This window comes from Plectropomus leopardus, chromosome 7, assembly GCF_008729295.1.
Source record: "Plectropomus leopardus isolate mb chromosome 7, YSFRI_Pleo_2.0, whole genome shotgun sequence".
NCBI lineage: Eukaryota > Metazoa > Chordata > Actinopteri > Perciformes > Serranidae > Plectropomus > Plectropomus leopardus.
The window spans coordinates 11,456,612-11,578,530 of NC_056469.1; the positions used below are offsets into that span (position 1 = coordinate 11,456,612).

The 121,919-nt window shown below is 40.9% G+C and overlaps 6 protein-coding genes across 7 annotated transcripts; 2 read left to right on the forward strand and 4 right to left on the reverse strand.

Moving 5' to 3' along the window:
- The first annotated feature begins 55,251 nt into the window (after window positions 1-55,251).
- rspo3 (R-spondin 3) lies at window positions 55,252-74,282 on the forward strand. Its single transcript, XM_042490268.1, has 6 exons — window positions 55,252-56,151; window positions 62,415-62,609; window positions 63,195-63,338; window positions 63,535-63,681; window positions 63,845-64,030; window positions 73,247-74,282. Exons 1-6 carry the CDS (start codon window positions 56,058-56,060, stop codon window positions 73,471-73,473), a joined length of 993 nt encoding a protein of 330 aa, XP_042346202.1. The 5' UTR covers window positions 55,252-56,057; the 3' UTR covers window positions 73,474-74,282.
- A 3,204-nt stretch (window positions 74,283-77,486) lies between these two features.
- On the reverse strand, window positions 77,487-79,028 carry mdh2 (malate dehydrogenase 2, NAD (mitochondrial)). Its single transcript, XM_042489880.1, has one exon. The coding sequence runs from the start codon at window positions 78,937-78,939 to the stop codon at window positions 77,926-77,928; it is 1,014 nt and encodes a 337-aa protein (XP_042345814.1). The 5' UTR covers window positions 78,940-79,028; the 3' UTR covers window positions 77,487-77,925.
- Window positions 79,029-79,124: 96 nt separating this feature from the next.
- Window positions 79,125-83,628, forward strand: LOC121945611 (E3 ubiquitin-protein ligase rnf146-like). The gene is made up of 3 exons (XM_042489879.1): window positions 79,125-79,252; window positions 79,949-80,012; window positions 80,796-83,628. Exon 3 carries the CDS (start codon window positions 80,808-80,810, stop codon window positions 81,963-81,965), a length of 1,158 nt encoding a protein of 385 aa, XP_042345813.1. The 5' UTR covers window positions 79,125-79,252; window positions 79,949-80,012; window positions 80,796-80,807; the 3' UTR covers window positions 81,966-83,628.
- A 1,799-nt stretch (window positions 83,629-85,427) lies between these two features.
- echdc1 (enoyl CoA hydratase domain containing 1) lies at window positions 85,428-89,704 on the reverse strand. The gene is made up of 7 exons (XM_042490471.1): window positions 89,678-89,704; window positions 88,189-88,254; window positions 87,295-87,470; window positions 86,731-86,873; window positions 86,407-86,459; window positions 86,194-86,274; window positions 85,428-86,093 (listed from the first exon to the last, which is right to left on the reverse strand). The coding sequence occupies exons 2-7, from the start codon at window positions 88,251-88,253 to the stop codon at window positions 85,676-85,678; spliced, it is 936 nt and encodes a 311-aa protein (XP_042346405.1). The 5' UTR covers window position 88,254; window positions 89,678-89,704; the 3' UTR covers window positions 85,428-85,675.
- Window positions 89,705-95,702: 5,998 nt separating this feature from the next.
- soga3a (SOGA family member 3a) lies at window positions 95,703-109,609 on the reverse strand. 2 transcript variants are annotated; one of them, XM_042490117.1, is made up of 8 exons: window positions 108,971-109,609; window positions 108,504-108,671; window positions 103,301-103,603; window positions 100,717-101,277; window positions 100,523-100,602; window positions 98,106-99,972; window positions 97,177-97,212; window positions 97,003-97,094 (listed from the first exon to the last, which is right to left on the reverse strand). In XM_042490117.1, the coding sequence occupies exons 1-7, from the start codon at window positions 109,388-109,390 to the stop codon at window positions 97,183-97,185; spliced, it is 3,429 nt and encodes a 1,142-aa protein (XP_042346051.1). In that variant the 5' UTR covers window positions 109,391-109,609; the 3' UTR covers window positions 97,003-97,094; window positions 97,177-97,182. The 2 variants fall into 2 exon arrangements, with proteins under 2 accessions (XP_042346050.1, XP_042346051.1); XM_042490116.1 differs by lacking the exon at window positions 97,177-97,212 and having other exon boundaries at window positions 95,703-97,094.
- Window positions 109,610-113,088: 3,479 nt separating this feature from the next.
- LOC121945783 (protein SOGA3) lies at window positions 113,089-120,706 on the reverse strand. The gene is made up of 11 exons (XM_042490118.1): window positions 120,638-120,706; window positions 118,812-119,618; window positions 118,338-118,562; window positions 118,076-118,234; window positions 117,484-117,555; window positions 116,782-117,101; window positions 116,344-116,503; window positions 115,080-115,149; window positions 114,318-114,864; window positions 113,534-113,663; window positions 113,089-113,391 (listed from the first exon to the last, which is right to left on the reverse strand). Exons 2-11 carry the CDS (start codon window positions 119,556-119,558, stop codon window positions 113,281-113,283), a joined length of 2,541 nt encoding a protein of 846 aa, XP_042346052.1. The 5' UTR covers window positions 119,559-119,618; window positions 120,638-120,706; the 3' UTR covers window positions 113,089-113,280.
- Between the last annotated feature and the right edge of the window lie 1,213 nt (window positions 120,707-121,919).

Consider the following 121,919-nt stretch of genomic DNA (forward strand, 5'->3'; position numbering starts at 1 on the left):
GCCACCTTCAACAGACCCAGGTTCCGTTTATGAGAGCGCCAGGTAGTGGCAATACCACCTGGCTATCACAGTTACAGGACTAAGCTAAACTACTAAAAAGCTATCACAGATACAAGGCTAAGCTATGCTACAACATGGCTATCACAGATTAAATGCATTTTATTACATCATTGTAGTTCAAATAGGTCATCATATTTTGCCACTCAGGGCAGAAGCTTCTGGCATTACTAAAATGATGCTGGGCCTAACTTTTGGTCCTTGCAGAGGACTGCAAGTGCTTTCCTCTGCACTGAAAACGTTGTTTGATTTGTTATATACAGCACAGTGTAACAGATGTTTCCCGAGTCAATGGATCTGACCAAAATACACAAGTTGACCACATTTGGGCAGTGTGTGATACAGATGGACATAAGTGGGGACGCCGTAGTATAACATGTCCTTTGGTTTTTAAAGGGATACTTTGCTGATTTTCTAGTTTTGTATCAAAACAATGTGGGTAGTATGTGTAGATCAACTGTGGTAGAGTTTCCTCCATCCAACCAGTGGCTGGGAATCCCTTCTCACCCTACTCCAAACTCGAACGAAAATCATATCAAACAGTAAAAGGAAGTGCTGATCAAATACAAATCAAGATTATGTTACTGCAGTGCCTATTTCTCACCTAAAATGTTTTCAGAAACATATTTTAATGCCCTTTTTTGCTGTAACGGCAAGAGTCAGTAAACTGGAAGCAGGTGCCACACTGCTTCCTGCACAGTGAAGTCCAAGGCCAAAAATCAGAGATCAAACAGTAAAATTAGGCTGTGCTGATCAAATATAAACCAAGATTCTGTTACTGCCTCTAATGTTTTCAGAAAACATGTTTTAGCTTACTATTTAACTGTAATACGAGAATCAGCCGGCTGCCATTGTTTCCAAATCCATATTATGTCACCCATCAGTAGGTGCGCAAACTCGCCCTTTTTCTGTTTTCTCTGGTCATGTAGTGCCAATTTCAAAAGTATTTGTGTCTTTCTGCTGCAGAGACAGCCTAGTTTTATGTGAGGGGATTTTTTATATCAGTGACATACTTATTTAAGTCCGACTAGGGAATAAAAGGTCATCTTGTATTTATAGTTAACATATGCGCTTTAATTTGGAGAGTGCATATCACTGGTTGTACCAGTAAGCACTCTTGCCCGCCGCCTTGCATCACATTCTTTCATCTTTACTAACATTCCCCGCCACGCCCATTCCCACCAGCCTCCAATCCCCCACCTCTGTCATTGACCTCCAGGTTCCATGGTGGATGCACAGCTAAAGAGCCGAGGACGCCAGGGTCACTGCTCCTGACAGGCAGCCTTCACTGATCAGTCTGTTGGCTAGACACATTGACAGGGATTTAGTTACTGTCAGTGGGGTACTTCAGAGGACAACCCGACACACACACACACACACACACACACACACACACACACACACACACACACACAATAGTATGCATGAAAGGACGAAAACATGCTCTCTCTGTCTCACAGGCACAAACATACATTTAGGTCTCCTCTAATTTGGACATAAACACTGTTGTCCCACTACAAATTGCTACACAACCATACAGCACACAGAGGGAAGAAGCTTGGAGGACATGAGTAAGCAGGCCTCAGGTTTAATCCTAATTTCCCCACAAACAGATGTTACCTGCTACCAATTAACAGCTGTTGTCATTACTGCTGAAATAGATGCACCGGCTTCATCCCAACACTATTTCCATCCTGACCTTTTCCCAGTAGCTGTTTTTTTGATGGAGCTGTTTTGTTGCCGAGAGCTCTTCCGAGCAGGAGCTGGATGTGTTGTGCCTGTTACATCAAGAGTGTTGACAGTTTAACTCCCCAACATGCTAGCAGGCATGACTCTATAGAAATTGGAAATTCAGACGAGTGGAAGTTAGTGGAATTTTCTAGTTCTGAACCTGAGGTCTTTAAGTGTTCCAGCCTGCAGAACTGCAGATCTGACATTTATTCCAAATTACTGATTTTATGGAAATTATGAGTGTCGAACTTTATAAATATGCACTGACATTTTTAATTTCAGTAAGTGTTGCAGTCTAGCTTGAGTTTCTGCTTGAAAAGGCCCTTGAATTGAAATCATATTGTATATATGACTGGAATTGTGTCACAGGAAACTGTTATCTGTCACCTGCATGACTTTAATCTGAGTGCACCTGGGCAAGGTTAGCTACTGAAATGTTTCAGAGATATAATCAAAAATACAGTACTTTATTTGTTCATTTTGCTTGTTCACTTGTTTTTCATGTAGATACTACTATGGGTTTAAAAACAGAAATGCTTACTTATGCATGCCTTATAATTTTTCAGAATATTTCTTCCAGTTCACTGCCTATGACCCTTTGAGCTTTCTTCCCCATGCTCTGGTAACCCAATCCCTGTGAATCACCAGGTGATAAATGATCATTTCTTTCCAGCTGAGTATGGGTGGCTTCGTCTGACCCTACAGCTCAACCTCGCTCACGCAGACAGAGAGACAGCACAACAACAAACTGCTATAGTCTTGATCTGGCTCTGTAGCTCCCAGCTTTCTCCTGTAAAAACAGAGATAACTGTCACACATGGTAACAAAAGATTTTGTCAAATGTTTGATAGAAGTGATGATCAAAGTTAATGCTTGTTGGACTTTTTCAAGAATCTGGCTGCTTTTCTTTAGGATCAGAGGAGATATACAAATATACTTTCATGTATTTATTTTAGATACTTTCAAGTTATGGAATTGTATGCAAAAAAAGTGCACATTTAATTCAATGTTTCTTTTGCATATTTAAAAACACAATTTCAGAAAATGGTAAATACAAGTGTCAGGGGTGAGGTTGGACGATGACTCAAATGCAGAACAAAAAAGTAGACAGGTGTGCATGCAAAAAGCGAGCTTTAAATTCTAATGATGGCATCCAAGAAACAAACAGGTTACCAAAAACAGAAAATACAAAAAAAATAAGAATCATAAACCAAACTGAAACAAACCAGGATCACTGGAAAGAACATGGCGAAGACAGGACTAAAACAATGGAAACAGCAGGGAGGATAACCGGGTGGGATCACAGACAAACTGACGAGGAACAAAAGGGAACACACGTGTGTGTATATATACACAGAGAGCTAATCAGGAGAAGGACACACAGCTGGAGTAGTTGGACACTGGGAAAGGAGGGAAACACAGAGATTGGCTGAAAATCGAAGGCGTGGCAGGGAACACAAGGGTGGAGCAAACAAGACTAAAACAGAACAGGTGTGCAGGTAAGACTCTGACAAGTAAGGACAAACCAGCCTGATAAAAGACAGGTGTGTTAGAAAACAGGAGGTAAACTGACAAAGGCAGGGAGAACAGCGAGAATAAAACATGCAAAATTTAAATGTAATGTGATTATGTGTCATTAGCATATTTAAACACAACATTTCAGAAAACTTGTTATATAAAGAAAGACTTGTCTTATTAAAAGTAATCAACTGGGAAAGTTCCATGGCTATATCAGCTAAAAATGCTCATCTTGGATGTGTCTCCTTAAAGACTAATTTGTTTTTGAGTTATTCTCTCTATATTAAAAAAGTATTGCTCAAAACTTCAGGGTCCAGTCATGACTAAAATATCTCTTGAAACTATTTTGTAGGCACCAATGTATGTACCCTTAGGGTCATTAACAGAGTAGTACAATACAGTCAGTTGCATGGATCTCGTTTCAGGCCATGGAAATCATTTTCTTGTTTTTTCCTCCCGTATGTTGCTGATTTTGAATATCTTCCATTTGTTTTCCAAGGAGCGTGTTACTTCCTTGGTGAACGCTCTTCTGGTATATGTATGTACCCTATCAATATAATTAGATTCAACTGAGGCATACAATCCTTGGGAAAGACTTCCCTGAAACTACATCTGCACACAATGATATCAGGCTTTTCCATCTGCCATTTCAACACAGCACAGGTTTTCGGGGCAAAAACAAAGAAAGGAGGCTCAAAACCTTTGAAAAAATGTCAATTTGCTGTAAATACCTTGCAGTTTCCATCATGATAAACCGGACATGCCCTATTGAGTGTGACGGCCCTTGATCCAGTTTGAGGGTTTTAATCAAGAGTGACAAACGGATGTATTGGACGACAAGCACGGTGGAAAATTTGTGATTGCCTTCATCTCAGATAAACAACCTCAAAATCACTTAACAACCTGCCCAGGATGTGTTTGGGTAATTTTTACACAATAAGGAGGAAAGTAATTATTAAAATAAATATTAGACACAAATAAACTAACATCAGCAGCTGTAATAAAGAAATGTAATTGCCTGAGAAAACTGGCATACACCTGAACAATGGAATTAAGTTTCCAGTGCACCTGTAAGATTCCTCAATATGACGTCTGCCCTTCAGTATGCCTGTCATGCACAGCTCACGGGTGGCACAGCCGTGGGAAGCACTGGTTCCTGGTCCGACACGCATTCCTGTCCCTGAGTGCATACATGAACACACACCTAGACAAAATACATGCACACACACAGACACACACACACACACAGACACACTCCCCCCAACCCGCCCACCTGGGCTGGATGACCCCCTAAACAGCTCCAATTACCAGGCACTGACAGACAGACAGATTAGGTCTGAACAAGGGTGCTGAGGCCTGCGCAGACAGACAGACGGACAGACAGAAGATAGAAAAGGCAGACAGAAAGAGATAGTCAGACAGATGCAGACAGAAAGCAGGTAAACACAGCAGAATGGCTGCCCCAGAGGAAGGAGAGAAAGCAGGATGGAAGAGAAGGAAAATTCACAATGGAATTCTGTCATTTATTACAGAGAGTATGTTTACATAAAGCCTTCATCAGACCAAACCAAGGTGGAGATTAGTTTGCTCTTTCATCATGACTGAGGTTCCCATGTGCCTCCCCCTACCTCCCCTCTGTGCACACACACTTGCGCACACACACGCAATGCAATTTTCTTTCTTGAGGCGGCCACCTTCATCCTGCAGCCACCTTCACTCATGACCTACAGCAGACTTTAACAAAACCTCTGTTAATGCGAGTCTGAAGCGCACACACACACACACACACGAACAGACGCCCTCCTTCTCCATGTCGCTCTGAGTTCACACACTGCCTGACCAACAGCAGGATAAATCACTTTTCTTTTATGAAAGTTTTTCTACTGACATGGAGGGAAGGAAAGGGGAGGGAAGGAAAAACAAATTCACGGGGTCGAATGCCAGGCCTCGGGAACAAACAGGGCATTTTCACAGGGTTTAAGTGAAGAGCAACCAATAAACTGACTCCCGACCACATTGACAGCATAAAGGTACTGAAGCGTTTTGGATGATTTTGGACACTTTCCTGTGTTTTGGCATGTTTGGTCATTCAAAATGTTTCTTTTTTTTCTGAAGACTTTGGGAAAATTGTTGCTTTTTTTCCAATTAAGCCAGCGTTTACACAGTAGTGGATGAGGTGATGACAGAGCACACCGTGTGTTTAGACATGGAGGCTGGAGAGAGACTGCCCACCTCATAAGGATTTTGGGGAGCACAATTAAAACAGTGAGTTTATTGTTTGGAAAGCCTTACATGACACAGCCGATCCCCCTTGCCCCAAACCGACCACTAACCCACACATGTACACACACACACACACACGTACACACAAACACAAACACACTGATTCCTCACAGAGCTCAAACTGATCTTTGCCCCTAATCATGAAGGCAATTCTGTGACTATCATTTGACAGCCAGTAACACATGTGTTGTCCCCAGCAACGGGTCACACTAACAACAGCAGCAGCGGAAATGTCAAGTGTAAAGCTTTTTTTCAACTAAGAGATCTCATGTGTGGCTTTGTTTTCTCTCAGTGTCACTTTCTTTGCCTTTCTTTGTCATTTTTTAGGGCTGCAATATTTATTGTTTTGCATTTTGTGCTTTCTCCCTTTTGTGTAACACACCGGGGAATGAAACTATAGCCTTTACAGGGCCTCTACTGAAACAGTGGTTCTCAGACGGAATAACATTATACATGAGGACGTAACTGCTCTTAAGCCCTGAGTCTTCAGTTTTTTCTCAATAATAATGTTTTTTTCTGTCAAAAGTCTGTCCAACTTGTATTTTAAGTTGTTGTTTTTTTAACTGTAACCTTAATCCTGACAACTAACATTAGAGCTCTCTTGTTCCATTATTTTCTTTCTTTTTCTTTCATCTGTTAAATGATTATTTGTATATCAATAACTCAACCCATGTTACGTTGAATTCACAAAGAATAGGTCATTTGCATGTCTTGCATGCCTCCACAGTGAATGAAGAATCCAAAGATGGTAAAGATTCTTTATCAATCAGACACAACTCCTGCAGTATAATCCAAGTCTTATCCAGTCATATGCTCTGTACTTCCCAAATACCTGCATTTTCACTAACACCTCACTTTTTATACACAAGTAGTTCTTCTAGTAGTGCCTACAATTGAGCTCTGCCCAAGTGCACAAGTTCTACTAGTACAGTTTTAGAAAAAAAAAAAACGTGTTTGGGAAGCACTGAGTATACGACTGGATAAATGGACTTGGACTGTACTGCATGAATTGTGTGAGAGCTTGTAATGGATGTTTTGATGTACTTTTGCTGTTGTTCAGTGCAGACTCCCTTTACTCCAATTAATGAAGAATTTTCTTTGTGGAGGCATGTGAGAAAAACAAAGTTTTCTTTACAAATTCATTTTGTGGGTGAAGAATTTGTTAAATAACTCAGATTGACTCAAGTTCCGATATGCTCCACAATTTTCCACTTCACTAAAACCTTAAGGGAAATAAGCTCACTCACTTTCACTTTGTTAGATGAGAAAATTCCATGAGTTTTATAGATGCTCTCATTTAACTCTCGGAAAGAAAGTGAATAAATGTGTTTCCCAAAATGTTGAACTATTCCATCAAGAGGCTTTTCTTGGAGCTTGTAAGGTTTTGGGGAGCATATTCGAAATAACATTTGAGTTATGTTTTCTTTCTGGTAATATTTATCTTTATCAGTAGTCAGTGGCCATGATGAGAAATAGAAAAGTTGTTAACAATATTTGGGGTAACTGAGGGACACAGGCTTTCTTTAAGGACACAGTAAACACCTTAGCGGGAGATACAATATAACTAGCTACAATTAAAGTCACAATACACCCCTGATGTTTAAAGGCAGGGTTTGAAAAGCACTTCAGAATGAAGCTGAGGTGTTTTCAAGAGCGTCTGGCCAAGAAAGACTGGCTCAGCAAAGTGTCTGATTAGAACCACATTTTCCCCGCTAAGTGGAAGATCGATTGAAACAGAAAACGGAGCAAAGGGAGGGAGCAAGAACACGAGGACGAGAGAACTGAAAGAACCCGAGAGAGCAGCAGGCACGAGAAGGTAAATCAAAGCGAGAGTCCCAGAACAAAGAGCTAGAGAAAGAGAGAATTGGGTTTGTGTTACTCTGTCAGGGAGCCCCTTCAACAAGTTCAACAAGCAGACTTTCTCTAAGCAGCTCATTGGATCCAGATGACAACTTCCTCACTACGTCCAGCTCGATGTAGTATTGATCGACCAGGAGACCTGCACTTGGCAGAAAAAAAATTGTGCTTCTGAAAACCCAAATCAGTCATCATTTTGTATTTTGCTTTTATATATTTTATGTTATGATGTATTGACAAATTCTTATGTTTTTCACTAGGTTTAACAGATCTCAGAAGCTCTGCGGTCAAAGGGCTATGGAAACAGCTGTAGAAGTTGGATGGATTACAAAACATTTGTTTCTTGCTTGATTTCTGTCTTTCTTGCTTTGGGTAGTGATAGAAAAGGCTTTACAAGACAAATCTTGCTGCCTGAATGAGGCTTTTTGAAGTTTATTGAGCATTCAATCACTTTGTATGAGCTTTAAACAAGTTATCAAGTGCAAGGACTTAGACAGACCCCAAAATATCTCTGAGATATGACATAATGTGTGTGAAGACAAAAAGAATAACCTACTTTAATGGGATAAAATATGAGATTAACATCATGAAATAGACTGTTGTTAATATTAGCTAAAGTTGCAATAAGCAAATTATCAAACATCATCACTTTAAACGTCTTAGGAAATTTTGTCACTCTGTCATTGCTTTCATCAGCACACAACGATGGGTGAGTGTTTTTTGTTTGTTGTCTGAGGTCGGGTTGAGTTTCCACCTGATTTAATGTCTTTATTGTCAGTGAAGCAGATAGTTGTTTTTACAACATTTATAGATTGTTAGTGGCCTATACTCTTTGTGTCATCCTAGAGTCTTTACAAATGCTCCTAAAATTAAATTGTGCATAAATTGTTAATGGTTGGTGTTGCCATTGCTTGGCGGAACATTAGGATATCTTAACTGTGTTTTTTCTATTTATCCAGAACAATTTAGCATGGCTAAACTGCATCCATTTCAAAGTGCATCAATTGTGGCCATATAGCTGACTGACTATAAAGAAAAAAGTGTAGGATTTAGGGCCATCTATTTGCAGAAATGGTAGGCTATATAATATTCAAAATTATGTCTTCATTGGTGTATTATTGCCAGAAAATAAGAAAAGTTGTGTTTTCGTTACCATAGAATGAGCTGTTTACTGTCCTTGTGCACAGAGTATGCTATGTTGGGTTTTTTTTCAAATCCTTTATTGTAGTGAGTGTCAGTACTTCACTTTTAAAATAACTCAGCCAAGAATATCTTAACTGACAGAAAAAAAAGTCGGAAACATTATTAGTAAGACACAGTGATGTACTGTTGCACTGTCAGCCATTAAAATTCACCAATCTTAAGGTACTTCAGTACATGGCTCCATAGAGGCTACAATACCTTCATCAACTCTCTTGACCACATATATTATGTGTTGGTGTGCAGTTTAACTTCCACATAAGTAGAATAAGTTTCCTGCCACAACCAAACCAAATGAACTGGCCTGATTTTCATACTCTTCAAAAGGTAACACACTCATGGCACCTAGGTCAGCAACTGGTGGGTTATGTTCCCAATTATCTTCAAAGACTTTAGAGAAACATTCAAATATGCTCTTACAATAAGTAAACAATTTCCAACATGCCCAAAGAGAATCCTCATGTTGCTTTTACAGAAGTCCAGAACAAACAAACCAAACACTGACTCTATACTCTATAATATATCCATATTTGACTATTTGTGGTTTGAACTTGATTTTCAAATCTTGGAATGAAGGAATTGCAAAAGAGGTGCAGCCTTGATTGATGTTTAGGTTGAACATAAACTTACAACATATCATTGGGTTAAATGACAGGTGTGCCCCTTCTGTTGTGAATAAGCACTCATAATGCGACCTTAAATTGGCCGCAAGTTTCAAGGGTCTCCAAATTAATTTGCACATCATAAACATAAAAAATATGCCGTAACTGCAGTAAAAGGCAAATAAAGCAATTTCATTGATGAAGGCTGTTGGTAGCAAAATGAGCAATGTCTGTGTTGTTCCAGAAACATTGTGCTGGTAATTTTAGTTTTTCATCTGTCAGCGTTGAGCTGCTTCCAAGACAGGTTTTCCCCTCAGTGGCTCTTCAAGTGCTTAGCAAGTAAAAGTAGACCTGCAGTGGTCCAAACCTTTGTAAATAATTATCTTTCTCTGGTTGATGACTCAGACATCTCTGCCAATGTATGACAACTACGCCAAACATTGCTGTCATCACCTCCACAGTCCTGTCGTGTCTATGATGTGTTACTGTAACAGTTTGCTGATTGGTGCTATTTTAGTTTCACAACAAGATCAAAAACACAACTAGGGCTGGAGGTTTTTTTAGGTGTTTTTGTCTGTTTGTTTGTTTATTGCTGAACGCCATCACCGTTTATCATGCAAAATATTGTTAATTCTTAAAGCTTTACAATACTAGAATTTAAATTAGTATTAACTTTTAAATCTGATGATTTGCAACTTTTTTGGAGTGTAATAATGCAGATGCTCCATTTCACAGAACACTGTTTTTGAATGATATTAACAGGCATTTATTTGATTTGAGGTAGTCATTTATCTTGGTGCAGTTCATGTCAAGCAAAAAAATGAAGCTTAAATACCCTAAATGGTGATATTATCTACTCGCCTAACTTTTTTTCCAGCATCTTATATGGGAAGAAATAAGTGCCACGAAAGGTAATATCTGAATGCCTTTTATGATTGCATCCAGTAATTAAAACAAAAATGCCGAATGAATACCTCCAAAAAGTACAATGTTTAATAAGCAAGGGCATTTTTTGCCTTTGTTTTACAGTGGACAGTGTAGAAATTTGGAGGTGAGAGAGAGAGGAGTATGACATGCAACACAGCTCCCAAGCCCAGAATGAAAGCCAGGATGTTGCGGTTGTCATGCATGCGTCTTAACCACTCAGCTACTAAGGCGCCACCAGAACTTAACTTTTACTATGGTTTAAACTTGTTTTCTCCCAAATTAGGCTTCCAAAGTTGTCAAGTTCTTGATTCAGGGTTTGTTTTTTGACACACAGAGCATTTGTATTACCTACAAGGTCAATACAACCACTTGCTCATCGGCAACAAAGGCCAAGTCATAAAGGCCACTGTCTACAGCCATGTTTGCAGTGTGTTTTTTTGGACAAGCTGGGGTTTAGCAGACAGGGTACTAACTGAGGCTGGCTGGATACTCACTGAAGGCTCTGACAGCTCCTGCAGATTCCTTTAGCATTGCAAAAATACATCTTCTCTCTTTCCTGGTTTGTCTCTAATAAATTTTGCGCTCGTCTATTGTCTTCTTTATTCTGTAAACTAAGAAGGCACTGATTCACACAATCCTCAGAGGCACAATGGACCACAAAGCCCGCCTCATGTTTGTCTTATCTGGGAAAAAAGAAACGGTGTGTTTACAGAGGGGCTGCACTTAGTCAGAGAGCTTAATTGAAGGTGAGTGTTGGTATCTGGGTTTGGCCAAAAGAATGCACATGGCCCCAGAGGCTCATGGGATGTCACACCCACTCCTTGGGCTTGGTTTCAGCTGCTTTGCATGTCTAAAACAAACCACTACATCTGTTTTTACTTGGTGTTTTGTTTGTGGATTGAGAAGGGAGGAAAAAATAGTGGCTTCAGTAAAAAATAATTACATTGGCTTTATTCTCCTGGATCTCCTGAACTGAAACAGGAGAGTGATCGCTTGAAAGAGGCAGAGGAGGAGAGAGGAAGAGGAGTGATTGGGGTGAGCACAGATTTGTACTGAGAGGGTTGTGAAAGGAGAGAAAAATGGCCAGTTTGTATGACCGTGCACATGTGCATACACACGCTTGAACACAGATGGATAGGATTTCCCTCAGTGTGGAAACATCAAGACATCTCTGTCCCGTTCAGCGCGGCTGGAACACATTGAGGTTTAGACATCAGATCCGGACATTCAAGGGGAAAACAACTTTCCCCTTTCTCCACACTAACCAGCAACTGCTACCTACAACAGGATTAGTTAAAAAGATCTATCTTCCACTTCCAAGAAGGCGATGCATTAAATTTAAAGAGTGAACGATTGTTTATGCATATCTTTCCTCATTTTGCGCCATTTGAATTCAATGGAAATGCATTTCTAGAACTTATTTGCAAATTTCTAGCATATAATAAAGGAACTTTTACACACACCACCTGTTACTGTAAGGTCACCACAAAACCTTCCCTGTGCACTTGTTAGATCTCATATGCAAGATTGCCAGATGCACAAAAAGATAAAAATCAGTTTTCCAATTGAACACATCTTTCACAATATCGCCACATGCTAGCGCATCTCTTAGAAAGGCATGTATCATCCAGCCAAATAGCTGTTGCTTATTTAAAGAACTTTATCTGGATTGCATTTACATTTACCGCTTCTGTCGGGTTACGTTCCTACCTGATGCTGTCCAGTGGTGTAGCTGATGGCTATAGAGCACCTGCCTGTCACTTGAGACCATGGCTGAACAAAACATGTTGCATCTACATGAAACGCAGCAGGATGGTGTCAGGTTGAAAGGCTGCTGGTAACAACATAATATAAGGAGCGCAAGGGCACCTATGAGGCAGACAGGAGGGATGGGTCCAACAAACCCCAGACTTTAATGCTGGAGTCCGATGTCCGCTTTCCAATTTAACAGACACCATTTTTAAAGTGTTAAAATTCTGTTCTCTCCACAAAAATATGTACTATTAAGAACCAAAGGGCCCACTGTTCTTTCACTGTAAGCCTGTTCGTTGATTCATCGGTGAACTTTCATCTTGGAGGGAGAAAAGGTGGGGAGGATGGAGCATGTGGCTCTCAGCCCCAGCTGTTGCTGTTTGCATTGAGTGGACAGTAATTGCACACGCACACCCTCGTACACACATATAAATATTGCTGTTGGCATTCAAATGGGCGACTAAAGATAGAAGCCCTGACATGGGATGTGATTGTGATGAGTAAGTGTTGACAGTGAGGTCTGACATACAGTATATATACAGTGTGCCCCTTGTGGTTTCAAATGTCCATCTAGCTATGACAGAATCTGTGATGGAACATGCACACACACACACACACACACACGGATATTACACAGAAGACATCTTTGTTTCATATGGGAGAAAGTCATTCATTACCGCAACTTTGATCTGTGTCAAAAGAAAGAAATAATATGCTCAAGTTGACATGTATTTTTGAGTGCACATGGTCCACATGTGAATGCACACACACACACACACACACACAGACACACACACACAGAGTCCTCAGTCACAGGTGTAGAGAGAGCTTTGTTTGTTTGAAAGGCTTTAACTCCCTTCTTCTCCACTCATAGTTCTCCACCTCCTCCTCTCTCTTCCTCTATCACCCCTTCTCTGCTTTCCTCACATCCTCCCACCTACCCTTCTCTTCCTTGAAGCAACTTCTCTGGTTCTCTCTTCGCATTTCTAAAATACCATTTCATCTCTTTTTATTCTTCTCCCCTTTGACAAACTGTCCTTTGCCACCTCTTTTGCCTGTTTTTTCCTCTCCCTTGTCCTGACAAACTTTCACACACACACACAAATTTGGAGGAATGTCAAGAATGCGTCCATTCCTGCAGCATCATGTTGTTGTTACACATATGACTGCAACCCCAGAACCTGAGGAGTGTGAGTGTTTTTCCAGAGCCCGTGGATGGACGGATGGATAGATGGAGGCAGGGAGTGATTGATGTAGAAGTGGGACAGTGTTGACCCAGCCCTTAAAGGCTTGATGCTTAATCCAAAGGTAAACAACAAGGTACCAGCTTTTTCCTGGAGCACTGCAGCTTGCAGATTTATTCACATACACCCACAAACATTTCAGAAAAAACAATTTGACACATTATGATTGTATAATATAAGTTGAGTTGACAAGTGTTTGTCAACTATTTGTTAGTGTATAAAACCTGCTCAATGTTGGTCAAATTAGCACTGTCCCAGACCCAGACATTCCTCAGACCACCTCCAGCGTGGGATGGAGGGGAGATTTATCTGGCTCCATGGATGGCTAACCTGATAGAAATGGTGATAACCTGCCTGCTCATCTTTGTTTGGCTGAGGAAGCTAAACTTCTGTCTTCACTGGTCTAACAGCCAGCAAAAACAAATATCTGTCATAATGTGCATTTAGTTTGTAAGCAAATCATGACCTGTTTACTTTAGGGTAAGCCATCTTATTACGTTAACTGCAGGATGAGATTGATTTAAAATATTTAATATTAAACAACAAGCAAGGGACACATTTTCCAATTTTAAATGTCCTGCTTGCATATTTTCCTCTGAGGTTATTAAAATACAGTAGTTTCATGAATAATGTTTAATTAGTTTCATTTAGAGACCCACTTTCCTCACAAAACAACACCAAGCAGTGCCTTTCCTGAGTCTGTCTCGTGATGCTGTGAGGCTCCAAAAAGGTAATTTCTTTGGATTTACATTGTGAAGTAGACATCTCTGAATCAGTGGATACATTTTTTGGGGTGCATCAACTTCCCAGTACAAACACTTTATTATCTTTTATTTAAATAATGTTCTAAAAGATCTAAGAATCATTAATAGTTGAATCTAGGTAGCTTTCCTGGTAGCAAATTTGCATTTCCTTCGACAGTGTAGGAATAATGCATTTAATAATAATAAATCTGTTTGATAAAGCACCCACCCTTCTCTCTTTTTGATTGGCTAGTTGTCATTGCCTTTGTTGGTAAGTTTGGTTATTTTCAAGGGTCAGCCAATCAGAGGTAGAGTAGAATAGCAAGCCATTCCTTCGCAATGCCTGGGAGACACAAATTTGCATCCGGATAGGGTATCGGGCTGAGTCCTTACCGCAGTGGTCTGGTTGCAAGTCTGTTCTGGGCCCTTTGCTGCATGCCGTCCATTTCTCTCCAATGCCTTTTTGCGCCTTTCTTTCTCACTATCAAAATAAAGCAGAAATGCCAAAAAAATCTTTAAAGAAAAACTGATGAATCCAGTATTTTTTCTACTGTCATTCATGTTGGAGAGCCTGAGACCAAACAGTTAAGACACAGGGATAAAGGAATTGTTGGTGTGCTTGCTCTATGGGCCCCACGATGCTTAGATCTGGGTTGGTTTCATGCACCACTGAACAATTTTCATAGGAATAAATGGTGCCTCGCCTCGAACGCTGTATTGAGTTCTCTTTATATTTTTGTATTTCTATGTTTCTACTGTCTTTTCATCCTGTGAGCTTAAAGATACTGGTCAAATTCGCCACATGAGGTCATGTTCACATTGAGTGTACATCTGAATGAAGTTGAAAAAGTTGCTGCATGCGTCTTTCACATCCAAATCCCCATCCTAACTTCTCTAGGTGAATGAGGAGTTAATTTCTGAGTGGCTGATGATAGTAAGCACCTCTCCTCCCATCCCTCTTATCAGCTAGCTTAGCGAGCTGAGAGATGGAGGAGTCCATCTGACTGGATTTAAGCTTGTCTTCTTGTTTATCCCTCTGATTGATAATGTTCATCTGCTGAACTTTGCTCTGCATTCTCTCCACTGGTGTTTTACAATAATGGTGGCATCTTGAGTCAGGAGGCACTGTTTATTTGGACTTTTAGATATTTTGCAGTTCTGTTGTTGAGAACTGGACAGATTGTGCGCTTTATTATTCTGCTTTTGCCTGATTTATCTGCAATATTCTATTATTAATTAGTCCCCCATCATACATGCTAAAAATCTATTTTTCTATGGTGGCAGCAGACTGAGAAAACAGTCATCCTTACACTTAGTTACAGTATGTCCTTAAACATCTCTGGGATGCCAAAGCACTTCCAGGCCAGCTGAAATGTAGAATCCCTCTGTGTACTGGTCTCCACCCACTCAGACTGGCTGGGCATGCCTTCACAGTGATGCTTCCACAGTAGGAGACATCCTTATCAGAAACAACTCCTGAAGACATTACACAATAAAATGTCTATTTAACATCAAAGAGTCTCAACTGAGCTCCTCCTGATATCTCCTGGCTCTGTCCCTAAAGCTGTGTCCAAAAACCCTGTCGATGTAACTCTTTTCAGATGCTTGAAATTGTAATCTTATAATTTTGCTTCCACCCAGTAAAGTAAAAAAATAAAAATGGAGGGCAATTGATCATTCTGACTCAACAGTTGTAGACTGTGGCCAAAAGCCTGCCATTGGGCTGCTGATTTCAGTCACAATTCTTCTTTCCTTTCACTATCTGCATGTTACCCTTTTCAAATTCCCTTTTCTACAGCCAAGTTAACAATTTACACGCTAAAAATGACATTACAAATACTGGATTTGGATCATGCAACAAGGCATGTCTGCTTTGTTATTTAAGAGAATTGTTGTAAGAATCTACAAAGAATATAACAACTTGTGAACACACTTCACAAAAGTCTATACTCCACCTTGCAGGACCAATGCTGATCCATTACTTCTGACATGGCCTGTCGGAGTTGATTTGCGACGTTTTAACTCTGGCAGCAGCGTGTACTCGTGATGTTCACTTCACCAGTGTACCGATCCTTCCTATGTCACATTAGCTTCTCTGATATTGTTATAACAATGTGCTGCTAGAGCCACGTACCGTTTGCCGTGCTGTACGTTTTAGCTCCTCTACAGCTAAAGTATTGTCTGGCTGCACCTCTAGGGCACCAATTATTCAATTATGTTTCTCTTCACAAAAAGTTGATTCACACAGATACATGCAACTATTAATGTTTTTGTGACATTTTCTTTTGCCATTTTAATGACAGTGCTCACATGACAAGGCAGGCAGGTCAGAGGCAAGCGAGATCAGCAACAGGAGATCAGTCCAAAGGTAAGTGCTCTTGCATGGAAGAGTCTTGCATGGAAGGGCAAAGCACAATTTGGCAATGAGAGAGTAGACAGGAGGGGCTTATGTACCAGCTTGAATGGTGATGAGATGCAGCTGGGAGCCCAGGTGAGAGTGGTGAGCTGATGAGGTGGGGTTGGCTGGCCGGTGGGGTGAGGTGGGGTGAGGTAAGTGGTAAACTACTAAGACAGCAGGTAGAGAGAAGACTGTGACACAGGTTGTGGGTGAGGTACATCACAGACCTGCTTCAAGTTCACAAAGAAAGACCGGGTGGGTATTAACTCCCTTGACAGTGAGCAATATGAATGCAAGGTTAAAGCTCTGTCTCCCCTTTATATGTATAAAAAATTGAATTATAACTTAAATAATTTACTCTGGCACTAATGACCACCCTCCACTTTAATCTCCAACTTAATATTTTTAAAGGAAATAACATTTGCCATTTGCTCTGTTTGCACAGCCGTGCTGTGTGGTGGAAGAAATAACAGCAGCAGTTCAGCCTGGCATCACTAACCTGTACTCCACAGCACGGGGCTGTAAACATGCAGAAGTCCAACCAAAGGAATATTAGGATACAAGGTTATAAAAACCTCTTCACTCTGTACAAATGCAGCAAACAGAATTAGACCCCTTTTTTGGCACAGACCTGAAGGCTGTGCAAACATCTGCCATTTTAATATGATTCAAATATAGACCTGATGTGCGTGTGTCATTTGCAGTTGAAATGTTGAGTTTCCATGTAATTTCTCAGTTTGGATGTACTATATTGTGCAGCTGTGGATGAATGAATGTATTGTGTATTCTTTACAACATCAAACCCGTCACCCTTTGAGACTAAAATATAAATGAAATATGGAAACATTCAGAAATCAGACAAATTACAGGGTACTGAGAGATGCATCTGTAAACCAAGCTATTTCAGTGTGGTTGTTCTGTGTAAAAATTTGGGTAGATTTTTATTACCTGAAGATAAATTATTTCCAGTGCGCTGATTACATTTGATTTGCCGAGTATAACTATCATAAAACAAAGATTATGTTCCCTTCCAAATCTGACTGTTCTTTCCACTTGTATACTGCCTACTGTACAGTGCCAGTTTCGACATACAGAGAGGACAAGATGTGCTGTTCAGAACAAATATATGTACACAGCAATTGTACAACACATTAATAGCTATGACATGCCTCAGTTAATATCATTCCAAAATGAAGTGTCTCATGTGGTGTAAAATCAGACACATCAGCTCTGGAATGTGTTTAGCTGCTTCGCTCTGTTTTGTCTGAGGCCTAAATGATTTTGATTGGAATGCAAGTGTTCATAATTTATTATGCAAACTCAGGAAGAAGTCACTGGCAGCACACAATAACACTGCAGGACTCAAACCAAGCGAAAAATACAAAGCCAATTTTTTTTTTTTCTGAAGATGTTGGCTGACCTTCCAGACCAAAGAGCTGTTTATCTTAAATGTTAGGAAACGAAACCATTTGTGTTTGCTTGAATTATCCCTGATTGGAGCCAGATATACCAAATTAGATGCTAGAAAAATGTTTCTCATTCAAAGTGAAATAACATATTAAAGTTTCAGTGTTTTTCTTCCTCTATCTCTGTTTACTGATAGCAATCTTTTAAAGTTATTTGATATACCTGTGAAGAAAACACATTAACATCATTCACAATTACTCTCATTATACTGATGTTTTCATTTAAGCGGTCAAGCTGACAGAGAGGAACATGTATTGTTGTGTGTGGTCTTATGCTTATAGACAAGGAAAGCTTGAAAATGACACAGATGTCTATCAGCAGAGGTGTGGACTCAATTCTGACTTGTGTGACAAAATCAAAGACTTACAATTTGACTTTAAACCAGTGACTCATAACATCGCTTGGACTTGAGCCATTTTTACTTGAAAACACTTGATATCTTCCCCCAAGCCCAAAGATCAAAAAGTATATTTTTTTAAAAAGTGTGCCAGGAATGAATTTGTTTCCTTTCATTTCCTGATATCAACTAATGTTAACAGCAAGTCAACACTTAATTCCATTATCCATTTTGTTCAAACAAATGCAATAGTATCTAATCAAGTTGCAGGAAAGAACCTATTAGGCAGGAAAGAACCTATTAGGCACAAACTGATGATGTACCTACAGAGCAAACTCAAGAAAGGATAAAGAGTTGAGGGGTTTTAATCGAGCATAGGTGGGTATACTGGCAATTCAAACAGGCAAATGTATCCAAATCAGAAGGCAAAAAGTGGGTAAAAAAGAGGAGCAAAGGTGTAAATACACACCCTCAGAATACTAAGACAAAATGCTGGAACTCTCACGCTGGGGCAAACAAGATCTGGCATAGAGGGAGGGGAAGACACAGACTAAATACACAAAGACTATGGGACACAGGTTAAACAGATTAGGGCGGGGCAGGCAATCACACAGGTGGGAAACTTGACAAGAGGTGGATCTGAGTAAGTGACCAATATAAAATAGGAAACACTGGGAAAACCACCAGAACATGACCTCATGTGGCGAGACGGGATGTGACAGAACAGTGAAGAATTAACATTACATTCATGAATACCATGATGCCAATGATTATTTTGTTCGCACACAAAAAAAACACACAGTGGTCAACAGGTATTGGATTGCAGTTTGCAAAAAGTGCAGGTAGAAAATTACAGACGGAGTCACAAAAACTTTCAACATCTTTAAACAATTTAAGTTACACAAATAACGATGAGTCAAGGCTAATATTAGCCTAGCAAGATAATGCTTTGCTACCGATTACTTTAAAGTCAAAATGGCATCACATTTGGTAAAGAGCACATTATGACTTTTTTAGGACTTTTAGGAGCTTGACCTTGACTTGGGACCTCAGTGCAAAGACTTGAGTTGTACTGCCTTTCAAAACAATGACTTGATCTCACCTATCAGCCATCTCTCCGTGAGCTGACGCTGTTACAACAAAAATCCTTGACCAAAGTCTATTTATTCGATGCAGTTAATGTGTACACAAAGAATATTCAGTAACAAGACAGATGGGAGGGAAAAAATGTTTTTAGAAGAATTTACTCAAATCCAAAAATCAGTCAGCTTGCCTTGAGTTACAAAAGCCAGGAAAAACCCCAGGAATTTTTTTCCCACAAAGATAAACAAATAATAGTATGTATGGGATTCTAACATATTATCTGGAGGCTATGTCTACAACATACTTGAACAATTTCCCATTTAACATCAATTAGCTGGTTTCACTTACCACTTCTCACATTCCTGTCCCTTCATTACAAGGCTTAATGGGTCTCAAATATACTGTAAAATGACGCATCACTTATTAATTCCATGCAGTCATTCATGCCATGCCAAGAGAATGATGTCCGTCAAACACATTTGGCTAATGACCTACATCACACTTTCACTTGATGGCAGTAATAATGATGATGCCCTCTAATTTTCTGTGATTGATTAATGCAGTTTGACATTGTGCATTTGTTGTGACGAATAATTAAAACAATTTGAGCTTCATTATGAAAATTTAAGCATAGGATTTTTTTAGGGTTGTTTTGTCCGAGAACATTCAGTTTTTGTAGATGTAGGCAGTAATCAAAAATGTTCCTATCCTAAGAAAACCTACCCTCATTAGATCAAGGTTAAAACATGTAAATTTATATTATTTTATAATTTAACAGATTTTATTTCTCTTAATAATCTTTATGGCACCCAGACGGGAGCCCGGCAAAACAGCTTTTACATTCTTAACACAGAATACACAGTCATAACCGCATGCAATACTATCAATATACATGTGTAAATGTAGTGTGACTATTGGTATGTGTTTCATTGTATTTTGAGGAGAAGCCTGCCACTGTCCATGCACAAAGTTTATCTTTATTAGCTTGTGGTTTCAGTGAATACCAAACAGAAAACCACACTGAAAACAGATCATTGTTTGTGAATTTTTACATTCTAATATGGAAAAATGTTCCAGCGTGGTGCTGTCAAAACAACCTGATGATAACTCTTATTGGACAAAGAATGCATGTTTATTAACTGGTGGTTCTTCCCATGCTTCTTGGTTGTTTTGCATATTTTGTTTTGTTGTCTCGGCGGGTTACACTTCTTTGTCCTTTGCTGGAATCCATTGTTCCTATAATCTATTTTGTGGTAGTATAACTTTCCGTGACTATCTTGTGACCAATTGGAGGACTGAGGGACAGAAAAGAAACACACAGTTTGACTGGAGCGACCTGAGTGTGCTCTCAAAGCAGCCGAGGTCTGCAACATGTCCACAGCAATGTCCTAATTCTGAAACAGAAAACCCCATACACTCCATTTCCCTTACAAGTCTATTGTATATAAACCTTTGAGTGTAGCTATACAGTGAGGTCCGATTGCTATGTCAAACAAACGCAAACTGATAAAATGTCTGAGAGAAGGAGTTTACCCTTTGAGGACGTGTTGCAGGCTGAGTACAATATGTCCTACAGTGTGCGCGCTGCAAGCTGCGCCTGTTCACTGAGACAAACCTTCCATCCCAATATTGCACCATTGCTTTAACACTTCTTGTTCGAATAATCAGAAAGCCTGGCAATAGTGACATCTAATCACAGGCGAAGACTGTACTGAGTTTAAGAAAGAAACAGATGAATGACGAAGACCATTGACTGTAAAAAGTTCCAGATTATCAGTGTTGCAAAACTTCAGAGATATACAGCCCTGAATGTACCTATTCTGGACGACCACAGCTGAAGGGCATAGCTCTGACAGAGGAAGTGGTTTTTCAGGCCTACACACTGAGGTTAATGCCTTTAAACCTCTACATGTGTCAGCGATTGTGGTTTAACAGGGTGACGGCCCAGTTGGCTCTGAACAAACACTCAACAATGTTGCCATGCCTTAGCCTTCTATTTGACATGACACTGGGATTATTAACATGCCGAGGAAGAGGAACCGATGCTCTATGGGTGGTGGTGAGCAATGTGAGAAAGTCACGTGTGGGATAACAGCCCTTTTTTCCATTCTTCTCCACAAAAAAAAAAATTCTCCTTTGTCCACCCCCTACATCTGCCTTTCCTCCTGTCTATCCATCATATGTTACCTTGGATAACCTTTTTACTTTCATGCCACCAGGAAAAAGACTTCCATCATCTTTTTGTTGAGGTAATAAAGCTCTGTCTACATGTAAAAACAATATTTTTAAAAGAGATATCTTCCTCTTCCATTTAAAAAAAAGAGAATTCTGTCCATGTGACCTTTGTTTTACGAAATATATCTGTCCAAAACAGAATGCAGAAATGACTGTCCTCCACAGTCTCCCCTTTAAAATGCCTACTGGCAATCTCATTGATCCCATTGATTTCCCTTTGATATAAAGATGAACGAGCCCGATACAAGTGATGATCTGGACATGCAAACGTTTTACTTACTCATTGACAGCAAATCCACTCTCTAAAATGTCCCACCATTTGCTGGTTTGACTAGGGCCAAACCAAAACCTTTGTTTCTGACGGACTGTAAATCATGGATGCTTTAGTGAACCATATAGAAGTGGTCCGCAGCAGTGCCTCCATTAGTCTGTGAAGGGGTGCAGTACAAAGTGTAAAGTAGTCATTAGTCCAACCAAAACACTAACAAACTGGTAAGGTAGTCCACCATTGTTATTGTATCTGGCACATGTTCATTACACAAAGCAACAATGGGCATGCACAAAATGAAGAGATGACATCATTGTTTCCCAATCACTTACACAGGTCCACACAGACATAAAGTAACCAGAGTTTGGAAAAAATCTTGGAAGGGGTTATAAAGAGAGATCTCTGCTTTAGTGACCTAAAGCTTTGTTTGCATGCAAATGAGAGGCCAAAATGTTGAGAAAAATATCTGCTTATGAAAATATCTGTATACATGTAGACAGGGCCTACGGTGAATTACTTATCCTTGTCCAATAGGTAAAAGGAAACACATGCAGGCATTCTCTCACCCTTCTCCCTCTGTCACTGAGGACTTCATGGGACACTGTTTTATGAGACATAGTTTTTTTTATTGTAGACAGTTACAGTCAGCCCAGAAGTCAGTGTCAGTGTGCAATGATTGTGCAATGGTGCCCAAATAAACATTATACTCTATGTTGTCATGGGAATGGATGGACATGAGCAAACAGAATATATATAATTGGTTTCTTGAATAAAGAAATAGCTACTGGAAGAATATGTCTCTTGAGCAAATAACTTTATTTGAATATATTATCAAACTAAGATGACACATAATAAATGAAACAGAGGGGGGCTAAACATGAGACACAAGAGAGAAAAAAAGTGAAACTGTACCGGACTTAGCAGCCAAGCCAACTGCTGCAAAAGACAACAGGTCGACCACACCACATGACACCAGCATTGAAGCTTTTGATCAACAGCAAAGCTGTCACACATGGCAGTCCATATCAGCAAACAGGAGAAAAATGTGTATTTCTTTCTGTGTTTCACATTTTTATAAAAGAGGCTAAAAGGAGATATCCCTGCTGGCAGAGCTTAGAAGAGACCTGTCCCTGTAAATTTCCTGCTGGGACAGTAGAAGCTATAGATATGGTTACCCCCACAAAAAGCTAAGGGGACTACACTCCAATTAGACTGAGCTGCTGCTTTGATAGCTCTCAATAGGAGAGGCAGATGGAACTGATATACGTATATACGTGTATACTGTGTGTGTGTGTGTGTGTGTGTGTGTGTGTGTGTGAGTGAGTGCATGTGCGTATGGACATTGCCACAGTTTTCCAACAATGCTAAAAGCATACATCCGTAGAAATCTAATAAAATCCATAAATTGTTCTGGTGGAATGCTGCGGTGCAATGTATGGTGAGCAGGCCACAGGAAGCAAATGAAAACCACCCACTAAAGACAGAGAGACCAAGTGTGTGTGTGTGTGTGTGTGTGTGTGTGTGTGTGTGTGTGTGTGTGTGTGTGTGTGTGCGCGTGCGTGCGCGTGCGTGCGTGTGTGTGTGTTTGTGTGTGTGTGTGTGTGTGTGTGCGTGCACCCTGTATATAAGCACATGTGTATGCTTAAGGTGCCAAAGTAAATCAACCAAACTAAATCTGTCGACGAAAGCAATACACTAACTGTGTTTACTCGTTTTTGTACCAGTGTGTTGATAAAAACCTGTAATGGATGCATGACAGGAAATAACTCACAATTATCATTAATGCTTTTTTATATAAATATTTGTTCTTTCATACTTGGTTAAGTACATTTTGTATTCGTGATGAACAAAACATTCAAATTCAGGATACAATTACCATCACTTTAACACACCAAAGTCAAATGAAAGATTAAGAAAACTGAAGCATGGTTCAATTTTGAACAACAATTTGTAACATCAGTGCAAATGACAGTAATGTGCAGCAGGTGCTGGTTTTACAATGACCTCAGTCTGTTAAGAATTTCAAAGGAATGTCACGCAAACAAAACTCAATCCTGTTAGCATGGAATAAAAAGTAAACCATTGAACAAAACCATCATTATTACAGCTTTGCAAGCACAACATGAGCAAAGCGAAGTGCAACTGAATTTGGATTGCAGCCAGTACCTGAAACTTTTACAGTTCAGTATTGTCTAATTTTAGTGCAGTTCAAGTGATTACATTAGTTGTACATTAGTCGTAGTTCATGATTTGATTGCTTTCATTCTCCTCAGTAAGGAGAATGACAACTACTCCTCCTCCTTTCTGTTTTTTTTTGCATTGCCATGGTGAGAAACAGCATTTAGTTTCTAGTATGGGTCACCCTCCAAATCAAAGTCCTGGATCCAACCTACAGTTCCCATAATGAACCTTGTATATCATCAGGGGTTTTCTTTCAAACTTTGGAAAGCTCTCCACAGATTCACAGAACAAACAACAACTGTTTTTAGAGGCACAAATAAAGTTGAGTTTGGGTGTAAAATCAGTGTATTAGGAGGAATTACATTCAATAGCTCTTTGAATCTCTATATCCAAATTTTTTTGGTTTCTAAAACATTGAACGTGTCATTAAAGCCCTAACTACAAGTTCAACATCCCACTGGAACAGTCTCGACAGAGCAGGGGAACACTTTATCAGGACGATTTAACTCAAAGGAAATGAGCCGGACAGCGCAGTACATTATTTCTCTTGGAGACTCGATCTGTTCAGCTATTCATCAGCAGTTTGAGCCACACAGCTCAGTTCAAGATCAGTTTTTCAGCAAAGAATGACGTCGGGGCTTGATGCTTAGATACACAAACATCCTGATGGCCTTGCTTGTGAAATGTAGCATCAGTCAAGAGAACTACATTTAAGGGAGGAGATGAGTGAGAAGCCCGAACCTCTTAAATGCTATTTAATCACTTGAAGCAGCAGCAGTAACCGTGCAATCCAGCACTTACACTCCCCCTTGCTGTTTATCTCATCTTAATAATTGAGAAGAAGGTTGATGGATGTGTTCAATAGCTGGAGAGAACAAGACCACTTACGAGGCTCATCAATCTCAACTTGCTAGGGGTGAAAAAAGACAAGAGCCTTCTCCATATCCAAGGGATTTGGCTGCACCTTTTAAGAAGCTTTTCCCCAATACATCAAGAGAAACTGAGTCTGTTTTTGGGGGGACAGGACACCAAGACACAAAGGAAGAAGAAGAAGAAGAAGAAGAGGGCAAGAGAGGCGGTGGGAGTGGGAATATAGGGAGATTGAAAGTGAAGATGAAGGAGAGATGTACGTTCAAGATGGTAAAAGTTTGCTAGATTTCTCTCGGACAGGGAGTGCAAAAGCATCACATCCATTTCCTCACTGTGCTACATTGAGTTCAGGGGTACAGTCAAAGGGAAAAGGGAAAACTGGGGACAGGCAGGAAGAAGACTGGAGCAAAAGGGTAAAGGAGGAAGAGAGAGGAGACACACTTACTGAAAAAGTTACCACGAGGATCATTCGTTTCAAGCTTATCCACTGTCTGATCTGAAAACAAGGGGTGTAACGCTGAGTCCTGGCACCTGCTGTCTTCTTTTTATTTTGTTTACAACACAGAGAACACACTGTGTATTTCCAACAGTGCTCATGAAAGTTGAATTTTCTGTCATGGTTTAATACACGAGCATATCGAATTACTTGATTTCAAGCATGATTTAGAATGAGACATGACTTACAACTCGCCAAGCAGCAATAAAAAAATGAAACCTTTAAATGAAAAAAAGAACTGCAATTGGTGTAACAAATATGAAATATAGTAAAAGTACAAGTAAAAGTATACACACACTGGTTGAGTGATGCAAATAATGCACTCTGAGTTTAACAGGAGCCTACATGACCACAAACTCAACTGTTAAAAGCTTGTGTCTTAAACTTCATTTACCAGTTCATGCAATAACGATTTTAAAGTGAAACTTTAACATAAACAAAATTTACTGGTATTTAAAGCAAGCTATGAAATGTTTTAAATAAGAAATACCACATTCTTATTCTTATGATTAAACGTGGAAAAATGCTGGCAAAAAAACACACCCTCGGTTAGTTCAACAGGCTGCCACAGCCTTATTTGGTCTGGTATGACCAGTAGCTTATGGTGACTTATATATGCAAACTTTAGATAGATATCACTCTGTGACTGACATTACTTAGATTTAAATTGTTGCCATTACAGGATAAAAGTCAATATTAAAGTAGGGTAGAACAAGAAGAAATGAGTCATAAAATCAGCAAATCAACTAAGTTTAAAAGAGCTCTACATGATGTTCAGGGTATGCTGTCACAACAAACGACCCTGGTCACTTGATACTATTACTCCCCATGAACACTTGTCTAGGGCTTCCAGGGCAGGGCTGCCTCAACATATATTATCAGAGAGTGAGCATTTGGCTGCCAGGCTAAAGGTGAGGGATGTGGGCTTACCTGTTGCCTCACTGTCTCGGCCTGGAGCTGTCGGCCATCACTTGGTCAGACAGGAATCACACACACAAACATGCACACGCGGCCAGACGGTCTATAACAAGAATGAAAAGAGAAGCTCAGATTACAACTCACACAGCGGGAGCATGACTTTATTCTCTGCTCAGCATGCTTACACAGGTGCTTACTCCACTGTATCTTTACATAGCAAATAGTAGTTTGCTGGTATATTAATGCTCTAAATGTCATATAGAGCTCCTTTATCCCTAGTCTTAACCAATAGGGTTCCAGTTGTCTATAACTATCTGTTGCATTAAAATAATTATGTGATCACATGAAGATGGTGTGCCTAATTCACTCATAAACCTGTCACAAGGATTATTTCCATGCAATATTATATTCATGAAAAGTAGAACCTCTTTATCCCTTTTTTCCACCTCATATTTCAAAATAAGCACTCTGAAATGCTTCCTTTACTTGCAGCATAAATGAACTGCATCCCAGGCTGGCTGCCCGTCAAATTCCACATTACTCTGCTCATACCTCCCCTCCTCTGCTGTGCTTAGTTAAGAAATAATATGACTGTGATGATATGAATGTGACTATTTAAGAGCAAGTGGTGAGGTATTGACTGAGAATGAGAGTGCTCTTGATCTAATTTCCTGATTGTGCATGCTCAGGTCAACATCTTAATGATACTACTTGGTCTTGAAAATTAGTCTGAACCAGGGAGGTTTGGGGTACATTCTGAACTAATGTTACTCTTTTACACGCATTAGGTGGGGGTTTGGAGGAGAGAGGTTATGGGGGTAGCAGGAGGAGAGAGAGAGACAAGCTGGGACAAACACCTGCTTGCAATTTTACAGAAAAGAGGAAAAAAAATCTTCAATCTGGGCTCGGATCGCTGGCTAGCTGGCATAGGAACACGGCATTGTTTTCAGATCAATCTGATATTAAGCCTACATAAACGCCAACTTCTCTGGAGGACTGGCCAAGTGTTGACATTTTTGTCACGCGGCCAGAAGCCCGTGTAGGTAGGGCTACTCTTGAGCGGAGAAATGTGATAAATGTCTTTAACAACTTTCACACTGCTTGGAAGTTCAGCGTGTCCATATGTACATTCCAGGCAAAGCTCAGTGTCATAAAATATTTTTTAAAAAGACAAGCTGTCTATGCCACTGTTCAGCTGTTTAATTGTTTGATGGGATTTAAAATGGGTGGGGTGACTTGTCTTCTTTTGGTGGGTCCCCACAATAAAAGAGTTTAGTCATCCCATTGGGGCACTAAATCCACTCAAGTTTAAAAGATTAAGAATCCATTATGTCTGTGAATCATGTTGACACTTTATATAATTATAGAAGTGTCTTTGCTGAATGCCAGGCAACATGCCATATCCCAAAAATATGGTAGTTCTTTACATACAAGGGTGAGTCAATTTATAGATTATAAACAGAGTGGTCACAAAACCACAAAAACTATGAAAGTGGTCATTACATTCCCACATTTAATTACCAACATTCCCTTTTGGTCAAATCTAAAAAACAAGTTTTGATTTCACTAACTCGTCCTCCGGGTTTAAACCTTTTTTTCAGCTGCATGCGGTCGAGTGTCTGTATGAGTTTTTGTATTTGTGTGTAGATATTGTAACTCTTGTGGGTGCATTCATGTATCTGTGTATGCACTGAACTGTATGTGTGTATGCATCTGTTTATTCAAGCATTCAGAGCCTGCTGTAGATTTAGAGATTTGAAGCAACCCAAACCACAGTGATGTAGACCTCTGTGTCTGAACTGTCGTTCTGTCTCAGACTTTCTTTCTGACTTTCTGGCCTTGACAAAAGAGAAGATATCAAAGGACCTCCATCTGTTTCTCTGTCTGTCTGTTTCTCTCCCTCTGTCTCTGTTTTTCCACATGTAGTAAGAAGGAAGGGATGCAAGATGAGGATTCTCTGCACTGAATTGTGGGAAGCGATCTTGTCCTGATATGATAATCGAAGGGACCAAAGTCCGTCACTAGCTCTCAGGCAAGTTACAGGGAAAATCCATGTGTGGAAGATCAATGTGAGGCTTAACGATTCTTAAAAAACTTTTTAGAAATTAAGTGTTACAGTTGATATTTTAAATTGCATTTTAAACAGTTTTTATGCAGTAAGAGACAATAAATGTCATCTGGGATAATGCATGATTTTTATAGTATGGTAGGTAAATGTTAGAATACTAACAATGCTAACTGACACTAATAAACATGAATATACTGACATAGGTATTGCACAAAAAGGTACAGATGCTGACACTTTACCATGTTTATCTAAACCATGCTTATACATCCCACCACTGGTACACAGACATTTGAATTCACTATGCACACACTCACGCCCTCACAGACACATACACAGCTGTCAGACACAAGCACACACGTACAGATCTCATCTCCACCTGGAAGCAGATCCTCCACCATCCACGTGGTTTAACTATGTGCAAAGCTGTCATGGTGACTGCACTTTGTGTACATTTCTCTGGAGCTGGACCACGACCTGCAGCGGGGCTGCTGCCTGCCGCAGCTCTGCAGTTTAGCCTATCTTCAACTGATAAGAAAATCTCCCAGAACAATGCGTCCAATCATGTATAAACTGCAGCGTTCTGCAGGGTGACTGAGGAGCCGTGCAGATATGCACACATCCAGCCTTAAGGAGATTTGAAAACAAACACGTTTTTTGACTACTTATGGTCAAATCAGGGTGCTAGGTTCTAATTTACAATAAAAATAAATAAATTCACACTGGGAATTGTTTTTATACTTTGAATGTAAAAAAGGTGCCTAAGTGCATATAGAAGCATGAGAGAGAAGTGCAAGGGTGAGGATCCCCCCTATCCAGCATGAAAGAAGTCTGGGTTGAGCCTCGCATGTCCTCAAATGCTTGAAACGTTCCTGTCTTCACCTGAACTGTGCGGGGCTGCTGCATATGGATTTGCCTCTTAAATCGCAACAGCAAATGCTGAAAGGTTGAAAACAGGTAATTCATTTAACTATAAATTATGATCAATTTGTTTCTTTAATAACTAGCCCTTCATGTCATTATGCACAAGAGGCCCTCAGGCATTTCAAGTTAAGTATTCATGTAGCAAGACTTTGATTCTGATGTTCAAGACAATAACTAGAATATTTTGAGCTTTCAGAAAAAAGTTAGAAAAGCAGTGTTTCAGTGCCAGCCAAAGAGAAAATATACATTATGGTTCCATGACACCATACAATATGCTAGTAAAACCACTTGTTGCATTTAGGACACCTCGTGTCATGACAGATCTGATATACAAACACAGTTTGTCTTATTAGTAAATAATTCAGCACCTTGGACAGCGCATACTTTTTTTTAAAATGAAAAAGATAAATTGGCGTACAGTATGAGCACAACTGTTGCAATTTTAAAACATTCACTTGAAACAATTTTGACAAATCCTAGATGTGATCGCACATCCTTGCAGATTAATTGGAATTAACTTCATTCAGTGTTGGTGTGCAATAATTTCAAAGTATCTCGTGCTTGCTATATATTTGAACTTTAAAACAAGAAAGGTAGTTTATCTTTATTCAGATTGAACACTCATCCCTGTCACTGAGGTTGTGTAAGTCACCGTTGTGCAGAATTTATCTGAGATCTGATTTGCTGAACAAAGTGGAGTTTAAGCTACAATCTCTTTTTTGACGTAAGTTGCTGTACACGGGTCGCCACACATCTCGTCCCAGGCAGAGATCTCTGAGGGCGTTATCAGTAAGACCCACTTAAACACTTTGGGTCCGGGAACTGTGGGTCTCGTCATGATTCTCTGTAAATCTCTGCAAGATAAAGCTTTGCTAGCTTCCTCTTTGTGTGATGACAGACACCAGTATATGAGCAGAGATGAAAGGATAGTCTTTCAACACTGAACGGAAACAAACAGGCTGAAGAGCCCAAGCATACTTCCACCCCCCCTCTCTCTCTTTCTCTCTTTCCATCAGTTGTAGGGGAGTCCTCCAAATCATCAGTCAAGCATGCACAGGGTTGATGCAAGGATGTTGGCTGTTATGCAGAGGTGCGTGGGGCTTTGTTTCAATTATCTAAAGTTACCTGCATGTACAGGAATTCCTGAATAGGTGTGCTGCTAAGTATGTTTTTTAATTGTTGTTTTTGTTTATGGCCTTAAAAAAAATCAATGACATTTTCTTGTAATCTAAAGAAACATTACTCTAAACTGAAAGGAAGGCCACTGTACTACTTTCTGAACACATTGTGGAAACAAGGAGCCGATAAGAGATCCAGTATATACACACAGTTTTCAATATCATAAAAGATATAGCTTGTGTATGGACAAGATTGTTGGTTTATGATTAAAAAAAAATTTACAGCCACATCAGGGCAACATGGCAGAACATAAATAACCCCAAAATAACTTGGACTTTCCTGGTATGAGATTCCAGCACAGGGACACAGATTGTATCATTATTTTCCAGAAACGTTAGCTGCCAACAGTAGCTGACACACAATACAGCCAATAACACATTCTCTCGTTCTTACTCACTGCACTTACTCATCCTGCTGGAAATTATGTTCATTTGGTTGAAAAATGTTTTTGTCTCTTGCTTAAAAAGTTTGTTTGTTAGGGTTTGGTTTGTAGTGGTTGGTGTTTCTGTCTGGAGTTTTAGTCTTGGTCACCTCTAACTGGACTGTTTAACTGGGGAGGTGGGGGGGGTTGAACAGCCATGTTCACTGTGGCACACATGGAGACTAACCTCCTCTCATCACCTACAAGCAATGACACTCACATGAGCAGAGGTTTACAATATCTTCCTTACACACCCGACCTGTGCATTGTGCCACAACAAACCAGCAGAGCTCACCCTCACCAGTGCAGTACCCCACAGTTAGTGCATATTAATGCCACACAAGTCGGCCATGTTTGATAGATTGCACATGGCGGGGGAGTGTTTTTTGTTCGTGTTGCTGTTGATTTAATGTTTGCTGTTGCTGGGTAATGAGAGAACCACACCATTATATTCACTTCATTACTGAGACAAATGCACTCAATCTGAGTTTTAATTGGAATGGCATTTTATTTGCCTGTTTTTTCCCCTCAGCTCACAGGTGCTCAGCAAATGACACACTCTCAGTAAAAGTCAACAACAAGGATACTGTGAGAATAAAATGAATTGCACCCCAACAATTTAACAGCTTTGACATTTATTTCAGTCTAATATTATACTGAATATTATGATGAACAGAGGAGAAAGGACAGTATGTCACAGTTTTGAGGGGTTGACGGAGGTGTTAAAATCAAATTTACATGCACAGTATTTGAACAGGGGCCAAATATGACACACACAAACATTCATACTGACCAGTGGTTTGACGTAACAAAGTGATAATACTTTGTTACGGTACTCAAGTTTTTATGGAGAGTATATGTACTTTACTTGAGTTTTTTTACTTTACTTCTACTCAACTATATTTCCCTAGGTATTTTAGTTTCTTACTACAAAATGGGGAGGGAAGGGAGGAGGGGGTGAATGGGATGAATGGGGTGAATTAAGTATTTGACACTGAATGTTGTTCTTTAAATCCTTTCCATTGTTAAAAAGATCTTGTTTTTCTTCAAGTGTAATGTACGCTCCATGTTTTAAGTTTCTACACTACAAAGACATAAACTTCAAAATTCTGACAGCTTGCTTTTTTATTACCAGCATTTACCTGTACTTTTACTCACAGTACTTACATTGAATATCATAAAATTACTTTGTCTTCAATCCACTCTTGTGATGCGGTGTACACTCTGACAGAGGAGGTTAAATTAAAGTGGATGTTGCAACAAAGCTGATAAATAACAACAGCTCCATCTATTTTGAAATCTTCAGTCCAGCTTTCCATTCCCTCAGTGGCCAACCCTTAGACCGATCGCTATTGGTCAACTTGTGAGTTAAGATTTCACAAAGTTTAACTTTGGTAATCCACTGCAAATCCAATGATCATGGTGATTGATTGGGAAATGTTGCTGCTGTAGAGTGTGACCAGGCCTTAATGAGGGATTTATGCAGGACTGCTTTAAAGAAAGAACTCAGGGCAAGCTGCTGAAACATGCCCTCTTCTCCCACCAGTTATTTCTCCTGTTAACCTCTCATTGTCCCCCATAACCTCCAAGACATTCCTACAACTTTCACATTGGCTTCCTTTGGTGACTCAGACGGTCTTAAGCTCTCTTGTCATGAGGAAGCTATGAACATATGATAGAAACAAGGCAAAAGATGAAAGCGTGACACATCACTCCAGAGAGCTTCTCTTTGCTCTGCAACGCACTCTGCTCATCAATGAAAGGCTCCGACTTCAAACAGTCGCTGTCCGGCCAGAGAATGACATGCAAGAAAGCAAAGCGCCACTCTGGGACTTTTGATCCTGTTAGAGTCTGTCCAAGTCACCAAACAATGGATCGAAAAAGGCTGCTTTTAACAGCTCATATTTTTTTTTCAGTTTTGTCTGAACTCTGATGTCATACAAAACACTTTGCATGGGAAAATTTAGGTGTACATTATCACCAATGAGTGAAATTGCTTTTACAAATTTAAAATGTATTGTTAGAAAGACATGGTTGTTAGTCTGCAAATGAGTAAAATGTGTTTTAATGTTTACTTTTTTAGCAACAGGGGCATCTTTTTATATTTCTAGGTTTTACTTGAGTCAAGTCATACCCATTTTCTGCAGGGGAAATAGCATTAAGCGTGCTTTAGTCAAAATCCAGCATGAATGAATGGAGATCTTGTTTGATTTCATTCTGAAGCAATTATCCTATTGGTAAGGAAATTACAGCTTCTAATCACAGAGGAGAAAAACAATTCAGACAGGATTACTACCTCCCTCCAGACAAGAGCATTTAGACTGTCTACTTGTTCAACAAAGTCTATTTAATATCCGTCTGATTCTTACCATCCCCTGGCTGCTCTGCTTATCTACTCATATTTTCCGCTGTCCAGCTTCAATTTCAACAATCAACCTCAGTACTGAAACAAACCCACAGCAACAAACCGAGGAAATGTTTTCGGTTGCACCCAAACAGAGTTAAGGTGAGCATTTCCTCCACGTTATCTCCTTCAGTTTGATTGTCATTTCTCGACAAAGCGAGAATCGGCCCATCAGCCAGCATGGAGGATCACTCCTGCTGATGTGCCCCGCTTCCTAAATGTGGAACTGATTCAGGAAGCAGAGAGACATGGTGGTTGACTGATAGCGGCATCACACTTGTGATAGAGCTCGTGGGTCTTATGTCTGCCAAAAGTAACCTAAATCAGCCTCAGCATTTGCAAACCCAAACTAATGCTGAATATTAAACATATTTTTACTAAAATATGTCTTCACCTGCATAAAAATCAGATAGAAAGGAACTCTTCTCCCCTCTCTACCACACTTTTCTCCCTCGTCAATAGTGTTTATAGTGTCCATTTTAACTAAAACTAGTGTTGCCTAAAGGGCTCATTTATGCTAAATGGTTGATTCATATACGGCCAGGGACAGAGTCTACTGACCATACTCTGCACACACTTTTTCCATAATTGTGAATGTTTTCTTTAAGCTTATAGATATGGATGAAATGGAGCAGTACAACTGGAAACTGAGGGGGAAAGTGTTCCGTATTTCAAACAAGACGTGATTGCAGGACATGACCAAGACATAAAAATGCCAGAACAGAACATAACAAAAATATTGTGAAAAGAATTATCCATCCACATGGCGCAATGTATTTAATGGCCTCACAGACCAACACCATCTACAATGTTGCCTCAAACAAAAGGTCCATTATTAAGACCTCCTCCATCATGCCATGTTATTTGTTGCAGAAACTTTTGACTCTGCCCTCGATTACCATTGTGGACGTATCAGTGCCAAAGGACAGAAAAAGTATGTGGGCAGTGACATTTACAACATAAAGGGCAGAAAAAGACAAACATGAAATGATCTATCATCTATACCTAAAATTACTTATCTATAACTAAGTTTTTACATCAAGGGAGTATAAATGAGCCTCATGTAGCACCCTAGTGGTTTCAATTTCTCTACGTAACATCTAGTGTTGACCTAAAGCTATCAGGCCAAATTCAAATTTGGAAGAAAATACCATCACCTTGCCCAGCTTTATCTGCATGGAGTTCCCATCTATATTTGGCTCCCTCAACTTTTGAACCATGCAATTCAATTCAACTTGTATTTATACAGTTTTGTGCAAATAAGAGGTACCTAGTTACCAACACAAGTTGCATCCACATCAGAGAATTTGACTGCACAACATCTCTTGTACTGTTTCCCTGACCAAGGCCAATTTGTTTTGTCCTATTGTGTCTTACAGTCTCTTAAAATCCTGCAATATAAACCAAAAACTAATTCAGGGACTCATTTTCATTGTTCTTTGTTCAGCGTAAGGATCCTCAGTCAATAAGAACCACAGTCCTAGCTGCCACTGAGTTGTCCTGAATCAGTGATTCTCAGGCTCAGCAAGGGGGCCATACTACTGATTCCATGCATGCCTTCTCTCCAGGACGCCCCTTTTCACATCACACCATCAACCACACCACAGCACTCCCTCTGCTGCTAATTTGATGTTGTGTTTTGTTTTTTCTTGCCCTCTAAGAGCTTGTCTAAATGGCTGACGTTGATGAATGCATGTAAAGGATATGCTGCAGGTAGGATACGGTTACAAGCTAAGCTTGGAGGGAGGGTGGGGAGAAAGGGATGAGGGGATAAGAGGGAGGAATAGAGGGAGGCATAGTTTATAGATGGGCCTGGGGGAGTGGTGGGGGTGTGTGGAGGGTCAGGATGTTTGTCTTCCAATGAGCCGTGACTCTGAGAGAAAGAGGAGGGGAGAGTGGGATGAGAGAGAAGAGGAGGGTGAGAAGAGATGAAGGGAGGGAGATTAACAGAGAGTGCCACAGCATCTTCATTGACGAGGCAGGGGGAGGTGGAAAGGAATCAGCGTAAATGGAGTTTTTATGAATCCTGATTATGTAATAATACTAAATGCTCTGCTGTTCATTATATATTTAATCACCTCCCCCTCATATGTCAGTGAAAAAAAAAGTTTATTTTAAGCATATCTGTTTTGCATGTCTCTGCATAGTCGTATTGAATTATAGAAAACAGCAGAGAGAGAGAGAAAGATACACAGAAAGATAAATGAACAGCAGGAGAGAAAGTGCATGCTTGTGTCGGAGTGTGTGTGCCATTGCATGGTGGGATTGTGCAGTTTATTTGTTTTTCTAGATGGCTCATAAAATGTGTGTGTGTGCATGTTTGTGTGTCTGTTTATGTGTGTAAGTCTGTGGTGTGCATGTTTCTCTTAGGGCAGGCACAGGGCAAAGGGAGTGTGTCTATGTAGGTGTGTAAACAGAGCACGATGTGCGCGCGCGCACACACACACACACACACACACACACACACACACACACACACACACACACACACACACACACACACATTTATCGCCCCGTGCTGAGGTGTTTATAAGACCTGAGAGTGGAGATTCCCTTTGCACCCTGAGGGCTATCTCATTCCAATCCCATTAATAGTATGTCTACACACACATACACACACACTCCTCACTTTCTCTTCACACACGCACACACAAACAAACACTTGCACACAAGAGCACACAGGAATGCTAGCTTTTAAAAGGCTCTGATCATGTACACCTAAACATGTTGAGAATTCAAAATGTGAAAACAGCATTGATGTTATTTTGCCTTTAAGGAAAGTCATCACTTTTTTTTTTTACATAAAAGATAGAAAGGGGTAAGGCATTGTGTTAAGTGATGCATTTTAGTTTTTTCTTAATTATTATTTTAAAAACCTAACCCTCTAAAGTTTAGAACCCAAATATGCTGTGAGTGCATTATCATTAGCAAAAAAAAAGGTTAAAATACTTTATCATTTGGAGAACCTGAACGCGAGAAACAACCAATAGAAAAACTATGTCAATATTCTTAGACCTTTTTTCAACAACAAAGCATGAGTTCAAAACACATTTGATACATATTTTGTATTGTATCCTCAATTTCCAGAGTATCTCCAGAAAACAATATGCTCAAACCTCCTGAGATGAATATTCGGTGTACATAGTCAATAAGATGCAGTATATGTTTATTGTATCATTGGGACATCTGATCAGAGCAGTATATTTCCCCATTCAAAATGTATTTCCCTGTTCATTTTCCAGTGAAATTCAGATACCCTGTCCATTTCAACTGACATATATCTTTGAAAAAAATCCCAACAAAAGGCTATGAAAGGGGGTTTAGCTTTACAGCAGTCCACTTTAGATGATGTGAGACACTGTGATTGTCTTTTGGGGGGGAGTCGAATAACAGTAATTTTAGGCTGCAGTAGAAAAGTCCACATAATCTCCTGTCCCAACCACTTTTCCGAAACCTTACTCAAAAACGTCATGAAGTTTAGGAAAGATGTGAAGCAGAATTCATAAGAATTTAGGAAAAGACAACAGCCGTGTTTAGAGAATCTGACTGTACTCACAAATCTGGCCATCCCAGAAAAGTAACGTCCATTGGCGTGGGTGGACGTGTCATGAAATATGAAGCAGGTGGACCCAAATGCAGGAGACGGCAGGAAACAGGAACTCAAAAGGATTGCTCTGAAATCCAAAGAAACAGCATCAATCGAGGATCCAAGGATTCCTGAACTGAAAACCAGGGATAAATACACACTAGACTGATGAGGGGATGAAGCGCAGGTGAAGAAAATAAGGTGACGAGGCAGAAGAACAGGCAGGAAGCTGATTGGCTAGGAATAACTGAGGAGCAGGGAAGGACTAACGAGGCTGATGCAGGACAGGTGTATAGATGGTAAATGAGGGAAAGGCAGCACAGGAACACAGGAGGGGAAAAACACAGCAAACTGAAACCCCCTAAAACAAAGGAACACAATCTTCCCAACAATAAGACCACCAAGTTACAGATAAAAAAAACAAAGATGGGCTGACCAATGAAGGCGACTTAAATTAGTCTTTAACAGAGTTAGTCCAGTCTTCCTAAAAGTCTGACGGTATCAGGATACAGCAGAATGTGATGGGGGGTATGAACAGATTTTTTTATAAAGTCTGTTTTTATATATTAATATAAAAGATGAAATATAAAAGAAAAGGTACTGACCATGTGTCACTGCCATCATCCCTGGCACCTTGCCACTGAGGAGTTTGCTCAGTGACATCTTTCTACAAGGAGAGGAGATGAGCAGCACCTCAGCAGTAAGCCCTTTCAGGATATTTGGCAACATATAGATAATGTTTATCATGAGCACATATATCCAGTCCATATCATTTCTTTCCACCAGAGGTTATGTATCATATTCCAAGAATTAAACCTTGCAAGGGTTACAAATTGTGGATTATTTTCACAGTCCTGTAATGCTTTTTTGAGCTGTTGCAAGAGGCTGTAAGATTAACACATTTGCAGACTGTATGTACCTGCCGTTTTCATGCTCCTTTTTACTGCAAATGTGACAATATATTAAAAATGTGGTTCGTTGTACTTCTGAAGATTATCAGCCATTGCTGTTTGTAGTTTCCTGACATTTTACAAAATAAATAATGAACATGATATTGTTACAAACCTGGCTCACTGGTTTGCAACAAAGAGAGAGTCCACACAAAGTTTGCCAGGGAATAAGGAGATGTTTATTTAACTGAACATAATTAAAAGGAAAATAAGGTGCATATCCGTAGATCAGTGTGTGAGGTGGAATGAGGTGTGTGTGTGTGTGTGTGTGTGTGTGTGTGTGTGTGCGCAACAAACAAAGAACAAAACAAACTAAATAAACTATGTCGGCTGTGGGGCGCCCTCTGCTCACCCTCTCTGGTGGTTGAGCAGCTGACGCCAGCAGCCCTTTTATAGAGGTAGGCCCCACCTATAGGTGTGGCCAGCCATTTAGATGGCCCAACTACTCTGGGGCTGCAGCAAAGGAAGGAGCTGAGGAGAGAGGCACAGATTAGTGAGGCCGTCACAATATAGAAAAAATATTAACCATTATCATAAATCCTAATTGTGCTGTTCTTCCTCAGCTAAGTTTAATTGATCTTGAATCAGTTACTAAAAGTTAGCTGCATCCTGATCTTGTTTGCTTTGTCCTTTATTACATCAAGTTTTAAACTGACCATCCTCTCTCATGAGGACATGAGGTGCTGGAGTACAGCAAGTAAATATATGAGCATATGCATAACAAGCTTCATGGTTAGATAGGAGGTTGACCATTTGTACCTGTATTTACAGTAGCTTCTGTTATTAGCAAGAAAGGGGCATGTATTATATATTTTTTTCCTCCTGCTCCTGTTTGTTCATGGAATGTGTACAAGTATTGTGAGAAACAGTGAATCGTGGGTTTTTGCCATTGTTTTGTGAATTACACATTAAAATGAGCAAAAAACAACAAACATGAATAACGTGAATATGATGATAAAATACAGCAAAGCAACATGAATGCTAAAATGTGCACAAGACTCCCTCCAGGTATCATTTTGTCCACATTAAATTGGAAATGTTTTAATCACAGAAAACTTGAGAAACCATTTGGAAGAAAGTATTAATTTCAATGATGGAGATAATTCATTTGACATCCTTGAAGGTCTTCAAGTCTGTGGTTATAAGACTTGAAAAATAAAACTTGTTAACGCAGGCTGCCATTAAAAGTGTGCATAACTATGTGTGTTTTTGTGTGTGTGCCCTTGGGCGCATATCATTGTGTACATGCCATGTTTCCCTGTGCCATCACTATAGTGGTGTTCATGCTAAATAAATACCTCAGGTTGTTTTGCCAAGGCGCCCTGGCACCTGTTATCCAGTAATTCTACTTGTTTCAGTATATTTGTTTACCCAGTTGCTGATGAAAACACTACTGGGATATGTTGCCGTGTTATGACTCCAGACATATTTACTGCAGCGGGTATTCCTCCAAGTGTGTGCGCATTCTTTGTGTGTGTTTTCCCATGCACACATAGATTTGTCTGCATAGCCGTGAGGTATTCAGGATCTAATTTACAGGGTAATATTCCTGTTCAGAGTCGTTATGACGCAGCTGTAAATGAAGAGGCAGATGATAAATAGACACAAATATAGATACAGGAAGCAGGGAGCAGCTTGATAGAGCGACTGAGATCCACAGAGAGGTAAAGCTCGACCTAAACCTGTCAGTCTCATCCACACTGCTCTGTTTTATGTGGGGTTCAGCAAGGCTATGTTTTTCCGTTCTCATGCAACACCTCTACAAACCCATAACTCTCCACTACTTAACTACCAGCACTAAAACATCTCTGATTAAATAGCTGGAGGACAACTCCTCCTACCGCAGACTGAGAGAGAGTATCTGTCTTTAGGGCCTCTCAGACTTTTATTCAGTGGGGTCAAGCTTTGTGGGATTTAATCTGGAGTTAATGACATTTATTTCTTAAAAAATAAATGCTCTGTAATAACTTAAGTCAGTTGCTTGGTGTCTTTCGTTGTGTTTTCAACACTCACTTTGGCACAGAAGGATATTGTGGGTGTTTGATTTATTCGCAGACACATGCCATTTCATCTTTCCCCCACCCTCTCCGTCTCTTCATGCATTCCTCTTCCCTTTCTCAGCTTTCTGTTCCATCTCCCACTCTTTCTCTTTCTCTTTGCTTGTGTCTATGATTAAACATTGTTAAGTTGCGGTTGTGGCATTCAGAGTGATTCAGAAATTGTGCAGTAATGTAAACAACATGGATATAAGTGCAGGAAGACTTCTTTTTTATGGGGTATAAATGTTCCAAATAGTTTAGTGCTTCAAAATTCCATCAGTGCATTGAGGAGGTATTTCGCAGCTAAAATAACACAATACATTAAGATTACCTTTACCACCAGGTAATTTGCTTTATCATCTCTGGTGTCAAATTCTTCCTGGTGTAAATAATTCCACAAGCATCACTCTAAAGCTGTTTGGAAGTCACGGTAACGGCAAAAGACCATAAATTCTTCCCAGCACAGATGGAGAAAGTGGTTTTATCTCCCAGAACCAAACGTAAACAAAAAGACAGCAGCAGGGAATTGAGCCGCTAGTCTCATCTTGTAAAAAAATGATTATAGCCTAATAACTTTGATTTAACACCATATAACAAACACATCAATCTACTAATTCATTTTCGGGCCACAGCTGCTGGCAGGGATTTGTTCCACCATTTGTTTTTGTTAAATGATAGATCGTTTCACCACAAAATACTATGAAGCACTCGTCGCGCTTAAAAAAAGTTATATGGTATGCTTAGAGAAGTGTAAATGGCAAATGGAGGAGGCAGTAGACAAGGAAAGCAATGATTCATGTGAAAGAGCTTAAAATAAGTTCTTTTTGGTTTGAACTACAGTGGCTATAATCCCTCTGAGACTGAGCAAGCTGTTGTTAACCACGACAACTGCCCTGTAAAGAACAGCATCAATTATCTGTCAACCATTAATGTATTGCTTATTTTTTTATGTGTCTGAGCGTATGATGACAGTATATATTACATATGACATATAGTATCATATATCTGTGTATTGTAACGTTAAGGATATAGCTTTTAAGGCCTAGCCATGTGTGCACCTGTGTTTCCTAAAACCCATGTCTTGTTTGGTTCAGGGAGTTCCCCACACATACACACGGGTTTACTTGGGCTACTTTTGGGGACAATACATAACATTAATTTCCTGGAGACTCTAATCCAAGCCAGTACAATTTTAATTATTTTAGATGTAAGTGCAGCCTTTGACACGGTACTATTTCAATACATCGTCTCTAAACTTGGATTGGCATCAAAATCATCCAGAATCACAATGTTTCTTTTCATTGCTACACAGATGTCACATATATACTTTCTGCTGAGAACTGATGACCCACGAAGCTTAGCTGTTTAAGTATCTTAACAATGTCAACTGTTTGATGGCACAAAATTAGCTGCTATTCAATAACTCAAAATCAGAAGTCATACTGTTCTCATCCACAAACGCCACCAACCACATCCTGAATGCCCTTGGTCCCCTTTCCACAAATCTGAAGCCCATCATCAGAAACTGAGGAGTAACACGGATCTAACCTTTCACCCACATATCAAAAAGTTGTTCAGTTCTACGTCCTCCAACTAAGATCTATCTCCAGAATTAAACCAATGCTCTCACACTCAGACCTGGAAAAAGTAATTCATGCATTCACCTTCTTCACACTCAATTACTGTGACTCCATCCTCTCTGGCATTAATCAAAAAACACTTCCCAGCCCCCAGTTAGTTCAGAATGCAACAGCTAGGCTTCTCACAGACATCAAATCACCCCAATCCTGGCTTCCCTCCATTGGCTCCCTGATAATTTGAGAATTCATTTTAAGATTTTACTAATCACTTTTAAAGCTCATTTGGGTCTGGCCCCAAGCTACATTACAGAAATCTTGACCCCATATGAGCCAGTTTAACAGCCTTAGAGCCTCAGGTGGGCCCTTCGAGTGGTTCCAAAGTCGAGGCTTAAATCTAAAGATGACTGTGCCTTTACCATCACCTTTGGAACGACCTGCCTGAGGAGATAAGGCTGGCACAATCAGGGACTTCTTTTAAATCACTTTCTAAAACCTATTTTAATAGATTTTCTTTTATGTGATGTTGTCTAGTTTATTTAATACATTTTAGCTTGTCTTTTAATTTATCTTTTAATTTATTCCCTTTTCCTGTCTTTATCATGTTTAAATTATATTATTAATTCTACTTTAAATGTTGTCATGCCTTAGTTATTATTATTGTTTGGCACTTAAAGCTATGTTGCCTCTGCAAGAAACCCTTCTTGCTTCTGTTTTTGGCCTTATTTGTCAAAGCACTTTGTGAACTCTGTTTTTATAGGTGCTATATAATAAAGTTATCATTATTATTATGATTATTAGGATTATAAGGATTATTTTTATTTTTATTATTATCCAAACCTTAACCCTAACCAATGTTTGCCTTATCCTGGCCTTAACCACTGACATTAAATAAGCTTTTTCCCAACTAAGGACATGGTTTTTGTGCTCAATTACACACACCATCCCTATTTGGTCTTTATTGTGACTGTGTCCCCAAAAGTAGCCTAAGTTAAACACAGACACACACACATTTGTCTGTGTGTTTGCCACCTGTTGATAATTTTGAAATTCCAGTAAGTTCCACATTGAAATGACAGTGAGTCATCTATTATGATGATTGGTTATATCCACTATATCCTGTGTGTGTGTGTGTGTGTGTGTGTGTGTGTGTGTGTGTGTGTGTGTGTGCATGAGCGCATGTGTGTGTGTATGTGTGTGTATGTGTGTGTGTGCATGCTCATGCAACTCCACTCCCAAGCTTTTGGTAGCTCATTCCAGTGATTCTGTTCAATTAGGGTTAAATTCCCCAAGATAATTTTGATGCGTGATTATAATACACATACATTGTACTAAATGTAAGGTAAGTGGTGTTTCCTGGTGTGAACCATCAGAGCCAACTCATTTCAGTCACGATCAAAGATGGGAATATCTACTGCCAAACAAATCATCCAAGTAAAACAAACCTGCCCAGATCACTCGCATCCAAGCACAGTCCCTCAGCGCCCCCAAATCTGTGCTGCATTAGCCCTTCCCATCAGTCAATCCCACGTCGCATGTCTGTCTACGTCCAGAGAAGTTTGCCCTTTGACCTGGATGAGAGTTCTTCTAAGGACATAAAGGTTCGTTGATTGAAAAAATGGTCTATGCCAAGGTTTTATGAACACTTTTTGCGGTCAAGGTCCAATCAAAGTAAATTTAGCCTCATCCTGAATGTTCATTCAAATCTGTTAGGACTCGTGTCATTTGGGGACATGACAGAAAACATGTAAGCTTTTGACCCAAAAGGTTAAGACACGTATACACACATTGAAATCAGCAGGCGTAGGACACTGAACCCCAGGGTGATGATTGTAAGAGCAATCAGTACTTATTCACCTTTGGGAGACTATTTTCTCATGTTTTAGCAAAAGTCCTGCGAAATAAAAGCCTTCCTCAGCACCATTTGGACCCAACTGCAATGGGATTCTCATGGCATGATTCTGCCGTTTCCTCTGTTGTATAATCATAGTCATGAAAACAATTGAAACTGAGAAAGATGAGTCTATTTTCCTGATGGTGAGGTTTGTCTTTCACATGGATACGATTCAACTTGTTAAGAACAACACAGATTTTTAACGGAATGACTAAATGTGCCAGTTCATCCACAAAAACACATGTTGTATCTACAGTCTACCACAAAAGGAGATAGATTTCAGAGGAGATTTTGAACTCATGTGACATTTCCATTTACCCTATCTACCTTCTTCTTACCCTTCTCCTCTGATACAAGCTGTAATTCCATTAATAATAATACTGCATTTTATTTGTAGGTGCCTTTCAAAGCATTCACCACACACTTTTTTAATCTGTCTTACAAGACAGTTAAAAGAAAACAAGTAGCAATGTATCGAGACATCATAAAATGAATCAAAACAATAATAAACAGTGATTAATTATTAAAATAGGTAGGTATAAAATCATACTCATAAAAACTAGGTATAAAATGAATCATCATTAAGTCATCATTAGTGTAAAACTCAATGTGTGTGCCACTATTAGAGTCAAGATCAGACAAAATATGCCTGAATAAAAAGGTAAGCTTTCAGATGGGATCTGAAGGTGGAGAAAGTTCAAAAGGCAGTGGGGCTGAACGGCTAAAGACTTTAGACCGTGGTAGTCAAAGGGGCCAAGGGTAACGTTTGTTGAATGGCAGAGGAGGATGTGAGAGTACAGCAGCATGAAGGAGTAAGGAGAAGTAGTGGTAGATAAAGTGCAAGGAAAAAGAGCAAATCCCAATATCAAACCATGACCACAATCTTTTCCTAATATTAATTTAGTTCCCTAAACACAACCTGACTTTAGACATGCCTTAGTTACCCTGAGTGGTTACTATAGGGAAGATTTTGAAACCGGTGTTGCTGATACATTGATACTAAGTGTACCTTTTAAAATGGTAAAGTTTGTATGAATGTTTTGCCCAATACATTTTTATTTTAAAAAATGCACATTTCAGAATGCATCTTGTCTGACAAAGTAGCCTCCCTATGTCAAAAACTTAATAACATAATTAGCCTACTGTTGCTTTTATATGAAGGCTATTATCACTGGCTATAAACAGCCACTGTAGTCAGTCGCCCCTATGTTTTGGTCAGATGACGGATCAGTCATGTTTTACTGGCCTCATGTGCTTCACATACGTCAAGCATGTGTTCTGTCCAGTTCTACTGAGGTTTTCTGTGGACAACTACTGCAGGTATATTTCACATGGACTCAGTCAGGAGGACTGAAAAAATATCAGCTCCAATACGGGCACTGATTAGGATTTGAAACACAATTCCTTTCTGGGAAACATTGCAAAGAACAGAGTTAGTTTTACTTCACCACAATTGTTGTGGTTCATATTGCTGATGTTATGTAAAACAGTTTGCAAACATGGCTAATTTTTTTAAATTTTTCATTACCATTGAACCATTACAAACTTGCCTTCAGGATTAAAATGATTTTCCAATTTATGAAAGTCACCGGAGTTGTTTTTTTCTCCTTTTTGGGGGGGGTTCATAAATGCTATTTGATCAAGGTAAAATATGACTGTTATCCTTAGTTTCTCAAAAGTTTCTAACAATGTTTTCAGATAACAAGTAAATACATCACATCAATTATAATGTAGGCAAGTAAGCCAGTATATAGTGTATACAAATATTGTTACATATTAGAAGTGAATGGTTTATTACTCTCTAATGTGTCATCATAATGCATGGTACTTCTCTTTTCTTTATACGTTTGGTTGGAAACTTTGGTCACGGCTCCAGTACTTCTAAACCCTGCTTAAATTGGTCAATAAGATTGAATCATACAAAATGCCAAATTACAGTCAGACCAGCTCTGCACTTACAGGCTAGGTTCAGCAACAGGGACATTCATCCTGCCTCATGCTCACATTTTCAGCTCACAGCTGTTGTTGTTGTTGTTGTTGTTGTTTGTCTTAGTTTTTCTTATTTTTTAAATTTTTTTCCTGCAGCCGCTGTAGATCACATAGATCAGCTGGATTTAGCCTGCGTGGAGCACACATGTATTGTCCCTGCTAAACGCTCCCACTCTGGTCATTAGCAGGAATGAGCTTTGGCTTTAATTATAAAACACCAGCACTTGAATCCTGCTGTTTTATGGGTCCCAGGTATTTTTATATGACTGGTTTTCAAACATGAAATGGATTGCTTGTGTGCGAATAATCAACACTTGTTAATCTTTAGAGCCTCCGGCCTCTGGGAGGAGAGATTCTTTCTCTTTTGTTAGTTACTATAATAATGTGTGGCTTAAATTACACAGAATCGACACTGACAGATAATTAATGTTATTTTGCACATAAACATCACAACCTGCTTATGTTTAGGTTTCTGATTTTCATCAGTATATTATGTAGTCCCTTATATAACACCACCTGGAAAAACATCTAGAAGAAGCTAGCTCTGTGGCTCTGTGGTTGGCAATGACAGCAGGCACAGACTGAAATATCTCAAATATTTTTGGATCTGTTTCCATAAAACAGTGTATAGATATTCTCTTACTGTTATGATCCCTTTTGAAGAAACAAACAAATCAAAAAACACACAAAAAAGTGGAAAGTGTTCCAAAAAGCTAAATGGCAGACGAAACTTTCAGATTAAGAGTGACACAAAGTTAGGTCAAAAAATACAAACTTGATGTGCAAAGACCTTACATTTTGTTCAGAAGAATAAGTCTGAATTTGTTTACCTTCTGGATAACTGCTCTTGGTTCAAGATGGGAGAGTTAGTCTCATGTATCCCATTATAAGGACTGTAAATTATACTTCCTTTGCAATATATTTCTTGAATCAGCTCAAAACAATATAGAAAAAGATAACATTTAGGAGTTATCCTTCAAATGTGTTCCAAGTGCTCCAGTGTTATATTATACAGTGCACTTCAGAGAGACGAGAAATCAAATTACTCCAATGTCTTAATGTTTGGAACATCTGAGAAGTTATTTGTTGACTGTTAAAACCACACTGTCTCAACAGTTCCTGAAATCAACAACCTCACATCAGCCACTGGTAACTCCAACAGAACAGTTTTGGCCGACGCTCAGCTTTGCTGGAGGAGGGAAAGAGTCCTAATTTTTTCACTGGATGGAAAAATGTCTGCATTAATTTGCTTCATATAAAGACAAATTCTTTTCTCAGTGTGGTTCGCTGGGGTTGTTCTGCCTGGGTGAGAAACGAAGGGGTAAGTTGTACTTTCACACATGTTTTAATTCAGGGTCTTTCCATTAGAACCTCTTAGATTGAGAGGAAATTGTTCACTAGAAAAATAAAGCTCAGGCCATCTGCCTTCTTTCAACTTTCTATAGCGAGTAATCTTGAAGTTTCTCCAGGGCAGTTCCTCGACCATATGTTCGGTTAAAAGCCAACAAAAATGATTTACTGTATTTGAATGGCAAACTAGATTTCTTTTTCTTTTTTTTTTTGAAAGAGAGAGAAATGAAGAGAGCGATACCGCTTTGCAAACTTTCTATAATAATAAAGTGTTCTGTATCTCTCATATATACCCACATCTACTCTCACACAAGCTCTTTTTGAGGGGGATGCCTGACACGGGTCCCTGCAGAGCTGAATAATCACAGGACAAAAGTCGAGGGCAGACGGGCCGCCTGCCATACCGAAAGAGCAGAAAGGGTTTTATCAAGTAGAAAAAGAAAAGGCTCCCCATGCAGATTAATAAAATAACCCCAAGGTTCTTCTATACACACCCTGATCTGCACCCCCTACTGTTCCCCACCAGAAATACCACACACACAAACACACACATACAGAATATCTGGGGTCTGCCTCACCTGTTGCCTGGCAACAACTGATGGGAAAAAAAGCTGGTGGTTCTACGATGATTAAAATTTCCTGGGTAGCAGTGTTTGATCCCCAGTACGCTGTCATTGTCTCTCCACGGCTTCATAAGAGACCCAACGCTGGGGTAGCAAGAGGGAAGAGAATATATAAACTTTCTCACTCTTGTCAAGAGGTGGCTGGCTTTGCTCACTGACTTTTCTTCTAATTTTTGGAGGATAAAGACCCCCCAACCCCTCCCCGTCTTCCCCGACTCGAGTGAGCTCAGGATTTTCTTTACTTTTCCCCCCTCCTGTCATACTAGTCACTTTGACAATTCACTGGTCAGTCACGTTTTTCAAAGAGAGGCCTAAAAAGAAGAGGAAATACATCAAATGAGGTCGTACCGAGGGTCAGACACAGTGAGTGGTGGCCTTTCTTAACAGCCCTGCGCTCAGTTTATTTAAAGTGTTGCTGTCGAGGGGAAGAGGGAAGTGGAGACACCGCTTTGGAAGGAATGTGTAGTTAATGCCACGCTCATGGCCAAATTAGTCAGGCCTGCTGAGGGGATTCCTCCTGGGGTCACTTCCACGGTGGAGCACCAAGCACATTCACTTCAGTACATGACATCCACATGAACCGGATATTTCCATATTTACATGTGCAAATATGCATTCATGGTCTATAAACAAACACACACACACAGAGGACTCTGGCGGACAACAAGGTCAGTGTGAGCGGCAGCGTGCTATTACTGAAAACACATGTTTAAAGGAATAAAACATAGACCTTCTTTATCACCATGTGATAGACAAGGAGATCAATATCGCTCTATTATCTGTACAGTACATTAAAAGCTGCAGCTGGTTAGCGTAGCTCAGTATAAATACTGAAAATGGAGGAAAACAGCTAGCCCGGCTCAGTCTAAAGGTAACAAAACCTTTAACAAAAAGTGTAGAAAAACAATTTATAGTTTCACAGGGGCCCTTTTCATCCTTAAATTGGCCATCGCCTTTGTTGGTTGGATTGGTTAGGTTAAGGTAAGAGGAGTGAGATTGGTTAGGGTAAGAATAACCAGCCTGTTCTCAGTCAGAGCTCTTTAAATACTACCGTTTTGACAGTGCTTTGGGAGTATGATACCAACACCAAAAGGCACCTTCTGCGCACATATGATATGCCCCTGGACGTAAGTAAGTTGAGAACATGGCCAGACAGAACTGGTCACAGTGTTAATATATGTCACTGGACAGCATCTGTCGTGTCAGCCTGATAAACGGATGGGCAGCATCACTTGAAAACGCAGCCAGACAAAACCTGTCACATGTGCATCATTCACCTAGATCATCATAAGGTTGAAACACTGCCAGTAATAACATAATGTAAGAAACAGGAGGGTGATTATAGGATGACCAGTAGGGCCAATGGATGGGTCCAACCCTAACCATCCAGGCCCAGCATGTGTGTTTGTTGACATTTCTACATCGGTTGCTATGTGCTTGTGTTGTCTAAATATAACCACTTGCCACATCATACCAACATGTGCAATTATTGACATCACTGTAGCTCCATCACAGAAAGAGGAGACACAGAAGGATACTTAAAACATAATAGGTAGAAGCGGAAGTCCACTGCAAAGCGGCAATATGTGAGGAGTTGAGATGAGAACATCTTGGAATGTCAAGGTAAGCCAATCAGAATCAGAGTAAGGCAGAGTAGGGTGGGTTATGCCTTCACTATCCAAGGAAATGCAGATTCTCATGAGTCTGATGCAGTTCCTTCGTGGCATTACTGCTGGTTGCCAAGCAACATCACAGTGATGACAGGACTACAAAAAGTCACTGCTTCTGGCAGTTCTAAAGATTAAACAAAATTTAAAATGCTCATTTGCGAGCTTTAGAGGTCTGGTGGGCAAATTTTCTTGCCTTTAGAAAGACCATTGACTGGACATAGCCTACACAATATCACCCACTGGTTTGTAGACTACCATTTTGAAGCCTTGAATCTGGAATTTTATTCGTCAACATCTTGTTTTGTTTTTCCTTTGTTTTGTTTTGTATTGTTTTTTTATCAAAAGTGATCATATTTGGACAAGAGAGTGGAGCTGTGGAAGGGTGATGGGTTGATCTTAATGAGGTATTGAGGACACTCACAAGATAGCCAGGCCTTGAAGCATGTCCTGCTTTATTGTGTACTTTAATCTAAATGGGAGCAAAAGTTACTAAATTAACATCACGTTGTATCAAAAAATACTGAAAACTAGCAACTGAGGTCATGAAATACTTTTTTTTTATGGCAACCAGCGGAGTCTCCCCTTCCTGGCCATTAGAAATAATGCAAGCTGAATGTAGGTCCTTTTAAAGTCTTTGGGAAGGACTCCAGCTAGCCTGGTTTCAGCCTTTGTGGTAAATTCTGCTACAGCAACATCTTCCGGCTGTAGGTTAAATAGACATCAATATTCTCCTCTGACACTCAGCAAAGACGTAAACAGACATATTTCCTGAAATGTCAAGCTATGTTTCTATAACATGGGAGGATTATTTGTTGTTATTTGAGGGGAATACAGGTCGAGATGGGAGAATCTATGGTAATTCCCCCCCTTCACCACACACACACGTCTCTTTTGACCTTCTCTATACAAAACTCTGACCTGCTTTCCCTCTGTGTGTACAGCTGACAGCTCTTGCTCACAGTGATTATCTGTCCTTGACCACCTTCTCAATCCCTCTTACTATGAAATGATCCTCTCAATCACCCCAGCATACACACAGAAATGCAGCCACACAAACATACGCACACATTTAAGATGAGTCAGCCCCACCTGCCGTGCCACTACACATGCACCTGTTTTATCCTTGTTTATATTAATCTAATCCTCCCTGTCTCATAGTATAATAGAATTTCAAGAATCAATAAGTATTTATTAGAACTTCTAAATCACGTATTTAGGGGGGTGTGTGTGTGTGTGTGTGTGTGTGTGTGTGTGTGTGCGTGTCTATTTTCATAACTTTATATAGCCTCTGCTGCCCAGTGTCACCGTCTCTCTCTACTTGCCTCATGCTGAGAGAATGCACTGGATCGCCACCGGACTATTTGTAGCTTTAATACATGCAACGTCAGGAAAAACCTGCATATAAGGCCACAGACTGAGCCACTATGTTTTCACAGACCCCAGCGAGGCACGCGCTATCAATTGCTGTCCACAATGAGCCCGGCCTAATTCATTAGCTGATGACAGGACAGTGGATCAACATTGTCACTGTCATCTGGGAATGTTATGAGTCATCGGCCGGGGAATGAACAGTTTGGACATGAGCTTTGTGGTGAGGTGGTATGTTTGCTACTCTGATTCGCTGAGGATTAGGAGCATGATTTTCTTGATAAGGTCGAGGTAAATGGATGTGTGCAATGTCATATGAATATAACAAAGTGGGCATCTGTTTCAGTGAATGATATTAGCCTCTGATTGTAGCTTATTTTGGGGAATGATAAGTGGAATTAGCTTCTGATACACTTTAAACTCTCTCTTAATCCCTGACATTCCCCTTGTAGGAGATTCCTTGTAGCCGGGATTATGTTTATATTCAATATTACTCAACAAAACACAGCGTGCATCCCATAGTGTCTGTCAAACAAAACAGTGAGCAACAGGTATAAAAACTGCTCCATGGTGCTATTAGAGGTTAAAAACAAAACTTCACAAAGTACCTTTAAAGCTGCCCTAAGCAATAATTTAACATTACAATTGAAAAAAATGACAGTGCTCTGATACACCAACTGTACACATGCACCAGAGGAGACACATGAAATTAACAACTAGCTAGTGGAACATTTAGCAGCTAATGAGTTGGATTTTCTTCTTCGGGAGTTGGTGGAGAACAAAACAGAGCTTAAAAATTGACTTAAAATTGTTTAAAATCTGATGGCCCATCCACGGGCCCTGTATCATCATGTTTGATGATTACTATCTGTAAAACATCTGTCGTATTCATTATTTTTTAAGTAATATAGTCATACAGCATATCATTCAAAAGCTATGCCTCTCGCAGTGCTGTTAATGCTGACCATTTTAAGATGCAAACCACCACAGCAGGCTCCAAAAACCCTTCTGTCAGATAAACTACAAACACTTAAACAGTTATTACTCACCTATGAATTGTGATTGTGATCCAAAAATCCATGTTTTTGACATTTTTTTCCAACAGAAATGCTGCACATAAACTCCCAAATGACCAGGTGATCTACATACAGTGAAATATTTAGTCCAAATTACATCCATAGATATCCACCAGCTACAGATGCATCATTATAAAGATTCATTCTCATTATTATATTTTCCCCCATTTTATACATCACACTTCACCGCCATCCTGGAGAGCTGCTCATAAGGTTTCAACAGAGTGCTCACGAGGAGCTTCAAATGGGATACCAGCTGACCCATAGTCAATCATGGCCTGAGATGAAGAGAAAAAAGTTCCTGTAGTTTCATGGCAGATGTCTATGGGATAAGCTACAGCAAATGCCACAGGCACCCTGGGACTTGTACTAAATGACGCTCCAGAGCTCCAGTGATCCAGCACCTATTTTAACCCTTTATTTGCACCATAGACTGTTTTGTATCACATGGGGTTTTATATAAGTGTTTTTAAATACAGTAAGCTCCTACATGAAATTTATGTCTGTGCTGATTACTTTTTTCTTCATATTCACATATCAGGTACAATGTTTTACCGTCTTTTTTTGAATAGAACTTGGAAATAACCTGACAAAATATGTGAAAAAAGGTTTATGTTCTGTTATATTGTTACCTACCATGAATTTGGACTGTGTGATGCTTCATAGTATAGCCCCATTGTTTGTTCCAGCTAATACCTCCCAGTTCTAGTCAACTGTAGCATCTTTTTTAAAGAAAATACTTGGGTGAATATGAAAAAAAGTTTTGTTTCAGTGTGTTTAAGCTGATATAACTCAATAACAGAAGCACTTGTTAACTGCTGAAAAAAAAGCATAAGTTTTATCTTTTAAATAAGCCCATGCATGCACATGTTCAAAAAACGGGAAGAGGAACTGCAGTCATTTTACTTTGGGAAAGCTTTGGATAGGACTTTTATATTAATTGGGGTGAATTTAAGAAATTGTCAGATGGCCTGAAACAGGATTCCAAGCCCATAACTGCTGCACTTCTTGATTACTTTCCACAATAAAAGACCAACTTAAATGACACAGAGCATTTTATAAAGAAGCAGCTCAACAATATAGCCTGCAAATAGATATTTTCAGAATTTACCATGTAATGGGACAGGAGTTGCAAATTAGCCTGGGCTAGAAGCCCTATATGCAACACATCAGTAAATTGTTCTCACACTTGTTACTATGTTCATTGCATTGTCCCTGTCAAATAAACCAATAAATAAATCCTACAGTTTCGCTTAGTACTCTCTGAGCCATCTCTTTGTTAGTCTGGGCAGTACTGACGTTGAATGAAAGAGATCCAGGTGCCCACAGACAGCGACAATGAGTCCTTCATTTCTGATCAGTAACCCTAGACGAATCTCAACTAGATCTTAACATTGATAGGCTATCACAACACAGCGCCACATGAATGTCTTGTGCAAGTTGAAACATTTGAACTTGCACAAATAGTGCAAATTTTAAATCCTCACATCACCCCCTGTGCAAAAAGCTCACTCAAGTTGATTCAAAGTGAAAGAAAAAAGAATAACACCCAAGAAAAGTTAGGGGGGAATATTTAATTCTGTTTTGTATTAACTTTACTTTGTGCCAAACTTTATGTCAGCAAGGGTGATGCTACACACTATCATGCCCCCTTAGCTTAAGGCCTAAATTAGAGTAAGGCTAAAATAGGACTAAATGTGGTGTTATTAAAAAAGAAAGTTGTAGTGTGCATCCATCCTTGGTCGGGAGGGTTATGCACCTGCCCGACTTCATTTAAAGGTGTCGACTGATTCTCTCACTGGACGGTCACAGGGACTGACCAAGTGACCTTAACCTTGCGCACCCCAATGCCACATACACACACACACATGCACGCACGCGCACACACACACACATGCTCCCATCCCCAGAGGATGGTGGGGCTAGTTCATTCTGGGACACAAAGAGGAGCATTATTCTTCGACATCCCCTACACTAAATTGCTGGGACGGAGGAGAGGGAAGAGGAAGATTTCATAATTTTTCATAACATTTCATTATAATATTTTACAGCATTTCCTATTTTTCTAAAACAAATCAGGAAATTATAAATATGGTTTTGGGGAAATCTTTCCTTGCTTTTTCAAAAAAAAAAGAAAATTCCAAGTCCATAAATTTCCTCTAATAACCTTTTTTTCCAAGTCACTCATTGCCTTTTTCCCATGTTTTCAAAAACAAAAAGTTAATCTGTCTGCTCAGGGTTCAAAAGTTTAAATATTTATGAAGGTATCTGAGCGCAGCTCAAGAAAAGTGGTGTAAATCTACAGTGGTTTCAAAGGGTTAACTTACAATATTCACATACCTAACTAATGTCCTGGGTAAATTTGGGATTCAGTAGTCTGCCTTGGCAGAGGTGAAAGGGTTTAAAACAATGTATCAATCTGTGTTATGTGTCACTGTCCTGGTCCTGAGTTAGTACAGGGCAAACAAGGAAGTATTCCCATAAAGAAAGAGCCCACACTGTGTTTGCATTGCTTTCCTCAGCACAGTGACTGATGAAAGACCAGAAGCCACAGCGAGGAGAAGCACTGGACTCGTGCATACTGTTCCCCCTAAACATCAACACACCAGTCAGACAAATGAGGCTTCAGCTCCCCCCTTACACCGCTCTGCTCCAATCTCCCCGTAGGGTCACTAAACCTGGAGGTATACAGCAAAGTCTCTGCATTTAAGGTAAATTATCACCAGAAACAATTAAACTGTCAACTGACAAATCTGGAAAAATGACTGATAATGTACAAGGTATTTTAGCTAAATGTAATGAAATATTTTAAATGGAAAACAGGTTCTTAATGCACCTTTCATTTTAAGATCCATATTTTACATGTTTGTGGCTGTTTTTCTTCTGAGCTGTCCTCTACATTATAGCAATACAAACAACATCACATTAGGACTCAGCGGGGAAAAGGTCAAGTGCAACAGTTTACCATAACTCACTGATACCCATGCTCCTCTGTTATGACAATGTGCCTCAAGCTTTTATGGAACTAACTCCCTCTAGAGGTAATAAGATGAGATGCTGCTTCTGCTTTGGCTGTTTTTTCCCCCCCTCCACACCAAACCGTCCCTGCCACTGATATTAAAGGTGAAAAATACCACACAGGAATAAAAAGTGATAAAACCACACAGTCTGACACCTGATGCATGAATTGATTTTTGCATTTTAATTCTGCATGTTTAGGTGAATATTTTGCAGATCAATTTTCAAATGTCATAAGCAAAAATTTATGTAACTGTAGACTTACTGTATGCCCACATTATTCAAACTCTGCTCCTTGAAAAGTCAGTAATATTTGTGCTAATGTCACATTGTCAAACTGGATAAATTATAGTCTCAGTAAGGAACAACATGTCACCGCTCTTTTTTTCGACTCAAACTCCTGCAAAGGTGGAGGAAAGGAGTCAAACATCAAAAATGACATCTTGCTGCCATGGACCATGTCTTTCTCTCGTTGAGCTATGCTGTAATCTGTATGCTGAGATTGTGTCCACAGTGTGTTTAATCAAATCAAAAATCATTTTTCCAGGACTTTATCGATTAGAATGTCATTTTCGCATGGGGAATCTTTGATCTTTAAATGTTAATTTCCAAATAAACAAATCGTTTGTTATTTTTGTTTTTTTAAAGGGGAAAATAATTGTTATTAGTTGAAAGGGATGAGTTTAGTGAGTGAGCAGTGAGTCCATTCATTTCAATCACATATAAAAAATAATAAATGCGCATTTAAAGCATCACTGAAAGCACACTGCCAGACAGGAACCATGGAGAAACTACAGAACGCGTTTCTAAACCGACGTTGAAATAGCATAAGTACGCTCTCTCTCTCTCTCTCTCTCCCTCTCTCTCTCTGACGCGGGGGGGCTTGCCCTCTAAATAAACTTTGGAGCTCATAGGGTGAGAGAGAGAGACAGAGAGACAGCACAGGGCTGAAGTCATCAGCCGGCCGGCAGGAGGGGAGTGAATGAGTCCTGCACGCAAAGCAGAAAAGCGCTGAAACTGCGGAGATTTACTTTGGTCCAGTTGCCTGCTGCCGACAGCGAGCGAGGGGAGGTGTGTGTTGTTTGACAGCCAAAAGAACTAAGAAACCTTCAAGTTACATTTTTTTCAGATAACTAGTGTTGGTCCTGGCTTTTTACTTTTTTGTGTTTTGGCGGATGCTGAGATGAAGCCGAGAGCCTCAGCGCGCCTGGCACGTTAGGTATCCACACACACCGGGACGCACGGCGCATCTCCACTGAGAGAGACGGGGAGAGGAGGAGAGAGGTCAATTTGGAGTTCTGCACATGGATGTGATATCGCAAACTTTTTGAGAGTCATGTTAATCATAAATAATAATTCTGTTTATCTTTTTGAGCTACACTGATGATTGATTTTGCTTTCCTCTTGCGCGCATCGGATGAGAATCGAGCTTTTTGGCGTTTTTGTTTGTTTTTCTGTTTTGTTGGAAGGGATGTTCTTTATCACAGCACGGATAGCGGATCCTTGACTCAATCTGGCTTTCTCGGCACATATGAAGATCCTATCCAGGATGTTACTGTCTAAGCGGCCCAGGCATCATTGGGCCACCGTGCACTACCATCACCACATATCACCACATAGCTGGGGGTCCTGTTGTGTCTAGGAATTACCTACCCTCCACACTCTGCCTCCGTCTAGGGGGAAGAAAACGGAATCTTATCCATAAGTGACTTGGTGAACATTGACATTGGCTTTACGAGTCTCACCTCTGGGCTACTATGCAATTACAACTGATCTCCTTTGTTTGGATCATCTTGCACTGCATGGATTATACTGGTTGTCAGCAGCACAGCAGGCACCGGCAACATAAACGTGAGTAGGTTCAAGTGCGGCACGATGCTGTCCGCAGTGTGTGTACACACCAAGCATTTTCTTTTCTCTTTTAGTATTTTTAAATCACTTGCCTGTTTTACGCAAAGAGGCATCAGGTCACAGCAGTCTCCAGCCTACAATCTACATATTTTGCAAACAAAACAGAAATTCATTATCTAAATAATGACATGGGAAATTAGTACATTTGTACCAATTGGTCACTAAACAATCCTACATAGGCGCACAACTGGGAACACAAAATGTGAGTTTTCCACATGAGAAAATAAATTGCTGTAAATCTTTTTTTTTCTCGAACTAAAAATTATAGGATCGAAAACTCATTTTTGGCAGATAATAAGAGTGATTGTACTGATGTTCCAGATTATTATTGAAATAAAACTGAGTTTTATTGAATTGGTTCATTAATTTCCAGCGCACGCTCCAGCCAATCAGCGAATTGACTGTACTGTCAATTTATGATACATTTTGCTAATTCAGTGTGTTTTTAGTCCATTTTTACCGTGTTTCCTTTTAACCTTAACTTAATGTATTAATTGTTCTGCCTATCACTTGAAGCCTGCAGCCGCTGCTCTTTGCGCACAGTCTCCTGGTTCTCGTCGCTCTCTAGCGGTCAGAGCAGCAGACTTCAAGCACGGAGTGTGCTGTCGGGCCTGATCACTCTTCAGATGAATATTCATAGCTATAGGTCCCATATTTAGTGAAACAACCTTAATGCTCAATATATTCCTTTACACTGCCACATATTGGAAATCATGGGGGGATTACATGGAATAGGATTCACATTCATCAGTCTGAAAATTGAACTCACAATTTGAAATCATGTCCCAACTTGTTCTTATTACCAAAATCTGGGCTAATGTAAATTTGACAGTGGGCTCCAAAAAATAAAAAATAAATCATCATAGATGTTGAAACACTCTCATGTCTAACAGTACTTCAACTCCCATATATCTCCCTGAGGTCCAACATTATGTCTCATCTCAAGAGCTATGGCTGGCCCTTATCCATGACACTATGAAATAAGTATCAATAAAGTATTTTGTTCTATTCTTCCTACACAAACTTTATCGCTGAGGGGCTCCAGATGTGCTCTGTGACTAAGTCTGTTAGAGAGGAGCAGTGACAACTGGAATATTCCATGTATCAGTTGCCAGCGTGGCCGAAAACTGTCTGTGATCTACAATAATAGACGCTGGAAGTGATGTTTTTATCCCTGCCACCTGGGGCTGAAACTTGCAGCTCTTTACATTTAATCACACAGCTCAGATTGGCAGTCCAGACCATGAGGAACTTTTATTTATTTTTTGGTAATTTCTTCCCTCATGACCACCAAAGTGGGAATATAAAGAGCGATTTTTAAAAAGCAGGGAGTTGCAGCATGTAGGGTTTACTGTGTCTTTATAATTTTAAAGGGGTTTACCTTTGCTCTTGGCAGCTCTGTTCGATGTAGTTTTGGTCGGACATCATGAGCCAAGCGAGGATGCTTTTGCTGTCCAGCAGGGTAAAACAGCCAATGTAGATCTCATTTAAACTCCAGCAAGCTGAAAAATAATGATAGCAGACACATCAGTTTTATAATAAAAGACATAAAACATTTACTAAAGTATTCATATTTTGATTATCCTCTTTAAATTTGTGTTTGTGGGGAAAATAGACATTGCATACAAATTCTCCCTTTTAAATGTTTATTTCCCCCTAAACAAAATTGAAGAGCCTCTCAGCACAGTGTGCAAGAGAGGGAGCAGGAGCGTCTACTGAGAGTACTCTGGTTTCTTGAATTGTGCCCTGAAGCTGAAAACTGTGGTAACAATGTCCTTTTTCTGACATTTACATTTTTAAAACTAGTATGAATTTGTGTTTGTTGAAAAGGAAATGCTGAACATGTGTTTTAAGGAAAAAGATGAAACATTTCATCATACAAACTCAGCCGTGATGTAATTCAGATGTGAGACGGCTGCACCAAAGCATGAATTAGTTTCTGTCAAGCTGAACTAAGGAGTAAACCTCCGCCTTTCCACACTGACTCCATTAATTGACAAGTGCTTCTAAAAATCCAAACTTCCTCTGAGGATGCAGATATCTGACACTTCCAGAGATATGAGGGAGGATGGAGGGATTAGCTGGTGAAGGGGTGAATGAGTACAGACTTCAGAGGGAACCAAGGGGGTAAGAGTGAGCTGGGAGTCAATGACCAATGAGTCAACCAGCCAAAATTACCATGCAGAGACTGAACCCAAGCTCCAAGCTTCCTGTCTGTGATGATACATCCAAAAATGGAGGCATGTGGGTGCCTGGGGGATAACAGTGGGAATTATATATATTAAATAGTTAATCAAGTTAGCTCAAGGTGAACATTTAGGTCTTGACTTAAAGTTAAACATATAAAGTCAGGGAAATCAAATGTGTCACATGATGGGTCTCATAAATTATATATATATTTTTTTAGTGTTACTTCTATTTTGTTGCACAGTTCTATTTTCTCCGTGAACCATCTGTGTTTGTGTGTGTGTAGGCATGTGAATGTGTTTATTCATATGTGACTTTGTTGGTATGTTATGCAAGTCCATCTGAGGTTTTGTCGGTGCAAGTGCGAGGGCAAGGCCAAATTCCTGTGTCTTAAGACTTCTGTGAATCAGGGCAGCTTGGCAGGAACACATGTGGGCAAATGGACAGCAGTTGTAAAGATTGTCGAGATATTTCAAACAAAGTATCTATGATCTATGGTAAACTGGCAGCGAAACCCCCCGAACTCAGAGATGAAGGAAGAGGGGCCAGCTTAAAGCAGTGGCACGAGATGCCAAGGCTGGAGAGGAAAACCAATTCCTTGGACGCTTATAGGCATTGCTCTTGATTTGCTTACCATGTGTGACTACTGCAACATTTTCCAAACAATGCCTTTGGGGATGGAGTACCAGTGCAGCATGGATGCACAAATATGTAAAATATGAAACTGCTCTCATGTCTATTGCCTACATACTGACTCCATGTCACAGGTGTTGCTCCTATATATAAGTAAGCTGTAACATGCTCGTCCCTGAGTTGATTTTTTTATTCCCTAAAGCCCTGGACCACTTTCTGGATTTAACGAAACAGTAGTACTATCAGAGGAGTGAGTTAAACTCATAAGATCAGTTACACTGAAACATCAGGACCAGAAGCTGAAAACATCCCAATGTCATGGAACCTGTCATGTGTATCTGGTGGTTTTCTCTCTCAGGATATATACATCCCCGTCCAAACACCCAAACCCTTAGTTACTATTTTTGTCCACTAAGTGTAATCAGATACTGAAAAGGATGATATACACGCTTTTCCAGGAAACTGACTGCAAGAGAAATTACATTGAATTTATTTATTCTTCTTTAATACAATTAGCTCTTTAAGCTCTACATTCTCATAATGGTTGGAGTTTTTGATAAATACACATGCTGTAACTTGTGAGACACTAAAAACGTCTGTGAAAAATTGTCAACATGCAATTAAAATGATTAAAACCTGCAACCAGAGCTTTCATCCATGGCAGACTAAGTCTGGTGAATCATGCCACAAATTAGTGATGAGTGGGGGATGAAAACCCTACTGTAAAATATATCAATATAAACTAAACACTACAGTACTTATGTACATAAACAGAGCTGTAAACAGAGTATAAATAGCTGCCATTGGCACTGTGCTGAGACCGTAGGTGATTACTCATATATGATGAACTTATGCATGTGAAATAATAACCGTTCATGATGCTGTTGACTTCCTGTTTTCCCTTTGCCCTCATTCTTAAAAGACATGCCAAAATAAATGCCTGAAACATTAAAAAATAAATTAAGAAAATAAACATAAACTAAGAGTGTGTAAGATTAAGTGGAATAGCAGTGAGGTTTGCAAATTGCAACTACTGAAACTCTTCTGATGCCAAATGTGAGCTCCCTGTTATGATTCCTTCAGTATTCATTGTTTTACCAGGAGCTGAATTATACACAGAGGTCTCATCCTCTCCAAAAACAAACAGACCAGTAAACACAGAATAAATCAATTTTACGTTAAAAATGTGTTTATCTAAAGTTTTTCAGTTTGTAAGAGAGGGGCTGAAGTGAACGTGTGAAAATGCGAATAGCTCTATCTAGAGCTAGTGTTTGGTTTGTCTGTTCTGGGCTCTTGTGGAAAAATGGCAGTGCAACATGACACACTTCACTGGCGAGGAGCTGTTCCCTCTGTCGATATAAATGCCTCATTCTAAGATAACAAAAACATGAGGATTCTTTTGTCAGTTGATTATACATGAACGAAAACATCCTTATATTAGATAACATTTCTGCCAATATATTCCCCTAAATTCTACACACTGTACTGTTAAATTGTGTCAAGAAAACAGGGAGGATCCGTTTATATAGATCAGTGTAATCCCCTGTGTCTCCTAAAATATTTAAAGCAAATTTCTTTTTCTTTTCATTTTTTTTAATCCAGTCTTTTTGTAATTGTAATTTGTCTAATTAAACTGCTTTTTCAACACAAACCGAGGAGTGACAGACGAGATGTTAAATACATTGATATCATACAGAACATTGTTGGTCCACCATCAAAGATGGAAGCATTGTTCTGCAGTCCTGCAGAGCATCAAAAGATCGGTGCTATCAAGTACTAGCGTAAAGCCAAAAATTTAGCATGCACAATGGTGCCACAGGACACTCTGACCCGACATTTTCACTGAAACTACACAGTTTAATATGTATAAACCCTCAAAACTTCCACAATCCAAGCATGACCCTTTATTGTGCAGGATGCCATTTAAAAACATTAAACCATTCACAAAAAAATGAAGTATTCCATTCAGCACAAATGATATTTTTTATTTGTCAAAACTAGTTATGGACTTTTATATAGAAAAATAGGATCAACGTTATTTTCCAAGCAATTGTTTCACAGCAGTTGCGGGTACATGGGATGTTACTCTCCATTCCTTAGCTGTTTTACCAAGAGGAACGTTTTAGAGCCCTGATTCAGGTGCATGTGTTTGAGAGGCATGAATGGGATGAAAAAACAAGAAGTTCAATTTAGTAATACCCAATACGGTTATGAATTTTACCACTTGGTCTTACACGGCCCGGACACACCAAGGAGACAGGTGGCCACCGGTCAATGTCAGGTTTTGAGGTGTATCCTGCACCATTTTCACTAGACAGCCTTGTCTCCTGGTTTTTGACCATTTCAGCACGTTGAAATATTGGCTGGTGTGTATGGGCAATGTTGGTTAAAGGCCCAGACACACCAAATCAAAATCAACAAACTAATGGCGACAAAGGCCAACTATCATGTTGCCTCATGTTGCCTGTGTTTCTGCCAAAAAGATGCACTTGAACACAACGCAAAGCCAATAGCCAAGGAGCATGTACCTATTGCACTTGTATAAAAGAAAATAACTCCATAGCAGCAGGTGGCAGTAGTAAGTATTTGTTATTCAAAAGGGCAAACTGCAAGACCAACAGGATGGATTCTAGACACTAGATAGCCAGTTAGCAAATTGATAACACATCCTGATGTTTAAAGAACAAATTTGTTTCTTTAGATACCACGACCCTCTTGAATGTAGTCATTTGTTTGCTTTCCTCCAATTTCTCTTCCTGTGCTGAACTGCCAATGAGATTGATTTCACTCACCGATGGGCTCCGCCGTCTCCATCACTGATTCAACATGCTGAATCAGCCAAAAAAAACAGGCGACAGGGGCCGACTAGTGCCAACCATGCCGGACACTGCAAAAACTGGGGCGACAAATGCTCACCAATGGCGTGAATTTGACCAATGGCCAGTCGTTGACTCTGTCTTTCCACCCTTTATTGTGTAGGACTTAAAATGGGTCTCTTAAGACTACATTTGGGTCTTTACCTAAGAAAAAACCACAAGGAGAACAGATATACACAGTATTTCCTCCCTTAAATGTTTTTGCGCTAAATTAATTACAGTTTTACAGAGAGGCTAGCAGAAAGTTACTGTGTCAGTCCTTGACACCAACACAAATGTAATTCATGCTAGAGTTTTGCATACAAAGGAGGCTGGCATTACTGACAAAGCGTCAAGCATTTGACCAGGGCACCGTGGCTAATCAATTGCTGTGATCTCATCAAAATAAAGCACATCAAGCAAGCTATCCATTAAGATAAACTTCATTCTTATGGTTTAAAAAGCCCAAAAGGTAATCCTGCACCATGTGAAATTCATACTTGAATATCTCCCTGCCCCTGTCAACAGAGATCTCTGGTGTGAGCTCAGGGTGCCAGCAGGGTGGCTGTCTGACCTGCTCTGACTACAATGGCTGCCTGTCCTGCAAGCCGCGCTTCTTCATGCATTTGGAGAGGATTGGGATGAAGCAGATCGGGGTCTGCATGACTTCCTGTCCTCTGGGCTTTTACGGCACACGCTCCCCAGAAAGAAACACCTGCACAAGTAAGCCACATTGAGTATTTGCACAGCAGAAGATTCCTAAAAATATTCCTATGTATGTTTTTGTTTTGATCGTCCTCTGAGTGGATGGGCGTAAGTATTCAGTATAATCCTCTCTTGTAACAAACACAAAAGAAAATTCTGTCTTGGGTTAAATGTGCCGTTTTAACAATGTGTTTTAGTTAAGTGTGACAAGCATAAGCACGAGGAGTTGAGTTGGCTCCAAGACATTGCCAAATTTAATGTCCCCCCTTCTTTACACGCAACAGTTTTAAAGACCTGCTTGTGAAATATGAGACTATGTATACAAATGTAGTCAAATAACTGAAGAACATAATACCTGCTAAGTATGTTTCCTTTTTGCGACATTAAATCAACCGTGTTAAAAGTGTTGCTTAAAATCCTATATCCACCACGTAAGACATCACTCTAACTGCAGTGGCCTATATTCCTATAAACTGTATTCCCAGTGAGCAACACACACACGCGCACACACACACTGACACCCTGTATATTTAACACACAGGACACACACGATAACTTGTACAGTTTAAATAAACGCTGGCGGTGGGTCTGTGTTTCTGTCAGAGTGCAGGTCGGAGTGTGACTCCTGCTTCAACAAGAACTTCTGCACACGCTGCCGAGCAGGATTCTACCTTCACCTGGGCAAGTGCCAGGAGAACTGCCCTGAGGGACTGGTGCGCAGTGACACACAGAGGGAGTGTGTTCCCAGTGAGTGTTTAGAGTTCACAGTTTTACAGGGACAGAGATAAAATGTGGGGCTTACCCCTCATTTAACTCCACTCACCTTGTATTTAGCCCACATTTGCGTTCAACTTTTGAAACAAAGCTCACGTAAAACATGTTTATGTTAAATTGTTAAATATGGCCACTATTTTCACCGATAACTGTGGTTTTGTCTTTGCAGGGTGCCCTGCAGAGTGTGAGTCATGTGCAAACATTGAGACATGTACGCGGTGCCGGCCAGGCCTGTACCAGCTCAGCGGGAGGTGCCACCATGTATGTCCAGAGGACTACGAGCCCAATGACAAACTCATGGAGTGCACACCACAAGGTCAGTATAGTGTGTGTATGTCCGTTTGCGTGTGGATGTGTCAGAAAAAACACAGAAGATGACTGTCATGTTGGTAGAGGACCATGCCATGTTTCTGGCCCTTGGTTTAAAATGTCTAAACACTTTGTCACCCTCTCTTCTTTTTCTCAATTTCCTCCCATAGTGCACTGCGAGGTGGGTGAGTGGAGCGAGTGGAGCCCCTGCTCTCGGTCCGGTAGAACCTGTGGGTTCAAGCGGGGACAGGAGACCCGCACACGGCAGGTCCTCCAGTACCCATCACCCTTTGGCAACCCCTGCCCCGAGATCTCAGAGATCAAAGAGTGCTTGGTCAAGAGGAGGAAATGTCTAGGTAAAGAGCACAATATCAAAGTTAAAGATTCTTTTTTCTTCATTCTGGCAGTTGCTGCTGACCGATCGCACTCACTGCCAACATTGTATTTGTTACACATGGCACGATTTCTATGAATTCCAGACTGTGCTTCTTCAGCTTGTACAATCAGAGCTAGTCTGTCTTCCGCTCAGGACTACGACTGTTTACTCAGAGGACTGCCATTGTGGTTAGAGTGAGGACAGTGGGGGGAACACACATGTGTGATGTTGCAATGGGTATGTTGTGTGTTCTCCCACGAGACCTCTTTGGATTTTTAAACAGTAAAACCACTTTCTCTGCTCCTAGTAAACAGGGAATCGCGTGATAATTTCTAATGAAGAGAGTGAAAACTGCTCTCAGACGGGTTCGTCTCTTTAGAAAACCCAATGTCGTGGTGAATTTACGACCGCTTTGTGTTATGTGTGTACTGCGTGTGTGTGGTTACTGAGCTGGTTGGCGGCTAGGGCTGGTTGTTTTTTAGCCTGGGTTCTGTAGTGTTAAATGACAGATCGCAGACAGGCTACGAGGCTGAGATCCAGCCCCCTGGGGCCTCACACTTACAGAACAAACAGTGTGTGTGTGAATGTGTGTGTGTGTGTGTGTGTGTGTGTGCGTGCGTGCGTGTCTGTGTGTGTGTGTGTGTGTGTGTGTGATGCAGCAAAAAAGCAGTTGACACTGGAGCAGAAACCGCCAGCTCAACATCAACATCCTCCCCCTGGGAGGCACGCGGCGACCAGGGGATCAGTATTGGTTTATCCCCACAGCTGCCAATACACACAAGCACACACACACACACACACTCACGCACATGCAAATCAACACATGCAGTCACAAATCCAGATACAGATACACCCTTTCTTTAAGACAAATGCACAAATTTGCACTTCCACACTCACTGTGCACACCAAAACACACACACATAAGCACCCAGATACACACACGTCACCTTTGTCCCACTAAAATAACTACACTCTTGGTTGCTCTTGGTGGTAATTTGTGAAGAGAGTCAACTGGGTTGACGTGATTTGTAAGGCAGACTGTGAAATGTGCCCTCTGTCACCCCCGCCATCCCTCTCTCTCACTTTCTATCTGTATCTCTCTACTGATCCAATCCCCCATCCTCGTCCCCTCCATACACACACAGACACACACACACACACACACACACACACACTCCCTACCACACCAAAGAAAACACAGACCCCCATATAAGCTCCCTGTTGGCGCTCCCAGTCAGTCGGGCCAGGACTGAGACTTTAGTGTGGAGTCGACGGCTCTGTTGATGTAGCCTGAGCCTGGTGAAAGGAGGGGGGACAGATAGAAGGGAGGTGAATTGAAAGAAAGAAAGAAAGAAAGAAAGAAAGAAAGAAAGAAAGAAAGAAAGAAAGAAAAAGAAAAGCTGTGTGTAGTCTCACACACTACAGTCCTGTTTATCGACGTTGGCCCTGCTTATGATTACCCAGTTGCCCTCTCTCCAAAAGCATCCGCAGTGAATGAGAGCTAATTATCTGCTTCGGCGCGTCCTCTCCTCGCTGTTTACGTTCTGCACACGCTAGGGGGTCAGTGGTCCGACCTCAGAGAGCCCCCGGTAATCCTCCAGCAGCCCTCAGACACTGATACATCCTCCTCCTCCTTTTCCTTTCCTCCTCTTTTGCACTTTCTCCTTTTGCCTTCTCCTCCCTCTCTGTCCCGCCTCTCCTCTTCTCATTGCTACATCATTTTATTCCTCCACATGAGTCTTTGTTCACTTGAACTTCTTTGCCTCAAACTCATTAAGTCATGCTTTCTTAACAGAAGTTTACTTTGACATTTTGGCATATAAAGCTGCTTACTTTTCATGAGTTAGATGACAACATCAGTACCACCCTCATATCTGTCTGTTACATACAAAAAATGATTTAGAAGGTAAGCTTAGTTTAGCATAAAGACTTAAAGCAGGGGGAATAAGCTAGCCTGCCCACCCACAATTTTAAAAATCCACTTACTAGCATCTTTAAAGATCACAAATTAACAATTAATTAAACAATTAGATAATGTAAAATTAAACTGATTAAACAATTATTTATTGTTTAATCCATATGCAAACAAAAAATGCCAAGTTGTTCTGTGAGGAGTTCGTGATCAAATTTTTTTTGGTGCTGGTAGGTTCTCTTAAAGGAGGGAGCGATTTAACAGCAAAACTATATAAAGCTTTCTCTCATTAACGTCACACAACTCATTCAGTATAATCAAAACTTTCTCATACCAACTCCTCACATGTTGCCACTTGTCCGTGGACGTCCGCATCTACATATTATGAGTTAAGTATCCTTTTCTGTCTGATAATTACGTTCCATACCGTTATGTCAACAAATGCACATGGTAAGATGAAACTGCACATACTTAGGCAAAAACAGGACCCGGCAAACAATGCTAACTGTTAACAAATGCACATGCTGGCACGGATGGTTAGAATTAGGGGAAGGGGGCGCAAAGTAAGGTGTAGGGAAAAAAAGACCATCACATTAACATGGGAAGCAAACACTGGACTCCGCACGCCCTACAGGCGCTCTTGCGCTCCTTATATTACATCGTTAAGCAACCTGACGCATTTCATGCACATGTGATATGTTCCGTCTGGCCGCGTTCTCAAGTGATGCCACCAACGCACGTACCAGGCGGATGTGGCAGGAGTCATCCAGACATCCCCCAGTGTATAATAACACAGCAAACGGTTCTGTCCAGCCACATTCGCAGCTGACACCGTCCAGAGCAAGAGATATCTTTTGGCGTTGCTCATTTATGCTAAAAACACTGACAGGGTGGCAATGTTTTACAAGTTTGGAATTAGGATAGACTGATATAATCCAAGTTTCATTTATCCATCTGTATGCTTGGTACTTTCCAAACACATGCATTTTCACAAAAACCTCACTGTGTATGGATGTTTTTATATATTTTTGCTGTTAAAGACAGACCCAACTTACTGAAATTCATCAACAACTTTCTCCATTTTTGGATTCTTCATTTAGTTGAGACCCATGCAAGAAAAACAAAGTTTTTACTCACAATTCAATGCAACATAAGGTGAGTAAGTGATGTACAAATAATCATTTTGTGGGTGAAGTATTCCTTTAACTGTCAACAAATATGAGATTGGTACCAAAAATGTTAAATAACTCTCAACAGGAAAGGGCACTTTGCAAAATGTTGGACTTTTTCTGTGTCCACTTAAGGCTCTAACATTAACGCCTCCAGTTCAACAGAACCACTGCAATATCACAACATCCGACCGGTGCTGATTAATCCCCAAAACAATGTTTTAAATTACAGATATCACGTCAGAAAAGTTGTAAAACTGTTGGAAACATGCTGACATATTCAGGCTCAGAGCAACTTGGCTCTGTTCCTCCGTTATCCTCGGCTGGAGATTGTGAATGTTTACACACACATCCTCATCCGGGCCGCCGTCTCTCTCAAGTTAATGCTGGCTAATTTGTCCTTCGATCGACCTGCTGTTCACCTCTCTATCTCTGTAGCCAGATAGTCCACATGCCCTCTGCAAACCTTAGCCCCCTGTAACTCCCACACACACACACATACACATGCACACACACGCAGACATATTACACACAGAGAAACATACAGTTAAGCAAGCTAGCGTGAACCAGTCAGTGAGGGGGGGCTGATACACACACACTCACACACACTCACACACACACTGGCACACCCAGAACCCCCCTCATGACATCCTGGCGGACATGCGGCAGGCATTCCACTTGTGGGACAGCCCATAGCCTTTAATCCCAGCCTGGCTCCCGCCAAAAGCTCCCCGGACGACAGAACGCCTGCCACGGAGGATGTGCCACCATAAAACACACAGTGCTCCTCCAACCGCACACACACGTGCACACACACCTCCCCATACCCTCAGTGCCCCTCCGCTCTCTCTCACTTAATCTCTTTCTGTTTCCCACTATCACTTGTGGTTCACTTTATACTCTATCTGGATCATTATTCAGGTGTTCTGCAGCGCTCTTTGTCTATGTGTCTTTTAAACCAGCATGCTCAAACACACACACACACACACACACACACACACACACACACAGAGCATGCACTGTCCCACCGTGTAAAGCCGCTCTTTTTTCTCTCAGTACAGTTTACTAACTCCTGGTCTTTGTACATGCTCTGCAACAGATTTCTAGAAGTTTCATTACAACCACAGACAATTCAGCAGGTCCACACTAGTGGCTGTGTTTACACTGTGCAGGCTGGCTTTTAGGGGAAAAACACAGGATGAAAACATCAACAGATTTCTACATACATTTTCTGTCGTTAACTAGAGATTCTCACAAATAATCTTCACTGATGACAAATATTGTGACACATCTGTGTACTCAATGTGGCATCAATTATATGTGGGACTTAAGAGAAGTTACAGTCTTATATTGGATCCAGATTTACTATGATTTGAAATGAATGTCAATATTTTTTACTGTATTGTCTTAACTCTTAAGTGGAGTGTGTTTGTGTACAGAGAGAGAGAGAAGTGCTCTCTTATATTACTTCTATTATACCATTATCTGTATTGTATATTTGTAGTCAGTTTTATGGGCTATTGCTAGACAACAAAATAGACAGTGTTGAAGGGCTTGCTTGATGTAAAAAAAAGTGTTTCATTTGTGTTACAGTTGTGGATTTCAGATTCACTGAAACTACATTAAAAGAATAGTCATTTTGGGGAATATATTTATTTTTAACCGTGGCAAAAACTAGGATTAGTAAGTTTGACACCACTCTCACATCCATCTGTTAACTACCAGGCCAGAGCCAGGAGATTGTTAGCTTAGCTCATAAAAATTAGAAGCAAAGGGAATCCTGGCTCTTTCCAGGGTTAAAAAATCCACCTCCCAGCACTTTTAAAGCCCACTAATTAAAACATGGTATCTCTGTTGTTTAAAACAAACAAAAACAGAAAAGTAAAATCCACGTTTTGTGGATTAACAGGAACTGACTCGCTGTAAGTATTTCCTTGCGATCCGTGAAGACTATGGATGTATGAAGAAAACGGGATGCAATGTAGGAGACAGGACCCTGTTCATTCCTATGAGAGTTCTCAGTGGTACATGAAGCTGAAAAAAAGCTTGATTTCCGCATTATGAAATCACAGAGATCGCCGCATCATGGGGCCCATAGAACAAGCGCACTAGAGACTCCGCTGGCCATGCAGTTAACTTCCAGTTTAACGCCCGGCTATCTTGAACGGGGATAAAAATGATTTAACTGGTGGTCCAGGCATACCCACTGATCTGTAAAAGTGTCTTTCACAATGTAAGTCAATGGGGAAAAGTCTTTTTTGCCCACATGGCATCACGTGAGGGACCTGGACATTGTATTTTGACATTTAGTCACTATTTAAAATTGGCTTCAAATCTGTTCCTGGTAGCTTGGTAGAGTCATTAGTAAGTCATCGTACCCGGCTGATGGTTGAAAAAAAATATGGTAGGTGGTAAACGTTGGACAGAACCATGCTAGCATTTTCCCCCGGCTTTGAGTCTTTAGGCTTAGCTAAGCTAATAGCCTCCTGGTTCTAGGTCAATACTAAACAGACAGACATTAGAGTGACAACAATCTGCTCATTTAACTTTTGTCGAGAAAGCAAGAAATCATACATACCAAAATGTCTGACTTATTTCCCCAAAGGATGTTGTATCGTTTCCTATTTACTGCATTAAGAATAATTCACCTTACCAAAAGAAAACTCTTACAACATCCATCCGAGCCAAGACTTCCTCTTCCGTGCACCACCATCCAACCCTAACGACCCACATGATGGCCAGGTGGGTCAACAACTCACATGATCCTAACGATCCTAAACACTCTCTAAGGGTCCAAACCCACCCAGGCTTAAAGCCTGCAACTCCCTACCAGTCAGCTAGAGCTGATGAAGCCTCTTTGATGAGAGGTGAACCATCTTCAAGAAACTCAAGCAAGTCGAGTTGCCTACGATATAGCACTTTGATTTACCATAACCTGAATGACGGAGAGTCTTCGCCAACTAACTGCATATGAATACAGATAAATACATTTTTTTTAAAAAACGAATACAAAGCTAAATTGCTGTCAAATTATAGCCAATTGGTTCAAGACTGTATTTAAACCCATGTGATCAAATCAGCAAAAATGTATTTGGTAAATTTTTGTGAAGTGCGCTCCACATCCAGCAAGTTGTACAACTCTCAGATGAAACAGACCTAACATGTAATGTCCTCGTTTCAATTTTCTTAGATGAACATGGAAGCTTTTCTTAAACTTTTGCATTCCAATAAAGCGATACAATCATAGGTATAGGTTCCACATCACAAAAACCATTGGCAGATTTTAATGCGTTGTCCCCACAGCCAGCCTCTCAGTCACTGCCAGTCAGACATTATTCATTAAACTTGGCTTTGGAAAATGTGTTAAATGTCTGTTGAAAATGTTCCAAAACCTCCAAAGGTGTCTTTGGGGACCATTACAGACATGTCATTAAACAGTTTACAAAAAGCCCATCAGAAACTGTTCCAACTAACCAAACGCAGGTCGATTTGATAAACACTCTCCTAATCATCTCAACACTGGCATGGATTAGGTTTCTCCTCTGGCTCGACAAAAGCACAGGGGCTACAGTATGACTAATCCACTGAACTTGTAAATAGTTGTAAATGGTGTCAGGGCAGAGAAAACAATGAGAGCGAAGGGGACTTCCTGTGTTTACAGAGGACGGGGGGCAGACCCGAAATGAGTCAGTACACCAGATTACTCCATCTGTCCATCCATCCATCCATTTATCCATCCATCAGTCCATCCATCCATGCACCAACCTTCCACAATCCTCTTCACGATCTTTGATTTTCTTTTCATTCACTTTTCTTCTTCGACAGCTGTGCTGTCCTTACTGTGTTTGTGTATATGTTCATACACGAACCAAAGTTGGTCTCCGGCCCTTGTGTTTTTCTATTATTTCTTGAAGATTAATCACAACGGGCAGGTAGAGCTTGATATCATTAGCCCAGAATGTGCGGGTCAGACATGTTCCCTGCACCAACCAGAGCCCTGGCTTGATTAATGAACAAACAGAGAGGGAGAGGATGAGCGTAGGGGGCCGAAGCGGACAGGAGAGAGACAGAGAGAGAGATCTCTTTCTCTCTCTCCCTTTATCTCTCTTTCTCTCTCTCCCTGTGTCTGTGCCTACTGCCGACTTCAGCAGTTTCACAATCCCCGACTGGCCAGCCAACCAGCCAAGCAGGGCCGTGCTGCACCATTCCACTCACACATGAACAGCAGCCGTACAACAACAGGAAAGGGCCTCCTCTGCTTTCACTTGCAGGTCCTGTCTCCAACCTCCCTGGGGGTGGATCTTGTTATTATCATTAATAACTGTTGCTCGAGCAGAGATAAACCTTCAGCATTCCATAACTCTTGGTTTTGTTTATGAGATGGTGTTGCAAGAGCAGATAAATTGGGGGTTTATTTAAAGGGTTTCTATTTTGGACAAAGGTCTGCTCAGCGCAGGGCGAGGGCTGCCATCTGTGAGTAAAGACTGGCATCTAGTGGTGAATATGAGAATTGCAATAACAAGCATTGCACTGAATAGGAAAACTGCACCCTGTGATGTGTTTGTAGTGTGATGGCTCTCACTCCAGGAGTCTTGCTTCTTTTACTTTAAGGGTTTTTTTTAAAACATAGTATTTTTCATTACTTACAGGCTGATGTGTAGAAAAGAATAGGGGAATAAGGTGATTGATAATGAGCTGATTAGCTGGGAAAAACTGAGAAGCAGGGAGGGGCTGATGAGGCTAATACAGGATAGGTGTGAAGCTGGCTAAGAGATACTCAGGAGCAGGGAACAGGTAATGAGGCTGATGCAGGGCAGGAGTGTAGATAGGTAAAAGAGGGGAAGGCAGCACAGGAAAACATGAGGGGAAAGCACAATAAACTGAAACCCCAAAACCAAGACAATAGTAATAGTCTTAATAATAACCTGACCAAGTGAATACAAAGGCAGACTTACTAATAAAGGCAAATTAAATGAGTCTTACACTAGACCAGGACACAAAAAATGTGTTAAGACCTTGTATCAACATGGGTGATTGATCAGAATTGGACAGCACTAAATACAGGTGTAAACAGCCACCGAGACCGTATTTTTCGATCCCTGAGACCACTTGCCGAGGTGGTCTGAGACACATTTGACCACATATCTTTTGAAGTATAATCAACAAGGACCATGTCATCAGTGCAGGAAGTGGAGGTTGATTTGGTGACAGTGCGCTAACGCTCTGTTTCTTACCCATTTTATCTTTAGTTGTACAAAGAGTTACATGACCATCCCTCGTTTTGTCTCATGGAAGGAAGATGTGTTGAAATGCGTGGAGAGCGAGATCTCCAGCTGTACTGACTCAAATGCTAATGTGACTAGCACGCATGCTACAAAGCAGCTAGCAAAAGTGTGGACTGGGCTGGACAGTAATGAAATCTGAACACGAGTGCTCAGCTGGAGATGCATGATAGGCACGTGTCTGAACAGCGATGTGTCTCAGCTGTCCACTTGTGTTCAAATCACCAAAACACATGCTAATACCTGGTCTTAACAGACTCAGACTTTGACAGTAATGGCCCAATTCAAATTGAGTGGGTGCCCAGATAAAATGCCCATTTTTGGCCCATACCCACTGGGTAAGCAAATAGCCTTAGCATAATCCTGTATGGCCCACTTGGGTAAACCCACCCATGTGGTCAAATGGCATGGGGCCATTATGGAACCTGTGGAGGTCCCATATAAGGCCAATTTTTTAGTTGATTTATACCCACATGGGCCCCACATACAAACGTTGGCTAGAAACACGTTTGAGGCTGCCTTGCTGAAATAATTAACACATTTACTAAGAAAATACTATATACTGTATGTTGTGAAACTGACTTTTTGAGTGGTAAATAAACAAATGGTACTATTTGACATGTAGACCTGATTTTTGGACATTTTCTATTACTTTATCCCATTTTTATGCTACAAAAGTTCTCACTGAAATATATTGATAAACTGTGTGAATAGATTATGAAAATGATGCCAAGTAAAACATATCTTAACTGAACACTACCCCTGCAAGATGTGAAAAAGATGGAGAGCTTCACCCTCTCCCCTGCTGTATTAATCTTTGTTTCATTATTTAGGACCAGGACGGAGGAAGAATGACCGGAGAGAACGGAGGAATCGCAACAACCGGAAAGATAAGGAGAACCAAGAGGTGCGACGGGAGAGGAAGAAAGAAAGGGAGCGAGAGAGGGAGAGAGACACAGGTGAACGTGAAGACTCTGATAACAGGAACAAAACGGAGCATAGGCATCGCAGAGGCCACGACACAGACCCAGTGTCCCCTGAAGACGGCCTTGTACAGTAGTGCTCTGGACAGACAAAGTCTAGCGCCTCCCCGCCCTCCTCCTGTTATCCTCCCCTCTTTCCTTCTCCAAAACTTCCCAATCCTCACCCACTGTTCATCCCCTCGACCCCTCTCTGTAGGGGTGTTGCTGCTACCTGTATGATTTGAATATAATTTTTATGCACAAGCGGGATGGGGCACACCCAGCCACAAGGCTTGGGCCACTATGGACTTTAAAAAGTCTTTTTATTCTACCCTGTAGCCTCTTCTCCTTCACTTCCACCACTGACAGAGTGTCTCTGTTGAAAAGTGCAGGAGACACTGCTTAGATTGCTGTTGGGACTGAAGAACAAAGTGATGTCTTTGGCAGACAGACGGACAGCGAGACAAAGACGTTATACTATGTGCTTGTTGATATGGTTATTTAATGGGGCCCTGCGAGTCTTGGTTTTTGAATGTAGATTTTGCAACATTATGTAGAACAATTGTTTATTATTGTTGTTCCTGTTCTTTAGATCTCTTTATTTTATTTGGTGCAGAATTTGTAAAGAAAAAATGAAAAGTGAGTTTGCTATGGCCATCTTGTGACATCTTAATAATCACTGCAAGTGACAGATGTAGGAGGACCTGCATGCTGTGAATCAAAGGAGTGTGGTCAAAAACTGAAAACCATTAACATGTGTTCTGTATGTCTTGGACAAAAGCTAGTTTTATCCAGATAAGTGATAAATCTAATCTACCATTGGTTTTTCTTTTTGTGTAAATGGAATATGTGCTCTCAGTAAAGCTCCTTGACAAGGAACAAAAAGCACCTGTATGTCAAATAAAACTATAATGGGTTTGTAACTGTGTCTGTTATTTGTTTTCTCACCCAACAGCCCTCTTGTGCAATCCATTGGAACATGTTAAAAACCCTCCCAGAGTAAATGAAAAGTGAAACTCAGCGTGCACCTATTAAAGCTGTAGAAGGCAGTTTTATTTTGGTATGAACGTGCAAAAACCCCATAATAAACTTAGAGCATATTGTAATTTACGTGGACTGAGAGAAAACTTGACTTCTGCACTTCCTCCTGGCTCTGTTTTTAGGCTTTAGAAAATCTAGCCTGTGACAGGAGACCGGACAATCAGAGGTCATTTCAGAGACAGCATTTGTTGTAGGACAGAGAGGAGAGAGCTGCACTGCCCCACAAAGGCTAACTGGAGTTACTACACTGACACTGAAGCTGATTTTTTTTCAATGGCCTCAAATGGCCTGTGTTAAAGAAAATGTGGTAACGCACCAATTATATAGGTAAACTCTTTTAATTTCTCACTAGATTCAAAATGTATTTGAGCCATTCATAGATGTTTGTTTTAAGAGTAATACCAGAGAAACGTTTAAACAACCTCAACTATTATTTTGTTGCAGGGCCATAATCACCTATTAACATTGAGAGGGAACATTTTCCATCAACAGGAGAAACTTTTAGAAACAAAACAGCGTTTGATAAAGAGCCGCACAGGAACTATATTGTCTTTTTTTATGATATATTATACCATGACATTTTAATATTTTTAAATACATACTTTACCACAACTTTTTAATGACTTTTTTTACTATAACTTTTTTATTCTTTTAGGACATGTTTATGATGTAGTGAAACTTTACAAAAACTATGACAACTGCAATGACATAGCCTATATAACACTTATATTAGATTCTAGTTTTCCACTATTTAATACATTTGAAAGTATGAAATTGAAATAGAGTTGAATAGAGTGTTGGACAATAATTGTATCTATGCACAGTAGTTGGGCAACAGCCTCTGCTAGGGTACAGCAACACCACACAGGGAACTGCAACCAATCCTAATATTAGAACCAGTATTAATGATTATGGTAATATGTTAAGTTTATTAATGATTATGATTACATCTACTGGTGATTATTTCAGACAGTGGTGCATGGTTGCCTTTCGGGGGCATATTTGAATATTGTGAGGAAAGATTTTCCTTGGCACAAATCTACAATCTAAAATCTCAAAGAACACAAGGCAGAGCACAGTTACCACGTTCACTGCAGTTTGCCCTGGGTTTTGTTTGAAATTTGTAGTTACTGCAATCACAAGATAGAATAGATATGTGGAGGTTTAATTTCAGTCATAACTTTTGACCAAAGTCAAAGTTATTCTTTTTTTGCCTCTTCCAGATTTAATCCTGCTTTGATTGTTGACTCAAATGTGCCATGAAATTTGTACCCTCATTGATAAAACATTGGCAGAATGCATTCGTTTTTAATCAACTGAGTTTACTTCATTTGGGATTATATAAGATTCTCAGTGTTTCCAAACGCTGCTGTGTTGGATGTTACACTAAAGGTCAGATAACTGAAAAATACACAGTGCAGCCTGTGCCTGCAAACTATTTTCAAGTTATCAGTTCATGATTGTTGTCTTGTCTTGTGTTGTCCTTCATCAACCTTCAAATCCAGTGTTTCAGAAAAGATAAGCAAGTGAATGCTTTCAGCTATGAGCAAACATATGTTATCAACTACTTCCGTCCTCATACAAAGCTCTGACTTTAAATTAGTTGCTTCCGTTCAGACTGGCAGAATTATTCACCTCAGATGTCAACACTGAAGATATTTTTTGGGCTTTTTGGCCTTTTTTTTTAAATTGGATAGGACAGAGGGGACAACATGCAGCAAAGGACCTCAAACAACTCAGGACCGTAAATATGTTTTAAGACTATAAAGTGTTCAAAAATTCTACTTGAACAAGAGTTTACACTAATCGTCTTCCGCCATGTTAGCAGGCGGTGGTGTAATACAACAGAGTAACAATGTTTTATCACAGTAGTTAAGTATTTTTGAGGAATATCTGTACTTTACTCGAGTTTTTTATATTTCTGTTAACTATTACTTTTAATCAAATTCATTTAATAAATAAAATCTCTACTTTTGCTCCACTACATTTCCCCTAAGAGTTTTACTTACTTACCACAAGATGGATTTTGTACTTTAAATCCTTTAAGTTGCAAAAAAATACATTCAACATAGATTGAATTTTAAGGTGGTGCGTGTTACAAAGAAATAAACCTCATAATCCTTAGAATTATAACCGCTTGCTTTTCTATTAACATCATTTACTTGTACTTTTACTTTTATTACTTAATCACATTTAATATGAGAAAATTACTTTTGATACTCAAGTAGAGTAAATATCAAATACTTTTGAACTTTTACTCAAGTAATATTCTAATGGGTGACTTTAACTTCTACCAAAGTCATTTTCTGGGAGGATATCTGTACTATTACTCCTGTATGGCTTTCAGGTACTTCATCTTCATCCACTAATGGCTGTATTTAGGAACAGCAGGACTTCTGAGCTAAATGTTAACATCAGCATGTTACCACCTTAGTTTAGCATGTTAGCATAACACATGAGCTTCTCTCCCGGGTGACTGTGACAGCGAGTACAAACCTGCCTGATGATGAACAGGCAAACGTGTATGTTTGCACACACATGAAAGCGCATCACTTGTATGTTATATATAACTTAATACTGGAATGTGACGTAGATGTTTTCTTGGAGTTTACAGAGAGCAGGCAATTTAAGACTTTTACTACTAATGACTGATGCAGTCACTCTCTCTCTCTCTTTCTTTCTTGTTTTGGGGGGGTGATAGAGAGGAGGTTAAATGTTTAGTCTTACACATAAGAACAAAAAATAGGTTAAAAAGTGCATGGATCTTACCTTAAGAGGTAAGTTCGATGTCTCAGGGCATAAAAGTCAAAGTCAAATATTCTGTTGCAACTGAGAAACACATACAGAGGCAATAATTAAAAAACATTGGTGGTATGTATTTTAACAACTTGTATCTAAACAATTTAAATGCCTATAGAGTTTTTCAGTGATTTGATGTTTGAAATGCAGTATCTTTGATCTGGATAAACCTGCTTAGTTTCATGAAAACTGTCAGCTGTCCTATACATTTGTTCACTGTTGTACGCTGTCAAGCCAAATCATTTGGTGTAAAAACAAGAGAAAGGCATCATTTTTTTAAAGCTAAAGTTTTTTATTGATGGAGTGAGTGTTTTGCTCATCAATAACATGTATTTGCATCAGCAGGCATGATGACAGTATTTCCTCCTCATTCAGTAAGCAGAGAAATCCCCATTAATACAGACTTTACATGAAAATATGATTTTTGCTTCAATATCACATTTGAAAAATAGTCACAGTGCAGTATGTACACAAATCATAAGTGCAAGTTAAAGCCATGTTTGGGCTGGTAAGGGAAATGATACATACGAAAAAAGGAGCCAGGATAAGACCAGGATTTCTGAATCAAAATGACTCTACTGCTGCAACAAAAACAAAAGGGGAAACACTGTGACAGCTCTTGTGATTTGCCCCGATGCCTTTTAAGTTAAGACGAAACAAATTATCAATCACAACTGCTGTTTGTTTACAACTTAACTAATGTCCCCTGTTCACTTCATTTTAGCTGCAAAATCCTCGCCCTTCTTGATGGAACCCTTCAGCTCATCCATGGCGTCAGCAACCAGCTTCTCCTCAAAGGCGGACAGCTTGCCCAGCCCAAGGTTCTTCTCAATGCCGTTCTTCCCCAGGAGAAGAGGTGTGGAGAAGTACTTGCACTCTGTCTCCTCAGACCTGACGTAGGCGCACTCCACCACACCTTCCTTTCCATTCATGGCATCCAGGACGGAGAAGGTGAAGCGGGCCCCAGCATAGGCCATGGAGAGGGTAGCAGATCCGGCTCCAGCCTTAGCTTTCACCACCTCTGTGCCGGCCTCCTGGATCCTGCCTGTCAGAGTAGCGAGCTGGTCAGCAGGGAACTCTACTTTTGGTGTGCACTGGGAAATGAGGGGAATGATGGTCTTCCCAGCATGACCTCCAATCACTGGCACATTGACACGAGCAGGGTCAAGGCCTTTAAGCTCTGCCACGAAGGCGTTTGCTCTGACAATGTCCAGGGTTGTGACACCAAACACTCTGTTGGGGTTGTAAACGCCATGCTTCTTCATGATCTCTGATGTAATGGGGATGGTGGAGTTGACGGGGTTGGCGATGATGCAGATCATGGCCTCGGGGCAGTTGCGGGCGCAGGCATCGGCCAAGGTAGCGACAATTGTGGCATTAGTGTTGAACAGGTCATCACGAGTCATACCGGGTTTCCTGGGCACACCGGCGGGGATCACCACGACGTCGCAGCCCTGCAGAGCAGCGTCGAGCTGGTCGGGGCCCATGTGGCCGCTCACCTGGGCTCTGGTCTCGATGTGGCTCAGGTCTGCAGCCACCCCGGGGGTGTGCGCGATATCATACAGGGAGAGGTGACTCACCAGGGGGCTATTCTTGAGCAGCAGTGATAGCGGCTGGCCTATACCGCCCGACGCTCCCAGCACCGCCACCTTGGCGTTGTTCTGCGATGAGGTGGACAGGCTCCGAGCCAGGCTCACGGTAGGTCTCACGGCACGGGCAAACATCTTGTTTGTTACTTTTTTCTTGCTTTACTGGAAATAAAAGTGCTTGAAGAGCCCCTCTCCTCTGTGACACCAACGTCCTCTAGCCACGAGCGAACAGGAAGACAGGCTCACTGTCATGCGTAGAGCATTAGGCTCGTGCGATTTTACGTCAAATTGCGTCAGCACGTACTGTTACGTCGTCGTCTTTATCTCAGCTCCTTTTCCAGAGGAAAACAAAGCCAGTTAACGCTGGAAGTCGGTGAATTATCATAAGAAAATAGTGCCGTTACACGATTTGTAACCGCACACCAAAGCAACACGACAACATCTAACGGTAGGATACCCACGCAGTCGTTACACTTTCTATGTCGTGAGAAAATGCTTCTCCTTGCTGTTTGTGTCGCCCTGCTAAATAAGCTAGCGCCGTCAGATGAACTCCGTCTATTTGCTGGAGTCAGAGTGCTGCCGTCAGCCTAGCCAGCGTTAGCTACAACAGGTCTTATTGTTATGATTGCTTTGCCAGTCTAGCAATCCCTCTGTACTGTTTTACTTGTGTTGGTCCTGTAACGGTAACAACAAACCGCTTGCTTTTTCGTAGCTGTTAAGTATGCGATGTTATGTAAACTAGTTTGTTTATTGATTGTCACCATTTAGTGTGAATGTTACATCGTTAGCTGCTGATTTTACTCGAGTAACGTTAGCTGTGTTCATCACCAGTGCTGTCATAAGCCAGCTGGGTTAGCAAAAACAGTTAGCAGACACAGTTCACTGCTTGTAGTCAGGCAGTTAACAGAGCAGCCCTTTGTTCCTCGGGCTTAAGTTGCATTTCAGTCATAGCTAAGTGAATTAACGCTTACTTTTAGCTAATCCGTTTTAACATCAGGCGAAAAGTGCAGCGTTTGTCACATAAGGTTTCGCTGTGAAATGACGTTTACATAATGAGTAGCTTGATATTGTGTCTAACTGTCGTACCTCCTTTGAGGACAGTCTGAAAACAAATACATTTTCACCGTCTGCTCTTTCCCTTTAGGCAGTGGAAAGCTTGAAGGTCTATCAGCTCTCCTCATGATATATCAGCACTAAGAGGACTTCCAGTAAGTATTAAATAGCATGTCTGTCAGCATTGTTTGAGGTTACAGATGGTATATAGATTATACCATCATGTGATTATTATGGTCCTTAGTTTGACTTCATCTCTAGATTGTTTGTTGTTTAGCATCAGAGACCTTAAGTTAGTGTTAATTGTGATCATGACACAAATGGTAAAATAAAAAATGCTTTGGTAACAGTTGACAAACAGTACTGAGCAAAAGTGCAATGAGGATATATCAGCCTCTTTCAAAACACCTAAAGAGTCAGACTGAGGTCAGTATTTAGTGTGACCTCCCTTTACAGTTAGCACCTCTTGAACTCTCTGGGGCTAGACTATCTTGAGGTTTTCTTAAATAATCTTCTGGTATACCAGAAGATTAAATAAATCTAATATTGTCTGCACAAGGGAGTTCAGGACATGTTAAGTGGATAGGAAGATCACACCAAATACTTTAAACTTTAGCTTGTCGAAGTTGTTTTGTTTTTTCTGACATATTTGCATGTTCAATACTGTATACATGTTTCCTGTATGTTCTGTTTGTCATTTAGCAAAGAGACTACTGTGGAATAAATATGTATGATCATTATAACCCTGCTAAAATAACAAAGCTTAAGGTGGCTAAAGACCTCTGCAAAGTGCTGAATTTGTTGATCAGTTGTAGACCTAAAACAATAATTTGAATGAATCTTGAGTGCTGATTTTCCTTTTTCAAAAAGAATATTACTAATATAAGAAAATATAATAATCCCTTTAACCATTATGTACAATTGTCTTCTTTCCTCAGTACTTGCTAAGGATGGCTAGTTGTGGAGAGGTAGACCACTCTGTTAGCTCACTTCCATCCAGTAAGAAAGGCAGCAACAGTGGTGGTGGAAGTGGAAACAGTGCAGAATCCTCATGCTCTGGCTCCAGCAACTCGTCCCCAGCCCTGTCTGTACCGGAGTGTGCCATCTGTCTGCAGAGCTGCGTCCACCCAGTCCAACTGCCATGCCATCACGTCTTCTGTTTCCTATGCGTGAAGGGAGCATCCTGGCAGAGCAAACGCTGTGCTCTCTGCAGACAGGAAGTACCGGATGACTTCCTGGAAAGGCCTACACTTCTCTCTCCGGAGGAGCTGAAAGCATCTGCAGGAGGGCGGGGTGGAGCAGCAAGTGATCACGCCTGGTATTATGAAGGCCGCAATGGTTGGTGGCAGTATGATGAGCGAACCAGCCGCGAGCTGGAGGACGCTTTCTCCAAGGGCAAGAAAACAGCTGAAATGCTGATTGCTGGTTTTTTGTATGTAGCCGACTTGGAGAACATGGTGCAGTACAGGCGCAATGAGCACGGTCGTAGACGCAAGATGAAGAGGGACGTTTTGGATATCCCCAAGAAGGGAGTGGCAGGACTGCGTTTGGACACTGAGGGTGTTACTGGGGCCATAGGGGCAGCAGGCCGGGAAAACTCTGCTGATGGGGCGGATACCACAGTAGCAGGCGTACAGCAGCAGGTCACAGGTATCTCCTCTACCGTTACAGCCCCTCCAGCCACTGCCAGACCTCCCACCTCCCTCGGTGGTCAGCCTGGCAGCAGCAGCAGCCCCACGCTGGAAGATGCTCTCTCCCAACTGCAAATCAGCCCCAGGCCCACAACTGCTCATGAGCGGTCTGAGGCTGGGGAAGGGGAGGAAGAAGATGAGGAAGAGGAGGCGTCACCCTCCAGGTCCTCTGACCCTCACACCTCTGTGGACGAGTCGGGCTCTGGAGACTGGAGCGATGACGAGGAAGAGGAGGATGAAGAGGAGGAGGGGGGAGATGGAGAACGTGTAGAGCCCTGGGAGGACAGGCCACGGAGGCAAAGACTGAATCCAGAGGACAGAGCCCCTCCTGGTGCAGAGTCTGCCTCTCCTTCTTCATCCAGTAGCAGTGGAAGGTCCAGAATGCCTGATGGCCAGTGTACAGTGACTGAAGTGTGAAGTCATAAATGACAGCACCATCACCAAATGGCTATGTTCCATTTCATTAATTTATTCCTCGCTGTATGCTGTCGTTCATTCTGTCATGGATCAGATGTGGGTGGATTGCTCGGTAAAAAAGAAATTAAGCGAAACATGCTCCATGTTTTTAGGTAAACAACTCAATTTTAGCAATCAAATTTGGTGCCTCAGTGTGGCTCACAACACTCTGGATGTATCTGTATGATCTGTTTGTATATACCCTGCCAGTAGAAGTAATGCTGGGTTTTATGTTCCAGTACTGAGCGTGCTAGCACTGAGACAGGAAGGACAGCGTGGTAGTGAGTCAGATGGATACAGCATGTTGTCGTGAGCCCTGATATCTCATAATTGTCTGTCATGTGAGGTAGGTGTAGCAGACTTATTGTGGTGTTTAGCTGCCATCAGTCTGCTCACTTGTTAACATTTGGTTGCAAGCATTTTGAGTGTGCTTTTTGAATTCCAGAAAAGTGGAGGTAAAAATGGACTCACCACCCTGCTTCTGCCTGTCTTCTGTATTCTCGTGTTGAAATTGAATATCCTAATGCCCAGAGGTTTTCTTGGAGCCAGATCTGTGACATTGGAGGGATAAAGCATAAATGGGGATGTTACTCCTGGAAATGGAACCGTGTCATTATCATTATCATCAACAGCTGCATTGTAATCATCTACACCTTAACTCTCTCAGCTAACATAGCACGCAGAAACGGGCTCGTTAGAGCTCAAGTCATCTGACTACTCTTGCAAAGAATTTAATTCTTGATAACTTGTTCCCAACCTACCTAAATAATTTCAGATTTAAGTGATTATGAAGTGTTTCCTTCAGAATTCTTACATTTAACTGTTTAACTTTGGGAAGTGTGTCATTTCAGAGTAGATTGAGGTTTGAAGGAAACTTCAGGTTGTTTATCCAGACAAAGAGAGAAGAAGCACTTTGCTATAAAGCATTGTAGGCTTTGTAAGTACACACTTAATGTGCTTCAACATTGTAGCTCCAGAGCCCACAGGATTATCTGGCTACCTGCCGATGGTTTGTCTTTTTAATTGACCTACAGCTTCTAAAATCTGTGGAAATTACAAGTCCTGTTTTAAATAAATGTGTGTAATAGCAGTACATATCAGATTTATTTTAACATTTCCCAGCTTTAGGTAATTGGCATTTTAAAGTGAAGTATCAGTGTTTTCCTTCTAAAGCTGCTGAGGCCTCTGTAGCCTCATTAGTATGCCTGTTGTCCCTGACTGAAGTATTCTCAATTGGTGTGTTTCTAAAGCTTGTAATTTGTGCATGTTTGAAGAGAGAGTTATTTTAACACTACTGGTTGGCAGGATGATGATATTTTTTCTGGTTGAGTAAATGTTTTTAATTTGTGTTTTGTTTTGTTTTTTTGCGTTTCTTATGGCTGTAAATCCTCTTATGTATGACGTCTGAGGCAGTAAGAGAACAAGAGCGTGCTGCTGCTGTTGGCCATCCTGCAGAGATTTCAAGTTCGGTTATTTTTATATTTCTTACATGCTTACATCATCAGCTCAGTCTTAGACTTAACATTCTAATGAATAAAGTTTGTGTAACTGTTTTTGCTTGGCAACTTTTTTGTTACATGGTTTGTAATTTAAGAATAAATTGTGTCATTTTATCATCCTAAAATGAGAGTAGTTTCATAGTCTTGTCTCTGATTATTAGTATATGCTTTTGCTTTTTTTTACTGTGGGATAGGTTGCATGTTAGTTTAGTTTTTCCTTTGAAAGTAAAGCTATTGAGTGTTACATAAGTAGGACTATCAATGGGCCCATTGTTACTAAGATTTCACCCCATTTTCTCCACACTGCTACCTCAAGAGATTTTTAAGGGGGGAAAAACCCATTCTTCCCACTGGATGAAAGGGTGAAGTATTCAATATGTATTATTCATATAAAATAGCATCCAATATGATACTATAATACTATAATTAAGCAGCTGGAATGTGGATAAAAAAACATATTGCAGTATAGGGAAAAGTAAATTAGGTTTCCATTAGAAGCTACAAATACATGGTCAAAATAGGTGTAACAAAAAAAGATACTGTTTAATATGTACACAGTATGCAGCACAGACTGTTTTTCTGTCACTGGAGGCAGAAAACAAGTGTTTCTGTGCTGGAGATCATAATGAGGCCTTGACTTTCCCTCACTCACCTTAGAGGTGTTTGGTATTCTGACCGCAGCAGCTATCGGCGCTCCAGCCGGGTGTCTGGCCAGGAAACATGACCTCTGGAAGGAGAACAGGAGATAAAGGCCTGGCATCCTCCGGGGATCTGTCCTGTTCTTGACATTTCAGTCTGTGCACTGTTGTGCTTTTGCAATGCCTCATTTGCTTTATGGGCTCATTTTAAGAAATGAGAAATGAGCTAAAAAAAAATAGCACTAAATATACATATTTTAACTGTTTAATTTGGCCCTGCGCTTCAGCATCTTTCCACATACACAGACGAGAGCCACTGTGCAGATTACTGAAAATCAGCCAAATAATGCTCTACCTACAGCTAAAAATCTTCCAACAGAATAAAAACAGCGAGTGGGGCTGATCAAGGCCACGGCGACGCAGAATGAGTACAGAGGAATCTGAGGGATTAGCTGAACCAACCATCAAAACTGAGGTAAAAATGAAAGAAGTGCTGCAGCATTACTCAATCAGGCAGGCAGATGCTGATGCCTCATGCTTGTTACGTCTCATGAGTATCTATCTATATGCTGCTGCTATCTGTCTGCTTCACTTAGGCTCAGCCTGGCATGATCTGATCATTACCATAATCACATTTTCAAGGGACCTGGAGTTCATTTGCTAGACTGATGGGAACAGAAGGGATTTGGAAAATGAAGAATAAAGTCATTTAGGTATTTGCTTTTATCAACACTACAAATATATGACTATAATATCAATAAAATCATACAGCATATTCACTGTTTATCAGACGTACTTACATTGCAGGGGTTACATCAACATAGAGTCTCCATATCCAGGATTAGTCTGCAAAGTATTAATGAAACAAAATCATTCCTCAGGTCAGCTCCAGCTGCAGCACAACTCATTAATCTTTAGTTATAAATAGGAGGCTGCAGCGTCCGCCTCTAAAGATTCACCTCAAAGAAAAAGTGGAGTTTTATTTATGGTTTTAATTCAGTTTTTTATCCAGACATACTACCCTCATTCCATATTTTCCAACAGTTATGTTTGCAATATACAACCAAAAAAATGCATTATCAGCATCACTGTTTGTATACTTGTATCTCACTTCCTACTTTTGTGATCAATTGGTGTAATGTCACATAGAGAGATCCCAAATGGAATACATCCGAACCATTATGGTATGTGATCTTTAACCATCACTGTATTAGAGGCAATGACACAGCTGATTTATGGAAATTCAAACTTTAGAATTTCCATAAATCAGCTGTGTCATTGCCTCTAAGTCATTGCAAACACAGAAACCCTTTCATCATCTCAGAGTCCACACTTTAGACACACCACATTCAGCTTATATTACATCAAAAGCACTTGTAAATGTCTTCAGCACACCAAACAACTAACACTTACTGATGTCAGTCTGTAGAAGTTTCTTCCACGCATTTTTGACTACGACACAATTTTCCAACAATGTCTCAGCTGAACGACTTATCTGACCTGACAGGGTTCTTAGGAAGGTGAACACAGACACTCATCTGTGTTTGGATTTACTGGCTAGAGCCTGCAGGTTAGCTGGACCGCCCCACACTGTCCCAAACACATCCTTCTCAGTCCGCAGAGCCTCTGATAGAGGGAGCTCTCTCCCTGATAACACCACATTCTTCACAGCCTGGATCACCGGGGCCGGTCCTTTCGTATAGTGACTGAGCCAGTTTTCAGCCCGCTGTAGGAGCGTCTCTGCACCCTCCTCTGCCGGGGCGGCCTCCAGGACTCCATCTGCAAGTCCAATCTGCAGGCCAAGTTCGGGATCCACTTTTAGAGCACCACCAAGCAGCTTCAATGCATTCTGGCTTCCGACAATGCGGACAAGTCGAGCAGCTCCACCCCAGCCTGGGACCAAGCCCATGTGTTTATGGACAAACTGGATCACACTGCCAGATGCCATCAACCTATAAGAGGGAGACAAAAGTGAGACCATTATCAAACATTTAGATGAAAGGTGTTTAAGCAAAGGAGAGTTTTCTTTTATTAACTTATACAAAACTTCACCTGAAATCGCAGGCAGTGGTGAGTTCTGCACCTCCTCCCAGCGCTCTCCCCTCCACCAGAGCCACAGAGATGAGAGGCAGCCTGCACTGAGGAAACTATTCTGTCAGCACACTGTGGCGAACATTACATAACAGCTCCTTTAAGTTCAGACTGGCTGAAGCTGTTTTAGTCCGTAGGTTAATAAAGTAGTCAAGGGAAAATGGCAGTCCTTACCTGAGTAGTCTTGTAAGAGAATTCTGCATGAACATGCACATCTTCATGCCATCCTGCAACTCAACAGAAACATCATTTGGAAATCTGCAGGCAAGTAACATCCAAGAGACACTGAGTGTGCTTAAATGGACATTAATAACCCTTTCACGGTCAGGTTTTTGGGTGTCCAGTTTAGGTGTTTAAGCATGTAAACACCTATTGTGAATGAGCAGGATAAGCCTCGTAAACAGTTCAATCATGTCAATTTGAATGCACTTACTGAGACAAAGAGAGAGACATGCAGGCACACAGATTAACTGCAGCAGTATGCAGATCATTTGCTACCTGTGGGTTAGATATCGCTCTGACGGCGTTGAGGTCCGATCCAGAGCAGAACGTTCCAGCAGCACCCTGAACAATGAGGCCTTTACCGTCTGTCCAGCTCTCCAGCTGGCTCACCCTCTCCTCCAGATCGATCATCATACTGCCTGGGAGGAGCAAAAACTCTAAGTCTGGCTGCAGTGCAGTTGGTTTGTTTATTTACATATCTCTACTATTTCACTTCTCAAATGTGTAAAGTACAGGTAGTATCAGCAGCACACCTTCAACCATCCCCTTTTTCTTTCCTTTTTTTTCCATCACAAATCACAACTTTTTTGCTTCACCCTTCTACTCCGGTATTTATGTGTTTGTTTGTTTCTTTTATTATGTGTGGTTTTGATCGTGTCTAGCTCTGTGTGGTTATTTTTAGTTATTGCTACTATTGTAAAAACCACTTGTCTATCAAGGACAAACAAGGGTCTTGAATCTTGTGACTGATTATATGCAGATGAATTTCATCCTGAGAATACCAAATCTGTGCTCATGAATCTGTGGAAATATACAGTGTTAAATATACAGTCATTTTACCAGAGAAGGCGTTCATGCGGGAGGGGTAGTTGATGGTCAGCACGGCAACACCACACTCCTGTTTGAGCAGGTCGATGGAGCCTCCAGGAAAAGCCGACAGCTTCTCTCTGATCTCCTCCTGGTTGAAGCTATGGACGCTGGAGTGCACACAACCACTGCTCTGTCTCTGCAGCAGCCTTGGAGGAACAACATTTCTAAAATTTACTAAAATCCAGTCAAAAGCAGTCAATCAATAACATATCCAGCTCTAACAGAGGGTTAAAGACAGGAACGGTCTCAAATGGATGCTTCATTTAACTCCTACACTGGTATATATACAGTTATGGCACACAATAGATTTAAGAAGTAGGTTTTGACATCATATTAATGTCCTCTGTCTCTCTACATGGTTGGATGTGGGCTTTGAACTAAATTATAAACTAATTTTAAGCAAACTGAATATGTACATGTGTGATTATGGTATAAGCAAATGGTATGCATCATGGACATCAGTCTGGTGTTGCTCAGGACTGAAAGTTAATACTTTCATTTACAAACAGGAGGAGGATGAATGCTTTTAATACACCCCCTCACCTCCTCTCTGTAAATCAGCCTGAAGGAGGCTTGGCTGGTACTAAGCCAAACAAACATACTCCTAACACATAAGAATGAACCATCTCTGATTGTGACTCATGACTACAATGAGTCACAATCAGAGAAGTTACTGCTTTTATAGATTGGCATTTCACAAACCTCAGCACCTCAGAAATGCAGTTTGGTGGTTAGATGTGTCTCTGTTTGTGATTTATGGACAAATAATGTGGGTTCAACTCGGTACACTCGATGCTCCTTTATTTATTACTTTATTTGCCCTCACCACTACGGTGATAAACAATGCTGGCTGGTATCCCTTACCTCGCCCAGTCTCCACGGCTGCTGCCACTCCTAAGGAGCTGTCGCCTCACTGCACACAGCACCATCCTGCAGCAGCGTGGAGATGGAAAAACGTGGGAGAAAATATTTACTTTTAACTTCATTACTTTATTACTATTGAAAAATTGAAAGAACTGAGCATTGACCAAAGTAAATAATTATATGTGTACATGTATATGTATGCTTATGTATAAGCATGTGTTATTTAGGCATGCATGTGCTCTATGTATGTATATACACATAAGGATATCGGCAGCAGGATATTTTTATTGATAAAATTATGCTTTTATTCAACGGTATGCACACTGAAAAAAATAAAACCGTTGATCACAAAAAAAAAATATTAAAAAGGAGGTGGGCACAAAGTTTGAGGAAAACGATCATTGCCGAGATATCCTGCTGACAAAGAGACAACAGTAGCAGCTATTGTCTTTTTAGTATGCACAATAAAAACCATGAAAATCAAATCAGTCCCTGTGACAGAATTAGACCTCCTTCGCAACAGACATTTTGACTTGTCACCATAAGAAAAACACAGGTGAAATGATTAACTTTTACAATGGCTCTGTTGTAATAAAGTGTCCCAGTGTGACAGCCAGCATGCACAGGACTCTCAAACTGATACAACTAAATGGAATTCAAACAATTATTGCAATTTTTAACACTTGTGTACTACTATGATTTCTTTGGTAGCTCACAGATGCAATATGATAAACAGCTTGTGTTTCATAGACAAATTCTCACTATTATCTGTGTGGTAACTGCAGCAGGTGCTGGTGTAAGAATGTATATGATATAAAGGGGAATTACTATAAAGCCGCAACACACAGGTGTTTTCACCCCCGTTGTCTAATTAGGCCTTTGTGACATCAGCAAACGGTAATTAATTCCGAGCAGAGCTCCACCAAACTTTAACCTGACGGTCTATTCAGCTGCAGTAATTAAAAACACCTGTGTGGGAAATTATTGTCACTTTCTGTACATAACAAAGCTGCTACCATAACGTCTGACATTTTGGGAGATTACTTTAAAAACTCAATTACTGTGCGCGGTTTAATTGACCAAACTGTAATATACTGTTGATGTCACCAAACAGGACACGAGACACATACGTTTTATATGTAATATTTGCTTGCTGTAGTGCTATGTATTATTTTTTGAATGGAAAACACCAAACATTTTTTTTTTATCTCGATTGCCTTCTTTCGTGGTTGAAACCACTGCAATACGGAAGTACAAGTGACGCATAAAAAGTTTTGAAGTATTTTATAGTCTCTTGTCTTGCTGTAAAGCCTTTGCGCCGTTGAATGTTATCTGGAAAATGAATGTCACGCGGAGTTTAATTGTCCGTTTCTGAATTTAATACGCGCGCATACAAGAATTGAAGGAAATTATTATATTTTATGAATTGTTTTTAACGTGTCGCTATGATAATTGCAAACCATTAATCAACGAAAATGAGAGCACCAACCTTGCTTGTTGACAGTCATATAGTGTTACTCTGAAATTCGTCCCCCCGGAAACAAGAGTGCTTCGAAAGTAGAGAAAGGCAACACACTAATGTAGTTCCTCACTTTCCCCACACGGGGGCGGAATAATACCGACAGGCAACTTGGTAAGAAATGTTCCAAAAATTGCAAGAAATTAGAACATTATTTTTTTTAAAAACTCAGAAAAATGTCAAGGGGGGGAAAGTTAATAGTTAGGGGAAATATATTATAGCTAGTTATCTTAATCACATTTTTTTTGTTAATTTTGTTACAGAATTATTATAATTTTAAAAGTATGTCTCCCAGGTTATTTCCTTTTTTTAATTATTTTTTAACTCTTTTTTCAGGTATTTTTTGTTCTTTTTATTTATCTGTTTATTTCTAATAATTCCCTGCTCATTTCGGGGTCATTTCTTCTTTTGTTGCTAATTGCCTTCTTCCAATGTTTTTGAAAGAAGACAAGCCAATTTGATCTGGTTTCAGTCACCTGATGCACAAAGGCAAATAAAGGTCAATCCATTACAGATGTAACTGTGATACTGTAATAATTTACACAACACTCTACAAGCTATAACTTATTGTTGAACATTAGCTATAATATTATTAATCACAGGCCAATGTACTGCACAGAGAGATCTGCTCTTTGTCTGTTAAAACTCTGTAAACATAATACTGAGGAACTCTCTCTACGGACATGTCCTTATTCAGTAATGAAAGAGGGCTTTAAATAACATCAACAAGTTATAATACAGTGTTGGCAAAGGCAGCTGACAGTTATATTAACAAAGCCTCTTGTCAACTGATGTTCTCATTTTTGGACTGTGTGTGTGAAGGTAAAACAGCAAAATAGCAGGTTTTGTTTGATTTAAACCTTAAAAACATATTTTCCTGGCACCAGTGAGCTAATGAATCTTAAAGGTATTGTCGCTGTGGAAGCTTTCAAGTCTTAACACCGTGTCATCATCATATCAAATAAAAATAGATTTGGTTTCATGTGTGGCCAAGCCAAACAACCCAAACCGAATACATCATCAAATGCCAGTGGTGAGTACGCTAGGTATTGTTTTCACAGATATTGAATAATGGGTTTGGAATAATATCAAAATCAAGGTTAGGACTGGGATTACGCAACATGTACTTTAACTATTGATTTATGGGCCATATTTTGGTTTATAGGACTTTTGCCTTTAAAAAGTATCTTTCAAAGAAGCAACCTGTCTTCGAGGAATGGTCTTGTTCAGCATCTCACAAACATGTAATGTCATACCAAGAGGGATTACCACCTTTCTGGAGGGCAGTAAAAAGTGTGAATTGCTCTGGGGGTCATGCAACTGTGCAAACACAGACAGGCATAAACTACCATGGACTTGTAGGCTTAGACTAAATGATTTGTCCTAACATCACCAAAGCATTTGTGTAAATACTGAGGCCTGTAAAGATTTGTACAGTTTTATATCTGTGTAAAGACAACAGATGGAAGGTATGAAAGGATATAAGTGAAATGTTCTGAGAGTGAAATCTAGAAATGACAGTATTCAGACAGTGAGGCAAACAGGCGTAAACAAACAAGCACAAGAGGATGATATACAGACCCAAGAGATGTGCAAGAGAAGGAAGGAAACTTTGCCAAAGCAGAGGGAGGCTGAGACACTTCCTGTCCTGTGGTCTGATCTATGGTTACTGAGAGCATAAATCCTTCACCTCTATCCACACATCCTCTACCACTATTCACAGCTCTGAACACACTGTATCTGTGAAAGCAAATACTGACAAGGCCAGAGACACCTGGATCAAAAGTCCTCTACTGTATTCACATAGCAAAACCACCTAACATCTGTATGAAATCCAAACTTTGGAAGGACATTGTTATACAATTATATTCAAAGGAATCGCTCACACTAGACATTTTGCAAATACCCTTAACCCTTTGAAACCTGAGCCAAATGGCTTGATGTTTTTCAAAAACATGGGAAGAAAGCAAATAAGCAATGAAATGACACAAAAATTAGCAAGAAATAATTAAAATGTGTGAGAAAATTACCCAAAAAGTTAGTTTAAAAAAAAGTAAGAAAAAGCAGGAAAAAGGAAAAACAAGGCAAACTTGGGACTTAAGAAAGTACTTCTCTGAATCTGAACTTGTTTTGGTCTGAGAAAGTATTACCTAGTTGCTCACTGCTTTTTTTCCCATGTTTTTTTTTAAGATATACCACCAATCTGCTGAGGGTTTACAGGTTTAAATACTTGTGAAAGGTGTCTGTAAGCAGCACAAGAAAAGTGATCTCGCTCAAGTGCAATCATTTACTTGGCTCAGCTGTTAAAGACACACCATCCTATTGGATTTGATCATATATTTTGTGTTCAGACCGATCAAGTGTGTTTTCCACTAAATGGATGGCTTTGTGGCACCACATTCCCTCATGACTGTATCTAAAACATAAAAGGGCATCAAACAGGATACAGTGTACTGCATCCAAGACTGCAATAGACTCAAAGGTCCATACCTTGCCAGTCTATTTAAAAGTGGGGAAGGAATTCAAAAAGGTCAATGGGACTCATCCCGAGTGAGCATTCCAGACACGCTGACTCTCCTTCTTGCTCTGTACAGTACTTTGAGCTAGGTCAGGCAGCCTGCAACCTGTCTCTAAATATCACTCTGTGAAGTGAAGCACCTGGAGGACATGGTGGTCAAGTGGAATCTGCATGTGTAGTGTAGTTTATAATTATGTGTGTGTGTGTGTGTGTGTGTGTGTGTGTAAGTGATTGACTATGAGAGTTAAGTGTGTGATGGACTGGCTATGTGTCCAGACTGTTTATACTGTTTTAAACTTTAAACTTTAAACTTTCATTCCTGAAACCATCATCTCACTGTGCCTGTTCACATCCATTCATCCACTGCTCAGCCCCTTCAGTCGTTTTGATTGAAGTCGGCCCCGCTGTTTTATGATCTGTCCGGATATCAGTGATGAAGCCGCAGACTCCAGCTGATAATGGAGGCCTGTCTGAAATTACAAACTGGATAATGGCAGAGAGAGAGAGAGAGAGAGAGAGAGACTTCAAACATATTTCTATATGCATGCACAAATGTCACTGCTTGCATATCTGTGTGTGTTTCAGCGTGGGATGGTGCGTGCGTGGCCCCTAAAGTGATGCATCAGTGTACTGATCGATATGCAGCTGCCTGGGGCTCCACAGGAAGTCAGGGAATGCGCTGCAGTCAGCATGACTCTCTATACCAACTCACCAAGATAGGAAACACACACACACCCACACATGCACACACACAAACACACACACACACACACAGATCAGATAAGTGCCAGTAAGGGTCTATTTCAGGGCAGGAAGAATGGCAGGTTGGCAGGTGCCAGAGACTCTCGGGGGCCCGGAGGTTTCCTGTGAGGAGGGTTAGGGAGGTCAGTGGAGCTGGAGGGCAGAGCCAGGAGACACTGGAGGGCCAGTGAAAAATTCTCTACAGCAGCCGCAACTAGGGTGAGGGATAGGGGTTAGCAAATCACAATGCACAGCCATTAACAAGACAAAATGCAACTATTTACCATAATATATGTTATATATTTGAAACCACACCCTAGTTCATTCACAACTCAGAGACATCAAAACCACTCCTAAGTAATTCAATATGATCCTAACCTTTTCTGGAATAGGAGGGAAATATTCTACTAAAATATGCAAAACATTTACTCATGCACTATACTTAAGTTAAGTTTGGAGGTACTTGAGTATTTCAGTTTTATGCAACTTTTAACCCACTACATTTCCTTTGCATGATCACATTATAAATACCTGCTTCTTGATGGATTGAATGAACAGCAGGAAAGGTTTAACAGCAGCAAAACCATATCAAACAATCCTCACACAACTCATGCAGTGCAAAACAGACATCACTTTCTGAAGGGGAACTAAACTTAAAGTGAAATTTATTTATGTTTCTTTCAAAGACAGACTCCATTCACAGAAACAGCTATTTTACTTTGCTGAACATGGGAGCTGCTGGCCTGCTGCCTTGATCGGTAGTTTATTGTGCTGAACAACAAATGGTTAGTTCAAATGCAGCAAAGTCGCACAATGACACAAAAAAACGATCTGATCAAGGCAGTCTTAGAATTACTGTCCAGTGGAGTCTGGCTTTGATAGATAAGTTTACATTCCAGTTCATTTCCTGTTGAAAAGAGCTGTCTGTTTTGGAAGTACTGAGCATATGACTTGATAAATGAGGCATGCATTATACTGAACAAGTTATGTGGAAGTTTGTAAATTGATGTTTTGATAAACAGTAGTTTTGCTGTTGTTAATCATAGCCCCTATGACTTTCATCAGGAATTTTCTCATTTTTGGATTTTTCTTCCACGAGACAAATGTTTTCCTCACAAATTCAGCATAACACAGATGAGCATACATTGATATACAAATTGTCATTTGTAGGGTGACGTGTTCCTTTAATGCACCAATTGTAATAATAATCCAGTAATATGATAATATGATTCTTAATTGGGCCATTCTGCATAATGAGTACTTTTACTTTTGGTACTGTAAGTATATTTTTGTGTATCTAATTTTATTCTGTTGCTTAAATAAGACTTTGGATGGGGCAAGCTTGTCTAGTGTGCCAAATGTGATTAGTCTGGCAATTAGCACAACAAAAAGGAGCTGCTTTGGTCTTAACACATCACAGATCAGATCAGACAGTGCATGGCCAGTGGTTGTTGTGTGGCTGTATGGATATGGAATTTTATTGAAGCATCAATGGAAACAATCTGTACATGTTTGCATGATAAAATACAGATTGTTCTTTAAATTCTTTCCAGTGTCACTGTATTTTAGGCAGCACTGGAATCAAAACGGTTAGTACTGGTTATATAATGGTTTCAGCATCTGGAAACCTCCAGACTTGAGCACAGGCCAGTACTGGGACTCTACTCTCCTGCTCAGCCTTGACACAGGAACAGAGTAAGACAGCCAACACAGTGCTAGGCCAGGCATCAGGAAAGGATGACAATATTTATATTTATATCAGCGCCAGGGTAGGATTTCTGGCACCATAACATTGTGGCACCTGTTATTTCAGTCAGTCCAGGGTGCCAGGTTTCAGGGTGAGGGGTTAGGTGTCCATCCCTCTCAGGGCCAAGGATGCGTACGTTGGTGTGTGTCTGTCCATTTGTATGTTTATGTAAGTGAATGGGCATGTGTGTGTTTCTGAAAGTGCAAAACTGATTCATTCACCAGACAGTGCAGTAAAATACTGAAATAATACAGGGATTTCCATGCTGCAGACAGGCCAGAAGGATCAGTAAGTAAAATTGTGCTAACTACACCATCTGATATAGCCACACAAATTACAACGTACATAGAAAAAGGAATGCATAAACATTTATGAAGGAAAACATACATACATAAAAATAAAAAAGTAAAAAGCCTAAAAACACACAAGCACGCAATCAAATTGATGGATGGCCCCTCTGCTGCTGTCATGTATCTCTGCAGCCATCAGTCAGAAGTAGAGATCACAGTGTCACCAGAGACGTCAGCCAGCGAGATTGAAGGAGCCAGACAGTCGTTTGGTTCTGGTGCTTCATCTTTATGAGTTGAACAGTCACCTAGGACTCCTTGATGCAGAAATATTTCTGTGCCTTGCTTGATTGATGTTCAGAACTCGTTAAATTATAACTCCTGTAAGGATTGGGTAGGTCTGCACTGGGGCATGACAACTGCACTGCAGTGAGGCCGGCTTAGCCTGTAGTTTGTGAACTAACTTAATGCAGATCATTGGAAAAAATAACAATATACAGGTTAATGTCATGCTGCCGCTTTCAAAGTCACGCCTCACACATGGGTTTAATCTGCCAAGAAATCATTTTCAGAAGTGTAATTATTTGACAAGTAAGTGAAAGCTGCACAGCATGACAACACCACACATAGTATGATTGCAAGTTTTATACAAATACTTTGGTTTAAGTGACTTGAAAAGAGAAGAGAGATCATTAAGTCTGTTTATTACACAAAAGGAACAGCAAAGGCATCACCTTCATCATGATATGATTCACAACTTTGACCCCAAAAAACTGTACTACTCAGTTGAGTAATGTCCTGATATGTGACCATTCAGAATTAGTAAAAGTAGAAAAAAAGGCTTTTTAATATTTTTTTTCATAAGCGTTGTTAATTATGTTATGCACAAAAGCAGGCTCTCATGAATGATGTTATATTTGATTGAAAAACATCAGCAATGGGTTGAAAGAAAAAATAAATGATATTACAGGCAATGTGTTTGATTTTCAAATCAGGAAAATGCATATAAAGAAACCAGCCTTTGGTACAAAGTTATAAAAAAAAAAAAAAAGGAACTCACATTCACATTTTTTGTGTTGCTGTAATTATGAAAAATGTAAAGCAAAAACATTTTTAGTCACAGGCAAGGTACAGTCCAGTATGTACTGTAGGTGATATTCAAGAAGGCAGAAACCCACGCTGCTTTATTCAGCACACTGAGTGATGCTCGGGGGAAAACTCTGTTATGCTGCCTTTATCTCTGAATCCACCATGATGCTGCATATTGCATATGTAACATCATATTTGGTGCAAAAAGCACACAAAACATGTCGTGCACAAAATACAAAATACAGTACATATTGAATACATCATCCTGGATTTCAACTGGCTGGAAGTTTTTGGATAGTTTGAATATGAGCAAGCATCACTTTAAGGTGTACATACAGTATGTAGAACAGAAGGAGTCATGGAGGATCTGCTGTTGGTACATCTGCAAGGCTACAGTAGTCAAGGCTAGAATCCAGACCTGAGCATAGGACATCCATTCAGATGGTTGGCATGAATGAATGACGTTTTGGGTGTGATGTTGTCATTCTGAGGCTATGAATGACGCCAGACAGGTCCATCGGAGCATACTGCTGAATAAGTGAAGCTGCTTCAGATCCTTTTCTTGCCTTCCTTGGTCAGTTAGGCTTTACTGGACGCCACATACATTCTAAAAGTGAGTTTCTGAACTCACAACTAAAGCACTTCTGAGTCTGCAGGAGTGGAGAAGCAGTCTGGGTTTGATATGTACAACAACAATGCAAAGCAATGTTCAGTGTTCAGAGTTTATCACCGAAGGCTTTTTGTTGGTTCAATCACACGCTGAGGTGGAGATCAAATGATGACAGTCTCTATGTGAAAGGCATGTGAATACGTAAAAGAGGAAGTGTGTTTCTGGAGGGGGAAGGATGGAGGCACAACAGGAGTGGTGGAGGGGGATGAGGAGGTGGAGGAGGAGGACGTGGGGGAGCGGCTGGCCCATCGGGAGGGGAGGCGTCGGTTGGCTGGACAGGCTGGCCTCGAGAAGTTCTTCTGAACGGAGGAGGAGACAGAGGACTCTTCGTTCTCCTGTGGAGAAACAGATGAATTACCATTTAGGATTATCACACCGTTCTACCGACAATTAAATCCACACACTCAGATACTTTACATTTTGTCACGTGTTCCATCTGAAGTCTTCTTGACCCTGGGGGAAACAACAGGCATATTTCAAACAGGAACACGCTCATGTGGAAAGGTCACGCATGTAGATCCCATTCTTTGAGGTCGAGAGAATCTGAAGTGGAGTACCTTACACGTGCTGTGGTTCTGCTGCCACTCACCAGATCTTAACAATCTTCAGCATTTTATTTTGGACAGTGCTCCTCGTCTGAGGTCAAACTAAAGTGGTGCCTCTAATTACATTCTTTTCATGAGGTCAAATGAAATTGGCTTGATAATAGCTCCCACAATTCCGTTAACATTTGCATGACTTTAAAGCGGCATAATCACGTCAGCTTTCCCATTTACGTGCTCTGCCAAGGGCATTTATTCAGCTGGCTTTTTGCAGATACTTCTGTAATTACTACACAAAGGCCAGGAAAACTACTACCTCCAGACCCCATGGATGGACTGCAAGATGAAAGACAAGTTGTTGCGGGTGATAGACCTCCTGCCAAGTACTTTATATTCCACACCGCCGGTTCCCTTTGTTAGGAGCCTTTAAGCGATGGAATGGCCCAGATGCCCAGATTATAATGGAGGCTCTGGCCTGCTTCTGTCTCTTAGCACATACCAGAAATAAACAACATTCCCACCGGAGCTGTCCTCAGTCAAGGGCAATCACTAAGTGTTTCAGAATGGAATGAAACGGAACGAAATGCGTGAGTTCACTTAGGTCCGCTGGTGTAATTGGCCTTGAAAATATAGTTTGGCTTTAATTCTATCTTAGTCAAAACAAAATGCAGACTTGGATATAAGAAAATGCCATTAAATGTCAACATCTGCACAATGAATATAATAGCACATCTGCTGAGTGGCAAGGTGGATGCTTATATGTTAAAATGTGAATTAAGACTGTATTTTTCAGAATCTACCCACCTGCACTGTTAGATGCACCTCTTTCACACCCATGGCACATTGGCTGCTGAGCTGTGCATGTGTGGTGTGTGTCTGTGAGGTGTGTGAAGTCTGTGTGTGTCTCAGACTGGGAGATAAGGGCAGAGGGTCCATGTCCAGCATGTCCAGTTGTGTGACATTCCCCTCCTGCCTGACACTGACGTTAGGACTTGCGGCTGTCTCCTTTGGCTGGCTTTGGTTTTGTTGAGCCCGGGCTGCGCTCTCGTAATTCTTCAGAATTCTTTCCACCGCCCCATAGTTGGACCTGGATCCCTCGGGCCGTGGGTACGCAGCCAGAGTGAGGGCCTTCCAAGGATGGTCATTCATTATTCGAGGCCCAGGTCTGGAGGAGTCCGACTGAGAAGGAAGAGCAGACACATGCCTTGAATTTGCCTGGTGCCCTGGCTGTGTCATCTGTCTTTGTTTGTTCTCAGCGGACAACTGCTGGAGTGAGACAGCAGCTCTGGCTGGCTGAGGCTTTGCTCCATGGGGACTCTCATTCTTGGAGCTGGAAGTGTCCACACTCCAACCTGGCTGGGTATTTGCAGGCAGGACAGGCTCAGTAAAAAGAGGCTCTGTGTCCGCTCTGCGTTGTGTTTTCCTGGAGGGACTGCTTGCTGTTTGAACTTTGTGCTTGACCTCAGAATGGCGTGCAGGACTGTGAGAGGTTATTGTTGCTGCCTCCCGCACTCCTAACTGTGGCTGTTCAGATGAAAGGTGAGAAGGGATTTCTTGCTTCATTCTGACCTCCTGACCTTCAGGACCACATCTCAGTCCCCTTGGCTGGACCTCAGGGTAATGAATAGTGGAATCTGAGGTGTGCACGCCCATGATGCTAGTGGTGACATCAGTGCAATGGGGCTGCAATTTTGTCTCCCTGGGAGGTGAAATCTCATCTAATGCACAAGTTGCTGATAAGACTGGTTGGCGACCCACAGAGCCGGCATCTGTTACTGTAAAACTGTCATGTTCCTCTACGCCACGCCCCATCTCGGCCTGAAACAAAGTTCTGTTGAACTCAGCTGTTTTTTGTTCCAGCATTATGTTTCTTTTGGAGCCCTGGAGGTGGGGACTGGCAGGTGGTATTTCAAGAGAGGACAAGAGCAAATCTAAAGGTAATTCTTTGACAGTCTGAGGTATTTGTAGCTCAGAGATTTTTAAATTCCCGACACCAGGGCAGTAATTTGAGTGCATGTCTTTACCAACAGTCAATATGTTGACTTCAGAGAAGCTTTTCTGAACAGTCCCGTATGTAGACAGCGTGCTGTTAGTGAACTTACTTGCATCACAGGACCAGCGGCTGTGGCAGCAGCCAATATTACATTTATCATTAGCTGGTACAGAGCATGATGCTACAACACCATCTATCAAAACTTTTCCTTCATTTTCTTGTAGCATGGCCTCAAACTTCCTGACAATAGAGGGGCTGCCGCACTTTCTGTCCACTAAAACACAGGGACTATGGCACTTCCTCACTGTGGTCACAGGGGTTTCTGGGATGTGGAGTTCTGTGTCTGGATGGGTAGGGGAGCTCAGATTCCAGGAGGAGGTGCGGGGAGGGATGGGTGGACCAGCTGTATCAATCTCAGAAAGTACTCCAGGGCACGTTTGTGTTTCTCTGTAGCTGTCTGGATCCGCGCTGTCGGCTCTCCAGGCTTTGCTCTGCCCTCTGTCGGCCCGCCAGGTGTTATCTGGTGACAGTGTGATCCAGTTTTCCTTTCCAAGGGCCCGAAGGTCATCGTAAATCTGGCTGAGGTCGCAGGGAGCTTCATCGACCTCCAGACGGATTTTATCATGGGCAAGCGGCATCTCACTCTCCTCAGGTAGGCACAGGGATTCAGATCGACTCCTGTAGAGAATGCATTTACTCTTACAGTAAGAATGTCATGGAAAATGATTCAGTATTAAAACATGTGAATGTCATCATGTGTGATAAAAGTAATTGTATGAATATATGAATCATCCAAGGTCATGGATTGGTATTTTCAGGCTCCAGGGTGTCTGCAGGTTAAGAGACTGTGACATGAAGACTGCGTAAATGTTAAAACTCCAATGTAAAACAGACTGGACCAAGAGGTACACATGTTTCTGTGTGACATCATAAATCCACTATATGAGGCTGAATCATCGTTTTGTTACTCTAAGTGTTTGGTATGACTGTGTCTATGCATACATGTTGTACCAAGATCTTCTCTGATGTCAGATTTCTGCTGTATCAAACATTTATAGTTAGATCAACCGTGGCTCTTAGAGTTTATTCAATTATTAATCAAAATGGAGACTGACCAAGAGCTACAAGTTTTCCACATCAAAGATCATCCAGACATAACATGTACAGTGATTATCAAGGTTTTTATGTTGACGCCAGGAATTTAACATAGCAAAAGGGATTTATTTACCTCTTATCCCCACTCTTCTTTCTGATCTCATCCTGGTAGCTACAAAGCTCCTCGCTTATACGGGCTATCTCCTTCAGAGCCTGAGACGCAGAGAAAGACAGACAGGGACACAATGAGACATGCTGGACACTCCCTACTGTATACAACATAATTTAATGTTCATAACAAATAGGGAAATACTTTCAAAAACTCACAGCATTGAGAGCAGTGTTGTTCTTCTTCTTGTCACTGCCGTAACTCAGCTCTGCCCAAAAAGGTCTTTCTTCGGCACCAACGTTTTTGTCACTGTCTTGAGAGACATTTTTCTGTGACTCTCCACATCCAAGAGCTCCATGACACAAAGTATCCAGCTCGATGGTATCCACAGCTTCTTTGCTACCAGTGACAGAGTCTTGCTGCCAAGTGCCTCTGGATCTTAACTCCTCCACCAGCTCAGGTTGTGAATGATCATTCTGAGTGAACTGACCACCAACATCAAATTCAAAGAGGCTGTCTGCTTGGAAGCAGGCTGGCTGGCGATGATCCCTGCTGGCACATCCACTCCCACTGATGTGTCTGTTGAGACCAAAACCAGGTAAAGCTGGGTGTGTGATTGGTTCTGACTGACTGCTGCTGCTTAGAGGCTCGTTGTCACTGAGCAGGCTAGAGCCGGTGCTGGTCGAGCGAATGCTGAGCCTGTGTGCAACAGCATCCTCTTCCTGCTTCTCAGTGTGCAGTCCAGTCCCTTCTCGCTTGGTCCTCACATCACAGTACAGCTAGAAACAGGGAACAGAGGGGTTTTTTTTCCAACTATATTGTATTTGCTTATGTTGAATGGCACAAACATTGTCATTTTTTAATTTAAAATATAAAATTAGATGGTGCAAAAGCAATATAACAATAAATTAATCAACTTTTTTTTCACCAAATACGATACTATTAGATCACAAAGGTTGACCTAAGTTAAAGCGCTGTTTTCAAATGACCATACATTAATAGCCTACAGCCTAGATGATGACCCTACTCTTACTGGATGCTTAACTGAGGTTAAATACAGAATATGGGTCTAGAATGAACTGATCAGATAATATTAAGAATGTCAATGACATAATATATAAATACTAACAGTACTATACTGCATCTACTGCACACTCACATTCAAACTAATACGTGGTTATGAAAAGTCAAAAAAGGCAAGACATCATAGCAACGAATCTTACATACATATTTAGACCACAGAGGATTAAAAAAAAGAATTCTTTCAAATAAAACTGGATAACCTCTGGCCTCCTACCATGGGATCCCAAAATAGCACCCTAACTATTTCATGTTGACTGGGCTCCTTTCCCATCACGCAATGTCTAGATGGGACTACTGCCTTTCAGCCCACTTTATTTCTCTTCTGTTTTCCTCTCTCATTTTCTGGTCTCTCAGGGGCAAATGAGAGCCACATGTTCTTTTCATAGCAAATTGTTCCAGTGCCTTTCACACTCTGTTCAACTACTTTTGGTTGGCTTCTCTCATTAAATATACTAATCTGCTCCTCTGGGCATGTCACATTTTGACTCGGGCTTTGTCACCCACCATGCCTCAGTATCTCACTCTTTACCTTTGTCCCTCTCTCTTCGGATCATGAATTTGCTTTCCTCTCTCACGAGTCTCAACCTTTTTTACTCTCTTATTCACCAGTTATAACTTAATACCACCATTTATCCCAACAAGCTGTTAAAGGTCAACTGTTTGCCTATCATTTCATTTCACTTAAAATAAATCTGCTGAATACTTGGTGGATTGACTGATTAAGCGTTTGGTTTATTAAATAATTGAAAATGCTTATAACAAGTTCCTGGAGCTGATGATGAGGTATTCCATAATGGGGTTCCAGCAATACACCGGTTTTAAGGTATACCGTGATACGAAAGTTGACAATTATAATACCCTGTACATTTGCTGAAAAAGATGCAGCTGGACAGAGAATCTCACCTTTTATATTAGTTATTTTCAAAAGGGAAAGTTTTTACCCTTATGTCCATTTAAAGAACAAATAGTGAAAAAAAAATATATTCAAGCAAAACTGGCCCTTCTATTTCCTTCCTTTCAGGGTCATTCTGACTGACAATTAGAATAATTCTGAACTACTGCGATACCAGGAAAACACAATATTTTCATATCGGGAAAATCCCATACTGTTGCAACACTATTCCAAATGCTTGTTTTGTGGGAACAACTCAAACCCCAAAATTATTTGCAGCAAAATCGCCATATCTATATCAGAATCAAATATCTATATCACATTGTTGCCTAATCAGAATTGTTACTGATTACTTTTTGGTCAATCTACTGATCAGTGAATTGACAAGTTAGCATAGTCTAATCTCTCTATTTATTTTCAGATTGAAGCCACATAGGGAGGAGTATATTTTTATCTATTAATTGCTCTCATAAATGTCTTTCTGTTGCATGCCAGCTTCCTGTCACTACAGGTCATAGCCTGTTTCAATCATTGTCTCTATCTAAGTACACAGAAATGAGAGAAATAGCAGAACCCCTCCCCTCCTCCGTCCACTCCTTCCTTCCCTCGTAACTCTACAGCTGCACTGATCAGGGATTATTGTTTTGACAGTCTTGATGGTGAACAGGATGTGTAGGAGGGAAATGTTACACACTCTGGGCTACTCGGTGCATAGGAAGCCATATATCATACACAAAAAAATGGAGAGAAATTTCATAAGCTTGGAAACAGTTTACTTGCCTTGCTTTTACCTAAATCCAACTTAAAACCAAACAATTAATACATACCTCTTCTATTTTCCTCTGCATATCCTTCAGCTGGCATTCCCATTCCCTCCTCTCCACGTCGAACCTCTCCAGCAGCTCGGCTTTCTCCCTTAGCCAGTCCCTCTCATTGTGCTCCAGGCGACAGCGCAGGTCCATGGCTGTTGAGTGCGTGTCCTCCAGGAGCCTCCGCTGCTCTTCCCTCTCCCGGCGGAGTGTTGACGTCTCGCCGTGCTGTTCTCGAGCACTCCGCGATGCCACAGAGCCAGGACCTGCTGCCAAGTGGACCCCTGTACTGACAGACCCAGCACCCTCTCTAACCTCCAACTGAAGAGAGAGAAACAGACAGGGAGTGCAGAGGGCACAGAGGAGGAGAGAAAAAGGAACAGAGAGAGTGGGAGAGACAGAGTTAACAGTCAGTGGTAATAAAGGAAAAATTACAGTTGAAGAAAAAAGAGGATGAAAGCCAGATGATTGAAAAAGCAAGGAAGGAGTGAGAGAAAATTGTTAAAAGTGGAATTAAGAGAATGAAGGAGTGGCAGGAAGAGAAGGTGGAGGAGGTGGAGGAATAATGCACCACAGGGACAAGTGTGAGAGGGTTCAGCGGAGGGAAGAGAGAGACAAGAGAGGAGGATTGAAAGATGAATATCCTGTGAGAACTCACACACAGGGCTTATGGGTTCAGGGTTCAAGTCTCTTTTCTATGGTACTCCACTAACACAGGATGCAGTGCAGGATATGGCAGATTCAGGCACAGCAAAATATGTCTGCGGAGGATGCATGTGGCCTCAGTCACATGACACTGTACCAGTTTCAAGAGATGCACAGACATAAACAAAGTGGTTCTCTCAATACAAATAAGACTGACCATCTGATGTCTTTTAACACATTACAAAAATGCCAATATATTAGGCTCACTTGGACATTTTTGCTTTAATGAGAACATTACTGGGTGCCTCTATTCAATACTCTTTCCAAGTGAAATACCCTGGGCATTTCCCCTGGGAATTTCACCGTGTTGAGGCCAAAAACGTAAGCAAAAACAATGCTGTCACTAAGAATGAATAAGAAACATTACAAAAAAGTCCACTGTTCAATCTCTGTTTAAAGAAGCTTAAAAAACAGGCTGAATTTGATAACGTCAAAGATTTAAGTCTTGGTGGTCTGATTCGTATCTCTTGATCAGATAATGCTGTTAGGAACTAATCCGAAATGTCCTCTACCAACAAGATAATACAAGGGAAACATCTGATATAGAGGCTTTCCTCTTTTTAAAAATATGGGTGTGTTTTGGTATACAGATCTGTGCACTCTGTGGTAAATATGTGAATTTTCTGTCGCTTGTAAAAAAATGTTGGCTTTGGAAATGAAAGGAGCCCAAGACAACGCCTGTGCACGTGCATGTGCATGCATTCATGTGTGTGTATGCAGTGTGTTTCGGTTAGAAAGGGGAACAGAATGCATACGAGCATGCCTGAGCGTGTTATTTCAGTGTTCAGTCACAGACAGCGACCAAAGCCTTCTTACAAGTCTCGGTCATGGTGCTATTTCTGCCTGTGGCCTGGGGTCATGAAATTATGGTGTAGAAAAACAAGTCAACCCTTTCTGTCTGCCTGTGGCTCTTCTCAAAGTTCTCCACAATTACAGATGGATGCTGATGGGTGCCGTCCACAGTCTATTTAAACATCCAAATGTAAACAAATAGTGAAAGTGAAAAAATAAGAAGGTTGAAGACAAAATAAAAGAGCAAAGACCGTGTTTTATTAATTGAGACAGCGAAGTCTGCAAACTCTGGAGGAACTTTACATGCAAACAGAATCGCAGGTCAACATCATTACAGCCAGCTCCGGGAAAACACACCCATGAATGCACACATACAACTTCAAATCAGTTTCAAGGAGTCTGCTGCTACCCTTGGACACCCTGTCCGTCACTGTATGGCACAGGGTATATAAAGGTAACTGTGTCACCACGGTGACCCACTATAAATAGCAGACACACAGCCTTGTACAATGTCACATTCCTAGGGGAGGTGAGGTAAAAGGAGGAGGGGGAATTTGGCTGCTACGGCAGAGTGAGATGTCTCCTAGCTGCCAGCAGCTTTCATAAATCAGAGGCATGCGGAGAAATATGCCAGGAAATATCCGGCCTAAGACCTCTGCCTGGGACCTTGGATGCTTGCTTGGTATTTGGTGGTAGAAGTGCCCAAAAAGGATGTGGAAACAACAAACAGTAGTTACATTCACAGCCATAGCCTTCCGTGGCAAAGATGTGTGATTAAAATCTCAAGATTAGAACAAGCATGCAACTGTTCATAATATACAACTGTACTGAAGTTTAATTAAGTCACTTGTTTACTTAGAACATATAATTAGAAGAATTTATGACATACAACATCAACCAAGCCAAATTCAAGTTGATATTGATTTGGCTAAACCGTCTTGAGCTGCAGAGCTTCAGTTTCTCGGCCTATCAAATGAATTTTTTTTTAAAAAAGCCAAAGGGATGTAAACCAGCTGCTGGCCACAGCTAAAAATGAGTAAGATGTGGAAATTTTATACATGACAATTCATTCATATGTAGAGATTTAGTCAATGGATTTATGCAGACTCTCCTGTTTAAGTACAGGTAAGGACACTTTTCACCATGGCAGTGTGCAAATGCCATTTCACTTACGCCATCACTTAAAGTGACCTAAAAATTCCAACTTACTGGACCCAGGTCCCTAAGTATCCGCCACTTGTTCCATTCGCTAACTTGGATAATCCTCTACAGTAGTTCTGGCTGCCTCTCTCTCTGATTGTGTGCTAAAGTCTCTCTACAAAGCGTAAAACTGAACAAACAAAGGCTAGCCATCCAGAAAGTTAATCACAGAAAACTGCAAGGAGACTCCTTTCAGACATGCATGTTAGGTATACTATTTTCCAAATCAACACTATTCTGGATCATCATCAGTGTGATCTGTATCAGCATCAAGACAGACTAAGTTACCTACTACCTCCTGAAGAAACTCAGTTTTCATTCATAGCTAGAATGTGACCTCTGCACTGCTACAGTGAAGCCAACATTTGGAAAATTAGAGTAAAGTTTCTCATCCATGCTGAAATTGTTCACGTCACTGTCAATGAAACACAGTTGCACCTATTTTGCATGCATTCTTGTCTATTTCTTTGGCCGGGTTCCAGGAGCCTGAATCACTGCCCACATGTGATTTGTTCAGTACCTCATATATAAAAATGAATAAAGTAAAACGTAAAGAGTAAAAACATGATTTCAACAACCTTGTCAAAAAACCAACAGCCACGTTACTTTTAAACTTACTTTATTAAACTCAAAGCAAACCAAACTTTTGTTATAAACCTGTCACAACTTAACTCTTAACTGCCTCACGAGTGACACAAAGTAGTTTTTAGTCTGTTAAGTCTGTAAATTAGTCATTAGATTGTTGAGCTGTGAAATATTTCGACTCAGTGTATTTTGAACCTGTTGAGCAACCCTAGATTAGCACTTGGTAAACACGTACCTAAAACTATAAACTGTGGCGGGATGTGGCATAGAGACAAAACAACTTTTACAATGGAGCTTACCCCACCCGGCATGGCTTAACTCCAAGTCACATTCCCCTTGGTCTGTTTGTGCAATCAATGTAAAGATTTCTGCATGTGTGTGTGTGCGTTTTCCATCCAAAATGAATGCACACTTTAAATGTTCTCCCTGATTTTCCAGAGTGGCAAAGCTCTCTGAAGTGGCAGGCAACTAAACGGCCTGTAATACAGATGCCTTATGCTCATCAGCATCTTGGTATAAACATCAGTGTGTGTGTGTGTGTGTGTGTGTGTGTGTGTGTGTGTGTGTGTGTGTGTGTGGCATCAGGGTATAACCACCTGCAGTAGATTAAGCTGCTTTCTCCCACTGCCACAATGGGCTTTACAAAACACAAAACAGAACAGTAAAAGTCTCTGTTTTTATAAGGCTCTCCGTCAGACTCACTGTGAGAAGGCACAGAGCCAGCAGCTAGAGAAGAGCTCAAAGCAACATTGTGCCCATCTACTCACACAGAAGCAATGACATTATGGCAGTTAAACCATCTGTGTGTGCATGTGATCTGTGATCTGGGAAAACCATGTTGCATTGCTGTATCATCGTGTCAGCAGTGATCTTGTCCAAATGCTCTGTAGTATCATTGTGCCACCTTGTTAACTTTCAACGCCGCATTTCTGAGCTTCATCACTTCATTCAGAACCATTTGGTTTTTCTAATAGATTCCGAGGATGCACAAAAAGGGAGCTGTGTGATGGGTGAATGCGTGACCAACAAGTCTGTGATAGGAACCATATGGGGTTCAATTGGCAGATAAAGACACTATCATCACAACATCACAAACAGCAACAGTTATGACGAGTACTGAGACAAAGACCAACAGTACACTGAGAAATCTAACTTGTTTTCCTTTTTCCAATTAGATTTAGATTTCTACTTTTAGGCAACCAAATAAATCCATCTTCTGATATAATCCGGAAAAAAAGCTAAATCCCCAAAGCCAAATTGCTTTGAAGAATAACCATGCATGGCCCTTCAACTGTTCCGTGCAATGCCTGACACAGCGTGGCACTGGTATGCAAACTTAACTTTGCAAGTATTCTCTGCCCACTTCAAGAAACACTTAACAGCAGCTGTCTGAGGCAACAATAGGTTAATATTTTATCGACTTGGAGCTAGTTGTTAAAAGCCAAGTTGGGTGTCTGTGTCTGGCTGAGCAGGGATAACTACGTTTGTCTCCTCAGTGAAAATCTTTTGTCTAAGCTGAGGCTTGAGTTGGATAGATTCCAGGGTGACTTATCACCCTGCCATGTGGGTGGCAAATGTAGCGATCCCAATTTACACCAAAGTGGAGGCCAGACATGCACAGACATGAGACAGTACACAAACATAATACACACAAGAAACTTTATAGATGGTAACTGCAATAAAGCATCCTTGGCGTGCAGTACACTACTTTGGTATTGCTGTTAAACAAGATTAGTGTTACTCTGTATTTGATATCTGCCCCCAGCACACACACCAGGCATGTATGGCTGTATTTGCATTAATGCATACATTACTCTAACACACATACACATAAACACCATCTAAACTTCTGCAACCAACTATTTGTTTGCAGATGCTTTTGAATTCAGTCTTCACAATATCCATTCACACAATATTGCAATCATCATTCATGAGTTACCTGTGCAATCCTGCTTTGGAGCTCGGCCTTCTCCAGCTCCCAGGCACATCTGTCTCTGGTGTACTGCAGCTGAAGCTCGCTCCTCTTCTCCTCCTCTCTCTTCACCTCCGCCTGCACTTCCTCCAAAACTGTCTTCAGGTCCAACAGAATCCTCCTGTTCTCCCCTCCCTGCATGGAAACACAGATGGCAACAGTTTTGTCAACCAAATAATGATGAACTGGAATAACACAGTGGACAAAATAAATACTTGATAATAAACGGATACTTAAACTGGTGTATAAAAGTGTATCAAATTTGAGGAATATTCTGGGGATTTAAGAGATGATACAAAACACAACAAATTCACTGTGAACTAAACTTACAGCTTCCTATACACTACTGGCGCAGGAAAAAAAGAATGCAGGCCACTAAAGGCACACACAGAAATATATTTAGCTTTAACAGGCGTAGTAAATATTTCAATCACTTGTATATCAGCTACTTCTCTCAATAATGACTCCTTCTCGCGCATCCATTCTTCCTTATCCTGTACGTGTCGCTTTTTCAGATCCTCAAATTTCTTTTTAAGTCTTGTGTGTTGTGTCTGCTGCTGCTGCTGGTGGTGTTCGGGACCCGGCCACATTTGTCCCCTGAGGAGCTCAAGCCTCGTCCCTGCTCCACCTTCTCCTCCACCCGGCGAGGCGCCGAACTGGGTATCGTAGATGTGACTGAAGACGGTGGGCGGAGAGGAGATCCTCCTCGACGGGCTGCGACTTTTGCCCCTGCCTCTTTCTGCCCTATCCATCCTGGAGCACGGCACAAACTCCCATCCTTGAGACGGGACGTAGCCCCCACCAGCACCGCCCCCACCGTGCAGCCCCGAGCCGTTCATAAACGCGCTCCACATTTCTCCAGCGCATCAAAATAAAACATAAACAATTACAAGCTGGTCACCAGGCTATTTTGTAAGTATCCATTACTGGTCTGTCAAGCATAAGTTGAAATCATTTTTGATGCAGCTCAGCACACTTTCCCAGTTCAAACTTTTTGTCAGGTAGTTGCATATTGAAACCGACAACTATCCAAATCCGACCAAGTCCCCCGTCGGCCACACAGCATCCACCACTGCGCTCATACAGGCGACGGGACTGGACGTTTTGCTCCAATCCATATCCTCACAGAGTCAATGTCATTCTTATGCCAGAGCCCCACAGTGTCCTGTTTTTTTCTTTATCTTTTATCTCAAAGACTTCCTCACTGCTGCACCCCTGCGCTGATTTCCTTTCGCATGTTTAGATCTGCGGACGCACTGTGTCGTCTCTCTCCCCCGCACAGAGTAGGCGACAATCCAGGGCTGGCAGACACAGACACCCAGTAACCACTCCGACGCGAATGGGACAAGTTCCCAAAAATATCACGGAGCGCACTGATGTAAGAGCAGCTGAGTATTTTTACCCGCTGTAACCATGAGTTTATTTTCCTAGAGACAGATAGCTGGAGGAAGCAGCGGAGGAGCGTCCGTTAATCAACACCGGATCGCTCTAATTACGTCGCAGAGTAGCACCTAGCGCTGTATCCATGGCAACATCAATTTACGATGTGGTACGCTCAGGCTGTATGCTAACCGTCGCTCATTTTAGAGCCAACAAACCACTTGTTACGACCCAAGAGCAGTCATTTTTACACAAATTTTCACTTACGCCTGCAAAATAAGCGATAGGTGTCTTACCTTGTTTTTTTTTTAAATACTAGTTTCCTCCTTTCTTATCCACAGCAGGAGTACTCTAAGCGTTCTGCCATGTTTCATCTGCTAACGTTATCTTAGCATGAAAGGGGGATGACTATCACGAGGAGAGCGACGAGGGCTGGGTTTGTATCAGCCGAAGAAGTATTCAGTTTCCTTACTTAAGTAACTGAAAATGATCTATTACAAGTACAAGTCATGCGTAAATAATTTTACTTAAGTAAAAGTAAGTACATATAATCAGGAATATGTACTTAAGTAAAAGTACCCAATGCAGAAAAATCTTTTTAAAAAAATAAATAAATAAACAACACACCATAAAACCCTATACTTATATATGTATAAAATAGAAAAAAAAATACCCCAAAACTAAAAATATTTCAATAAGAAAAAAAGATCACAGATAAAACTCAGAATTATTTTTTAAAGGAAAAAAAATCACCCCCCAAAACTTAAAATGATTGAAAAGGGAGAATAAAAACCATTAAAACCCCTACAACTCAAAATTATATTCAAAAAAAGAAAAATACTTGTAAGTTTATCAATTTTCTGTGAATTGAAAGAGTGTTTAATCAACTAATTTTCTTAATTTAACTTATAGCAAAACTTCATAAACTCTTCTTATAAAGTAACGTAAGCTGTCAGATAAAGGTAGTGAGGACATGCACTTAGTTATATTCCACCACTGGTTTTTATTTGTCTTGATATAAGAAATAACACAAGTATCTAGTACTGTGGACCTGTGATGTCAAGCCTGAAAAAGTAATTCCTTACTACTTTGCTTACGTTACTCGCTACATATTAAGTATACCTAGTACTGTTACGTACAGTAGGCTAACAGTAACGCGAGAGTTAACGTTAGCATACTAAAAATTTATCATGTTGACGGTTTTAAATTCAGCTGGAGCGCCAAAACAAACTTGAAACGACCCCATCTTCCGTCCTAATATACACAAAGCACGTGCCATGTGCATGAGGACACCCTTACCTCTTCCTCTAGCACGAACGTTGCAATCCTGTCCTCGAAAACCAGCCACGAGAGAGCCTAAATTTCAGCCAGAGAAGTCGTTGTAATGAAATCTGGACTGGAATGCAGTGGTTCAGTTAAAAACAACTGCAGAGCGACAGCCTACAGCTGAAATGATGCTTTCATTAACGGGAAATAAAATCCTCCTTTCTCTCTCTCTCTCTCTCTCTCTCTCTCTCTCTCCACAGCTGGCCCTAATATGTGACGTAAAACATCCCACCGGTGGGATGAAAGAAGTGGACCGGTTCCGCCCCCGTCCTGGTGGTCAGGTCCGCTGGTTAAACACATCAGTATATTATTGGCTGGATACTTCAGACCCACCCCAGAGCATTTTACACTATTCTGAATGTCACATAACCCCCAAAAAATAGGCCTGTGGGTAAAATGCCATGGTTTTGGAGACATTTTCTCATGACTCAGACAGTATAGTTTCCTTGAAAGAGTCATAGGCCCAATTTTTGCTTGAATGTCACGTGGTGTGTGTGTGTGTGTGAGTGAGTCAGTATCAATGATATTTTTGTGAGTGGGCACTTGTCTGTGTGCCTTGCCCAAACAGCCATAAAACATTAGTATTCATGATGTACTGCTTAGAGACCTGATTGTTGCCGGATGATTCAATATAATTAAAGACTGGAGACTCAGATTCAGTTTTCAGCATAGCTCAGTCCAGTTTCAGTAAAGGTCTGATCAGTCACAATAACTGAAAACACCTGTGTGGGTGTACAGGGCCTTTAATAAGATTTTAAATGTTGTGGAGCAAAGTGTTGAAAAGATATTTAATGATGCAAACAAAAGAAAAAATCACCAAAATCCAAAGAGCATTTTAAAGGAATTAGGGCTGTCAAATGATTAACTGTTTAAATTGCGATTAATCATGGAATTTAAATAGTTAATAGCAATTAAATGCATTTTTAATCGCATTTTCAATATTTTGCATTTCAAAACAATTACGGAGTCCATATTGACAAAATTAAGCAATTCTTACCAGATTGTCTAGATAAGGAATCAATAATGGGAGTTTTAAAAAAAAGCACAATATGAACGACCATAATCGCAACGCGATTAACATTGACAGCCCTTAAAAGATACTTCACCTACACCTACCATATACATATATATATTGTAGGCTGGCTTTGGGGAGAGCATCAATTTAAAAAGAAAAATGGATCTGTTTGGGAAGAACTGAGCATATGACTGGATAAAAGAGACTCGAATTACACTAAATGAGTTTGTAAAGGAATGTTACATGGTCCCCAATTCAATCAATAAATCAGTATGTTCAGAGTTTTCCATGAAGACATAAGAGAAAAACAAAGTTTACTTCAACAATTCATGGAAACGTGGCATGACTAATTGATTTGCAAATGGTCATTTTGTGGGTGGAGTATTCCTTTAAAATGATCTTCGGATTTTGGAGAACAGATTGTTATTTACCTGTTAGCAGAATTATTCGTTGTTTTAGCATTTTACTCCACAACATTTGAAAGTCTAATTAAAGGCCCTGCATAACTACACATGTGTTTTCAGCTGTAGCTGATTAGACCTCTACTCAGATTGAGACTGAGCTATGCTGGGAAATACATAATGTGCCCAATGTCTATGTACTAGCAAGAGTGTAAACTAACAGGAAAGTGAGACAGATGTCAATCAAGCACATTCAAGCCCACACAGTCCTAAGAATTGTCTTATAAGGCATAGTAAGAGAAAACACCTGTATGGGCCTGCTATTGTCAAAACAGAAACTCATGTTATCAGCAAAAAATCTCATTGATCACTTCCAGAGTTTAACCACATACTCACCTAGTACTCCACTGTCGCTCCAGGGTGTTTGGTCTCCAGTAAACGTTGAAAGCATTTGAGTAGATGACTGGCTTGGATCATACACGGAAAAGGATAATGTCCTGTACCTTGAGTGACCTTGAGTGACCTTGTGTGACGTGTTCAACATAACAGAATTGAAATGAATGAATAAGTAAAAAATAAATGAATAAATAAAATGTACCTAACATGATATTAAGAATGTGCTTTACAGAACAAAGAATAGGGTGAAAAGGAATACCAATTTAAAAATGGTGGCATAAGAGAGTGAGGAAAACAGAACAAGAATGAGGATCAGCAAAATAATGGGCTGAAACATCTTGATGGATGACAGTGAAACAAACAGGTTGGAGGCAAAGGGAGAGAGGGGCAGATTGACAAGTAGTGAGAAAAGTGACCATCAAAGAACACAGAAATTACAGTCATTTGAGTCATATATTCATGGGTTTGCATCAGCTTACAGACAGTGGCTCCTCTGCCTGTTTGTCCTCCTGCTTGGGGACATCCAGCCGGTCTATGAAGCTCTGCAACTCCTTCCTGAAGGCTTTCATCTGGGCGTTAATGCGATACAGCAACTCGTGCTCTCTGATCCTGTGAAGCACAGAGAGAGTGTGTTTGGACTTGAAAAATCGCTTGAAATGCTCAAGTTAACCTTTTGAAACCTGAACAAATTGGTTTTATTTCTTTCAAAAATACAGGAAGAGGGCAATGAGCAACTAAAAAAGAAAAACCCCAAAAATTAGCCAGAAATTAGTAAAAAAGTTACAAGGAAATTACGTGAAAAAAAGGAAATATAAAGAAATCAAGGTTACAACTTTATAAAGTGCTAGAAAATAAAATTATATAACATATAAAATTTTGTATATGTACACGGTATAATTTATATACTATATTTTTTCTGTAACATTATTTTAAATATATCATTATAAGAATTAGAATTATAAAAATAAATTTCTAGACATTTTTCCATTTTTAGAAAATAACTAATAGTCTCCTCACAACTAATTTTCAAGTTACTTTCTTTTTTACCCTTTACACATGGTTTTGCAATTTGCTGACTATTAATTGCAAAGTTGCTCATTACCTTTTTACCATGTTTTTAAAGAAATCATATCAGTTTTCCCTGGTTCCAGAGGTTAAAATGCTTGTGAGAGGCGTCTGAATGCAGCACAATAAAACTGATGCTGACTCAGGTTCCAGAGGGTTAAGGGTGAGTTGGATGGGGAAATCTCATATGTTTATTACCTGCCACCTTCCTCATCCTCATCCAGCCTTGCAAACAGTTCCCCATTGGTGACGTACACTCTGGCCTCAGCGATGATAGTGCTGGTGTCAGCGATGAGCCTATCGATGGTCCGACCCAGCCTCTCCGCCTCGATGCGGATGTCTATCATCTGTTGCCGGTCCTTCAGGCTTCTGGATAAAAAACGACTGTCTACTGGTGAGTAAAGCGAACGTGTCGGGGTGAGGCAACGGATGTTCCTCACCTCATCTGAGTCACTCTCCCCTCCAATAGGGCCCTCACGCTTGCGGTGGGGCGGGAGGAGGCGAGGGGAGGATGCTGAGGCCGAGGGGGTGTCGTCATCCCGTCCTCCGTCGCTCTCTGCATCACTGTCCCGAGGGCTGCCGCGGATGCCCAAGTGGGATGCCAGGTCGTAGCGCTGCATGTTGGAGAGCAGCACGCGGTTCTCGTATTGGAGCTGCATGACTTTGCCACTCAGTTCATTGATCTGCAGACGAGCCGCTTTCAGCTCCTCCTGGAGGACCTCTACTTTAGCAGGGTCAGCTCCGCCTGGGGTTGAAACAAGGCAACAATGAAAAGTGGAACACCTCTGCAAATGAGACTTAAATGTGCAGCTCCTGGAGGCTCTATGGAACACATTTTCATCACATACAGATTTATAAAGCTGAAAAAGACCAGCTATCTTTTGCTCTGCAGTGCAGCTGGTTTGTCCCCTGCAACTATCACACACAGAAAGACACTGAAAAGATGAAAAACAAACAAACCTCCTCCATGTCTCGACCCAGCTTCATGGGATCCAGCCTTGTATTTCAGTTTATTCAGCTCATTCGTCACCTAGAGATGAAAGTGAGTGTTATTCCCATGCGTACTTGCTGCTGCGAATATGATTAGTTAACACGTTTGAATTCCTTATGTATGACGGTTAGATAACAGACAGCTTTTACAAAAGGACTCAAAGTCATTGATGATACCAATAATAGCACCAGATACACAAGCAAAGAGGAGACGCTTAAAAAATGAGGGATCTTTTATCACTGACATTAAAGCAGCTCAGTGTTGCTTAGTAATATCAGAAAGCATACCTCATATATTATTCACAGTCTGTTGCCATTTTGATGTAAATATTTTAAATTTCAAACTGCTTCACAAGGCTTCACATAGGGAGTGAATTAAATAAATAGCAGTCCCAGACAGATAAAGAAAAGGAGAAAATGTTCATACAACTGTGAAATATACTATATTGCTGGTTTTACTCATTTTCCACCAAAATTAGCATGTATGAAAAAAAGGTTTAACCACAAGAAAATTAATGAAAAATAGGCATTAGACTACTTTCCCATTGCCGGTAGACCAGAGCCGTGTACACGTCTCTGCAGTATTGCTTCTGTTTTGTTTTGTTATTATTTGCTGGTGTGTCACATTCGACATCACAGACTGGCTGGAAAACAGGTTAGTAAACAGCAGAAAGTTGCATGGAGGTCGGTTAAAACATTACGATGGTTACTTCTTACTTTCTTTTGCTTCCTCTCAAACTCAGATCAGACTAATGTTTGCTCAGTATTTGAGTGCTGCTCCAACGGAGACCAAGGCAGACTGTATTTTGTGACTGCCCATCTTTGCATGGCATCGGTGTTGTATTGAAGTCTGGTCCCACTCAGAAAAGTGATTTACCCATGTTAGAGGGTCAGGAATAAGGTTTGGTTCAAGTACAGGGGAAACACAGATCAAGAGGGAAACAGTCTTCAACACACCACCTGCAACCAAGCCAAAATTAGCCTGTCCACCCCAGTGTCATATTTCCATCACTGCAGTTTGGAGCTGGAGCCAAGAAATACCTGTGACTACTGCAGAGTCATTCAACCTGGGAATGCCGATTGTAGCCTTTCCCATTAAATACAATGTTTGTGTGTGTGTGTGTGTGTCCAGTGGGAAAGGGGCTTATGTAGTAGTTTCATCCTTGCATCATGCAAAAACAATGACCTGCTGAGGAAAGTGTTTTTTTTTCAGAGCACAGTCCACACCATCTACCTTTTTGTTCTCTTCTTCCACATCTGCTAAATTCCTGCGGAGAAGTTCTGCCTCGTCCTCCACCAGCTGAAGCTGCTGCCTCAGCTCTGACAGGGCCTCGCTCTGCTCTCTGCACTGCTGACCTCCACTACCAGAGCCGTCCACTCCTGCTGCCGCCAGACTACGAGAAGGAAGAAGCATTGAGAACTGTGACATTTTATTTACAGTCCCCTTTTTTCTATACCATTTTTTGCCAAAACAAAAAAGCAATAGTTGTTTCATCATACAGTGTGGTTATACTCAACCCTGAAAATTATTTTCCTTTTCACAAAATATGCAGTGAATTCTTACAAATATAGAAATATGCTTATTTTCATTTCCATTAAAATTATCACTGCGTTTAAACCAGCCTTTTGTAGTGTTTCAGTCATCAAGATCTGATGAGTTTCTGCACAGTACCTGTCCTCCCTCATGTCATCCAGTTCAGCCTTCAGCCCTCTGTTTTCCACCTCCAGCTCCACAATCTTCCTCCCCAAGATGTTCGCCTCCTCCTCCACCAGCCGTAAGCGGAGTTTCAGCTCTGATTCGCGGGTTGTGGGAGGCCCTCCAGCCTCACCTTTAGGCAGAGGGCTATCCACGTCCCCGTAGAAGGAGCGGTACTTCTGCAGCTCCTGTTCCAGTCGATCCTTCTCCTTGTCGATCTTGGCCATTTTTTTTCTCATCAAAATGGCTTCCTCCTTGATGAAGGCCAGCTGGCATTTCAAATCCTCATTTTCTTCCTGTGAAGAGAGTAGATAGGTTCTTTATTTACCCATTGCGTGAAGGCTTCTCACCTGTAAAGTCATTTTCACAAAGTTAACATGGTAGAAATACAATTGCAATGTAGTTTTTCTTGTGCAAGTTCCAACTTGTTTGGTAGTTTGCTTAAAAAGCTGCATCCCTGGGATCAGTTTTATTGCCTCAGCACATATTGTAATGGGGTGTTACTCATGTTTTTCCTCATGTTACTTTCACTCACTACAAATTATGACTCTCTGATGCGCAGTTTTGCAAATTACAAATTGTTTGAATATGGAAACTGCATTGCAAAATAACCTCATTATTTAACACTTCCACTGACGGTTTTAACTTCATAATCTAATAACTTAAATGCTGACTCACCTCGACGGGGGTCTGTGGAGTCTTTCTCTCTGCTTTATGCCCATCCTTACTTCCTTTTCTTTTCAGCGAGAGCTGCAGGGAAACAGTGGTTACATCATCATCATCATCAGCTCCCTGTTTTCTTACTAAAGGCGGTGATATCATCCAGATTCATGGCGCACTGAAGGCTCAGTATTGGAAAAACAGGACTGTTTAAAGCCACCCTTGAGAACATTTCTGGTAAAATATTCAGATTCAAATCACAGTGCTCGCAGTGCAAGTGTTATTTGAAACGCTTGAAGTAAAAACATCCCTGAAAAGAACTTGTATTTGTCATTCCTTTTATCATGTTTGTGAGCATGAATGATTATTTCGCAAATCTTATAAAGAATGTTGGCAGTGGGGATGTAGCATGACTGCACTGAAACCTTCGCCCTCTCTCCAAACCTTTACAAGTGATGATAGAACTCATGGGGCATTGCATTATATGTTCAACCTGACCTTTAACCCTTTGAAACCTGGATCAACATCAGTTATCTTGTGTTTGACCCTTTGAAAACTGAGCACATAGGTTTGATTTCTTTCAAAAACATGGGGATCCTCAGCCCTTCACCTCTTTGGCTTTCTCCAGTTCATTCTGCAGGGCCTGCTTGGTGACCTCCACCTCTATCAGCTGCTGCCTCAGCTTCTCATTCTCGTCCTCTGTCTTCGTCCTCTTCTCCTCCACATTCTCCAGCTCATGGTGCAAGCGCACAGACACATCCTTCGCCACCTGGCAGAGGGACAGAGACAGAGGAAACAGAGACAGGATGAAGACACTATTCATGGATATGAGGGAACATAATAGAATGATGTTTAACCCACCACAGACTCACTTTTAGGTCTTGCTCCAGACTTCTGAGCAGCTCTCCATCCACCTGGCCACTTTCTGCAAACCTGAGCCTCTTCCTTTCTGCCTTCTTCAGTCTGTACTGAAGGATCCTACAGTTCTTGTTGGCTCTCTCCAGCTCTCTGCGCATGTCCTGCAGCTGACAGGCGTCTTCCTCATAAAAGGTGTCCCGCATCTCATCCATCTCTGCCCGCATCTCCTCGATCTCAGTCTTGCAAAACACGGAGGAAAAAATTAAAATGTGTCTCAAAATAATAAAATCTAACCCACCCCCATATTGACAAATTGGTCAGCGCATTTTTAAAATACATTTTTTTTTAAAACAAAGCACGCAGCTACGTGTAGGAGTCATTATTCAGCCTGTAGGCAAATACAACAGGTGCGACCATTGCGCACGAAAAAAAACCAACTTCCTTAAACAAATATAAATGATCAGGCCTGTAATATGTTACCATTTTACCTTAAGATCTTCGTTTTCATCCTCCAGCCTCTCTATATCTTCGTGTAGTCTCTGGTCTGGCTGTGGAGCCGGTTGAGGACAGTCAGGCTCGGGGGACAGCTCCGGTTCTGAGGCCGGCGGTGATGCTGATTTCGTCTGCATCTTTGTCCCTTTCTTCCCCAAACTCTTATTTAAATGAAACTGTATCAGCTCGGACTGCAAGCATCCCTCCTTCCAGAAACCGGGTCCGCAGCCTATCGTGCCCTTGGAGCTCTTCTTGCTGCCGCTCGCTGCGGCCTCGCCACCTCTCGGGTTTTTGCTCCTCAGTTTGGGGGATTTGGACGCGCAGGGCTGGTCGGAGACGACGCGGTTCGGATCTGCTCTGGAGGGCGCGGAGGCATCAGCGGTAGGGCGGGGGCAGTCCTCTGGTGTCTGGATGCTGCCTCTGTCTGTCGGCCTGCTCGTCGTCGGGCTTTCAGCACCGGCAGCCTGGACAGCAGCCGCGCCTCTGACGGCAGGAGCGCCTCCGGCCTGCCGCTCCCTGCCGGTGGAGACGGGAGAATGACCTCGGCTGCTTCTCCCTCCTCCTCCTCCTGCTGCTGCTGCTGCTGCTGCTTGCTTTGACGTGATGGGCTTTGACGAGTTGCTGCCTTTCTGTGTAGCCTTAGATCCACCGTCTTTGAGCCCGGCCGGAGACGACGACCGCTGCTGCTTCCGGCTGCTATTGTCTGGCTGCCGCGGGGAGTCGGCAGAGGATGGGTTCATCATGGTGTCAAAGGCTCAGCTCATCCTCAACAACATCCATCCCTTTCACCAATCTCCCTGCAGCTTGGAAACAATAGACCTTCAGCATTAAGCCTACAAAAGATGGATCGCCTAAACAGTCAATATGAAAAGATTATCCTCTACAGGTCGATCAAATTGCCCAACTTTGTTATTAGCCTACTTGGACTGAAAAGCGAAATAAATGTGCTTATTTTAGAACAAAAGGCACCCCAGGACGCACCATGAATTTTAGATGTGTTTTTTTTAATACAAGCGAGGCTAATTAGGCCCAGAGACAGGTACGTGACCACCAGTGATTATGCAGTCGGCCACTCAGCCCCTGTCTGATGAGATGAGTGTGAGATCAGCTGCAGCTCCGGCAATTAGACAGTCATTTGCGTCATGTGCGCTGCCGAAAGGGCAAATAGGCGAGAGACAGAGCAAAGAGAAGGCAATGTCATTGGAGCATCAGCCAGCCAATTAGTCCTCGCTGCCTGTTCAGTTGACAGAAAAAAGAATCTTTTTGAGTGGCCTCTGATCTGATCCTGGACCGACCCAAAAAGAAACAAAGAGACGGTCCAGCCTCTTGATGTAAGATGAGCCACATCCAGGCTTACAGGAGTTCTGCCGTCAGCCATCATCTTCTTCATATCCAACATGCCCGATGACTCATTACTCAAATGGATGGAAGATGAGCTAGAAAAGTATCAGAAGCAATGGGCACAACCTTTTCTTTACCTGTTCTACAGTTGGCACAGTTAATGCATATTTTTCTTTTGTCTCTTTGGCTTCAAAAGCATCAAAACCAAGCACCACAATCTTTCACCGCATCCTGATTAAATGAACATTAAATCAGTCTATAGAAAGCATGTCTTCCTTGTTTTCTACATACAAACTGTGATCAGCAACAGTAAATCCAGCCACCTTGGAGGCCTGACAGCACAGAACATAATGTGGACCACAGTCAGACATTTGCCCTTCATACAGGTTACTGTTGTCACATTAATCTAAAACAAGCTTGTGTGCCCAAAAAGAAATGCATTATCAAGTGGAAATCATGAAGCTCCAGAGGAATTTCTTACCTTTTCTGGGTGTTTTGTCGGATGCTGAAGGATAGTGGTGATGGGGAGGCAGAAGGGATGCTGACTCGAGCGCCTCCCGACCACCAAGCAACCTGTTTCAATATTCATGACATTACATCATCGCTGGGAGGGCCGGGGCTGCACGGAAATGAAGCTCGCACGCAGCAGGCTGCTCTCATTGGAAGAGAACAAGATACTCTCTCTCTCTCTTTCTCTCTCTCTCTCTCTCTCTCTCTCTTTCTCTCTTTCTCTCTCTCTCTCTCTCTCAACACTGATTGGCTGCAGCCACTTGAAACTGTACACTCACCTTGTATTCAGTCATTTGAATTGACCTTGAGTATATGGATTTAAACTGACCACTAGAGAGAATGTGACTGTTCCAAATTTGTATTTTCCGAGGATACAGCACTGTGCTTCATGCCAGGAGGACAATGTGACTCCACTGACATTATTCAACAGCTGTCACTGAACTTCAGAAAGAACAACATATTTATTAGGAATTTCCGATTTTCAGCACATCCAGGAAGTGAGAAAAACAACTTGTTCTTGTCAGTTTTAATTTTGATGAATTATAAAATGAATGAGCCACAGTTCATCTTACGTGTCTAATGAGGCAAATCTGATCTGAGAAGCTCTTTGTTGCAATGCCTACATGGAGAAAAACATATCAAAAACAAACAAAAACAGAAGGATCATCCAACCTTACACAGCACATTTCGCAGGTCATACAGCTGTGTCTAACACTGTAGTCTAAACATGGACAAGGTCTTGCTCATGCAGTATCTTAACATTCAGACACCCTCAGTGAAGGACTCTAAGGTCCGAAACAATATCTAAACCAAGAGCATGTGTGAATCATGCATCTTCATACAATTATTTAGATTCAGATGCAGAAAACTTTTTTGTCTGTTGTGAGAGAAAATTGTCTTAGACGTGCTTATAAAACAAACTCGAACAACAAACAAGTCAAGTGTTCCTAAAAACAGAATACCTGATACAAATCATTTAGAAGAATAAAAAGTACAACTGCTGTGTGCAAAGTGGCATAGTGTTTATGTAGCTGTATGGACCATTACCTTTTATTTAAGATATTTATGGTAGTGGGAATGAAGGAATATTTATAAGTGTTTTTCTTAGCCAAGGACATTTTTATAGCCGCGGCCTGATGGTCGTACCTGAAAAGCATTATGCAGAGGGTGAGTGGGATCTATCGTAATGTGATTGGCTTTCCTTTCAACTGCTTAGGTAAGAAGTACTGACAGTGTAGTTACATACTTTGATA

Coding starts and splice junctions, on each gene's coding strand:
- rspo3 (XM_042490268.1), top strand. CDS start 56,058: ATGCAATTACAACTGATCTCCTTTGTTTGGATCATCTTGCACTGCATG. Junction 56,152..62,414: donor CAGGCACCGGCAACATAAAC/GTGAGTAGGTTC, acceptor CCCTGTCAACAG/AGATCTCTGGTGTGAGCTCA. Junction 64,031..73,246: donor CAAGAGGAGGAAATGTCTAG/GTAAAGAGCACA, acceptor TTCATTATTTAG/GACCAGGACGGAGGAAGAAT.
- mdh2 (XM_042489880.1), bottom strand. CDS start 78,939: ATGTTTGCCCGTGCCGTGAGACCTACCGTGAGCCTGGCTCGGAGCCTG.
- LOC121945611 (XM_042489879.1), top strand. CDS start 80,808: ATGGCTAGTTGTGGAGAGGTAGACCACTCTGTTAGCTCACTTCCATCC.
- echdc1 (XM_042490471.1), bottom strand. CDS start 88,253: ATGGTGCTGTGTGCAGTGAGGCGACAGCTCCTTAGGAGTGGCAGCAGC. Junction 86,275..86,406: donor TCTCTTACAAGACTACTCAG/GTAAGGACTGCC, acceptor TCCTCAGTGCAG/GCTGCCTCTCATCTCTGTGG. Junction 86,094..86,193: donor ACCACTGCCTGCGATTTCAG/GTGAAGTTTTGT, acceptor TCCCTCTTATAG/GTTGATGGCATCTGGCAGTG.
- soga3a (XM_042490116.1), bottom strand. CDS start 109,390: ATGTGGAGCGCGTTTATGAACGGCTCGGGGCTGCACGGTGGGGGCGGT. Junction 100,603..100,716: donor ACAACACTGCTCTCAATGCT/GTGAGTTTTTGA, acceptor TCTGCGTCTCAG/GCTCTGAAGGAGATAGCCCG. Junction 97,095..98,105: donor AGGTGCATCTAACAGTGCAG/GTGGGTAGATTC, acceptor GTTTCTCCACAG/GAGAACGAAGAGTCCTCTGT.
- LOC121945783 (XM_042490118.1), bottom strand. CDS start 119,558: ATGATGAACCCATCCTCTGCCGACTCCCCGCGGCAGCCAGACAATAGC. Junction 115,150..116,343: donor TGGAAGAAGAGAACAAAAAG/GTAGATGGTGTG, acceptor TTTCATCTCTAG/GTGACGAATGAGCTGAATAA. Junction 113,664..114,317: donor GAGGATGAGGAAGGTGGCAG/GTAATAAACATA, acceptor TGTGCTTCACAG/GATCAGAGAGCACGAGTTGC.